Source organism: Suncus etruscus, chromosome 17, assembly GCF_024139225.1.
Source record: "Suncus etruscus isolate mSunEtr1 chromosome 17, mSunEtr1.pri.cur, whole genome shotgun sequence".
NCBI classification, from domain to species: domain Eukaryota; kingdom Metazoa; phylum Chordata; class Mammalia; order Eulipotyphla; family Soricidae; genus Suncus; species Suncus etruscus.
Window position 1 is genome coordinate 8287280 of NC_064864.1, and position 144179 is coordinate 8431458.

Consider the following 144179-nt stretch of genomic DNA (forward strand, 5'->3'; position numbering starts at 1 on the left):
GTTTTACCCAGAGAATGTTAAACTCTAGCTCACTACTCCAAGACAAAGAAATGTGATTGCAAAGATCACAAAGAACTTTCTCTGGCAGCATAAGCACTAACGAGCCTGTCATACCTTTCTCTTGTTTTACATACTCATAATAATATAAATAGATGTGAAACTTTTCCAGATCCTTTCTTTGCATGCATTTAGATTTTTTTTTTGGTCTGATAAAATTGGTTTACAACATCATAGGAGTACAGGTTCATACCTTTATAAATATATGTCATCTCCACATCATACTCACAACAAAATAGCAATAACCTTCCACCACAATCCATTACACTATCTCCACCACTTGTTACCTCCCCTTCTTTTCTTCCTGTAACACCAGTTCAACAGTCATAGTCCAAGGTTTTTTTTTATTTGTTTTTGTCTATTTCACATAAGCAAACTCATGCAGTATTTATACTTTCTACTTTTGATGTATTCTGTTGATATAATTCTAGTTAGTTCCCTTCAAGTTATAACATTTCAATTTTTAGTAACTGAGTAGTATTCAATTTCATATATACATATATAAAATCTTTTTCCACTTATCTATCATTGAGCATCTCATATCTTGTCTATGATAAACAGTATTGCAATCAACATGAGTACATATATCTTTTCTAATCAGTCTCATAATTTTCAGATTGATAATTAGAAATTGAATTCTAAAATCACATGGTAGGCCTGTTCTTAATACTTTAAGGAATCTCCATATTGTTTTTTTTTTCACAGATACTGATGTAATTTATAATCCCACCAACAATGCATAAACAGCAAAGGCATAAAAACAAAAGCAAAGATTTATAAATGAGATGGCATAAAACTAAAAGAGATGGCTTCTTCCAGGGAAAGAAATAGCAAAAGAGCTTTTTATAACAGAAGAAATCCTACAAGATGAGAAAAAATATTTTGTACAATATACATTTGACAAACGGTTCATAGTCAAGATATATAAATAATTCATACAACTCAACAGCAAAAATAAATAACCCAATGAAATATAAACAGAACTAAATAGACCATTCTCCAAAAACACAAAACTGTCAAATAGACACAGTAAAAATTCTCATCATCACTGATTATCAGCCAAATTCAAATAAAACCCAAAGTTATGAGAATGTCCTAGAAAACCAAGTGTTGGTAAAAGTCTGATGTAAACCACATGGTTTTCTATTCTAAGGTGATATAATTTACATCACGATCATATTATTTACCACTTTGAATCTTAAGACAGGACCTTCATCTCAATTGGTCAGACCAAAAAAGAGTGGGTAGTTAGTTGGCCAATATATTATAAAGTTTTGTGTGATTACACTCTGATATTCAAACAACACAAAATAATCACAGATCTAACAACATATTTCTACAGCACATGGCTACTTTTAAGTTTGCCACTACTGAATTGATTTTTTTAACATTAAAGCCAACCACGGGGCCAAAGCGGTGGTACAAGCGGTAAGGTGTTTGCCCTGTGTGGGCTAGATTAGGTTGGACCACAGTTCAATCCCTCAGCATTCCATATGGCCCCCAAGCTTGGAGTGATTTCTGAGCACATAGTCAGGAGTAATCCCTGAGCATAACACACACCACCAGGTGTGGCCAAAAAACAAAACAAAAAAAATTGTATAGCCAACCTTGCATTCCTTACCAATGTAGACACGAGCAAATCATACTTCATTTAAGTACAAATATTTTAACATCATTATTTTACTTTAACCTTGCACACAAACTAAATTTATTAGAATTTCTTTCAAGGCTTCTATCTGCTTGACCTAATAGAAAATCTTTGTTATCATGACCTCAGAAGATCATAGTTGTGTAAAGCCAATATATTCTTGGGTCAGAGGGCAAGTAAAGGGGTAGGGTATCTGCCTTATAAACTGCCAACCCAGGTTCAATCCCTGGCACCTTGTATGGCCATCCCAGAAGTGATTCCCTAAGCACAAAGCAGGCCTCATGAAGTAGAAAGCCTATCTACTTCTATAGGCGGGAGTGGAGTGGGGAGGAGGGAGACTTGGGACATTGGTGATGGGAATGTTGCACTGGTGAAGGGGCGTGTTTTTTACATGACTGGAACCCAATTACAATCATGTTTGTAATCAAGATGTTTAAATAAATATATTAATTTAAAAAATAAAAGCAGGCCTCACCCCTAAACACAGCCTGGAGAGACCTAACAAAGAAAACAAAAACTAACATATTTTCCTTCCATAGCATTAGAGCCTTGAAAATATTCTTTCTTCACCTTAGAATAATTCTCATCCTTATCTTTCTATAGTTGGGACAGTTCTTTTCATCTTTTAAGTCTGATATTTTGTCTAGGATATTTCTTAGAAGATTTCAGACCCTTCTTCACCACTGATAAAAGGTTGACCCCCCCAGAGAATTTTCGGTCCCCCCCCCACTTTTTTTTAATTTATGAGTCTTTTTCTCAAGTATATGTATCTAGGGCCCAACAAAACCCAACAGTGATACTTGGCAAACATTTATTTAAAGAATGAATGTTTCCTCCAATACAAAGTTTGGAAGGAGGAGAAGATTATGATATAGTAAAGTCATTACCAATGATAAAATAATACCAATGATAAAATGAATCAATGTCTTTTTTGAAATACATTGGAGGAAAGGAAAAATATGTGGTATTAGGTATTGCTGCATAACAAGAACACTCAAAACTTAGAAGCTTGAAACAATCATTTATTTACTCCCAGTTCTGTAGCTTAGACAGAGTCCTGTGGGGACAACCCATATGCTCCAGATGGCATCAAGTTTGGTAGTTTATCTAAAGCTAGAAGATCTGCTTCTAAGATGGCTTCAGCCACCTCACAGGCAACTTGGTGCTGGCTCTGTTGGGAGTTCAGCTAAGGACATTTTCTGGAGTTTGGCTTCTTATCCCCATGTGGCTAGATTTAGAGTTCTAAGAATGTCAGTTCTAGTATGGTCCAACTTCTTACGTAGTGAGTTACTTCTGGAGTGCCCAAGCAAATTCTACCAGGTCTTTTTAAGGCTTATGCCCAGAACTGAAACAAGCTTCCCTTCAACTTATCTATTGGCCAAAATAGGCTACAGGAGGGGTAATCTTCTCTCGGGAAGAATATACAAGGATATGACATCCATGGGAAGAAAATTAGGAGACATGTCTACTTGGGGCACACCAGATTAGCATTCTAATAGCAAGGATGATAGTAGACTTATTAATAAAAATGAAGTCACTGTCCTTTGTTGAAGATGTATGGTGGTGGATAAGTATTGAGAATTATTATCTAGACCATTTTAAATTCCAAGTTTTGCCTTACATTTTATTACATATTATTAAAAAAACTTATTTATTGATTGATTGATTGATTGGTTGGTTGTAGGGCCATACGCAATGGTGCTCAGGGGTTACTCCTGGCTCTTTACTCAGAAATCACCCCTAACAGGCTGAGGGACCATATGGGTGCCGGGAATTGATCCAGGTCCTTCCTGAATCATGCAAGGCAAATGCCCTACCACTGTGCTATCTTTCTGCTCCTTTTGTTACACTCTGACCCTGAGCAAAAACATGGTCTCAAAAACCCTTTTAATACTAAAAACATGTTTGTGTTTTTATCAGTTTAGTTTTCAAAAACAGGTTTCCAAAAGTGTGTTTAACCTAGTTACGCTGAACAATTTTTCAGAAAACAGTTGCATTTGCATCCTTTAAAATACACTGTGCACTAAACTACATGTGTAAAAGTTTTAACCTTAGATATACAATAGTAGGTTCTAGTCAAGTTCTCTCTTAAAAGTTTGATTTTCTCACTTTGAAGACCAGATTACTATCTCTTTTATATGACTAATAGTTGAAGTCTATGTAAGAGTTGACAAAATGCAAAAATATAAGTGATGTCTATTTAAAGTAAAAAATTTACACTGAGCTACTATGTATAATAATATATAATAATAGAGGTTAGGACTGAATTTAGACTTAAATTATCAATATTTGAATTCCACTTTCTAGGGATATAATCTCTACAAGAGAATCAACCTCTCATTATCTCTACTTCACCATATATACAAGGTGAACTAATAGTGTTTTAAAGGCTGCAATTAGGATTAAGTGAAATAAAGTTTGTAAACCCCTGAACAAAATGTGGATCATGTATAAGTAGTCAACAAATATAATTACAACCATTAGACAAATTAATTCTTTTAGTTATTTGGAATTTAATTCATAAATTTTCAATTATTAAAAACTCCTGGTTATTTTCCTTAATAATTCACTTGAACCTTGTCTTTTGGCATTCTGCTATCAGTTAGCACTTGATTTAGGTAAATTGAAATTGCTTCCTAAAACTTAGTGATGTGAAACTACAGCAAATTGTTTGGGAATAGTTGAAGTCACAGAGAAGATCATCTATAAACAGAAGAGATCCAACTATAAAATGTTCATAGAATTCGACATGATAGGGCCAGAGAGATAGTACAGCGGTGGAGCGTTTGCCTTGCATGCAGAAGAACCAGGACGGATGGTGCTTCGAATCCCGGACTTCCATATGGTCCCCTGAGCCTGCCTGGAGTGATTTTTGAGCACAGAACCAGGAGTAACTTCTGAGCGCCTCCAGGTGTGACCCAAAAACCAAAACTCAAAAAAAAAAAAATGAATTTGAGAAAATTAATGGCAAAAAGTATAGATTTAATTCAAACTTTAAATTTAAAATACCTCATCATTTGTGATACTATATAATTTTCGAAGCAGCAAAATTATTTTTGAAACAATACACAACTATGTCTTCCTATTTTTTTGTAATAAAACACCATCTCTTCTGAAAATCATAACAAATTTAAGATGACAAAACCAGAATAAAATAACACTCTCACAGTGAATCAACTACTTTGAGTTTGCCCTAACCTATTTCTGTATATTAAGACAGGACTACTACCAGTCTACTGTACTGGCTATCTAAATGAAAGTATTGGTGCTATGTAATGATAGCCGGCAATTATCTATAATTTAGGATACCTCAGAATGCTACTTCTTGAATCATTGACCACAATGACCCATGTATCTGCCTAATCAGAACAAGTTATTAAAAATGACTAATTCTAAGACTGGAGAGTTAGTAAAGCCTATAGAGTACTTGCGTCGTATGCTGCAAACTCAGAAGCCCATTTGGTCCCCAAAGCCTGTCAAGTGTGAGCCCTGAGAACTGCTTGATCTAGACTAACAGAAAACAAAACAAACAAACAAACCAAAAACCCATTGATCTACCCATACTATGTTGTTTACTCTAAGTTTATAATTTTGTTCAGAAAGACATTGAATTGGTGATATTCTAAGATCACAAAAAGTCCTCTGATCATTGCCATTGGAAGTTTAACACAGATTATATCCTTCTTATTCTTAATTTACACATAATTTCACTGAAAATTTCTTGCAATAAAAGATAAAACTTTTTTGGTGTCACCCAGTGGTGTTCAAAGTATACTCCTGGTTCCGCATTCAGGTATCACTCCTAGCAGACTCGGAAACCATAGGCGGTGTTAGGAATCAAACCAAATTGGAACACAAGGCAAGCACCATACCTACTGTACTATCTTTCCATCCTCAATGTTTTTAAATAAAAGAAAAAATGCAAAATATTTCCATAGTTGACCATTTTTTAACAAAAAGAATTATTCTCCCTTATTAGAACCTCAATCAAAGTTGGTCTAACAATATATACTTTGGGAAATATTAGTTGTCTGAATTATTGCATTTCCTATATTCTACTCAATTCAATATTGGATATTTAAAATGGTTTTGTTCAATTTTGTTCAATTTCTCTTGCTTTCTGAACTCTTTGCAATCGATAGTGTTTTAAGATTTAGGAAATAAAATACAGGGTACAGATTAATATCTAAGTTTTAGATCAAAAAATGACATTTTTAATGTAAGACTCTTTCAAGTACTTTATAAATGTTGAATATTTGAATGCAGTGTGTATACTTTATTTTATTTGGCAATCCTAAACTCAAACCAAAGCAAAGTCATCATTAAATACTTAATGAAATTCAGATTAATATGATAATATGTACATGAAAGAGATCACTCAATTCTTGTTAAATATGTTCTTTTTAATTTTTCAGATCAGAAATATGAAGTGCTTTGCAACTGTGTCTTTGCACTCTATCTTTAGTATTTTGTAATAATTTTAACAACAATAAGATAATCAGTCTTTAACTCTAGGCCAGTGTTTCTCAACCTTTCACAGCTGTGCCCACTCTTGACCTTGTTTCCTTCCTAGGCCACTCACTCACCCCATTCCATCCTACTGGTTGGTTTTCTTATGCCATCCTCATTTACACAATTTTCACCTGTGGTTCCTTTGGAATATCCTGTACCCCCAGTTGAGAAACAGTAACTACCATAAAATATTTGACTCCTGTCTGAGCTCTTAATTTTACAAATGAATAGAACTGAGCCTTGAGAATAGTACTTGACTTGCTGACTTGCTGGGATATTTTCCCACAAGAAACTTCTCTTCTCCTGACCTTGAAAGCCAATCATGTTATCTTGATTGTTATTCAGTGGCTATTTTCCATGGGATCAAAAAAAAAATACCAATTCACCAAAAAAGGTAATTAAAAGTTACTCAAATACCCTAATGAACAGAATTAACTAGATTTATTATTTTAGTTAATAAAATCATCGAAATACGTAAAACATTAAAAGAAATATAATATTAAAATCATACTAGAAATAGCTTCATGTTTATCATTCTGAAGATACATATATAACTTTAGAAGTAGCTCGGTACCCTATCACTACAATGCGTAAGTATGCAAAAGGACAGATTTAAAGAACATTCCTTTTGTGTGTCTATGTGTATCTGATTACAAATTCGTTTTCAATAAAATAATCATTTTAAATCATTATTTCAATAAAAAATTTATTTATGTTTTTTAAATTGATTAGTGATCTCAAGCATAATAAGAACTATTTATCACTGCAAAAGTACAAGTATTAAGTAACGGTTATGAAAGCAATAGCTCTGGTAGTTTCCTTTTTCTACAGAAAACAGAACTGTTCATTTTAACAATAGAAGATATACAGACTATCTACTTTTATTGTTAAAAAGAGGACTAAATTATGAAACCCAGCTAAGAAAAAAAGTCTCTCAGGTACTGCTTTCTGTTTCCTGGTTCCATCAGATTTACTGCCCTTCCCACATGAATATCAGTTTCTTCCATTGCCATGTGATTTAGACAGAGAAAGGAATATAATCCAGAGTCAACAGGAATTCCAGATTGGCCAAAAATTTAAGAAAAACATTCATCAGTTCTTGAGTGTACATTTTATTTCCCCCATTAGCTAGGTGTGCATATTTCAACATCAAGGAATATTATTAAGACAGCACACAGGTTAATATTTTGCATTGCATGTTGATAACTCTTTGATCCCTGGCACCATATATACTCCAGTGAGTGATATCCAGAGAGATCCCTAAGCACAGAGCCAGGAGTTAACCCTGAGCACTCTGCATATAATCCCCAAACAACAACAAAAGATTCTTAAACGATTAATTATTAAATTATTAAATATTAAATAAATATTCTTTTAAAAATAAACTTTGAATGGGATCACTGTGAGATACATGTTTACAAAGTTGTTCATGATTGAGGGTTTTGTTTTGTTTTGATTTTTGGGTCACACCCGGCAGCACTCAGGGGTTCCTCCTGGCTCTATGCTCAGAAATCGCTCCTGACAGGCTCAGGGGACCATATGGAATGTCGAGATTTGAACCACCGTCCTTATGCATGCAAGGCAAATGCCTACCTCCATGCTAACTCTCCGGCCCCCATGATTAAGATTCAGTCGTACAATGTCCAACACCAAACCCTCTCTACCAGTGCACATTTCCCCACACAATGTCCCCAATTTCCCTCCTGCCTTCTACATCCCCTGTGCATGTCTTTTATGCAGACATTTTTCTGCTCTCTCTCTCTCTCTCTCTCTCTCTCTCTCTCTCTCTCTCTCTCTCTCTCTCTCTCTCTCTCTCTCTCCCCCACACACACACACTTCATTTTTTACCTTTTAGAAACTGTGGTTTAGAATAATTCTACTGAAAGGGTGTCATGCTTATTCTTAAATAATTTAGAGTGATGAGTATGATAAAAATTACTAGGAGCCAAAGTCCCTGTCTTACCCATTGTACCTATATATTTAAGCTGAATTCTATAATCATGCTGTCTTTGTAAATAGCCTGTGTTTTTCTATATAAGCTGCTCCTCTTATCTCATCAAACTGACTTTACTGACACAACATAGAACCAAGTTAGTATCTCACTGGTTTCAGTAGAAGATGGAGCAATAATTTGTTTAAGGAAATACCAAGAAAAAAAAAATGACTGAACCGCCTATTCTCCAAAAATTACATGTTTTCCTAACCTGGTGGTAGAGCTTTCAAATTATGAATAGACACCTGATCTGTGCTGGATCAGTTTATCAACAAGTCCTACACTCTTTTTGTTTGTTTGTTTGTTTTTGGGCCACACCCGGCAGTGCTCAGGGGTTACTCCTGGCTGTCTGCTCAGAAATAGCTCCTGGCAGGCACGGGGGACCATATGGGACACCGGGATTCAAACCAACCACCTTTGGTCCTGGATCGGCTGCTTGCAAGGCAAACGCCACTGTGCTATCTCTCCGGGCCCAAGTCCTACACTCTTAACATTGGCAATTCCTAAATATGAGTTTTCTTTAACTCTACTCAATTTCAACTATGCTTCTTTTTTTTTTTTTTAGAATAGAGCTCCTAAGCTGTGGTCAGGCTCTCTAGGACCATTCTCAGTAATAAAGGGCCTGAAGACAAAGTTCTGCTCAGATCCTGTAATGCAAGGGATTGTTCAGGCCACTCCAGCAGTGCTCTGGGGTCTCCAATCTAGCAATGTTCAGGAAACCATATAATGCTCAAGATCAAACTAAAGTTTGTTTGTACCTTTACACTTAACCCATGGCATGCTCCTTAACCTATTTAAAATCTTTCTGGGCTCTATATTTAAGTTTATGAAAAGTATATTTAAGGCATCAAATATTGATGTCATTTGATAGAATTTAGAAGTTCATTATCCCTTTAGTCTTCCAATTCTACATTGTACTGGTATGCACTATAAAAAGCCTTATTTGAAAGAGAAATAGGAAATAGAAAATGCTCATTCTTTCTCTATTAGGACTTCTACTTTAAGATGAGTTAAATTAAGATATTAGATGCCAAATAAGTGACTTGACCTTTCTGCTCTTGTTTACTCATCCACAAAATGCAGGTGGTTGTAATAAATCACTCATGAAGTCATTGTGAGGAGCTAATGAGAGGTAAAAAGGCATTTATCAACATGCACAACACATAGAGGATAATTACTAAATACTAAATATTATGATTAATAGTGTAAGTAGTTCAAAAAGTAGGATGGCGAGCCAATAATATGTTAGAGTGGGTAAGGTGCTTGCCTTGCACAAAACCTGACCCAGGTTTGATCCCCAACAATGTTGATGGTCCTCCAAGCACTACTAGGAAGGATGCTCTTCAAGCACAAAGCCAAGAGTAAGACCTACGCATAGCCAAGTGTGCCTCATAAAAATATATTAATTTTTTAAAAGTCAGAATTGTCTTGTTTTGCCTCATAAATGGAGGTGGAAGAAAAACAAGTGGATGGTACCAGGAGCAGTCATATGAACATTGAGTGGAAATATAAATGATCAGACATAAACACCAAACCCAAAGTCATCAACAACAGAATTAAGATACCCAGTCTACATCAAAATATATACAAAAGGGACCAGCTACACGAACAGTCCAGGAAGCAAAAAGGAGAGATATGGAATACATGGTGGGAACAGGGGTGGAGGGAGGACAGCACTGGTGGGTATGGCTTTATTCACTGTCACTTAAATATATCTTAAATATACCTTAAATATACCTTAAGTATGTCTGTGGAAGATTTGTAACTCACATTGGTCACAATAAAATAAAAGTCAGAGGGTACTCTTGGCATTGATTAATATTATTCACAGGTATACTAATACTTGCTTTGTTATTACATTTTTATTTGGGGAGGAGAGCCTGCATTTTAATTTCAATAAAAACAGTTCTATGATCTGAAAATTCTTTTCCATAGATTATCAAAGTAATATCAGAGATTAAAGTGAAACAAAAACCTGTAAAGGATAGTTTTTATTTAATATATCAGCTCTGATATAAATCATATAGATGGTAAATAAACACATACGTGTGTGATTAAAAGAACTAAGGAGTCTTGTAAAAGTTTCCCCATGCTCTGCCAGATGTGGCCTTTGAGTAGCCAATGTGGACCCTGACAATACAGACTCCAGAAGTTCTGAATCCCTGGGGCCTAACCTTGGCCATTAATTAGCTAAGTATTGCTGGGAGTGGCCCTGGACTCCCTAAACACATCTTGGAACTTCCCCACCCCATCTTCAACAAAACTTTATCAATTTTCATCATTAAAATCATTTACTGTGGGCTTTCTCACCCCATAAGGGAAGACGGGTTCAAAGACCAACACAGCTTTTATGCCTTTCAGTCACTTTTAAAACTGATGCTGTGAAAGGAAAGGAAATTTTTGTCCCTGACTTCAAGAGTCATGGGCTTATGTTTCACAAGCGAAGGAACTGGGCTCCTTCCATGTTGATCTGAACGTGCTCAATTACTCGTATCACTTACACATGATATAGTTAACTACTCGCTCATAAAAAGAGAATTTACCCAGAGGCAACTTGTAGGTCATGTGAAATATTAAGGTAAACATAAATATTTACAGAGCCGGGGAGAGACTATAATTGTGTACATGGAGACAGATATTCCTGACTCCAGTGCAAGAAACGTCAGGTCCTCTGTGTGTTCTGATAAGGAACTATTATGAAAAGAGGCACAAGGCCAAATAAGGAAGGAAAAGTTGCCACAATTAAGCTTTCATCTAGGACTGCCTGGTAGGGCTCCTTTCAAGTCACTGTTGTTGTTGTTGTTGTTTTTAATTATATTTTTTAAAGTGCAACTCATACTCATTAGTGTACTATGTACTAAGTAACTTTAAAACATTTGGTCAGATCAAAATCTTGTGTTACAATTCTGGTTCCCCTTTTGTTAACAGAAGAAAGCCACTTGCCCCCCTGGGAAACTCTCTCCTCTCCCCTCCCCTCCCCACCCCTCCCCTCTCCTCCCCTCCCCACCCCTCCCCCACCCCTCCCCTCCTCTCCCCACCCCTCCCCTCCCCTCCCCTCTCCTCTCCTCTCCTTTCTCTCTTTCTCCTTTTCTCTCTCTCTCTCTCTCTCTCTCTCTCTCTCTCTCTCTCTCTCTCTCTCTCTCTCTCTCTCTCTCTCTCTCTCTCTCTCTCTCTCTCTCTCTCTCTCTCTCTCTCTCTCTCTCTCTCTCTCTCTCTCTCTCTCTCTCTCTCTCTCTCTCTCTCAAGCCATTTGCCCCTCTGGGGAACTTTCTCACTTCTTCCACTTCTTCTCTCTCTTTCTCTTTTTCTATTTTGGGGCCACACCCAAATGCATTCAGGGGTTACTCCTGGTTTTGTGCTCAGAAATAACTCCTGGTAGCTAGGGGACCATATGGGATGATGGGGATTAAACATGGGTTAGCCATGTGCCAGGCAAACACCCTTCCTGCTGTACTATAGCTCTGACTCCTCCCTATCTCTTATTATTTAAGATAATAACTATCATAAACACTAAAGAACATTAGAGATGTTCAATCAACAGAAGAATGTAATTATGGTGCTAGCTAAAATAATTGGTCTGAAATTGACCTTACATGTAAAGACATCTGCACATAGTCAGTTTTTTTTTTTAATTGTGGGGTTTGAGGCTATAACTGGTGGTGCTTAGAAGATATTCCTAAGTATTTGTTTCTACTTATAGCAAGGCACTTGCTTATGGCTACAGAGAGAAGGAGGCTGCTGTATGGCTTGGGTAGAAACAGTGGGATGTGGAGAGAGTGGAAGGAGGGAATATTCTAGATTTATTTTTGTGTGTTTTGGCATGAACAAACCAGTTCTGGGTTGTTGTAGTCATTGGGGGGTTGGGGGAGCACTGTTGCTGAAAGTCAAGAGCTCTAGAAAACTCTAATACAAGAAGAGCAGAAAAGACTAAGAAAAAAATTTCTTCTAGCCATGACCTGGGTCAGTTTTGGGAAGATGGCTTCCCTGAGTGATGTGTGGAGGGGCAGTGGCTTCCCTAGGATTTATGGAACTTCCTCAGGAGCTATTAGAGGAAGTGGAGCCCACTTTCAGGCAGACCAGGCATTAGCCATGGTAAACCATTCAAGTGCTAGGGGAAGAAACGGCTGCCATGTTCCTCCATGACGGCTGGTGGAAATCTTTGCAGCACCTCCTCTGCCTTATCCAGTATTTTTAAATGGCTTCATAATTAGTTTATTTTTATACAAGCTAGTGGGTATAGAGCTTTATAATTTATGAGATATTTCCACAAACATTTATTCATTCAGTCTTCTTAACAGCTTTATTATTCTTCTCATTTTATGTGTGTGCCATCAAGATATAGTGGGGTAAGACACCAGTGAAGATTTAAATGGCTAATCAGCAGGATGGTCAAAATACAATTCCTTCATTCCTCATTTCTACTCTTTTCCCTGCCCTTTTCTCTCTTTTAAATATCTTAAGTTTTGTCTTTTATTTTTTCTTACTTGCTTAATAATGAGAAACACAGTGTTGGTTTTTTTTTGTTTTTTTGTTTTTTGGTTTTTGGTTTTTTGGGCCACACCCATTTGATGCTCAGGGGTTACTCCTGGCTATGCGCTCAGAAATGCCCCTGGCTTGGGGGGACCATATGGAATGCCGGGGGATCGAAGCGTGGTCCTTCCTTGGCTAGCGCTTGCAAGGCAGACACCTTCCCTCTAGCACCTCGCCGGCCCCACAGTGTTGTATTTTATTTTTAATGAAACAGTTGGTCAAGTTTTAAAGATAAATAGCCTTAAGGATACATCTTGTCACTTACATTTAATTAGGTAAAGGTGAAGTCTCGAGTTTTAAATATTAGGAATATAGCTTATGCCAAAACAATGTCTTTTTCCCCATGCACATTTTTAGTAGAGAATTATATTTTTAAATAAAAGATAATTTAGGTGCACTGTCTTTCTTTGTTCTAGAAATGTGGCATTCACATTTTCCAGTTAGCAATAGCATCCTAAACAAAATCCGAAAGATGACACTAAAAGCTATTTCTTATACATATTGAGCTAGAACAATGGAAAACAAACACACAGTTTGTCAGAATGAAGACTGGAGACAGAATTGCAGAGTATGCAGAGTCACTTTTCTTTTTTTACCAAACTCAGCTCAACAACAACAACAACGAAATAAAACAAATGAAATCTATACAGAAAGGATTATGTGCAAACCTGCACAAATACCTACTATTAGGAATCCATTTCTTCTGCTTCCAGTCCATAGCATATTATCCATTGGTGCCAAGATAAAGAGCATTTTTGCCTCAAGGAACCAACAACAAAAACAACAGAAAATCTACAGTGTTTAATGCCTCTCTGTTTAAAATGGGTAACCATATTTCAAATATTAGAACTATTAGATTATCTACGTATTTATACATATATATAACTGTATATATGTATATGTTATATATGTTGCTTTAAATTTTTTTAACTCCTCCTAGGAAAAACAATTAAAACTGTAATGTTTGATTATTGGTTCTTACAAGCCAAGGCTGAGATTTCATATCTATTTGAAGCTTTTAATGGGGGGGGGGTATTTTTTTATAACTAAAACCAAATCACAAACATGTTTGTAATCATGGTGCTTAAATAAAGATATTAAAATATAAGTAAAGAACTGCTCCTTCAGCTTGCTGTCTAGTTAAAACATCTCCCATTTCTCAAAAACCATGGACATAAAGTTTGTGATTCTGAGCTATTAAGAGCTGAAATGATCATTGCAGGGGAGTCAACACCCCCACCCAAATGGAATGATGGGGCTCATTTTATACAGAGATTTCTGAGAAGCCCATCTTTGGGATTTGAGATGGAAGGGGTCCATGAGGAGGGCTTTTCTCCACACTGTTGCTTTCTGTATTTCTTGTTTTGTTTTGTTTTTTGGATTTTGAGCCACACCCGGCGGTGCTCAGGGGTTATTCCTGGCTGCCTGCTCAGAAATAGCTCCTGGCAGGCACGGGGGACCATATGGGACACCGGGATTCGAACCAACCACCTTTGGTCCTGGATCGGCTGCTTGCAAGGCAAATGCCGCTGTGCTATCTCTCCAGGCCCTGTATTTCTTAATTAGCTGGAATCACACTCAATCTTTTGAGTCCACATTTCCAGACTAATGCCACAGCAGTCTTAGAGGTAGGATGCAATATCTCTGTCATTTGTACAATAAAGTCCCATCAAAACTAGTAAAATCTAGTTTTCTCCCCCAAAACCCCAATTCTACTCTGTTCCCAAATCTTTAAAGCCCAGAATCTTGAAACTGTGAACCAGCATTTGGGCTATTTTACAGGCCAAGTTGTGCCCTGTAGTAACTGCTGCCATGTTAACTCCAGGATTTGGAGCTCAGCACCTCTCTCTGGTTAAAACTGGATTATGCGTGAGTTTATTCTCTTTTTAAGTCTTCAAACAAGTGAGTAACTTGCTGAACTTTCTTCGTGACATATGAAATTCAACACCCAGGATAACATCTTCGAAATAGCCAGGAACAGCAGCAAATTCTGCACCCCAGGAAGAACAAAAACCAACACTTCTGCAGCCACTGATGCATTCATTGCTCTGCTAAGGCCTTGGGAGATCCTGTCTACACTGTGCCTGCGCCTGCGCAGAGCCTCACCCAAGACTGGCGTTTCCGCCCAGTGTTGGCCGTTACCCAATGATGAAACTCAAGTTTATAAAATTAAGCTGAAACGAATCTCTCTGTATTGGGTATTTTTTTTTGTAAGTACTTAGTATATTTCTTTATGTACGTCTTAAGAATATTATCTTTAAAGCTGATGGCCATAAAAAATGTTGAGGGACTGAAATATTGATCGGATTGAAAATAACATCATTTTAAGATTGTATTTCATTTGTGATTTGAAAATGCTATCTATGATCTCAGAATATAATTTTGAGAAAATCCTCAACACTCAATAATATAAAAGAAACCACTTAAATATAAAATAGGCCCAAGACACGAGCAAATACTTAAACAAACAAAAAAAGATAAAATTAAAAAAGCTGTTCAACATCATTAGCCATTTGGGAAAATGCATATTATAGTCACAGTGAGTTGTCCCCATAAAGTTACTGAATTTTTTTTAAAGATTGTGATCATTTGGTGAAAATGTAGAGAAACTGATCTCTCATATTAGTGAGTCACTCCAATATATCTTGACAGTTTCTTATCATATGACCCAGCAATGCTATTTCTGAGAATCATCTTAAATAAAAGAAAAATGTATTTTATATAAACATATAGGCAAATATTTACAGAAGGGTTAAAATAATAGCAAAATACTGAAAACTACTCAGATATGCTTCAATGAATAAATGAATCAGCCAATTCTGATATAGCCATAAAATAGTACTGTACTCAATCTCAAAACATAGCATACTGTATACCTAACTAATATAAATCTCGACATCACATAATTTAGGCATGAAGAACAGATTGAAAATTAATGGGAAGGGGCTGGAGCAGTCAGACATCTATCTGCCTTGCCAGTGCCAGCCTAGGACAGACTATAGTTCAATCCTCCGGCGTCCCATATGGCCCTCAAGCCAGTAGGAATTTCTGAGCGCATAGCCAGGAATAACCCATAAGCGTCATCAGATGTGGCCCCCCCCAAAAAAAAATTGGTATGGAGAGGGAAACACAGAGATAAGATGAGGAAGTCCTTCTGTGGTTATGAAAAGGACTGTAGTGTTTTAATTGTGGAATTTTTTTCATATAGCCTTTATAAATATTTGAAGTGTTCTAGTAAATGTCCCCCTAAATGATGTTTAACTTAAGTACCCATTTCAAGTTCTGGCAAGCTGAGACTCCCCTTGCTAAGATAAACAGCTGTGCCCAGGAGACTCCAGAAGCCCCACCATTGCTTCTTTTTACCCCCCCCCAAGTTCCTAAAATGTCCTAGGCAACCTTGATTTATCAATTTGGTCAAGCAAGACATATATACATTTTATGTCTTTGTTACTCAGATTCCTAGAATTGAGCAACTATTCCCTTCCCAAAATTGACTGAAATTATTTTATATACGGGGCACAGCAGGGAGGACATTTGCCCTTGCGCTTTGTGGCAAGCTTCCGACCATGGACTAGTTCTCCTGGCCCACATCTCTCTTGTCTCTGGAATTTATTACCTTATAATCTTTTTCATATATCCCACAAATGAGTGTGATCATTTTTTTTTTTTGTCTTTGGTTTTCGGTTTTTAGGCCACACCTGGTGACGCTCAGGGGTTACTCCTGGCTATTGGCCCAGAAATCACTTCTGGCTTGGGAGACAAACCGTGGTCTGTCCAAGGTCAGCACGTGCAAGGCACATGCCCTACCGCTTGCACCTTCTCTAGCCCTGAGTGTGATCCTTTTATGTTTTTTTCTTTCCCTCTGACTCATTTCACTCAGCATATTCATATTCTTCCTTGTATAATTGAAGTTTATTATTTAATTTTTCTTAACAGCTGCATAATATTCCATTGTGTAGATGTACCACAGTTTCTTTAGCCACTCATCTCAGGCACTTGAGTTGTTTCTGTATTGTGGCTTTTGTGAATATTTCTGCAGTGAACATAGATGTACAGATGCCTTTTCCGCATGGATGTTGGGCTACTAGAGTATATTCATAGGCGTGGTATTCAGGATCATATGAGAGTTCAATTTTAAGTTTTCAGGAATATCCATATTGTTTTCCAAAACAACCGAGCCAGTCTACATTCCTACCAGTAGTAAATGAGAGCCTTTTATCCCCACATCTGTGCCAACTCTAGTTGTTCTTGCTCTTTGTGTGTGTGCCAGTCTCTGTGATGTGAGATGTTATCTCATTGTTATTTTGACTAGCATCTCCATGTTGATTATTGATGTGTAGCATTTTTCATGTGCCTTTTGGCATATGAAAATATGCCTTTTGGTATCTCTTCTTTGAAGAAATTTCGGTACATCACTTCTTCCAATTTGGGGATGAGATTATAATTCTTTTCTTTCTAAACTCTACCAGTGTTATATATTTTAGATATTCAACTCTTGTCAGATGTGTATTGGGTGAATAGTTTCTCCCATTCTTTGGGCCTAGTCAATATTTCCTTTGAGTTGCAGAAGATTTTTAGTTTATTGTAGTCCCACTTGTTTACCTTTTGCTTCCACTTGCTTGGTCAGTGGGTTATACCGCTTTTATACAGTAAAACCTGGAGTTTAAATACAGTGTTAGTTCAATTATGTCTATGTACATAGTTTTCTATTTATTAAAAGCAAGTAGTATTGTTTTAGCAACAAAATTTTAGCACAAAAACATAATTATTTTATAAGAAAAGCATTCAAATGATTGTAGGATTATTTGCTTCCTTTCCTATTAACAAAATTTAATCTATACTCCTTGCTACATTTTTTTTTTCATTTTTCCCAGTGTCCTGGGTTTCTACTATGTGTTAAATTTGGGGCTACTTAGCACCATTGTGGTTGCCTTCTCCTCAAATAATTGCCTATGTTTGAAAGAATTTCTCCAGACAGTGACTTTCCCTTTACCATATAGGAATGAGTGACTATTCAATTTCATTTCTCTGAATATTCTTCCAAAGATTTGGGCATGTTACAGGATATTTGCATGGTTATTCTTTGTTCTTCACACTCTATTTATGAAGCAGTCACTCGAGACCCACTGGGTGGAAGAATTCAATGATAGAACCATAATTGGTCACTGGGGTTCTTTGAACAGGTGGATCTCTGGTTCTGGCAGTGAGAATATGTATGTTTGTCGTTTACCTCTTTAATTTATAGCCTAAAGTGAAATAAACCAAGAAAATATTACATCATGATAAAATAAGGAAGGTCTTGGCATAAGTTTACATGACACCAGTGCAACTGTAAAAAAAAATCTCCTAAAATTGCTTATTCGACATGGCTCGGTTTCCTCATCTATAAAAGGATTATATAATGATAGCATCCATCTTATTGATTGTTGTGAGGATTAACTGAGCCTCTCGGCCTGTTGTCTGTCAAATATGAGGACTGCAGTGCCGGTGACTTTCATTTCTTTTGAGTTTCCACCTTATTTCTTTGCCCCATGGGCGGTTTGAAAATAAATGGTTTGCAATAAAGAAGACTGATTGCTAAAAGTGAACGGGGTTAATTAACTTTTACCAAGAAATGTGTTCCTGAAAAGAATGTTTATTGATTAAACCTTTCCAAATGAAATCACTATTAAATAGACTAAGGGAAGTCAGTTTTATGCCAAGTGTATCTGTCTTGCAGTTCTTAGAATACTGACATCAAACTTAATCATGTCTTATGGGATGAACAATTAGGGCCTGATAACTTCTATTTTTCTTTTATTTGGGAGTCACCACTGGTGGTGCTCAGGGGTTATTCCTAGCTCTGGGCTCAGGAATCACTTCTGGCAGGCTCAGGGGAATCAATGGGATGCCGGGGATGGAACCTGGGTTGGCCTCGTGCAAGACAAGTGCCCATCCCACTGTGCTATCACTCCTGCCCCCAAGGAACTGATAACTTCTGATTCAAAAAATAATTCATGAAACACATTTAAAGTAGGTTGTCTATAACACCTTTGGGGAGGGGAATAAATTTTTCACTATGTTCTTGTTTCCGGAAGATTTAAATCTTTTCCTTTGGAGGGAATATGAAGTGGTAGACAAGTGGCAGGTTATCCAATGGACTCCATTCATCTGGGGGTCCTACAAAGGAAAGAGCTTTCCAGCTGTGAAACTATAGATGGATTTTTGTAAGAATTTAAAAGTGTCAGATTTGGGGATGTTAGTTTGGGGATATTATATGTGGAGTGGGAGGGTGGCAAGGAGAATACTGAAAAGCAATTACCTCTTATTTTTACCTAATAATTTCTTATTTAAATACCATGGTTCAAAAAATGTTTGTAGTTAGATTTCAGTCATAAAAGCAATTACCACTGATAAAACTAAGTTTCCTTTCTATGACTCAGAAAGACAATACCTGAGAATTCCTGGAGGGCGCTTTTTTTTTTTTTTTTGGTCTTCTTTTGTGTCATAGCCCTACTGAGCCTGCTCATTAAAGGTTTGCTAAATGAATAAAGCTCTTAAGGCAGCCTTAAGGTTAACTGTGCAGAGGGCTGTTTGTACACTCCACCTTTGTCTCCAAAGAAGGGCTGAATGCTCCTTGAGGATTAGAACCCGGTCAGAACAATTGGTATTCTTTGTCACCAACTTACTCCTAGTATAGACTTTCTGAGTCCTTGTTCCATGAAGAAAAAAAAAAGCATGCCAAATGTCCTCAATGCTGTGGTCCAAGCTCAGGATCAACTGGCAGAGTGAGTGTGGCAGGCGAAAGCTGGAGGAAGAAAAGGGGTCCTGGACACCCCCAAAAAATAAAAATGAAAAATGTTGGCAGCAAGAGCCCAGCCAGAAGTTCATGTCACCTCCTCCTAATCCTCCAGCCTCTGGTGGCAGCTTGTAACTCACCCATTTGGGGACTCCAGGGGAGAGGCAGGGTGGGCATGGGCTGAGCCTAGACCCCAACACCCCCACCGCAGGGACCTGCAGCCGGTGGTGGCCCAGTCCCAGAACAAGGTAACCCGGTGGGGGGAGCCCGCTAGCACGTGCAGCCGCTCAGAGGGAGGAGGAGGAGGCTGGGCTACGGCAGCCCTTAGTCAGCAACTGGGTTCGCTTTGGAAACAAAAGCCAATGTCCTCCCTCCAAACTGCGTCCGCGGCCGGTCAGCTCCTGGGGGGAAGCAAGCCATGCTATCCAACCGGTTAGTGTCCCAACTTACTTTTCCAGAGCCCCGGGACCCAGGGCAGGGCCAGCCCTTCTCTGGGAATGGGGTGGGAGCCTGGGGGTGGAGAAAGAGAGAGAGAGAGAGAGAGAAAGAGGGAGGAGGTTGGGGAGCCCCCAGTCGCTCTGTCTCTGCCTTCCTTCCTTCCTTTCTTCCTTCCTTCCTTCCTCTCTTTCTTTCTTTCCCCCAAACCTCAGGGCCCGCCCCAAAACCAGGGACAAGGTCTCCCCTGAGCTGTGTGCATTGTTTCCCCGGGGCTGTCAGGTGTCCAAACTGGGGTCCCCAGATCCCCAAGGTCTGCGCAAAAACCGAGGCACCTTTGCCACCCGTGCGCCTAGGCGCGGGGAGGGAGGCACAGCAGGCCCCGGGTTTCATGAATGAAATCCAATCGTGCGGTTTATAAATAGCAGCCAGGGCTTGCAAACGTCACGGTGCAAAAAAAAATAAATAAATAAAATAAGAGAAATAAATAAATAAAGCAAGCCTCCAGCAGCTTGCAAGGTTCGGGGCGCATTGGGGAGCCCCGTAGACCGTGCGTCTGGGCGACAGGGGGTTGTGCTGCAAGGTGGGAGGTGGAAAGAAAGAGGCTGGGACCTCGCATTAGGATCTGGGGGACTTTGGGGGGGGACCGACGACCGGTGGGCGAGCCCCCCCCCCCCATTAGGCGAGGCTGTACCATGCTGCTGCTGCTGCTGCCTTTGTGCAAAGTTGGGTGTTGGGGCTCGGGCGCATCCCAGCTTGCTGGGGCGCACCGAGGTTGCTGCTGAGTGGTGGGGACCCCCCCACCCCATATGCACACCCTCCTGGGGTGCCCCCCAGCCTTGGAAGGCGGAGAGAGCTGGCATGCATCCGTCGCTGCTCGGTTTCAGGGTAGGTTTGTGTGTCTGAGTGAGTGCGCCTTGGTAGGAAACTTCTACAAGCAGCAGCTCCCTTGGTGGAACCCCCATTGCCTCCCTAGTGGGGAGTGAGTGGGGGGACCCTCCCCCAAGGCTATGCAAGGAGGCTAGAAGAATCCCCTGAATTGGGGGGGGTGGGTCTGAGCTTCTTTGAGAGCCGCCCCTCAGTTGCTTCTCTGCCTCCTATCTGTGGCTTGCAGGAGAGGAGAGATTTCCAAGAAGCGCCCTCCCCGCCTGCACAGCCGCACCCCTAAACTTGGAGCTGAGCAAAAAAAAAAAAAAAACGTTTGTACAACAGGCACTCTTAGTTGGCTTGGGATATGTGCAAGAGAAGGGAGATGCGACAGAGATGACTAGCTGGGTTATTATTTTCCTTGGAAAGAGAGTGTTGGGGGAGTTGGAGACTCCAAGAGGGGATGCCCTAGCCCCACTTAAGCAAAGCTTTGCGCCCCCCCCCCCTGAATGAGGCTGAACTGATCAAGTCACAGTTTGCATGTCCCCACCCCCTCATCCAACAATCCCAGGTCTCTGGACTGTGTTGTGAGTTGCTGTGACAACAGTCGGAGTTGCCACGAGGGGGCTTGCTTGGACACCTTACCTAGTCTTTGTCTTTGTTAGGCATTGCTGGGGTGTGGGGAGGGACGCGCCAAGGTATTTTGGGTTATCCTCCAGACCCCAGGAAAGACTAGCCCCCTACCATAAAGAAAGTGGAAGCCTAACTGTGTATGGAATGCTTCTTTGCCTTCTACTCCTCCTCTTTGTGGCTGTTTCTTTTCTAAGCACTATCAAAAGTCTCAACTATCAAACTTCTCAACTGAGAAGCAATGTCAATATTTAGACTTGGGGAAGCCAAAAAATGTAAGAGGGGCGAGCCCAAGCGCCTGGTTTTGGACTTGACTTGCACATCGGCGCACAGGCTGTGTCACTGAGCCCACACTGTAGGCATTTGCTGGGCCTGGGGGGTGGGGGTAGGGGTGGTGGGGGCCGAGGGTGCAGGCAACGCAGGTTGATTCTAGACACAAAAATTACCCAAGTCTAGGAAGCTAGGAAGTTAGACCCAAAAAAACATTTCCTTGACTTTGAACTTCCCCCCAATTTGTGCTGTTCCCAGAACTCTGCTGGACCCTGGCCAAGATACTCAGCTTGAAGTTTCACTAGTTTAGGGCTTCCCCAAATCAAACCGTGTGCTACATGTCTACATCGTGCTAGGCAAACTCAGAAAACTGCAAAATAATACTGTACTGTTATCAGTCGAGATTTGGGGGTGGTGGTGGTGTTGGCGTGGTTGGTGCTGTCTTCTCACTTATCAGTAGATATAAATAGGCAATAGGCTGTGTTAGTTTGGTTTGAGCAAACTCTCGACTTTTCAAAACTTGCACTAAAATTGTTTGCTGCCACTCTAGAAGTTTGGGATTATGTTTCATTCCCAATAACCTTGTAGATGCCTAAGAGAGTCCCTGTTTGCAAGGAAAAATAAACACAAGCTCTATTCAGTGTAAATATAATGTCTGCATACTATTCTTCAGGGGAAGAGAGCTGTAGATTATTATATTAAGGTTTCCTCTGAGATGTCTGGATCATATTTGAACATAGAGTTGAAAGAAATTTGTACTAGTTCATCCCAGTAGGACAGACTTATCAAATAATAAAAGTCTGGTCAGTATTCTTCTTGGTTTTATTTCCCAAATTGTTAGTGTGGTGTAAATTTATATGTAAGGGCCGTGTGTGTTCCTAGAAGTGGAAAGAGAAATATATACAGTCTGATGCTATTTGCTTCATAAAATATGCTATGCAAATATAATTCAATAGGAAAAAATCACTTATGCTTTTTAGTTATAGTATTTACTAAAAATGCTATTTTGTAAAAAGAGCTTATTCGTGTCTGTGATTTCTGTGTTGTAAAGTGCTTGGGAAATGAAAGTAACTTTCATTCCTCCCATTCCATGGATTTATGGCAAATGTTAGGTTTTGTGTCATCCACAAATGCTCAGAAACATATTTTCACAAATGTTACCAAGTGTTAACCTCGCTATTTCAGGATGTATTTGACCCAAGAAGTACTTTAGTACTGGCGCGTAGTAAAAGTCAGGCAGATTCTGTCCTTTATGGTAAGGGAGGAATGAAAATATGTCTTCCAAAATTTGCAATGCCTCCCATTCACTCACTTGTGGGACTGATCAAATCTTTCTCTCTTCCATGTAGGTAAGTCCAGTTGTCTTCAGGCTGCTCTGTTCGTCACTTTCTATAAGTCAGGTCAGTGTCTTTATGCCAAGTATGAGCATATATTTGTGATATTTTGTGTCCAATTCTACGTATGTGTTTCAGAACACATTTCCTCCTCATTTGTCATAAAAAAATTTTTTTTGTCTTTTTCATTTTTTTTTTTTTTTTTTTTTTTGGTTTTGGGCCACACCTGGCGGCACTCAGGAGTTACTCTGGGCTCTGCATTCAGAAATCACTCCTGGCAGGCTTAGGGGATCATATGGAATGCTGGGGATTGAACCAGGGTCTGTCCCCGACAAATGCCCTTCTGCTGTGCTATTGCTCTGGCCTCTTTGTCATTTTTATAGCCCCGATCATAAACATTACAAACTCACAGTTATTATGTTCTAGTTTTATTTGTGTAAAATGACACAAAGAAACAGGATCCTTAGATCAATTTATTTTGTGGTGGGAAGGAAAGAAGGGGATTAAACTCTTTCTAGAAGAGTTGAGGATATCGTGAATATCTAAATACTAAAAAGTTATGCTGATAATTAAGGTTTACTCCTAATTTTAGCACTCTACCATTGGAAAACATTTTATGTGATGGTGGACATATTTTAGTATGAACCAAAGTTCAGATAATTTGCTACCCCCAAAAAAAAATTCCTGTGAAGCCAAACCACTCTCTTCATTTCCAAATGATAAGAAATCAGAAATTTAAGTGCTTAGATAGTATATACAATCCCTAATTCTAGTAAATGGGAAAAATAGATTTTTAATTATATCTTACTCTAAGATCTAAAACTCTAATTGAAAATCCTTCTCAACATAAATAACTTAATGGCACAACTGATAAAATTGAAAAGTTATCAACAAAATGAACCATAAATAAGAAGATGGAAGGAAATAAAGCTTAGACTAGAAATCAATAGAATGTGAAATCCAAAACACAATCCTAAAGATCAATGAAAGCAAGAGTTGGTCTTTTGAAAAAATAAATAAAATCAATAAATCAATAGCAAAACTCACAAAGATGGAAAGAGAAACAATAAACCAAATTAGAAATTAGAAATGAAATTAAAAATGAAAAGGGGTCGGACTGAAGAGATAGCACAGCAGTGTTTGCCTTGCAAGCAGCTGATCCAGGACCTAAGGTGTTGGTTCAAATCCCTGCATCCCATATGGTCCCTAGTGCCTTCCAGGAGCTATTTCTGAGTAGATAGCCAGGAGTAACCCCTGAGCACTGCCAGGTGTGGCCCAAACCAAAAAAAAAAAAAAAATGAAAAGGGGTCGATTACTACAGATACTACAGAAAGTCAAAGGGTAATCAGAGACTACTTTGTGAAACTCTATGCCACAAACAAGAGAACCTGGAAGAAATAGATAAATTCTTGGATTCTTATAATTTCCCATGTTGAACCAAGATGATCTAGCATACTTGAATAGACCCATAATAATTGATGAAATTAAAATGCTAAACAAAAGTCTTTCCAAAAACCAAAGCCCAGGCCCAGATAGATTTCGCTAGTGAATTATTTCAAACCTTCCAAGAGGACCTACTGCAAATCCTTTGCAGGATCTTCCAGAAAAATTGAAGAAAAAGAGGTTCTCCTAAATAGTTTTTATGAAGCTATCTTCATCCTGATACCAAAAGTAGACAGAGATACCACAAAAAAGAGAACTACAGACCACTATCCCTGATGAACATAGATGCAAAGGTCCTCAACAGAGTGCTAGCAAATAAGATCGAATGCCTCAAGAAATGCCATGAACAAGTAGGAATCATTTCGAAGATGTAATAATGGTTAAACATACACAAGTCTTAATCAATGTAATATACCACATCATCAAAAGGAAAAATAAAACGACATGATCATATCAATAGATGCAAAGAAAGCATTTGATAAGATCTAAAACTCATTCATGATAAAGACTCTCAATGTGATGGGAATAGAAAGAACTTTTCTAAATATAGTCATGACCATTTACCACAAGCCTATGCTGAATGTTATACTTAATGGAGAAAAACTGAATGGTATACATAATAGAGAAAAACTTTTCCCCTAAGTTCAGGCACAAGGCAAGGCTGCCCCCCTCTCACCACTCCTATTCAACATAGTACTGGAAGTACTTACCATAGCAATTAGGCAAGAAAAATATATTAAGAAAACCCATGTGGGAAAGGAGGAATTCAAGCTTTCACTGTTTGCAGATGACATGATACTCTACTTAGAAAATTCTAAAAACTCTACCAAAAAGCTCCTAGAAACAATAGATGCATATAGCAAAGTGACAGGCTACAAAATTAACACACAAATATCAATGGCCTTCTTATACACAAATAATGACAGAGAAGAAACAGACATTTAAAAATCCCACTCACAATAGCACCACAGAAATTCAAATACCTTGAAGTCAACTAGAAAAATGAAGGACATATATGAAGAAAACTACAAAACACTGGTTCAAGACATAAAAGAGGACAAAAGGAAATGGAGACATATGCACTGTTCATGGATTCTGAGGATTAAAAATCATTAAAATGGGGGGCCGGGAAGGTGGCGCTAAAGGTAAGGTGTCTGCCTTGCAAGCGCTAGCGTAGGACGGACTGCGGTTCGATCCCCCAGTGTCCCATATGGTTCCCCCAAGCCAGGGGCGATTTCTGAGCGCATAGCCAGGAGTAATCCCTGAACGTCAAACGGGTGTGGCCCCCCCAAAAAAAAAACCAAAAAAAAAATCATTAAAATGGCAGTACTTTTCAAAGTATTATACAGATTTAATGTAATCCCTCTAAGGATACCAATAACACATCTCAAAGAAGTGGATCAAACATTCTTGATATTCAGTCAGAACAATAAACACCCAAAAATAGTTAAGTTAACCCTTAGGAGAAAAAATTAGGAGGCATCACTTTCCCCAACTTTAAATTGTATTACAAAACAATAATTATTAAAACATCATGGTACTGGAATAAAGTCAGACCCTCCAATCAATGGAATAGATAAGTATTCAGATAATGACACCCAGACATACAATCAACTGATCTTTGACAAGGGATAAGAAATGCAAAATGGGGCAAGAAAAGCCTTTTCAACAAGTTGTGTTGGGACAAATGGTCACATGCAAAAAAGTGAACTCAGACTTCTATCTAACACCATGCACAAAGGGAAAATCAAAATAGTTTAAATACTTTTATATCAGACCTGAAACTATAAGGCATATAGAAGAAAACATAGGCAAAATACTCTATGATATTGAGACTAAAGGCATCTTCAAGAAGAAAACACCATTGTCCAAACAAGTGGAAAGAAAGATAAATGAATGGGACTAGGACTATATTAATCTGAGAAGCTTCTGTAATCCAAAGGAAAAGCAACTAGGTAGAAAAGGTCACCCATGAAATGGGAGAAACTATTCACCCAGTACCATTAGATAAGGAGCTAATATCTAAGATATGACAGAACTTAACAAGAAAAAAAATCTAACCCCATCAAAAATAAAGAGGGAAAGAAATGAACAGACACTTCCTCAAAGGAGAAATACAAATGGCCAAAGGGCACATGAAAAAAGGTTCTACATCACTAATAATCAGTAAGATGCAAATAAAATCAACAGAGATATTATCGCACGCCATGGACACTGCCATACATCACAAAGAACAAGAACAACCAACTACTGGTGTGGATGTGGAAAGAAAGGAACTCTCATTCACTGCTGGTGGAAATGCCATCTAGTTCAGTCTTTCTGGAAAAAATATGGGAATTTCTTTTAAAAAACTGGAAATTAAGCTCCTATATAATACAGCAATACTACTACTGGGTATATACCCTAGGACCACAAAAACACAATACAATAATTTCCTTTATACCCCTATGAGCATTACAGCATATTTACAATATCCAGAATCTGGAAACAGCCCAAATGCCCAACAACAGATGAGTGGCTAAAGAGACCTTGGTACATCTATACCATGGAATACTATGCAGCTGTTAGAAAAAAAATGAAGTCATGAAATTTGCCTATACATAAATGGATATAGAGAATATTATGCTGAGTGTAATGAGTTAAAGGGAGAGAGATTAAACACAGAATAGTGTCACTCATCTGTGGGACTTAAGAAAAATATAAGACAGTATAGGAATAATACCCAGAGACAAGAAAGATGAGGACCAGAAGGATCAGTTCATCATATGACACTTACCACAACGAATGTTGAGCACAGTTAGAGAAATAACAACGCTAAAAGCTACCATGACAACAATAGACAGAAAAATACAATGTCTATCTCTAAGAAGGCAGGGGGGTGGGGAGGAGGGAAATGGGGACAGTAGTGGTGGGAAAGTTGCACTGGTAAAGGGGGGGTGCATTTTATGGGTGAAACCCAGTTATGAACATGTTTGTAACCATGGTGCCTAAATAAAGGAATCATTAAAAAAAAAAAGAAAGAAATTCTTCTCAAATAGGGAAACTAGGGACAAGAAAGATGCCCTACCTAAAACGACTTGATAATTACTGCTTATGTAACATCCAATGGTTCAAGCTATGGCAAAGGAAATAATTTCATTCTCTTAACTAAAATGGTGGAAATAATAAATATTCCTGTGTATTTTCTAGTATGGTACTGTCAAAACATTTTTTAAGAAATTTTTATCAAGGGATAACTTACTTTTCTGGATAGAGTTCACTACTTCCCAACAGGACTACTTCCTGGGTCGAATATACTGTTCATTCTCTGGGGTCCAGCTGTAACTGCCAGGTACCTGGACCTCTGCAACTGTGGTGATTCTTGTGCTAAGGGAAGGGAGAAAGGGAGGGATCTCCATTTTGAAGGATTTAATAAACAGATTCAAAAGGGAGGATATTAAATATTCATGCATGAAAGATTAGAAAATAAATCAAGCTCACACATGCCAAAAGTCTGAATTGGAGAGTTAGTCAATGGTCTTATTATGAGTTCAGCGTTTCCCACTCCGTAGGATTATTTTACAATTTCACATATGTGTAGCAAAATTCTACCAAACACATATTTTGTCTGGATGAATGATAAATAAGTGAGAGTTGAGGAAAAGACAGACTGCAGAATTTCAACCCAAATGGGAGAGATTACACAGTCATCTAGATCCACTAAATTTCAGTATATAAAATTCGGAGGCTTTATTGCTTTGAAAGCATTGTAACAAAATTGGGAGCGACGAATCTGCAGAGCATCTTTTCAAAAGCTTTACAATTTGGCTCAACACTTAAATACTATGGATTTCTTTTGGAACTTCTGTTTGAAATGTGCCGTGTAGGTAGATTCTGATACATTATAAATAAATTCCAACTAAAGACCTGGAAATTTCCAATATTTAAAGATTAATCAGCAATTTTTGGCCTGTGTTGACAGCCCTCTTTTCTATTCTGTACATTGGCAGAATAATTTATGGAAAAAATGTTTCTTCTTCCTTGGAGTATTATAAAAGGGGGTAATAAAATGAAATGAGGTACAAATCCTTTTTTTTAAAAAAAAAAAAGCCTTAATATATTGCTTTTTAAAAATGTATTGATAACTCCAACTCAAGCTAATAAGCTCTTAAAACTTAATTATTTAGGAGAGTTTTAAACACGCAGAGGGATGTTATGAGCTATCCAGTAACAGCTTTTTTCTATAAAGTTGTCGTATCATATATCATCGCAAGCTAGATTATAGGAGCACTGTTCTATTGGAAATATCCAATTGCCTGTTAAAACCTCGATATCAACTGACATTTGGTTAACTGTGATCATGATTTAACAAAATATCAATGTAACAGCTATACACTTACATTATGAGAAGTGTAAAATTAGGCTCTCAATATATTATGTTAGCACCAAAAAAGAACTTAGAGGGAGCCAGAGAGATAGTACAGCAGGTTTGTTTCACAATTGCTGGCCTGGGCTCAATCTCCAGCATGCTTTATGAAACCCTGAACCTCATCAAGAGATGAGGCTCTGAACACAGAGCCATGAGTAAGCCCTGAGAATCACCAGGTATGACACAAACAAAAACAAAAAAAAAATAACCACAAAAAAAATTTAAAATTACTATGGTGTCAGTAATAATAATTAGTAGTCAACTATTATCTATTAAACTTCAGAAGAATTTGGTTAATGTACTTGAGTTGTCTCAAAACCTGTCTGGAAACATTTCCAATGATAAGCAACAAATACCGTTGTTGTATTGATCATCCTTTTATGAAACTAATATCTCTTTGAAGACTTCTCAGGCTTCTTGTAGTCGGATCCAAAGAGGATAAGTGACTTGAATTTGATGCTTGTGTCCATTTTTTTCCTAGCCCAGGATTCTTACCAACATCACAGCACAGAAAACAAACAAGAGAGAAATAAAGTTAAGTCATAGAAAGTGGAGGAGAAAAAGTGTGTGTGTGTGTGTGTGTATGTGTGTGTGTGTACGTGCGCACGCGTGTGTATCTGTGTGTGTGGAGGAGTGGAGGCAAAAAGGGACAATTTGGAACCGGAAAGATAGCAGAAGGACAGTGGTTCAAATCCCAGTGTCCCATATGGTCCCCCAAGCCTGCCAGGAGTGATTTCTGAGCATAGAGCCAGGTCCGACCCAAAAACCAAACCAAAACAAAACAAAACAAACAAAAAGGGACAATTTGGTGGACAGGATATAGATGGTCATGCAAATGAATGAGTATAGGTTGGTTTTATATGTATATATAAAATCATCACATTTGTGTAGGTATTTTTTGTTTATAAACAAAGTAAAACCACTCCTTCCTCTTCCTAGAATTTCTTGTGTCTTATGCACCTCAGACAGAAATTAGGAAATGGAAAATATTGACACTGAAATGAAATGCAGATATCACAGCTACCAAAGTCCAGAACACCCCTAGTTTCTTCCTCCCTCCCACTATTTGGGCCAAACACTTCAGCATGTCTCTGCTATAATTTTATGTATTTAGGAATGAATTAAAAAAATTTACAAAGAAAGAGATGCCAGTGGATCCAGAAGAAGTAATTATACCTCCTGTTGCACCTGACTTTATTTTTTATACAAACACAGGTGAATGGCAAGTTCCCAATACTGATGAAAGTAACAGCCTTGAGCTCCGACCGTCAGTAGAGAAATTTTAGAATGGTTATCCCATCCTCACCCAAATCTTTCTTAACTTCTGTAATGTCAATAACTAACACTTATTATGCTCCTACTAGATGCCAAGTACTTTAATTACTACATTTCAGCTAATATTCATTTTAAATTTCAGTTGTATGAGACAAAAAAATATAGGAGACATTTGTTAATTCTGATAGGAGGTCCCACTTAGAATTGTTCCACATATGCCTAAGAACTTTAATAGTGTTTATTTTAAATGAACTCATAAAGGAAAACCCCTTCATTTCATTCCAACTTACTCCAACTGTTTTCAAATAGTGAAAATGTGGGAATTAAATCAGTGACTCCTATTGGCTCTTTATTTTTAAAGGAACTTGAACCCTGTCATATAGGTTTGTCTGGATAAATGCTCACGCTTTAGGTCATTTCTAATATAGTCTAATGGAAATCATAATATTAAAAAGTGAGTCATGGAGGGTTGAATCCTAGAGTAAGAAAGGTCCTTAAGGATACTTAGTAAAATCTCATGGAGATGAAATAAAAAAAAAATGGCCACCCAGAGTCATAATGTAACTCACCCACTCTCATAGTTAATCAGTGACACAGCGGGAAATGAATCCAGGTTTCCAGTCCCAGCCCAGCGCTGGATTCTGTTACATAATACTGCCAGCAGACTGTCAGTCTTTTAACCCAACAGCTTAGCCAAAATTACAACGAGTATGAAATCCATCTAAAATAGAAAGCCCGCCTAGAAAATGGTTTGCAGGAGCAAGCTGCAGGATAAAGATAGGGTGGGTACTAAAAGACGCCTCACTTAAATGCAGTGACGTCAATACACAATAGTCCTCAGCTGGGACTCCAAACAGCCATCCCATGCTCTGATGCCTTCCAAGCTCTCTTTATTTATTTAATTTTTTTTTTTGAGTAATCTGTTTCAAAAATTGTGAAGCTCCTTCAATTTGTCCATGGAATTTTGACTTTTGATTAACTGCATAATTGCATAACTTCATTTTGCTCAACTGAAAATAAGGGTAGTAAGAGGACTGTGCAGATCTGAATAAATAGCCTGTGTGTACCAGACAAAGGTTAATTCTCATCTCTGTCTTCCTAGAGTATCTGAAGAAGCAATGTTAGGATCCATGCTAATAGTCATCATTTCCTCCCCTCAATTTACTGAAGTAATTTGAATTTTTGAGATTGTAGGGGAAAGTTGGAGTAATCATTTTTCCACGGGTCAAAGTCAAACTCATTGATCTCTCCAGGCACCAGTGTCTAGTCTAAACAATTACCTTTGTTTTCTTCATCCTTTAGGGCTGCAAGGTTTACTTGGATTATTTCCTTGTTGTTTCACTCTCTTTCCCAAACTAAAGTTAAGCTCTTGGAGATGTGTAGCTCTCATTTTCTCCCAGACACTGTTTATGTATCTAATGTGTTCTCCACATAGACCAGTGCTTCTCCAAGCAACTCCTAGACTTTTAGCCATATCACTCCAAAATATGTCAAGAGAATATTAGTGCCAGTAGGCCATCTTTGCTTTCAAGTTCACAAACATGGGAGACATTCCTTCCATCATTTCCATTTACTCTGGTATTGGGTATTTTCTGCATGCTGGCCCTCTCTCATCTCTCTGTCTTATACTGCAGACTGATATATTGATAGGAAAAACACAGCCTACAATTTCCCGCTTCCACCCTCAGCACTTGATAACTACTCTGGCCTAAATTATATCTCTGGGAAGTGTTTCATCACACGCTTCTCCCCAGCTGCCACACTTTTGTCATGTGGCACATGATGCTCTGCTGTGGATTTCTGGAACCAGCCCTTTGGCAACTTGTCCTATTCATTACACACACACACACACACACACACACACACACACACACACAGAGAGAGAGAGAGAGAGAGAAAGAGAGAGAGAGAGAGAGAGAGAGAGAGAGAGAGAGAGAGAGAGAGAAGCTATTATTCAGGATTGTTTTTCTCTTCCTGCTTAGCACTTTTTAAAAATAATTATCTAAGTGGTCACAATAAACTTAATTTTCCTAGCAGCACTTTTTCCCTTTTATGAATATATTTGAAAATGTATATTATAAAATGAGTATGCTTTTCTTTGAGTTTAGAAGTAGAATTGTTTTGGGGCCGGAGAGATAGCATGGAGGTAAGGCTTTTGCCTTTCATGCAGGAGGTGATCGATTCGAATCCCAGCACCCCATATGGTCCCCTGTGCCTGCCAGGAGCAATTTCTGAGCCTGGAGCACTGCAGGGTGTGACCCAAAAAAAGCCACACACACACACACACACACAAAAGTAGAATTGTTTTATCCTCAGGTTTTTTGTTTTTTTATTTTGGTTGTTTGATTGGCTAGTTTTTTTTCGGAGGCCCAATCCTGCTGTCCTCAGGGCTCCTCCCTGCTTGGGGAGTCACGTTGGTGTTCAGGAGTTTCTCAGGGGCTCATAAGGTGTAAAGGATAAAAGCCAAGGTTTCCTCATGCACCTCATGTACTCCTGCCCTTTGGGTTATCTCCCTGACCCTTTTCTCCAGTTTCATGAAGGTACAAAAAGGAGCAAAGTATTTCACTATTACCAATTACTTGTTTGTCCCTATCATAATCACTAATCTCAAATTGATTATATAAGTTTGGTTCATAAAGTCTCTACTTTTAAAGCAACACTTCTTAAACTTTTATTTACATAGTAATCATCTGGGAATTCTGGCAACATGAAGGTTCTGATTCAGAACTTTTGAAGGAAGCCTGAAATTATACAACTCTTATAAGCACTCCACTGATGTCAATATTGCTGATCTGAGAACAACTTTGAACATAAGACTTTAAAAGCACAGTTATTTTTATTTTATGCTGAGGCTCAATCCCTGTAGTAGCTCCCACCTTATTTGATTGCTTTTTTTTTTAAATCATAATACAGTGTTATGAAGCCTTAAATGTGGAATGGCTGTATACAGGAATGTACTAGTAAATCATTTGGCTCTCTAGGGGAGCAGGAAAAGGAAAAGATGCATTTATGTGCATATATAAGTTGATGATAAATTCTACTGACAAAAGTTGGGTAGCATACAATTTTCAGCAAGTAATGAACTATGTAGAATACGCTGGTAAATTCTCTTTAGCCAAATGGATTCACAGACTGCTTGTTGGTTTTTGCTGAACTCTTCATGTTCGGTCTATTGGTAAAGGGCAGAATTTTCTTATAAACGTTGGCTAAAATTTCCTTCAACGTTAATAAGACAAAAGTGAAGAGAAAAGATATGTAAGAACTGTACTTTCTTATTCATCAAACATATGGATGATTTGTTTGCTGCATCAGGTAACAGCTTTAAATTTTTAAGCATATTTCCTTGAATTCACGATGTAGCAGCTACACATAAAAAACACTTTCATATCAGATCCGTTTTGTTGACATTTTTGAATCATGTTTTTAAGACAGCCAATGAAATAATAAAACACACCCTGAGGTGAGTGATTGCCAATTTCTGTCATGTAAAGAACTCTACCATAAGCAGTTTTAAGCTGCCAGCAGCTTGCTATTACAAATTATTTCCACCATACATAAAGCTGGTTAAATCACCTCTCAAATTTAAATATTAAGTATAACAAAATAATTAGAAAGTCATTTAAGTATGATACCTTTGTTTGAGTATGATTTATTTAAACTTTCATTTTTGATACTGTCAAAAATGCCATTTGAAAAGGCTGGCATACGTCCTAAAAATTAACAACCAGTTCTCATAGACACCACTCACCAGACATGGACAATTTTATCCTGGGGCTGTCAATCATGGCTATGTATGGAAATACCCCAAGACATTTATAACCTCTAGTCTTTGTCGTCATGTGTTAAGGTCCATAATTCGTCGTTTAAAATATATTTCCTGAAGTATAATATAAAGGGAAAAAAAGCAAATCATGAGAATATATATAACTTAATTTTTTTTTTCACAAACTCAAACACCCTCACATCAAAATTTTGCTCTTAGTACAGAAAAAGAACACCAGCTGCTACAAATCTTAATGTCTTAATCCAGTCACTACACAACCAAGGCAACTGCTCTTCCAATGCTTGATATGATGTATTAATATTTCCTGCTTTTGAAGTTTTGTATAAATGGAATTTATTTTGAGCCTGGCTTCTTCCTTTTAAGCGGATGTTGGTAAGTTTCATTCCTAATAGTCTGTACCAGGGAGTTGTCCACTTTTTTTTTGTTTGTTTGTCCACTTTTAAAACTGTCCAGGGCCCGGAGAGATAGCACAGCGGTGTTTGCCTTGCAAGCAGCCGATCCAGGACCAAAGGTGGTTGGTTCGAATCCCGGTGTCCTATATGGTCCCCCGTGCCTGCCAGGAGCTATTTCTGAGCAGATAGCCAGGAGTAACCCCTGAGCACCGCCTGGTGTGGCCCAAAAACCAAAAAAAAAAAAAAAACTGTTCTGTATGTCATTGTGTACATAGACCTCATTTTATTAACATATCTGTCCTCTCTACTGCTGGTAGGTTGTTTCCAGTTATTGAGTATCATGAGAAGGCTGCCAAGATCTCTCTTGCACAGACAGCAATATTTTAAACCAAACAAAACAAATTATTCTAATGATTCTAATGAGCAGCCAATCTCTTGTCTCTTTTGTCTGCTATTCCTGTGTTTCTCAGATTATGACCAAGGTTATTTATTCTGTATACGCATAGACTTCAGTAATATTTTCATGAAGTTGTATGCTTCCTTTTATTATAATACATTCTCCTGATTTCACTACAGGTTCACCAATCCCCCCTTTCATCAAGACATCTGTACTCATGTGCTCTGAATAGAAATGAATTTGGCTTCACATCTATAACATGGAGAAACAATAGACATGTTAGAGATGGAGCCAAGGCTAAATTTTGCAGCTAATTATTAAGGCTTCTAGTAAAAAAAAGGAAGATTTTATGGAATGAAATTGTTTCCTTTAGTGTCTGTCAAACAAAACTCAACAATGAACCATAGAACATTTCAAATCCTAATATTTTTTAGTCATTTGAGGTAAGAAAGGGCACTCTCTTATTACATCATAAGACCTAAATAAAATGTCTAAAAATGTAATGACTTTATCTGGGAAGATTTGAGGAGTTTTACCTAGTGTCTAAATAGTGTCCCTTATGCTTTTACCAGATTTATATTTGCTGCATTCCTTTCCTCAGTGTGCAAGTGTAGTTTTTGTTTGTTTGTTTTTGGGTCACACCCAGTGACACTCAGGAGTTATTGCTGGCTATGCACTCAGAAATTGCTCCTGGCTTGAGAGAACCATATGGGATGTTGGGGACCATGGTCTGTCCTAGAGTAGCGTTTGAAAGGCAGACACCCTACCACTTGCGCCATCACTCTGGCCCCTCAAGTGTAGCTTTCATTTGTCTGTTTGGGCCTAGTAAAATATTCCTTAAACTGAGACAGCGGTGAAGTGAATTGGACAGTGGTGAAGGGATTGCTATTGGAAAATTGTATCTAGAGGTCAACCATGAATAACTATAACTTTGTAATTTATGATGATCACATTTAAAAATAAGTCAAGGACACTGAAACTGGAAGTTCCAATTTGATCCTGTCCATGAGTGGAGTGGTTGCCTTGAATTCCAAGAAAGTTTTCAGGAGCAGCAAAGCTACTTACTATCATTGAAAAGTTCTCAAAATATACAGCCAGAAGGTGAAAAATAGGCCTTAATTAGCATATGAAAAGAAAATGTATTCTCATACATATAATATTCTATACTCTTGTGTATGGGTAATCCCACCCTCACTTTTCCATAAACTGTCTTTCCTCTGAGGTGACACAAATGGTCATTATATAAAAGATAAAATACAATATAGAAAGTAAAAGTAATTTATACTCCTAGCCCATAAAATGCATAACAATGATATCTTGTTTTATTTGTTATTTTTGTTTGTTTGGGGGGGGTCAGTGATCAGGGGCTACTCTTGGCTTTTCACTCAGTAATCATTCCTGCAGTCCTCTGAGACCAAATAGGATGCTGAGGGTCAAACCTAGATCAGCCATGAGCAAGGCAAATGCCTTATCCACTGTACTATCTCTCAAGCCCTTACAGTGTGTTACTTTAATATACATCATTACGGTATATTTTCAATGTACCTCTTATCCCAAAATTTTCTGAGTACATTTATTTATGTATATGTATGTGGTTTTTAAGAAATGATATTCTGTAAATATGTAGCAATCTTCTCATTTAAATATTTATTCTGAATATGATTAAAATTTGGGGTTGGTTTTGGGTTTTTTTTTGGTTTTGGGGCCACACCTGGTGACGCTCAGGGGTTACACCTGTTCATGTGCCCAGAAATCACTCCTGGATTGGGGAACCATCTGGGATGCCAGAGGATCTAACAGTGGCCCATCCTAGGTCAGCCACGTGCAAGGCAAATGCCCTACCACTGCGCCACTGCTCCAGTCCCTGATTAAAATGTTAATGTAATGTTATAATGTGTTAATGAATCCATACCCTTTTATAAGATGGACATTTATTCGTTTATTGATTCTCTATGGTTGAATTTCTAAAATTATCTCCCATCCTTTTTGTTTCCATAGTCATAAAAAGATCAATATTACTTTAATGAAAACTTTATATTCTGACTATTTCTTGGTAGCTGAGGGTGGACTGAGTTCTATTCTCAGTGCTACAGCGATCAAGAACTCAGGGCTTCTGAATGGAAAGCCTGTTGAGCTCATCCCCAGCCTTTCTCTGATTACTTTTCTAAAAAATAAATATCTGACCTTTGAATGAAAATAGGTGCTTCGAAGTCTTTTGTAAAATCTTCTCCTCCAAAACAAGTAATCATTCCTAGCTAAAGTTGAATGCTGTAATAATTTATCATAAAAAGTATCCAGAATCTGTACACTGCTGCTATCAGTCTGTAATTTTTAGTAATCAGAAAAGTCTGGTTCCCCTACCAGGGGTCTTCAAACTACGGCCCGTGGGCCACATATTGTATTTATTCCCATTTTGTTTCTTCACTTCTAAATAAGATATATGTAGTGTGCATAGAAATTTGTTCAGAATTTTTGTTTTTACTATAATCTGGCCCTCCAACAGTCAAGTTTGAGGACTCCTGCTAGACTTTGGCATTTATGGCCTCCCTGTGCTAAGAAATCTAAGAGAAAAGAGCAGGACAGGAAACAGTTTGCTTAATTTGCCTAAATCAGAGCATAACCTAATCCCAACTAGCATATTAGTTTCAGAAATTATTGGATATGATTATTTGCTTATCATCATCTGAAGGCTTCACAGATCATGGTCTCTGTTGTTGCAAAAGGTAATTCAGGGACATCTTAAAGGATACTTTCAATAAATAACTTACTACAGAGTACTGTAGACATTTCTCTTTATGAGAATAAATTTAGGTTTCTTTAAATGTTTTTGGGTTTTGGAGCCACATTCTATGGTGTTCAGGGCTTACTCTTGCTTCTGCTCAGGGATCACGCCTGATGGGCTCAGGGGACCGTATGTGGTGCCAGGCATTGAACTCAGGTCTGCTGCCTGCAAGGCAAGCGTACCACTCACTGCACAATCACTTTGACCTTTAAACAGATTTTTAAGCGCCTCTGGTCTGTGGGCCTAGAATCAGCTTTCTCATATGAACACTTAAAATTTGAATAACTCTTTCAAGACTTGACCAGAATTTAAATTAGTAATTCTTTATAAAGCTTCCCAATCCTGCCTCAGCTAAGTATCAACCCACAAGAGGACTTTTGATCCTCCACAATTATTGTGCAGTCTTTTGTTGCTGTATTTGTTTTGAACTTAAAATAATTATTGAGGGGCTAGAGAGATAGCTTGGAGGTAAGGCATTTGCCTTGCATGCAGAAAGATGGTGGTTCGAATTCCAGCATCCCATATGGTCCCCAAAGCCTGCCAGGAGCGATTTTTGAGTGTAAAGCCAGGAGTAACCCCTGAACGCTGCCAAGTGTGACCCAAAAATCAAAATAATAGTAATAATAATAATAATAATAATAATAATAATAATAATAATAATAATTGAAGTGTCACCTATGTAAAGATTATATACACATACATCACACCTAATGGAATTGTTTCACTTTTATTGAGCTATCGCCCATCTAACTGAAAAGGTTTTGTTTGATCTGCCTTTCCAGGCACAAAAATTAAATGTTATAGTTATGAATTGAGCATACATCTATGTGTGTATTTTTAACTTATAAATATACAAACCACACATGTAAATATCATTGTAATTTACTAAATGTAAAGCTGAAGTGTACTATATTAGTACAAGTTTGTTACTTGTACTGTATTAGTACAGGTTAGTTAATTAATGACAATTTAGTTGCCTTAATTACAATTGATTGCCAACATATATTTTATTCCTGTGTTTCCAGACAATCTCTTCGATTATTACAGTTACCCTAAGCATTCCCAGGGAACACTAAAAATTTTTAAGCCAAGAATTTCTCATCATGTACCTGTGATAGAATTGTGTGGCCCAGGATGTCTATGTACATAGTTTAATTTCGAGCCCGGAGAGATAGCACAGCGGCGTTTGCCTTGCAAGCAGCCCATCCAGGACCAAAGGTGGTTGGTTCAAACCCCGGTGTCCCATATGGTCCCCCGTGCCTGCCAGGAGCTATTTCTGAGCAGACAGCCAAAAGTAACCCCTGAGCACCACCGGGTGTGGCCCAAAAAAACAAACAAAAAAAAAAAACATAGTTTAATTTCTATGTTTTATATTCTGCAAGATACCATTTAGATTTTTTGATAAGCACTTGCTTATCAAATATACTTGCTTTAAAATATACTTGCTTTAAAGCTTCAACATATACAAATATATGTCTTTGAGAAAAAAACTTATGCATCATTCAGATTAATTTTATTAATTGTATTATAGACTCATTAATCTAGGACTAGGCATATTACTTTTTTAAATGTAAAATATTTGGGGATCAATAATATTAATCAGGGGTCATTTGTTCCTTGAGCACTGCTTAGAAGCCTACTCCTAAAAATATAAATATATATATGTATATACCATACCTCTAATAATATTTTAAGCCATTAAAGGGAATAAAGTTAAAACAAATTTGTGGGTGAATTGAAAAGATATCAACTGAAAGAAAAAAAACAAATGTCTAGGGTCCAGAGTGGTGGCACAGGGGTAAGGCATCTGCCTTGCCTGCACTAGCCTAGGACAGAATGCAGTTCAATCCCCTGGTGTCCCATATGGTCCTCCAAGCCAGGAGCGATTTCTGAGCACATAGTAACCCCAGAAATAACCCCTGAGCATCACCAAATGTGGCCCAAAAACCAACAAAAAAATGTCTAGACATTGTATGATTCCATTAATGAAAAATGTTTAGAATAGTCTAAAGAGTCTAAGTAGTCCATAGGAAAAAGAGAGAATAAATTATTGGTATCCATAACTGGAAAAAGGAAATGGATATTGCTTCTAATGAATATTGGATTTTTTTTGGTATGGAGGAGGAGGATGAAAATGTCTTATGATTAAATAGTGAAGATGGTTGAATTATTTTTAATATAATTTAAAAATATCAAATTCTGAATTGGGTGACAGAAAACTAGCACCAAGGAGTAGAGTACTTATTTTGTATATAGGAGGCCCCATGTTGGAGTCAGCTTGATCAACTGACTCTATGCCCCTGAGTACTCCTGAAATGACTCTGACCATCAGAAAAAGTAAAATAAAAACACTGATTTGGATACTTGGAAAATTTAAGTGTCACATGTTCATCAGCCCTTTCATCTTCTCCTACCCCCCAAAAAATTGTGGATTCCAAGGAAGAGCTATTTAATCAGTGAAGGGGGTGATAGATGGAAATTCAAATAAGAGAAGAAAACCTGAGTAGGCCTGTAAGAGTAAATCAAGGTGCACCTGAAAAGACAAGATAATGGGCTTCTAGAAAGGTCAAAGGACAAATTGAAGCAGATGATAGAATTGAGAGAGATAGAATTTTAGACCAAAGGATGCTCGAGACTTTTTTGTTTTGTTTTGTTTTTGTTTTTGGGTCACACCTGGCGGTGCTCAGGGGTTACTCCTGGCTATCTGCTCAGAAATAGCTCCTGGGCAGGCACGGGGGACCATATGGGACTCCGGGATTCTTCGGCCCGCTAGAGACTTCTTTAGAGTTTTACTGCAAGATGCTTCATGTATTATACAAACCACACCTCTCTATTCATAAACATTTTTTCATGACTTTCTGAAAATCACATATTATTTACTTGTGTTAATGTGCTAAGATGTTAAAGAATGAAGACAGAGTTTTTAGTTTTAGTTGTTTTGTTTTGGGATCACACCTAGCAATATGCAGGGATTACTCTTATCCTACACTCAGGAATTACTGCCAGTGGGCTCAGAAAACCTTATGGAATGCCAAGGATTGAACCTGGGTCATCAAGATATACCATTTTTCTGGCCCCTTGTTGGTATTTTTTAAACTTCACTTCTTTATTTTAAGTGGCTTTAATCAAGAGCTTTTAGGATTACTATCTGTCCTTTCCCTTTAGTACTGTATGAAAAGTTTTTCTCTATTGCAAGTTCACTAGCATTATTTAAATAATAAAAATATGAATAGCCATATATTGAGCATTCTTTTAATAGCAGGTTCAGTGATTAAAATATCTTGCAAGAATTTTATAATTTATTCTTTTTAACAAACCATTGAAGGAGGTAATTATCCCCAGTCTGTTAATGAGAAATAGAGACTTAGAAAAATTAATTAATTTGCTCAGGATCACATAGCAAATATATAAATATTTACTTTCTTAATTATTTCCACTTTGCCATATACTTAGATCATTTCCATTGTTTTTAACAATTGCTAAGGATAAGATAAGACATTTTTTGTTTATAAAAACTTCCATAGCTGATTATGTTAAAAATGTTTTTCAATATTCAAATGGTTGGGTTTATTTGTTGTCATAAATTCTATTAATTTATTTATTTATTTATTTCATAGTTAGAGAATTTAGTTGATGCAATTTATGCTTGCTGGAAATTTATCCTTATAGTGCCTGTATAGTCAGATCTTGCAAAAGTGCCAAGCACACTGGAAAACAAAATTTGTGGGGAAATATTATTATCAATTTTAAAATATTTATTAGTCCTATAGTTAATTTAAATAATTAAATTATTATTTATAGATATAGATCATCTATTTGAGTCAATCAGGTCCTCCAGGTATTGCGTTTACTTTTAAATTCTGGAATCAATCTTGATTTATTATCTGTGTATATCAGCAATTTGCATACATTTCTACTTAATTTTTCATTTTTATTATATTTTTTCACTTTGAAGCTTCCTTATTACCATTATAATTTTGCTTATCTTTTTTTACATTATAGGTTACCACTTAAAGATAACTTTTCTGTAAAAAAATATTGCACAGTTTCAAAATCAAAATAACCTAAACTAGTTTTATATTCTCAGCTGGTTTGGGTACTCATAATTCTTTAAAATCATAGTGGACAATATTTAATTTCTGAATTTTCTCTGAGTTTGGACAGTTTACTTTGAGTTTATCCTTATCAGTGTTTATCTTTGAGTAATTTACTTCCTTCTTACAATCTTAAATAAACTGAGTTCTTTTATTTGAAAAATTAATTTTTTAATTTATAGCTCTTTTACTTCTGTGTTTACACTGAAACCTTAAGGTTTACATGTTTTCCTGTTAAAGGCAATAAAATTATCTTCTGATGACCATATAAAATGATTTATTGATTCTGACCATTTTTAAATAGTGTCAGTAAAAACACACACACATACATACACATATACATTAAACACTACACTCACACACACCTACTTTGAGTTTTGGCCTCTTAAGCCTTTGAGTTCTAAAATAATAGATTTATGTTGCCATAACGTAGCAATTCAACCTGATTCTTAAAATATTTATGTGGTTTGTTTTTTTTTAAGAAACCGCATGTGATTTTCTTTTGTGGGGTGAGAGAGAACGAAGGGGTCCTCTCATGTGGTACTCAGGAGGTCCAGAATCCCCACCAGGAATTCTGTTCATGGGACTGACAGTTCAATTTGAGGGGCCTAAAGTACAGTATTCAGTATTGATCAGGCTCTGTGATGCTAGGGATTATCTAGGCCACTCCATTAGTACTGGAAATGGGCTTCAGGGATGCAACCCTTAATGCACGGGAGACCATGTGATGCCTGGCATCAAACCCAAGTTATGCCCCCAACGCTCTGAACATCTCCTGGTCCCTTTATGTGATATTTTTTATTTTTTTTTAAAAAAAAAAGAATATCTGTGAGATTTATGGTCATCCATATAGTTCCCTTTTTAAATTTTTAACTTGGATCAGATGTGGGATTTATTTCCTTCTGCTGTTTTGCCTACTGCACTAGAATATCTTAAGCTAATTTCTTACATATTTCTGCATGCCAAGATTTTTTTATTTAAACATTATGGTTATAAGATTTTTCATAATACAGTTTTTCCCACAATAAAGTTATTCATGATTGAGTTACAGTCATACAATGTACAACAACCTTCACCAGGGTTTATTTCCTACCACCAGTATCAACAGTTTCTGTCACCCTCCCCAATGCCCTCTTCCCTCCCTATCACCTTCTCTCTCTGCTTCTAGGGTAATTTTACTTCAGAATCTCTCTTGCTCTCTTACTCTTGCTCTCTTGCTCTTTCCCTCACTCTCACTCTCTCACTCTTTTCTTTTTTGACACTGTGAATTGCATTACTTTTAATGATTAACATTAACATACAAAATGCTAATAAAGGGGTGCCACGCATGTCACTTTCATCGTGGTCTCTTCTCTAACTGCATTCCTCACTCTTTATGGCAAGCTTCCTATCATGAACTGGTCCCCCTAATCCTCATCTCATTTGTTTCTGGATATCCTCCCAACACTGTCCTTTAGTTTGTTTATATCCCACAGATCAGTGAGATTATTTTGTATCTATCTCTCTCCCTCTGACTCATTTCACTTGCATAATACTCTTCATGTTCATCCATGTATCAGCAAATTTCATGGATTCGTTTTTTTTTTTCCTAATGGCTGCATAGAATTCCATTGTGTAGATGTACCACAGTTTCTTTAGCCACGCATCTGTTGTCGGGCATCTAGGTCATTTCCAGATTCTGGCTTTTTTTTTTTTCTGCTTTTATGAAGGGTTTATTCCTAATGCTCTAAAGTCCCCATTTTCCAGGACTCTAACCACAATCAAACCGTATGGATCAGTGAGGAGTAGCCCACTCATGATGCAGGCCAAGAAATGGAGCTCCCCCATCATCCCTACCCCATTTGGTCCCAGTCCTGTTCTCTGCTATGGGCAGGCACAGAGTAGTGACAAAGGAAACTAAAGGCAATCCATTGGCTCAGCAGAGCCCACGTGGAGCTGCCATTGGCTGGCAGAGTCTTTAGAGGCGCTACTATTGGTCAGGGAGTGGTTTCACACCAGGAGTTGGAGATACACCTGAAGTGTAGTGCCATTGGCCAGAGAGTGGTTTTATCATAGCTTCCAGATTCTGGCTATTTTAACTAGTGCTGTAATGAACATAGAAGTGCAGAGGTCATTTTTGTATTTTGTTTTTGTGTTCCTGGTATATCTTGAGTAGTGGTACTGCTAGATCATAAGGAAGTTCAAGTTGCAGTATTTTGAGGAATATCCACATTATTTTCCAGAAAGGCTGGACTAGATTGCCACCAGTAGTGAATAAGAGTTCCTTCCCCCCTCCCCACACCATCTACACCAGCACTAGTTGTTCTTGTTCTTTGTGGTGTGTGCCATTATCTGTGGTGTGAGATACCTCATTGTTGTTTTTATTATTGCATCTCCCTAGTGATTAGTGATAAGAAACATTTTTCTTGTGACTTTTGGTCATCTGTATTTCTTCTCCCCATTTTTTGTTCATTTCTTCTCCCCATTTTTTGATGGGGTCAGATATTTGTGTTAAGTTTTATTGGTACCTTGTATATCATAGCCCCTTATCAGATGACTATTGGGTGAATAGTTCACTATTTCTTTTATTTTATTTTATTTTTTTGGTTTTTGGGCCACACCCGGTGATGCTCAGGGGTTACACCTGGCTATACACTCAAAAGTCGCTCCTGGCTTGGGGGACCATATGAGACGCCGTGGGATCGAACCATGGTTCGTCCTAGGCTAGCGCTGGCAAGGCACCTTACCTCTAGCGCCACCATGCAGGCCCTGGGTAGTCAGTATTTCTTTTGAAGTGCAGAAGCTTCTCAATTTAATGTAGTTCATTTATTTATCTCTGCTTCCACTTGCTTGGACAATGGTGCTTCCTCCATGAAGATGCCTTTAGTCTCAATGTCATGGAGCATTTTGCCTATGTGTCCTGTATAAACCTTATTGTTTCAGGTCTGATATCAAGGTCTTTAATTAATTTGATTTGACCTTTGTGCATGGCGTTACAAAAAGCACTGAATTTACTTTTGTACATAGTTGACCAGTTTTCCCAACACGACTTGTTGAAGAGGCTTTCCTTGCACCAATTTGTATTTTTTGTCCTACCCACTCTAGAATCATTCCCAGTGCTCAGTGCTTTGTATTTACTTGGTCCATTTTTGGCAAGGCATTTTGATTCCATGAAAGTGATTAGACTAAAATTCTAAATTCTAGCATGAAGTTTAGTTTCTATTACTGTCATGGAATCTGTATTTGTATTAAATTAAGTTAATTTTAATGAGGCATGGGTGGAAGGAGGTATCCAAAGAATCTGTTCTTTTGTTGTTATTTTGTCTTAAAGTCCAGCTAGCAACCTCTTGTGATGAGACTCATTTAGTCACAGTTGGAGCTCCTTTATTCAGGACTCACTTTCATGTAACTGAAAAATTCTTCACCATATGTAGTAGTTGCGTGTGTCTCCCTTTCCACCCTTTTCCATCCAAATAGTGACTCACTAAAAAAAGTTGAGAATCCCTTGAATTGGGATTTCTCGCCTTCCTATAGGTGGAGAAAGAGCCTAGTCCTTGGTCACGGGTGGTTCCCATGGTTACTGATGCTCTTCTCTATGGAGAGCCATAGTTGGTGCAATGCCATCTGTCAAATTCTTCTTCCAGGAAAGGACCACACAAGTGTTCCTCAAGGTGATTTCTCACCAGCTAAAGACAGCTCTGTCTGGCTGTTTTCTAGATTTTCTATTTTTTCTGTTTCTCTTTTCTGGATTTATCATCATTCACCATAGATAGCTGAGTTCAAATTCTCTGCCTGCTAGCACAAAGGAGAAAGGATTTAGACCCAAGGCAGAGAGGCTGAGCTAGTAATCAAATTAGTATTCAATTGAAAAGATATTCATTAAAAATCTACTCTGGCCAAGACATGGTGAAATATGGGAGGACTAAATAGTAAACAATCTCTGATGTCAAAAATTTACCATCTTGGTGGGACATATAAAGTATGAGACACATAATATCACTATGACATATACTAGATATGTATACTATAAATATACTATTTATCAATATTACAAATTCCAACTTTATAAATAAGGGATATATATATATAAAGAAGAAATTTTTAAGTGCATCATCATCTTAAATGTAACTTGTATTTGTCTATTTTACATCTCTGCCAATTTTGTTTGTGGTTCAGATCACATCAGACCCTTCCTAGAAGATTCAACAGCTTCCTAACTAGGTCTTTAACCTCTCTGTTTAAATTCCCAACAATGTCCTCTGGCAGCAGTACCCCATGGTTAATGATGCCTTTAAAAGTGTTGGGGGACATTGGTAGTGGGAAGGTTGCACTGTGGAAGGGGGTATAAAAAATAAAATCAAAAAAATAAAAAAGTGAACACTATCTGCACGAAATTCTTATCATGTACGGTATAGTGCATCTTAGTGTTTCATGTTTTAAAAGAGGAAAGAAATAAAAATGCTTCCGGGAAACACCGGATAGAAAGACATTTTTGACCTCAAGCTTGAACAGGCAGGTTTAATTCTCAACCTCACTTTACCCATCTCATTCATAGATTAATATAATGATTAGCATTTCAGGGCTATTGCAAATAGTGGGCTATTTTCTATGCATTGTAGGTAGTTGCCTATGAAGGAGTTGTCTCGTTATATAACCTGGCACTTGCCAGTCATGCCTGAGTCCCACCTAAAGCCCACTCCAGTATGACAGTCACCTAAGCCATCTTGAAGTTAGGCCACTTGTCTCACACATGACCAACTACTGTATTTTCTGGCGTTTAAGACGACTTTTGAAACAAAATAAAAAAGTCAACTGAAAATCGGGGGTCGTCTTATACGCTGAGTATATCCCGAAAAATGTTTCAATATTCCGCTAAATGAAAATTGTCTGAATATTGCCACAAAACAAATTTTCCAACTTGATCCTGCACCAATCACTGCCAGGCTCTCTGACTCAGCCAATCCAAGCAGGCTGTTTATGCATGCAAATTAGACAATGTTCTGTACTGAATCTACACTGTCAAAAGCCTGCTCAGATCGGCCAGAGTCAGAGAGGAAGTCTATGACAGTACAACCTTTGGACCTTTGCTTGTTGTGATTGGCTCACTGTGGTACATACAGTTGTAGCACAGAACGTTCTGTCTGATACAGCGAATATAGGCCTAAACCTATGTTTTAACTGCAAAATTAGGGGTCGTCTTATACGCTCGGTCGTCTTATACTCCGGAAAATACAGTAGGTTTGAGTCTTAGCATCCCATATGATCCCCCAAGTAGTACAGTAGTACTCCTTGCTTAACGACCTACCTGTTTAGCGACCGCTCACACCGTACCATTGCTTCACCATACCTACTTTCCTAACTTTCTGTTCTGTAATCCATTGCAGTACTGTGTGTAAATGACACAACCTGTGCAAATTAAAGCAAGTGGAAGTTTTCAGTTTGATCTTTCCCGTTATTTTTCTTATTCAGAATACTGTATTGTCTAGTACTATGTATATACTGGACTACTGTATACATGTACATGCAGTTCCTCACTTAACGATCAATTCGCTTAACGACCAAGTCGTTGAAATGGAACTTGGTCATTAAGCGAGGAGTATCTGTACTAAGTAATTCTTGAGTGAAGAGCCAGGAGTAACTCCAGAGTATCAACTAGTGCAGACCCCCCAAAAAATTAAATTGAAGCACAAAATGCTAGTTACAAATTATGGGTTGCCTTAATCCCCTCAGGAGTGTCCTTTGCTTAAATAAACTTGCTTGGATGCATTTGTGGTGGAGCAAATCAGAGTCTACCTATATTCCATAACTTCTCACTGCTTTCAGAATAAAATCCAAACTCTTGAGAACACCAAGAAAAGGTCATGCCGGGCATGCCCCCTATTGTTCCAGTAGCTGGGAGAGACAAGTATTTTTCAGGGTCTGTGAACACTTTCTGTACAGATTTCCTTCTATACATATCTCTGTAAATTCTCTCTTGGAAATTGTGATCCTAGAATGGCTGTATATTTAAGAGGTGGATCCAATCAAAACAACTTCCACAATGGATATTTCCACGGAGGTCCAGCAAGGATCAACCAAGAAGTTCCACTGACAATAATGACATCCTTTAAGCTCAAATTAGAGGTGAATTTAGACCAGTGATGATCCGCAGGTGGATGAAACAGATGTTTTGCATACCCAGAAACCAGTTGCAGAGAGGAGTCTCACTAGCATAATGGTCACGGGTGAATCTTTTTCACTCAGCATGTTCTGCTAACTGGGACTTCTCTAACAGGTAACTGTTAGTCATGTATTGGCTCAATATTGGCTCATGTATTGACTATATGTTGGATAAGTCCTACACTAATAAGTAAGATGACCTGGTGGTCTTGGATGGCAGAGTTGAAATCCTTGGTTGATTTCTAGGAGTCTGCAGCCCTGTCTGCTTAACCAACACTCACTGTTCTCCAGATGATGGGACTCCATCTTCCATACCTTTTATTATGTGCCAAAATACAGGTCCAAGGGTCCCCACTACTGAGGAATCATTTCTAAAAGACTCCATGTTGCAGCTGTCTGTCCCTCTCTTAGATCCCCTTAGCATTACAAGTGAAATGACATCACAATTTTCATACCACCGCTGATGTTTTTTATCAGTTTTTTTTTTGTAAAAGTAATACTAATCCTCCAATTATATGTGATTTTTAAGGTACTGTCGGTGTGTGTGTGTGTGTGTGTGTGTGTGCGTGTGTGTGTGTGTGTGTGTGTGTGTGTGTGTGTGTGTGTGTGTGTGTGTGTGTGGTTTTAGGGAGTCTTGGGGTATTTTTGTTTGTTTCCTTTGGACCAATCTTACTCAGGAATCTCTCCTGGTGGGTTCAGAGGAATGTGGGAATCAAACCTGGGTCAGTTGCCTGCAAGGCAAGCATAACCCTACCTGCTGTACTGTTATGTTACTCCAGCCCCTATACTATTGTTTTTAAATAGTTGTTATTTTGTTGGACACATGAGTAGGAGGTGAGCTCATTGGTTTTACTACACAGCTGTCTTGCCAGAACTCTTCACTTCCTCATCCTCCCACCTATTAGTTTTATCTCAGCAATCTTTCCTTTTGTGATTCTTTTTTCAATTAAGCATATCTATGATTCTTTTTAACTATTTACTTCTCACCTGACCAGAAGGACCAAAAGAGCAATAGACATGACTCTCACTGAGCACTCAGCCTCTGTTTCTGAGTCCAAATAGTGGAAAAAGAGGGACTAGGGACATAAAAAGTTGTTTTGAACAAAAGTATTATAAAATTCGAAATTTTTCAAACAGTGGTCCAGTGGTTTGTTTGTAAATTTGAGTAGAGTAACGTTGTCTAAAGCAATCTTACAGTGGCTCTGAATCTACCCTGGAATGTAGGCTCTTTTAAGTTGTTCTTTATCTCTTGTTTAGTTTTCAACTGGAGAAAATGTTTATAAGGTGATTAGAGCAAAAGAAAGTATAGAGCATATTTCTGATCCTGGCTCATTTTTTCCACTAACATTGAGTTGTTGAGAAATAGAGAAAGTAGAAATATGGAAGTCAACGTTATAACAACATTCTAGAAAGGATAACAAGTGGCTATATTTTTTAAAGGTGTTATTTCTATATGTGGCATCCTTCCTAGTACTTGATCTGTTCTCGTCCTCACTCAAAACTTTTAATTAAAAAATATTGCTGCTAAATTATTCAAAAGGAAACATGTATACCATTATTCATTGAACCACTCAATATAATAATTTAAGATTTGCCATCAAATTAGATAATTAGGACAGATGAGTAAATCATTAATATGTGGTATATATACAAAATAAAATACTCTATAGCTGCAAAGAACAATAAAATCAGGGGCCGGGTGGTGGTGCTAAAGGTAAGGTGCCTGCCTTGCCTGCGCTAGCCTTGGACGGACCGTGGTTCTATCCCCCGGTGTCCCATATGGTCCCCCAAGCCAGGAGCAACTTCTGAGCACATAGCCAGGAGTAACACCTGAGCGTTACCGGGTGTGGCCCAAAAACCAAAACCAAAAAAAAAAAAAAAAAAGAACAATAAAATCAGCAATTTGCTATAATATGAATAGAACTGGAAGTTATTGTGTTACAGAAGTAAATACAGTATGTAGAAATTATTGCCTGTCTATTTCTGATTAATAAGAATTCAGGATAATTAAATCTTCATAGTTGAAACTTGGTTGTTTACTATATTCTGCAATTCCTAACACTTTCTTTGTCAATATACAAGATTCTCAGAGTTTTGGGCAAGATAACTTTTTAATGCACTAGAAATTGTGCACTGATATTTGTAAATGGCCAAGTAAGCTGAATTTCTTAACATTAAAATCATATATCGGGGCTGAAGAGGAGTAGCAAGTGATAGAGCGTTTGCCTTGTCCGTGCTAGCCTAGGATGGACCAAGGTTCGATCCCCCAGCCTCCCATATGGTCCCCCAAGCCTGGAGCGATTTCCGAATGCATAGGAGTAACCCCTGAGGTTACTCATAACCTGGGTCATAACCAGGTATGACCCAAAAAAGCAAAAAGAAAAATCATATATTATCATAGCAGACAGGAAAATTGAGTGACTCTGCAATAAATAGTAAATGAACAGATAAATGGAACTAAAAGTACAAAGCCTCTGCTATGAGTCTTGGATTTTTTCGTCCTTACGTGACCTGTTTACCATCCTTGATTGAAATAAGAATTGTAACAAGAGACATAGCAAAAGTGAGGGTAAGAGGCAATACATTCAGTGATTCAGTATATTTAAGAGATGTCAAATAGGGATCTTAGGGAAAATGATAACCCTCTCCCTGTCCTATACCTTAATATCTAAATTTCTAATATTAGAAGAGATTTATATTCTTGCTTGAATTCAAATAGTTGTCCTTATAGTCTAACATGCACCTGTCCGGAACAAGTAGGAATATCACGAGATCCATCTGTCACAGTTTCCCTAAATTATTAAATTATAAGCAGGAATATAAGTGAAATAATAAATGTGCATAGCATTTTCTGAGAGCCTTTTCATCAGAGAAGGGGAGGTGGTAGGAGAGGAGGGGAGAGGAGGGGAGGGGAGGGGAGGGGTAGGGAGGGGAGGGGAGTGAAGGGGAAGGGAGGGGAGGGGAGGGGAGTGAAGGGGAAGGGAGGGGAAGGGAGGGGAGGGGAGGGGAGGGGAGGGGAGGAGATATGATACTTTGCAAGTTATCATCACACAGACAGGATGGCATAGGAATGGAAATGAATGGAAGAGATCAGGACTTACAATTGCATTTGACAGTGCTGCCATTTTGATTATGGTTAGTCCTAGGATAAAATGACCTTTCATTTTGTGCACAAAGTAGTTTGTTTGAAAGTAGAACAGAGAAAAATTCAAAGACCACAACCACCATTTTAAGAAGATTAAAGGTGGGCCCGGAGAGATAGCACAGTGGCGTTTGCCTTGCAAGCAGCCGATCCAGCACCAAAGGTGGTTGGTTCGAATCCCGGTGTCCCATAGGGTCCCCCGTGCCTGCCAGGAGCTATTTCTGAGCAGACAGCCAGGAGGAACCCCTGAGCACCGCCGGGTGTGGCCCAAAAACCAAAAAAAAAAAAAAAAAAAAAAAAAGAAGATTAAAGGTATAATCACAGGAAAAAATTAAAAGATCACAACCGGGCTTTGCTAATATAGAGAGAAAAAATGAATATCCTAATGAGTGTATTATATATGTGTATATATTTCCAATTGCATCTCTCAGGAGTGTATATTGATAGAGAAGATAAATAATTAACATATGCAAAGATAGGATAATTAGGAAAATTTTTGAGATGCAGTAACATCTGAATAAAGTTAAGCTACTAATGATAAATGGTGGAAGGTTGGCAGAGAAAATTGTATTGAAAAGGTGCTTAGGGCCCAGAGAGATAGCACAGCGGCATTTGCCTTGCAAGCAGCCGATCCAGGACCAACGGTGGTTGGTTCGAATCCCGGTGTCCCATATGGTCCCCCATGCCTGCCAGGAGCTATTTCTGAGCAGACAGCCAGGAGTAACCCCTGAGCACCGCTGGGTGTGGTCCAAAAAATAAACAAAAAAAAAGGTGCTTAGATAGCAAATACTAATTGAGTGAATACAAAAAGAATTTGAGATGCTGTGTGGTTAAAGCATGTTGAATTAATTTTTTTGGTTGTAATCTCTTTCTGGTTATTTATTTAAATATCATTTTCTTAATTTGATATAAGAATTTTATTTATTTATTTATAAAATCTTTATTTAAGCACCATGATTACAAGCATGATTGTAGTTGGATTTCAGCCATAGACAGAACACCCCTCCTTCACCAGTACAACATTTCCACCACCAATGCAAAGTTACCAAAATTTTAATTTTAATTTAATGTTTAATCTTTAAATTCTAGAGGTTAAAAATATAAAATGGTTTCACTGGACTAAAACCAAAGTGTTGACAGACTATCATCTTACTGGTAGCTCTAGAAGACTATATTTTAACATTTTCCAGGTTCTTTTAGGGGGGAGGAGGAAGGGTTGGGCCACACCCAGCGGTACTTGGGTTACTCCTAACTCCAGTGTGCAGAAATAGCTTCTGGCAGGCTCAGGGGACCATATTGGATGCCAAGGATTGAACCCAGCTCGGTCTCTAGTCAACCGCATACAAGGCAAACACTCTACCCACTATGCTATTGCTCTGGCCTCCCCACCCCCTTTCCAGTTTTTGAAGGTTATCTGCATTCCTTGGCTTGTGGACCTTTCTTCCAACTTCAAACACCAACAGTGTAGCATCTTCCTTTCATTCTCTAACACAGAATTTCCAGCTCTTTCTTTCATGTTTACAGAATTCTTGTGATTACTTGGATATGCCCAGCTATCCCAAGATAATCTCTTTATAGTACAGCCAAATGTTAAATAAACTTAATCTCATCTACTATTCTGATTGCCCCATTTAGGTAAAACAAAGTACAGGTTGAAGGAAATCATGTAAAGAAGAATTTGTATCGCTTATCCATTGCAGGTGGAAAAAGATCATTCACCTAATATTTGCCTATAATCTTATTTTTATGTATTAATTTAACTACTTACATGAATTTTTAATCTAGATATTTTTTAAAACTGGGTATGATTTAGTATATCTAATCGGTGTGTCTTAGTTCATTATTGTTGCAAAAGCAACTATTTCAAAACATGATGAAACAGTATTTGCTCATGATTCTGTAGATTGCCAGAGTGATTCTTTATTGGTTCCTCCTGAACTGATCCATATTTACCTGGAGAGTTGACCAGTACAGAAGACCCAAAATGGCCTTACAATATATGGAGATTGACAATGACCATTGACAGGGATGTCTCCGTTATTTTCTCTGTAAATTTGACTTCTTTACTGGGCCACTCCAGCATCCTTAGATGCCACACCCCTATAGGTGTGTGTAGAATTAAAATTAACTAAAAATTAATTAAAAATTAACCTCTAGAGTTAAAAGATACTAACCTCATGTTGGTTTAGGTCATTAACATTCCAACGTACCAACTGCATAAAAGTGGAGCTCCATGGCCTCCTGTGGCCTTGACCTTAGAACTCCCTATCACATTTACCAGGTTATTTGGGGATGTGTCAATCAAGATCTGAGGTATCAGCCCAGATTTAGTAGCCAAAATTTAGTAGCCAAAAGATCATGACCATACTGTTCTGAGTCTACTGTGCAAATGATGCTCCTCATACATAACTCATAGCTGCATTCTTCCTGAACCTTTTCAACAAGTCCTCTGCTTCTTAACTACCACTCAGACTTTCAGAGTCTGTTTTAGATTCTTCAATATTTGTATTTTGCATTATTTTGAGTGCACACAAAAATGCTCAGGGGTCATTCCAGGTTCTGCACTCATTCCTGGCCATGTGGAGGAGAACCAAGTAGAGTTCCAGGGATCAAATTTGGGATAGCATGCAAGCAAGTATTTTTTATACTATCTCTCCAATCCCCAGGCTCTTCAGTATTTTAGTTCTCAGTATCTGTGTCCTGAGGATACAGTGACTCTTTTGGAACAAAATTCAAATTGGTTTTGATAAATTGATTAATTACAAAGCTGCCATAGTAGTGTTACCAGTTTCAATCCTTTCCCTCTTTTCTTTTTCCTTTATCATTTTGTCACTTTAGATATGGATCCAAAGGCAAAAAAGAGTATTCACATAGATCAGTGGGATTTATGGTGTTGAAATTTATGAACGGTGGTAAATGAATAATATTTATTACTCTCATTGTACATAAATAAAAATCAGAAACCAGATAGTAATTATCCAGATGGTCCTTAGAGCTCATTCAATCATAAGAGTGCAAAATATGAATAAATTAGAGTCTGTAATAAGGAAAAATGCATATTTTCATAATTACTACCATAATTTAATGTTTATTTGTTTATGTATAGCAGATGAACAATCAGTTTATAACAATGTAAGCATAGTATGAATTTGTACTTGAATTCCTTTCCTGTATTTCAGATGCTTAAGATGATTTTTAGATTGCCATAAAATAAATGTCTACCCTCCCCCCAAAAAATATTTTCAGTATTTGGATAACCTGGAAAACCCTTCTCTGGAAATTCCATGACAAAGTGTGTAATCTGAACTGAACATTTAGTGCTGCCCTTCCTTTCGTTCCTCCTGAATTCTGTCTTCTTTCACAAGGTTTAGGACCCCTGGCAACCACTCATAGTCAACATGCACGGTTTTCGGGTTCTAAAACTTAGAGGATGCATGGATGTTAACTTTGACACAGAAATTCTTTTTGGACTGGACATGAAATGTGTTTATAGGTAAATTAAGTAATGACTTTTGTGGTGATTATAGCCTTAATATGAAGCTGAGAGGTCTTTTGACTGCTCAAAGTAGTTTTTCATAAAAGGTTTCTATCTCTTCAACCACGCCACCATGACTCACATTATTTTGGAGATTCCTTTGGTGGGGGCTTGGGGCTGCTATTAGATCTGCTGTGCAAGCCAACAACAACAAAATACTTCTGTATTTTTTGTATCCTATGTCCATTATGACTAAGGCTAAGCATTCCTCCCAAAGACATAGGCTCCCTATTAATTTTATCTAGCTAAAAATCTTAAAATTTATAGTAAAAACTGAGGTTTTCTATCATGTAAGGCATTCAGAATAATGTTCCCAAGATTCCAAAGATATTATATATCCAATGGAAACTTTTTCTGACACAGAGTGCCCATGGTAATATCACCAGAAATATTGCTTTTTGTTTTGTTTTGTTTTTGTTTTTGTTTGGGGCCACACCTGGTGACACTCAGGGGTTACTTCTGGCTATGCACTCAGAAATCACTCCTGACTTGGGGGACCACATGGGATGCCAGGGAATCGAACCATGGTCCATCCTAGGCTAATGCTGGTAAGGCAGATGCCTTACCGCTCCACACCACCACTCCAGCCCCAGAAATATTGGGGTCTTTTTGGTTTGAGAATGAATAAATACCTCATACTGTAATATCTTCTAAGTCATTTATCATGTAGTCAACTATGACCTCACTTCTCTCTAACCCAGTTTTCTCTTGAGTCTTTACCTAAAGTCAGCTTTGTTCCATCTTGTATATATGCTATTATATAATTTCTAGTGTATGGCTGTTACATCGTAAGATCCACAAAAGGAAACTAAAATGTATCCTTTGATGTAGTTTTTTGATTTTGTTTTTTGATTGGATGAGTTTGCATCTCTGGTCTGCATCCAGTTCTGGTCTTCTTCTTGATGTAATTTTGTTATTATCTAAAGGTGTTCCTCTTCATCATTGTGATTCTTATTTTTTTAAGCACTCAATGTGTCAAGTTCTGTTTCGGGAATTTGAAACATCAGCTCACCCTAATCCTCACGACCACATTAGGAGATGGGTATTCTAATTCCCACTTAGCAGATGAGAAAGCTTAGGCTACTAAAATACAAATAACGTGCGACACATTCGCATCCAACTGAGACAGGATTTCTCAGCTTTGGCTCACTTACATTTAGAACTAGATAATTCTTTGTGGGAACTGCCCCAAGTTTAGTAATATGTTGAGTGATATTTTTGACCTCTGCCCTCTAGAAGCTAGTAGAACTCCCCCACCCAATTATGGCGGCAAAATAAACCATCTCCAAAGAGTGTCAGATGTTCTCTGGTGGATATGTAAGAGTCACTAGTCTAATACCAAATTCACACCCGGGTCACATTTTAATTTTAAACAGGGAACTAATAAAAGAAAAGAATTGCAAGACAGTAATTTTTAGTAAGTATTAATTTTTAGTAAGATAGCACCCAGGAAAACTCCTGATATGATGCTCAGGGGCCATTTATGAACTGCTCAGGGGACCGTGAGATGCCAAGAATCGAACCCAGAGCTTAGCTTATAAACCATGTGTTTCAGTCCTTTGAGCTCTCTGCCAGCTGGAGATGAAATTTTAAAGACATCAGTTGTAAAAGCTACACATATCTGGATGATTATGAGAATTGGAGCCTTTTAATCAGAATTGAAATTGTTTTGGAAAGATGCTCTCCTCACACAAAGTCTTCATAACAGGCATTTTCAGAAGATGGACTGATACCCTATTTTAAGCCACTCCACGTTATAGGATATATTGAGAGGATTGGATCACAACCTCGACACCATTCTTGGGTTTCACACTTCCTGGGAGTGTTTGAGGAGTCAGCTCTCCATCTTCAGCTAATCCTAATAGAGAAAAAGAATTCTCCCTAAAATTCTTACTGTAATGTTCATTCTTTTCCTGCCCTTAATTTCATATTAGCTAAGTAAGCATTTTCTCATAAGTTGAGTTAACATTTACTGACTTCCGATAATGCCTAAGGCCCTAGTCGGAACCATTTTTTATTATAGCACTAAAAAAAAAATAAAAAGGCCTGGACTCTAAAAAAAAATGAGCAACTAATCAATTTTGTCAGTATAATTATATGTCTCCTCAAAAGGCAAATTACAATATTATAAAATCTTAAAATATTACAGGCTTGGTCACCCACTCAGCTTCCATAGAAAGTGGTCTGCTCTGTTCCAGAAAGTAGAGCTGGCTAATTTTTCTTCTTCATCTGAACCCCTCCATCATCTATCCTCATGAACTCCTTTTGGATGGTTTCAGAAAGTTTCCAAGGTAGCTTCTCTTCTTGTAAAGTCATTCTCTACCAGATAGTCTAGATTTCCTGGTGAAAATACAGGAAGAAATTTTTTACAGCTTGATTTATATGCCTCTCTTGAGAATATCTTTTCATGGTGAATTTGATTAATGAATTAAAGGAGTAAATATAAGTTAATATTACTAATGCATCAAAGTCCAGAGTAATGGTGTATTTTTCTTTAAAATAGGGGAGTTCTTTATACTTTCACTTTGGAATCTCTTCAAAGTCACTTACTGTAATAGTTTTTAGAATATCTAGAAGACTGCTCTTTAGATTGGTTATTGAATCATGGAAAAATTGGGATGATTTGGTTCTGGTATTTCCAAGGAATCAGATGCTCCCAGAGATTTGGATTAAGCTAGCAGGTAACCATTCTCTTTAACTAAATCAACAGGAGTAGCAATAACACTGTGCCAGCAGCACTCTGATTCTCCTGAGTAGATCAACAAGCAGGTTGTGTTTAGAGAAAACCAAGGAGAAAATAACATGTCAACGGAAATAATCGTTTGGGGTCAAAATAACAAGCCAATGTTTTCATACTTGTGTGAATTATAAAAAGAAAACCTGGGTTTTAATGAATCGTAGTATTATCTTCCTAACTTGTTGTTTATACTGGAGTACCCACTCGCAAAGAAGTGCCTGGACCAATGGGGAGACTTCCCTACTATATAATGCACTGTCCTCCTTTGTTACAGGGTTTTATAAATGGACACTGACATGGACTATGAAAGGCCCAACGTTGAAACCATCAAGTGTGTGGTGGTGGGAGACAACGCCGTGGGGAAGACTCGCTTGATATGTGCCAGAGCATGTAACACAACCCTAACACAGTACCAGCTGCTGGCCACCCATGTGCCAACAGTGTGGGCAATTGACCAGTATCGGGTATGCCAGGAGGTAAGTTGGAAGAAGTTTTATTTTTAACTCTTCTGAGCATATCATTGCTACTGCTAGTTTGGTATTAAAAGGGGGGAACGATAGCTGATGCAGGACCGACCTTGGTTCAATCCCCAGCATCCCATGTGGTTCCTTCAAGCCAGGAGTGATTTCTGAGCGCATAGCCAGGAGTAACCCCTGAGAGTCACCGGTGTGACCCAAAAAACAAAAACGAAACAAAAAAAAATAGTTGGGGAGAGGAGCTTTAAAAGAAGGAGAGGCATGCCCATTTAAAACAAAACCAGCTTTATTATTTAGCACTATAAGGAGGGAAGCAAGATGTAAACTTTGGTGGCTGGTTTTGACATTCTGGAGGAGGGAGGTTTGATTCCTGTGATTCCGTTACAAAATTATCCTAAGCCTTTAAGGAGTTGTTAGAAAATAAAATTTAAGTAAAGTCCAGTGGGTACTAAGGGTGTCGACCCAGACATCCTTCTCTCTGGCACCTCTAATTGGCCCTAATTATATTCTCTCTTCCTGGCAGGTCTTGGAAAGGTCCCGAGATGTTGTCGACGAAGTGAGCGTTTCTCTAAGACTTTGGGATACTTTTGGCGATCATCACAAAGACAGACGTTTTGCATATGGCAGGTAAACCAAGGCCAATGCAGTGAGCTTGAGCTTAAGTACAGTTTTCTTGCTAAAAAGCCCCGCTGTTCGTTGTTTCATAGCCAGAACCTGGCAACAACCCAGATTCTCAACAACAGATGAGTGTTTCATAAAAAAATAAAACAAACAAACAAACAAACAAACAAACAAAAAAAACACTTTACCTGGTGTTCAGATATATGTTGGGTTCTTACACTGTGTCTCAGAAAATAAAAGAAACGAAACACAGAGCCTCATTTTGGGATATTCATCCTTCTTTCTGGCTTCTCCCAGGAAGTGTTTTATTGAAAATTCCTTAAAGTGGCTAGAGCCCCCTTAAACTGGGATGTTTGCTACATGACTATTCAGTTCTTCTGTCAGCCTTCTGAGTGCCTTTTTTCTGAATAAAACTTTATTTGTCTTCCATTAGACTGTTCTAGAAAATTGTAGCACTTGGCAATCCCACGTCAGAAGGTCTCTTTGGTCTTTTTTATGACCATATTAGCAGAATCTGATGTTATTTGCTTTGGGCTTTGTTATCTGAAAGGCCTATTATTTTTATTTGAAGGTCATTTTTAAAAAGAAAGAAAAATATCTCTAAAGTCCTTCATAAGGCCTATTTCCAAAATGAACTGAAGCACTAATATCTACTTCTCATTTTTAAAAAGGAAAGAAAAAAAATTCAGTGACTAAAAGGATTAAACTTTGGACATTAATATTAGAACTTAAACTATGGAACAAAACATCATTATAACTTAAAGTCTTAGAGAATATATTTATACTGTCAAAATTTATATAAGGAGGAGTTTTCTTGTGTTTTTTTATTATAAATTAGTTTCATTTAAATTTAGAATTCAGAACTCATGATCATTTTTCATTTATTACTATCAAACATCATGTTACCTCACAAGATCTAATTAGTTAGATACTCCAAGACATGAGAAACTCCTTGGTATTAAATAAAAATTATGTAAGTACTTCTATTTCTGCAAGCCAGTAGTTCTTTTAGGCCTCTGAATAGACTTTTATAGACATTAATCCAAGTGGCTTAAAACTGAATAAACTACTTTAAGGGTTTGTCCTATTCCTGAGAAGTGGTTCACACATTAAAATTGTGATTTAGACCAGTTCATTGAATGAATCCCAGAAAGAAGTGAATGGAAGTAAAACAGTTCTAATAATAATTTCTAATATCTTCCTTGATAATAGCAGATTTGAATGGTCTTCACAGCATCAAATTTTTCTTCACCTTAAACTTGGTTTGTTTCTTTCCATGATGTTCTTCATCTTTATCTTAGTAGCCATTTTGGTTGTACCTGTTGTTCAATTCTCTTACACCCAAAAATAAATAAAGAAATAAAGAACTTTCTTGTAAGGCCTCACACAGATTTATAATAACTAAGCTTTGAAATAAGCTATGAAAATGTCGATAGGCAAAGTAGGCAAAGATATTATAGTTCTCAAAGGTTGTTCTTACCCTTATTTCCATAAATGTGTCATGAAAATGATAGGCCTCAACATATTCAGGTTTTATATCTACAGACTAGTTTCACAGTTCAATAGCTCATTGCTGTTTGAAATCCATGCCTTTGAAATCATTGAAATAATTCCTTTGATGTGACTCCCCAGTGTAGAGTTGTACTGTAGAGGTCTAGATATTGCTTCATCAGATGCTTCATATGAGAGCCCTTGACATTTTCTATCAAATATTGACTGGCATCTACACTGATATATCCAGTACCCTAATGTATCGGGATCCCTTTGACAATGTGTCATGCCTGTGCTTGTTCCCTCTTTCCCAACAAAAATGAGCTTCTCTTTCATGTGACTCCATCAATTCAAAGTGCATTGTTCTGCTCTCTTGTCTGAAATGTTTGGTTCTGTCAACTGAAACATTTCCCCCACTTTGATGGAATCAGGACCTGGTTTCCCAGCCAACACAGAATTGCACAGAGGGGCTTCTGGAAGCCCTGCTATGTTTCTGGCTAACTTGTCCTTGAGCCTCACATAATGTGCATATTTGTGTTTTTGCATCTCCTCTGCCTGATCCTCCACAGCCACGCAAGACTCCACAACTGGGAGAGAATTAAAACCAGAGCTGTTCTGTTTTAGACTCCGGCATCTGTCTAGCAATAGTAAATATAAAATACCACATTGATATAATGCTAGAAAATAATATTTTTGTAGAAAAGGCTGCTCAAAGTTGGAATTTCTATTTTTCAGTATAGAACTCTGAACACTGCATTTCACTGTGGTGTAAGGGCTACTTAATTTCTTTTCTGGCTTCCATTTTTAGCTTCATACCATTCATGAGGAATAAAAGCCATAAAGTTTCTAACAGTAAATTTGGTTTGTGTGCTAGTTTTATCACTCATGTTTTTACTCCTGATGTAAATTGTGACTTCATAAATGTGAATAATTGGAATCTTTTAAAAATAATTATTTTGATTTCTGAAATAGCAGTTAACAAAATTCACACCAAAATAATTTAGACCCTGCCTTAATTTACTGCTACATTTTAGCACCAAGGAAGATAGTAAGTTGAAACATTCTTTGGCATGGAAAGCTGGAGTATACAGTACCATGAACCATCTTATGAACCAAGATCATGCCAGTCTTGAACTTGTAATTTTCCTAGCCTCCTGTTACAATGAACAGAATATCCTTGACCTCTTATAATTGTTTTTTATTGGAAGGAGGAGTTTGGGGACCATACTCAGCAGTGCTCAGGGGCTAGCCCTAGTTCTGTGCTCAAATGTGCTCCCTAGAGGCTCTCAGAAGACCATATATTCCCAAAGATTTCAACCAGGGTTGTGTCTTTTATAACCACATGATAGGCAAGTTCCCTTACCTCTTGTACTATCTCTATACCCCTTTTTATTATTTAAAATGCTTTAAGTCACTTTTATCCAACTAGAATAGTTAGCTGTAACATATAAAAAGTCCAACAAAAACAGTGTCCCAGCCAAAACTTATGTTCTTTGCCAACAACAGTTTAGTTAATCCTTTAGGAATTTTAGGAAGCTGAGATTATCGTCATAGTACAGTTGAGAAGAGTTGAGTTCTTTACAACAATAACTTGCCCAATAGTCAGAAGCATATTCAAGAAGCATATTCAAACCTAGCCCTATTTGGCTCCCCAGATTTCTCACTATCCATTGTTCCAGGATATGTCAACCTTCCTTTATACAGGGTACAAGTGAAAACCATCCCTACAATGAAGAAAAAGCTGAGTATCTGTTTGCTGGTTGTTTCTTCATATTTGTATAGAAGTTTAGAGCTAGAAGAAATCACACACACACACACACACACACACACACACACACACACAAGTCACCTGGTTGGCCTCTTCTCTTCAGAAAAGGAAACCATTCATCTAGGGAAATCTATGGATAAGAGGCATATGTTTTTATGAAGATGAAAAGTAGCAGAGCAATATCAGCACCTTGAGACTTCCCACATTTAAAATCTGTGATATTCCTTCTAATTTAGAATGAATGACTCTCTCTTCTAGCCTTTCTTCCAAACACCTACTTTCTATCCACTTTTGGATGAACTTTGGACGCTCTTTTCTGGATCATTTTAAAATGTCAAGAACAAAATTGTACAGGCAGCCATGGCTATGATCAGCTGCTCAATTTTTGGCAAGGAAAGAAACTCTTTTTTAAAGAGATATCATTCAAGAAATTTTCTCAGGAATTATATCAAAGATAAATTGTTCACATTTTGCTATCTGGAACTGAAATTGTAGACAAGTAGAATGTACTTTCCTCATCAGGATGTCTGAGCTTTCATAGTCACTCTACACATAAGTAGTTGCATTAAAATGATAATTATAGTTTAAAAAGTTATTGTTTAATTTCCTTGTAAATCCTTAATGTTGATCTGTCTCATGACCAAATAATGTTCAAATGTTATTTTTCTTAAACACAAAGAAACTTTTTTTATTTTATTTATATGATTTGATATATTTTATTTTTATAAATACAATTTAATTTTTATTTCTCTTACTTTATTTTTTTAAATTTTTGCTTTCTTTTGGCCACACCTGATGCTGCTCAGGGGTTACTCCTGGCTATGCACTCAGAAATCTCTCCTGGCTTAGGGGATCATATGGGATGCCAGGGGATCTAACGGTGGCCCTAGGCTAATGCCAACAAGGCAGACGCCTTACCACTCCATGCCACTGCACTGGCCCCTACTTTATTATTTTATTTTATTTTATTCTATTTTATTTTATGGGCCATACTCAGACCTGACTGTACTTAGGACTTCTCTTGCTCTACACTCTGGGATCACTCCTGGCAGGGCTTCAGAGACCATATGTGATGCCAGGGATCAAACCCTGGTCCACTACTTGCAAGATAAGCACTAATCTGCTCAACTATCTTTCCAACCCCTTCAAACACTTATTCATACCTGTGGTGCTGATGATAATACTAGTCATTTAATCAGCATTCCCTGTGAGTCAGACCTGTGATGGGCTCTCTTTATATCTTATCCTTCTTCATTCTTATGGGGACCCTGCAAATTAGGTTCATTTTACAGTTGAACAGGTAGGGGTTTCTGACTCCTAAGCTCATAGCTCCCCTTTCTACCATTACTGTTAATGACAGGATGATAACAATGACTAGTGACAAACTTATTTTAATCTAATTGCTGGCTTAGTTAACTCTTGCTCTATGCTCTATAATATATAGACTCTGAGTATCAGCTATCTCCATCTATCACCATCTCTAATGTTCCACAATTCCTCTGAAGTTACTTTATAAATAAGTAATAACTTAATGTTTTATATATATTCATAATAATCTGAACATGATTCCTTTTGTTTTCAGTAATGATGGTATATTCAAGCAAACTATTTTAAAAATGAGCAGTAATTTTAGGAGCAGAGCAATCGTACAGTGGGTAAAGCACTTGTCTTGCAAGCAACTGATACAAATTCGATCCCTGTTATCCCATTTGGTCTCTGGAGGCCGCCAGGAGTGATTCTGAGTACAGAGCTCAGAATAACCCTTGAGCATAGCCAGGTGTGCCCCCTCTAACAAGATAGAAAAAACTAAACAAATTAACATCATTTTGTTCTGAGCCACCCCTGCAGTGCTCAAGACTGACTCTTGGCTTTGCTCTCAGAAATCACGTTTGGTGGGCTCAGGGGTTCGAACCCAGGACAGTCACATGCAAGGCAGGCACCATACCCCCTCTACTCTGGCTCTGATCCCTGAGCAGCAATTTTAAATGCCATAACTTGGTCCAAAATTTTTGTCCAATCATAGAGAACTATTTGTATTTCTGCCTACACGCATCTTTTAAAACCAGTTGGAATTGTTAATTTTTTTCAGCGAATGTTGTTAGAGCCTATGAGGCATAGATGTTTTAAGTAATATTAATGAGAGTCATGTTTTTTGAGTGTCTCCTTGGATAAAGATGTGTCTTGTTTCATACTGAAGACATCTGTAATCAGATATGCCATGACTATGTTGTTTTAAATATTTAACGTAGGGCCTTTTAAAACTTCAGAACTATGGATGACTTTATGTCTTTACCCAATATTGGTTGTGTTTGTTGTTAATGGCAACAGAAAAAGTAAGATATTACTAATACATCTAGAATATTTTGAATTTGCTCTTATTTTCTATGACACATTCTTAACATTGGGACAGAAGTAACATTTTAATAATAATTTCTGTATCACAAACAAGTAGAGTGGACCAGGGCAAAGACTAGAATGAAACAAGTGAGGTATATACTTTGAACATAAATATAAGTAATAATTTCAAATATAGAATTAGTATTGTTTTTTTTTCTCAACAGATTTGGTTCAGCATCATGGTTTAATTTAAAGGCTTGATATTCTCTTGTTCACAGATTTTTCTGTGTGTTCCATAACGTTTGTTTTCTCCATTTTGTAGTTGTTTTTTTATTTTATTGTGGTTGTTTTGCTTTTGGGCCTACTCCAAGCAGTGCTCAGGACTTATTCCTGGCTCTGTGTTCAAGGATCACTGGAGATATCATATGTGGGACAAGGGACTGAACCTGGATTGTCCATTTGCAAGACAAATGTCTCACCCATTGTACTATCACTTCAACACAAGTTTTGTTATTTAAATTTAATTGGGGGGGGGTTAAGTCATACACATTGATGCTCAAGGGTTCCTCCTAGTTCTGCATTTAGGGATTACTCATAATACCCCTGGTAGACTTAGAGAACTCCATGGGATGCCAGAGATCAAACCTGGGTTGGCTGGATACCATGCAAATGTCCTATTTACACATTATATTGCCATTTAAGCTTCAGTTTTTAAGTTTTGTTATTTTGAATATTTATTTTTTATTACTATGCTTGTTTACACCTTCTGAAGGAAGTGCTTTATTTTGTTCACCAAATTCCTATTCATGACGGTGGACTTTATGGTAAAGAAAAGTAGAATGCATGAACCTAATGGAAAAGCAATTCAAACCACAAAGATGCATTGTAAAGTGATCTAGAATAATTGTAGGAATTCATGTCTTAAAGATATTTAGTTCTGGGGCTGAAGAGATAGCATAGAGGTAGGGTGTTTGCCTTGCATGCAGAAGGACAGTGGCTCGAATCCCGGCATCCCATTGGTCCCCCGAGCCTGCCAGGAGTAACCTTTGAGCGCTGCCGGGTGTAACCCAAACCTACCCCCCCCAAAAAAAGAAGATTCTTAGTTCTATGCACAGCTGTGTCATCAACGACTAAGAATGTCCCAATTTAGAGAGGAGAGTAGAAAGGTGTAAGAGCAGATCTGTTGTTCCAAGGAGAAATTATTGTCCCTTAAGATGTTTTACTAAAACTTTTATATTTTATACTAAGGATACCTAAACACTGGTCAATCTAATGTAAGATTTCTGGAGAAAGATGAATTAACACATCGTAGCCAATATTTGGATTGTAATTCAAATTGGCAGTAATCACTTGGGCCATAATTATTATAAACACTGTCATGGAATTATCCTGACAAACTTTACTAGATCTCAGCTAGTGGGAGAGAGTTAATGGGTGAAATAGGAAAGCAAGGAGGGGAGAAAAGAAGAAAGGAGAGAAGAATTGAATTGAGTTTCAAGGGAAGAATAAAATTATTGCAATTTCTTTAAAATTCTAGAACCACAATCTAATCTAAAGTGAAAAAAATATATCATTGCTTCCTTGGAGCGGAGGACAGAGGAAGGGACAGATAATGGAGGGAGATGGAAATGGCAGGTATAATCTTCATGAGCATGAAAGCTTTCAGGACTCTATGTTACAAATAATTAATCCAAATACTTCATTTTTTATGGGCAATCCAGGTAGCTATTTGTGAGGAATTTCATATGAGACAATAAATATTTTAATTATAGAACTTAAATACTTACCAATGAAAATTAAATCCTTAGTGTGAGCTTAGATTTAAAAATGAGAATTTTTTATAGCTAAAAATGGGAAATGGGATGGTTCTAGAATCTTTCAAGTGAATTACAGATGCTAATAAATAATCTCCAGGTCCTGCTGATTCAAGTTCCCCAGTGTTAGAGGCCTCAACTTTGTGGGTGATAGCCTGATCATTGGTCTGGGTCTTTGGCTGCTGTTCTGTTCATATCTTTTTTAAGGAGATACAGTTAACCATGTACCTTCTTGCTAGAAAACATTATGTACCATCAAATTGTAAGTTTGTTTTTCTACCATTGATATGCCATGGAACAAAAGATGGCAGTGGCAGCCCTGAAAAAAAATGCAAGTAACCATTTTGTACTCAGTCCACCCTGGCTGAGAGCTGAGTGCAGAGTTTTGCAATCAGGTGTGGCCTTTCATGAGACTAGTAAGAGTAATCAGTATGGAGACTCACACCTGTTGTGTGATTTATTTTTCTAGATCAAGTTTCTGCTTCCTTTTCAGTTTTATCTCTGGTTCGACACATAGCAAAATATTTCGGGTTTGGTGTCCTTGGTTGTTTGAGGCTCACAAACATGGAGAGTTTCCATTCACATAGAAAGTACGGCCTTATCCATATCTGTGCCTTCCCTAAAAATGAGTTTCCTACAATTTCATATTCTAACTTCTTCTTATTCTTCTTCCCTTCCTCACCATCCTGCTCCTTGATCCCCTTCAGAATCCAGATGACTTGGCTTTTCTTTACTTTCCCATAAATTGTCTTTGCAACTCTATTATTTGGAAACTGGCTCCTTACTCATATTCCACTCTCCCTTTTGCTGAATTCTGTTATTATTGATATTGTTAGAACAAGGATTTTTGTCTTTTTAATCTATATTCCTCATGCCTAAACCTGATATTTAGGAGAAATTTGATAATTTTTTATTAAATGAAGTGCATAAATATATTGATCAGTCTCATATATGCCAGTACCTTCTTAGAAATTTTCTAGGAAATGTCATTCTAACGAACTCTACATTATTTCACTAAGTAAGTTTTAAATTTATATTTTATAGTAAAAGTAATTACAAAATGTGCCTGTTTGAAAGTAATAAAGATAAAAACTATGTGGCCTGACCTCACCAATAAATTAATATATGAAAAAGGAGGTTGGAGGCCCATTGGAAAAGGAAAGAAATATACTCAGCAACAGCCTCAAACTTTCTCCCTTCTTTGTCCTACTAAAATTTTTACTTTTGGTAAAAATTTTAAGCATCTCAATGCATCCAAAATGTCTCTTTTATTTCTCTGGCATAGCATTTTTTGCTCGTAATAACATAATATACCATAAATGTATAAGTGAAAACATATGCTCTTTGCATATAGATGGTATAATCTTCTTCCTAAGGGTCTTTTAGTAAAGTGAAATTTTGAATCTAAATAACTATAACAATCTTTCTCTAAAAGGTTAAACTTTTAGTCAAAGGGTTTAATGATCATAAAGCCAAAAATTCTTTTCTATAATATGTGCAATGGGTAAAATGTTAATGCCTTTTACTTTAGAATTCCCGAATGACTTCAATAAAATATGATTATAGTTTCAAATTTTCCACTAAGTGAAAAAAAAACAATAGTTTCACTAAGTGAAAAAAAACAACAGTATTATAGTAATAGTATAGCAGGAAGGGTATTTGCCTTGCACATAGCTGATCAGGTTTTATCCCAGCATCTTATATGGTCCCCTTGAGCCTGCCAGGAGTAATTCCTGAGTGCAGAAGTAGGAGAAAGCCCTGAGAAGGGTGAGTGTGAACACCCATCATAAATCAACTTTAACATACATGTTTAGCTAATTTATGCTACATAATTGATCTTCATCGATAACAGTACATTTAGGAAACAACGTATATTCCCTTTAACTATGAAGCCAAAGATAGCTTGAATCTAATAACTACATTATGAAGTAGAAATGACCAGTTACCTCATCTTAACTCTGATTGGCCCTCTCAGCTCTAGCTATTAAATATCACTTCTGATATTTCTTTTTTTTTTCTTTTTTGATTTTTGATGGGGGCACACCGGGTAACACTCAGGGGTTTCTCCTGGCTATGGACTCAGAAATCGCTCCCGGTTTGGGGGATCATATGGGATGCCGGGGGAGTTGAACTGCCATCTTCCTGGGTCAGCCGCGTGCAAGGCATACATCCTACCACTGCGCCATCACTCCAGCCCCAACTTCTGATTTTTCTTAACATCCACAGTACAATTCAAGCTCTCCCTCTCCCATAATCTGCTTTCCCATAATCTGCTTCCTTCAAGAATGAAGAGTCTTAGTCAGATACATTTATATTAATATTTACACTTTACACCAATAGATTCTTTTTCTTTGGGGCATCATTTAAATGAGCTTTTTCAAAATATGTTTAAAAAATAAATATATTGATATATATATAAATTTATTTATTTAAAGAAAGGATTAAATGGAATAGTTGAAGGTGGATTATTACTACTTTGTATTTATTCATCCCAAACCATGCATTCAACTAGATTGATTTAAGAAGTTTCAAAATTTAAATGTGCTGCAAAACTTCTAGATCCTAAATGGAAGCATTCAGGCATGGGACTGCAGTATTGCCAGATCACTTGGCACTCAGAAAATACTTCTGTGCCATGCTTGATGTCACCTTGGCCTCCTACCCCCACACTGTCCTTCCCTCCCTGAACTGGTACATCTTGTCTTGTAACCAGAAGACAAACATCAGAAAATCTGAGATTCCTGTGTTCAAGTCAGCCCTGGCTATTGTTTGAAACTGTCCTTGGGAAAGCACTGAGATAGCACTAAGACTTGATTGATGACTGGGGTCCTTATGTCCTAGGGATGGACCTGAAAGGATGCTGGCTGCTGTCACATTGCTGGGAAAGATACTCCTTAGTGGTTTAGCCCAGAAAAGCACTGATTGACCCAAAAGATGATATAGAAATACATAGTTTGAGGCTAGTCAAATGGCATTGTGTAGTAATAAACATTGTGTGTATTTTTTTAATTTTCCCTATTATTTCCTAAAAAAAAAAAAAACTGTAGCTTGGGGCTGAAGGGATAGCACAAGGGATTCAGCATTTTCTGTAGACTCAGGCAACTACAGTTCAATGCCTGACACCACACAGATCCCCTGAACTTTAACCACAGAGCACAGAGCCAGGAGTAAACCCTGGAGCCACCAGATACTGCCCAAATCTACACACAACAGCAACAAAACAAAACTATGGACTGTAGCTTGTCAAGTGGGGTCAAAAAGGGTTATTTATATATATTGACTTTGTATCAAGGAAAAGGAAAATAACAGTGTGTGGTGTTTGTGACCTAGAATTGCCAAAGGAACAAATATTTTTCAATCTACAGTTTTTCTTTGTAAATTAGGTGGTGTTTAGAAAAAAAATAAACTATTGAGTAAGTTTGCAGTATCTTCAGAGGGTAATTATTTACTATGTTTCAGCAATTCTGTATCAATAAAGGACATGCACTAACAAGCAAAAGAAAAAAACTCATTTAATTATAATCTAAAAGACACATTCTCCATGACATTTCAATTCATAATCACATTTGTCTTTTTAAAAAAATAGTACTTTACAAAGTTTATTAAACAGAGGCATTTTTCTTATTGAATCTTAACAACTGTCAGTAAATCTCATGTTTGATTCATTAGATTTTTTAAATAATTTGACCTCTTTATTTTTTGCTTAGAACTTCTATTCTTAGAGACTAGTAATCAGGAGGAAAAAAATATTAAATTACAGAAAGGGACACCTAAGTAGAAATAATTCTCTTTAAATGTATCATCTTGGTTTTATTTTACTTGCAGGAAGCTTATGCTATATTTTTTAATCATCTGTGAAATCGAGAGTGATTCTTGAAGTCTTAATTTTGTATCCTAACTCAGACTAATCCTGAAAATAACCTACACATTTCTTTATATTTCTTTTGCTTCTGGAGATAATCTAATTCCTGAAAGAGATAATTAATTCATTATCATAGTATTCTGAAAGTATCCAATTATGTGGGATAAGTGGATTTTTGTATAAAAATTCAAATCCTGTTAAAAATGAAATGGTTTCTATTTGCTGTGCAGCAAACATATGGTAATCTTTCAACAACTATTGTCTGAAGAAACAAAATAGCTTACATTCTATTTTTGGTTTTTGTAAACGCTTGAGTGTATACCATGTTTATTTTAGGTATAAATTCATTTCTTTTCAGATTGTGGACTAAGAATGTACTTCCATTGACATCCTTTAGCCCTCAATATTTAAAATTCCTCTTTTAATTTGATGACTATTCATTGAAGACCTTTTTATTATAAATTATTATGAACTCTCATTGAGGGAGAAATGGACAAAATCTCTGAAGAAATCCTTTTTTTAAATAATAGTTAGCAACATATCATATTTTTCGTACCTTAAGACGCACCCCCCCCGCCCCCTCAAATTGCATCTTATGGAGTGAATGCCTCCTAGAGCTGAAGCCTAAGTGCAGGGGAGGAGAGCATCTAAAAACTATGTCCCTCTTATGGTCAGGTGCATAATATAGAGCGAAAACTACAGTACTTAAAATCCAGTGCTGCAGTTGCTAAAGTAAAGATGTCACCACTAGGAACAAGGAAGGAAGACCCGAGAAAAAACTCTTCAGCACCATTCCTGACACCTCTTGACCATGTCACATATCTAGTTCATTAGCAAATCCTATTCCTTACCTGCTGCCTTTACAAAGTATGTGTTTGTAGTTGCTCCTTGTTTGATGCAATCATCAAGTGTCTCTGATTGATTCCCTTTTTTGATCCTTTTCTCTCCTAAAATACTCCCTTCCCTCATCACCTTTTGGCTTTCATAATAGCAATGGGGTGTCACTATTAAAAAAATATAGATTTTGTCATACATCTACTCATAACTCCAAATAGTCCACCTGTTCTTCCAATATGAGCCCCGTCACTGCCCTACTTCAGTAGTCAACATCTCTGAGTATAACTCCCACTCTTTTAATTCTCACCTTGTGGGAAACATTCCAGGGATTCTTCTACCTTAGAACTTTGTTCTAGACGTTTCTTTACTCTTTGCCAGTGTTCTCCCATAAAATATCAGTATTTATCAAATTCACTTCTAAATGAAATCGGACTTTCTCAATAAGGACCTTCCTGGTGGTCGTCTGGTATCAACAACTACTTCTGGTTCCTATGAATTGTTGTTGGTTTGGGGACCACACTTGTGGTCAGTGGTTAGTACCACACCTGTGACAGTGCTTAGGACTTTTCCTGGCTCTGTGCTAAGCAGTCACTCCTAGTAATGCTTGGGGACCATGGAGTGCCAGGAATGGACTCCTACTCCATCCCCCACATGCTAAAATTGTGCTCTAGCCTGTTGTACTATCTCTATGGCCCTGTCCTCTATTTCTATCCAACTATCCTGCTTTATTTTTTGTTTGGTGCTTATCACTATCTCACTATTAATTTTATGTGTTTTTTTCTTACATGTTGTCTCTGTTCTCCACTAGGATATGAGAATGATGAGTGTTAAACACAAAACTCCCCCAAATGTCTAGAAGAGTCTGCTATTCAGTAGGTTATTAGTTAAATCTTTCTGGAAGAAATGATTGAATGATTATTTGGGGATATTGAACAACCTGTTAGACCTTGGTACCTTTTTCAATTCAAAGAGGATTGCTGAGAGAGGCTTGTGTTTCATTGTGGCAGAATGATCTTGCCTGGTTTGCAAAGTTTCATTTCAGAAGAGTCAGAGAAGTTAATCCCAGAGCCCTCCAATCTGGCATGCTAGCTGACAGGAGCCATTCTCTCAGGAGAAAGCATTCAGAGAGTAGGAAGGAAATTTTCTCAGTCACTTTGCTTCAAGGAACACCAAAAAGAAATGAAAACAAGAAGTGTAGTAAGGAGGGAATTTATTACCACCATTTCACCTTCTTCTATTTAGGCAGGCCTTCATTAGTTCTGCTTTCTTTGAACAGATGTTAAATGAGATCACTTAAGCTCTTTCTGTTAATAAATTACTTGTGCTTCACCTAATTGCACTTTCATTCCATTTCTATTGACAATTCTATGAGGTATATATTTATATATATATATATTGGGAACACAGATTACTATGTATAGAGAAAGAGGTACCTATTATGGTAAGATCATCACCCCTGTGGTATTATTACTAGCCCCAAAGTAGTAAAACCAACCATTTCTAACCATCTCTAACACTCCTGAGTTTGGTAACAACTGCACTTAAGAGCATGTATGCTTTGATCTCACTTTTGGAGGGTGGGGGCAAGACTGGTCTAAAAATGTTGCTTCCAACTAAACATACAGTTATGGGCTTGAAATAAATAGTTGTGCATGCTAATCGCTCCCAAATCTGGATATATTTCAGGGTGTTTTCACAGTTTTTCCCACATAACATCTGTACTTAAGAAGCCTCACTGCTATTGGTAAAGTATTGATTTGATTTATCTACTTATGTCCAGGGCATGCATGGTCTACTGCCCTGCTTTCCCCAGATTTCCTGCTAGGGTCACCCTTACAGGCCTCTTCATCTTCCATGAGTACCAGTCTACACAGCCATTCATCTCCAGGTGATTCTGTTCACATCACTGACAACTCCTTCTGCATCTCATACACACTGGGCTGCTCCCCTACTAAAATTTTCCAGAGTCACCTATTACACATTTCCTTTTTTCTACCATGCTCACAACTGTTTTGTGCTGTTTTGATCTGTCTGTTTGCATAGCACTGCCAAACTCTATGCATGTAAGGTATGTCGATAAGAATGGTTTTAAATGTCTCTGAAAAAAACCTAACTGTATTACGAGGGGTTTGAGGGATGTGAATCTCAAAACCCCCAAAGGTGTAGGTCAGAAAGTCCTGCTTGAAACTTTGCCCCAAAGGGATTGGTGTATATTGACAATGAAACCCATTAAAATGGGATCATGTTAAGTAGAAAAGCTAAGGAAGTCTTTACTGAAAACATTAAATACACCTTTTACAAGATAAATAACTTGAAAAATTGGTTTGTCTTAAAATGCTTAAAATCATGTTTATATGTTAACAATAGGCTTAAAGTATGTTTAAAAGGAGGTATTGGGGGCTGGAGCTATACTTTGGTGATGTGAGTGTTGCCTTATCTGTGGTCAAACCAGGTTTGATCCCCAGCATCCCATATGATTCCCTGAACCTGCCAAGAGTAACTACTGAGTTCGGAGCCACAAATAACCCCTGATCCTCCCTGGGTGTGGCACAAAAACTAATATTAATAATAATATAATAATAATAATTAGGAGATATTTTAAAGCTAAAATCATATAACTCCTATTGTACTGGTCATCAAACTTCATAAACAAGAGGTCCACCAGAATTGACACATATCAGAAGTCTCTTCTTTTTCTTTTTTGGTTTTTGGTTTTGGGGCCACTTCCAGTGATGCTCAGGGGTTACTCCTGGCTATGTGCTCAGAAATCGCTCCTGGTTTGGGGGACTATATGTGACGCCAGGGGATTGAATAGCAGTCCATCCTAAGTTAGTGTGTGTAAAGCAAATGACCTACCGCTTGCGCCATCACTTTGGCCCCAACATCAGAAGTGTTTTGAGTATCTCACTCACAATCCAGCAGACTGACCGGAATCCTCTGACCTCCACTTCACCCACCAAATATTTTGTCCTCATCTCAGATTCTTACATAAACGGTAATTCCCGGAAAAAAAAAAAAAAACAACTTTGGAGCCGGTGAGGTGGCGCTAGAGGTAAGGTGTCTGCCTTGCAAGCACTAGCCAAGGAAGGACCACAGTTCGATCCCCCTGCGACCCATATGGTCCCGCCAAGCCAGGGGCAATTTCTGAGCGCTTAGCCAGGAGTAACCCCTGAGCATCAAACGGTGTGGCCTGAAAAAAAAAAAAAGGTAATTGACTTAAGAAATTTTGTCTTAACCAGATAAGCAAATAAGAGGCCTGCAATACCATAACTGAATAATGGTGGCAGAGTAGATGAGCTTTTGCAATGAGGAAGAACTTCAGAAATTTATTCTTAAAAGCAAATTTTTTTATGTGTAGATGAGTTCTGTTTTTTCAACCACTTCTACAAAAGAGGATTTTACCATTTTGGTGAACTAGTCCGGCTTCTGGTTGAGTTGATTCTCTGATCTTTTCATATCAAATTTATAATAGTTGACAGTAAATGTTAGGAACGCAGGTCTTAAGTACATGGGTGGCATTTTGAAGCAGATTTAGTTTCAGGTGGAGATAGACAAGCTGGTTTAATTCCCAGCATCTCAGATGGTACCCCAAGTACCATTAGGAGTGAACGTCAAGTGCAGAACCTGAAGTAACACCTGAGCACTGCAGAGTGTGACCCCCAGAAAAAACTCAAAGGAAAACAATATATCTTGGCTCAAAATAGGTGTGGATAAGATCTATGATTTTCAGCTTTTTTTTTTCTCAAATGTTCGAGTTAGATCCCAATTTTGCATGCTTTCCAAGTATCTTTGTCCAACTTTCACATGTTCCCCTGAACCTATCTTTTCATTACAAATTAACTAAAAATGTTAGTTTTTATTTGATTAATATCTGAAGAAAACTACTCGACTGAGTTTGAGATTATGAGCTTAAAAAATGAGATGATCTCTGATTCTTTTCTACTTAATTCAAAAAACTGAAAATCTTTTATAAAAGAATCTCAACACAGAGATTTATTTAGAGTAAATTTTAAACTGGCCTCTCAAGACGTTATGTTACGGATATTAAGTGATAAAATCCTCACCTAAGGGGCCGGGCGGTGGCGCTGGAGGTAAGGTGCCTGCCTTGCCTGCGCTAGCCTAGGACGGACCGCGGTTCGATCCCCCGGCGTCCCATATGGTCCCCCAAGAAGCCAGGAGCAACTTCTGAGCGCATAGCCAGGAGTAACCCCTGAGCGTCACAGGGTGTGGCCCAAAAACCAAAAAAAAAAAAAAAAAAAAAAAAAAATCCTCACCTAAAAAAAACATTATATTGATGTTTCCACCATTCAAATTAAAAAAAAAAACATTTTTTCAAAGTTAAATATTTCTTTGACAACAAAGCAATATATGCCTCTAAATCCTTTGTAATCCTGGTTTTCTTTTTTTTTTTTTTTATTTTCGGGCCACACCCGTTTGATGCTCAGGGGTTACTCCTGGCTAAGAGCTCAGAAATTGCCCCTGGCTTAGGGGGACCATATGGGACGCTGGGGGGATCCTGGTTTTCTTTAATGAAGTCGCTTTAGCCCCATCAAAAAGAAATTTCAAACATTTTTCTGTCCCTTTTCAGTGTTCTGTATTTTGGAATTTTGTCTACTCTGTGTTTGTCCTCTGCATTCTTGAGTTCTTGTACATTCTAATCTAAATAACTGTAGGACTTTGTTTAAATCCTATCAGTTTCTTTTTACTGTTGAAATAAGAACCCTGGGGTCATAGCAAGGCAAACACTGCTCTGCCTAATATGTGAAAATGTCCACATCACACTCACCAATTATTTTTAAACTAAATTCTTAAAAGGGAAAAATTGTGAAGTGCCCTAGAAGCAGAAATGCTAGGACTTGCCTTTATCTTTCATAGGAATGGCATTTTAAATATGAGATTATGTCAGACTTGGACTACTCTCCACATAGGAATGAATGTTTTGATTAAAAGTTATTTAATATCTCTAGTTCCTTGGAATTCTGCTTCAAATGAGGGATATTCTTAGCTGCAGGGCTGTGCCTTATTGGACACGATAGAAAATGGCTCAAAATGTAGGAAATAAAAGGTATTCTCAAGATAATATAATTGAATAGATGATTATATCACCAAATATATTTTTATATTAAAAGTTAGGAACTAGAAAAATATTGGATCAAGGATAATTGTCAAGTAGCATTTTTCTATAGCACTGTTACTTCAATTTTTATTCTAGACCTTTTGGTTAAATTTAAGTTTAAAGTACTACACTTATTAAAACATGAAAAAGAATCCTACTTATATCTAAACTGCACACAATGTTTTCTTAACTTACATCTATTATTGAGGAATAAGAACTCAACCAAAGAAACAAGTCAATTTGTAATTGAAATATTATCTGCGTTTTTAACTTCTTTCTATGTAAAAAAGCAGAGATATGGTACTTAAATATGTGCACTTAACGAATAAACACAAAGAATAATTATTTCCAAGGATAGAAATAGAATTTTTTTTTCTCCATAGCAATAGAATTTTGGATTCAGAAAGTTGTTTTAGCTTCAGAGGAAGCATTGTTCTTAATACAACCACTTTTATTTAACTATCCTTCTTGTGAAGAAAATATTTACAGACTATTAAATTATAATTTTAGCTTTCCAGTAACATTTCGTGCAATGAGATATTGATGCGACATAGTTAGGAATTGCGCCCGTGGACTGTATTATGTGATGGCATTGTGTTTCTATTATCAGTTGATTCCATTTTTCCAACCCCTAAGGCCCTGTCTGTACTTGTTTACAGGTCATCTGGATAGTAACTAGTATGTGTTCGGTGGTATAAGTGTTATCACAGTAACCTTGGCAACCGAGCTCGCTCTGATTTCAAAAACCTCACTTGCTGTATCATAAAAGGAGATAACAGAATTGACATTTAGCTGCATGTCTGTTATATAAATTAAGCTCTGAGAATGCTTTTTGTCATCGTCATGTGGCTTAATATGGGAAGAGAGGGCCCAAATTAGAACAATTTTATTCATACCTTTTGCTATTATTGACCTAATGCTGAATGTACTTCCTCAATTATTTCTCAATAACATTGAACCTTAAACATCACCATGTTCGTCTCACTGTGTCAAAATTCATGGTGGCTTTATTTTGTGATGTGCTGAAGCTTATAACAGTGCTTCATCAGATATTCTACATAATAGGATTATGAATAATAGAAAAATTCAGCTCCTGGAAAATATAAAATTCAAAGCATTCTTGCTTTCAGTGACTACTGTTGTTTAGGCTGATTAGAAATAAGACTCTGTCCTGAATATTCCACTATCTAAATCAGATCCAAAAAATGCATATGCTTCCCCTTCATTTATACATATGTATATATTTTATGCATTATATTTTCCAGTGTTCAAGAATCTTTTATAATATATTTATTTCAAAAATATTCAAAGCATGCAGATTAATATATTCATCTTCCTGTCAGTTCAAGGTCTTCTCTTTATATTTGGAAAATTTCTCAATCCCAAGATTACTTCTTTTAAATGTTTTAGTCTGTTGCAATTTTTTTTATTTAATATAAATTTAAAGACTCGTAAGTTACATTCAATGTAAGCACCCTGCAGTGCTTCTGCATTGCAAATGATTATTTTTAGAAATTTTATGGTTGCCTGAATATATTTGTTTGTCTTCATTGATATGTAGGGGGGGGAAATCTCATTAATAATTTAAAAAGAAGGTGTTTTGATTTATCTACTTGATTCTTCTCATTTCGTGAACAATAAAGGCAATAAATTAACATCTAATAAAATTGGAAGAGAGTTTATATCTAAATTTAGATGCAAGATAATCTTGAATCCGTAACATTTCTTCTTATTTATATCATTCTGCCTCAATAGATTCAAAGTGATCATTTAGCATATTTTAACCTGAAATAATGGTTTATGATTCTCATTAACTTAACTATACCTTTTAGCAGCCATGTGCCAAACACCATAATTGAACAACTGTTTTGTAAAAACAGTTCTCATGGCTTCTAGTATGGTAAGTTATTGTCTAAAAATGTAAGATTCCTTAGCAAAACAGACTACAGAAATTTCTCTCTTTCCCATATTTTCCCATATTTCCCATATTTTTGCCTTCTGACATTTACCTCTGAGATGTCAGCTTTCATCATATTCTCATCTTACTGGCCGTCCATCTAACCCTTGCAAGTTTGTGTTAAATACTATATTCAACTCAACACATTTCTGAAAATTCAGAATTTTTTTTTTTTTTAGGAACAGATAAGTCGATGTGCTCTTGTATGTGTGCTTACGTGGAAAGAAGGGCAAGAATCCTTCTGTGTATTTGCCACCCTGCACGCAAATACCTATTACATTTTCAGCAATGTTTAAACTGTTTGCTTTACCTCATGGGGTTGACTCATCATCACCTTTATGTTTAAACTAGTAAAAAAAAAAAATGGTGCTTTTTATTCTTTTCTCTTGAAACTATTTCTTAGACATAGAAATAGTTCCGCATGTTGTGGTTCCGGGACTGAATCAATTTGGGGTAACAGTACAATAAGCCTCTTAGAAACTTTCCATGCATAAGCATTCTGCAGTGCATATGGAAGTGAATTCAGGCTGTCTCCATGCTGGAATGCGGGGCTACTCAGGCTGTTTGCATGACTGAGATGTATTAAATATTGGTCTTTTTATTTTTAAATCATGTCATGGGATGGCATTAGATTGGTGGTGGTGAAGGAGGAGACAAGACTAGGGGGGAACCATGATGTTAAAAGAAACAAGAAGGTTAAAAGGCAATTGGCTTTTGTTTTTGTATTTTGTGATTTCCTTTTAGGTCGGATGTTGTGGTCCTTTGTTTTTCAATCGCTAATCCCAATTCCCTAAATCATGTGAAAACCATGTGGTATCAAGAAATCAAACACTTTTGTCCTCGGACACCTGTTGTTCTAGTTGGCTGCCAGCTAGATCTCCGCTATGCTGATCTTGAAGCTGTTAATAGAGCCAGACGCCCTTTAGCAAGGTAAGCCAAGGGACTCTGTGTTTTTTTCACTGTGCTGGCCAAATAAAAATTTAGAGGTGACAGATGTCTGTAACCAAAGGTTCTGTTTTTCAAGGGTTCTGAGACCCCATCACTCAGCCATACACTGTAAGTTAATTTGTTCATCGTGAGGAAATGTCCCCTAGCCTTTCTCATGCTCATCATTATCTCATACTTGGCAACTCATGTTTGTCAAATGATGATTGGGTGGTGCTCAGAACAAATTGTGGAAGTATGGCATGTTTTTAAATTTCTAAAATATTGAGCAAAATTATCAACTAATCATCATGGCATCATCGAAGTTATAAATATCACTATACAATTAACTACATTCAGAGTGATAAGCCATTCTTGATCCTAGGAACATCAGTGTTTTAATCTCATTTGGGGGGGTCACACTCAGGGGTTAGCCCTGGCTCTATGCTCAGAAATCGCTCCTGGCAGGCTCAGGGGGCCATATGGGATGCCGGGATTCGAACCACCGACCTTCTGCATAAAAGGCAAACTCCTTACCTCCATGCTATCTCTCCGGCCCCTTAATCTCATTTTTTAATCTAACTCCTGGAAGTATTTTATTTCCAAAATAGTGTGTCCACATATTTTCTTAATAGGAACCTATAATTGTAAAACCGCAACACTGCTTTTGAAATTATTCTGGAAGTGAATTTTAAAGTAACACAAATTGAAAACACAGATTGAAGGAGGGTGTTTTCATTCTATATAAAATGTAGATACTGATGTGAGAGAGGAAATAAAAGCTTTTACAAACCAGCGTCCACATATTCTCTTTATTTAAAAAAATACATTTTATTTATGTTCTGTGTTTTACTACATTGTTTTTGTGTGTAGAAACCATAGTTTTTCCAGAAATACAGAAATCACACAATTCTTCCATATTTGCCTACTAGGTTTATTAGGAAACTTGTAAAAATTACTAGAGTTAATAATTATTAAAATCACCTTTATTATTCTAATGAAAATTATAAGAATTAAAAAAATCATAGAACTTTACATAAACAAAATATTTCATTCTCATAAGGAAAGTAAATGGAAATTTATTCAGATAATTTCTGACATTCTAGATATTTTTGAATGTTTCCTGGAAACATTTTGTGTTCAGTTTTCCCAATACCATTTATAAATACATAGAGTTCAGGAGCTGAATATTAAGAGCTACATAGAAGAAAAGAGGACTTGTAATGAATGAGACTATCTTTAGCCTCAGAAATTTTCTTCATGAAAAATATATTTATTAATGAAAAAGAAAAAATGTAATAAATACTGAAAATTCTGAATTTGGTTGAAATTTTAACTAGTGATAAAATATAAAACTTGGTTTATGGATTACAACAAATATATTTGTTTATATAATTATATATCAAGTATATATAATATAAATGATATATAATGAATATGTTACATATATAATATCTGTCCATACAGATAATATAATATAATATCATGATGATAATAGGAAAATTAGAAAATAAATATTAATTAATAGTAAGGAAAACTCAATCAAGATATATGAGAGTGCTCTGTATACTCTTCACGTTTTTTTTTTAAAATCTGGAACTGTTCTGAAATGAATGTATGTTTTAAAGAAATAAAAAGATATAAAATATATATAAAGATATATATAAGTGGGGCCAGAGCAATAGTGCAGTGGTAGTGTGTTTGCCTTGCATGCAGCTGATCCAGAATGGACCTGGGTTCGATGCCCTGGTGTCCCATATGGCCCCCCAAGCCAGGAGCGATTTCTGAGTGCATAGCCAGGACTAACCCCTGAGCGTCACCAAGTGTGGCCCAAAAACAAAACAAAACAAAAAAATATATATGATATAAAAATATACGTATATATAATGTAACACATATTTCCTTAGATTTTTGGACCTTACAGCCATGTACACATTGTAAAGTAATGGAGAATTGCAAAGGACAGTAGAGAGAACGATCTCTTCTATAAGTCAGTTCCTTCTTTATTTCATGAAGAAAGCTACTAAAATCTGAGGAGTTTCATCAGTTCATGGTTTTCAAGTCAATCCTAGGAACAAGAAACGCAAACACTCACTTAAAGTTATCTTTCCTGTATTTGCCTTTCAATTTTTTCTCCTTTAATCTAGGTCTTCATATGCAAATTCTTTCCAGTACTGTCTCTTTTTTCCCTAAGATCCAGGCTTGTCTCATACATTGCCTTTGCTCTGGACAAACCAAATAATTATACAGAAAGATCAATTCCTAAGAGTATGTTTCTGAATCATGTATGTATTTGTGAAGAGTATAACAACAGATCTTTTGTGTAGATTTTTCTGTATTGCTATCATCCCAGCACTGTTCTGCTTAAATTGTTTGCAAATTCTTTTTGGCCTTTCTGGATTTGATTAAATTATCAATGGGCCTTCTCTACAAATCTAAGGCATGTAGACTTTATTCCATTAGCTTCCATGGAACCAGAAGGCATGTTTAAGGAAATTTAAAGCTAATTCAGACTTCTTAGCGAAGAGTAAAAAGCCTGTGAAGAATATGAAAAAAAAAAAGATAAAATTTCTATTTGGGGACAAAGCAATATTACAGAAGATAAGATGCTTTGCACAAGGGCTGGAGAGATAGCACAGCAGTAGGACGTTTGCCTTGCACGCAGCCAACCTAGGACCGACAGTGGTTCAAATCCCAGCATCCCATATGGTCCCCGTACCTGCCAGGAGTTATTTCTGAGCATAGAGCCGCCAAGTGTGACCCCCAAAAATATGCTCTGCACATAGCATACTCAGCCTTGATTCCCAGCTTCTTATATGACACCCTCCCCCCCAACCAAGCCTTCTAGGAGGCATTCCTGAGTGCAGCACTGTAAGTGTGGCCCAAAAAATGAACACACACAAATACCCAAAAAATGTAGGTACTCAATATTATTATTTATTAAAGAGGGGGGCAAATAAAAACTTAAAAGAGATGAAATAACTCTCCTAAGATCAGTAAGTGAATAAATCACTGATATTTTAATTAAGTGTAGTTACTACTGAAAACTTTCTCTCTTTTTTTTTCTTTTTGGTCTGTAGTCATATTTTTGAAAGATCTGACGTTTGTAGCAAATTTTTAAGAACCTTACTGAGAGCCTGAATAAGTAAATAATAAATACATATAGATAAATAAATAAATAAATAAATAAATAAATAAATATATTCATCTAGTTACCTAGATAAGGCCTAAATACTGCTGTTTCCTAAAATTAGGTTTCTTTCTAATTCTAATTTGTTTTATGATTCTATTTCAGGCCCATCAAGAGGGGGGATATTTTGCCCCCAGAAAAAGGCCGAGAGGTCGCAAAGGAACTTGGCATCCCATACTATGAGACGAGCGTGTTTGATCAGTTTGGTATCAAGGATGTATTTGACAATGCAATCCGGGCTGCACTGATTTCCCGCCGGCACCTCCAGTTCTGGAAATCCCACCTAAAGAGGGTTCAGAAACCTTTGCTGCAGGCACCATTCCTACCTCCAAAGGCCCCTCCACCTGTCATCCAAGTTCCAGAATGTCCCTCCACGGGGACAAACGAAGCTGCCTGTTTACTGGACAATCCTCTGTGTGCCGATGTCCTGTTCATCCTTCAGGATCAGGAGCTCATCTTTGCACACAAAATTTACCTCGCTACCTCGTCTTCTAAGTTTTATGATCTTTTTCTCATGGAATGTGAAGAAACCCCCAATTTGAGTGACAGATCTTGTGACAGGACAAAGCAAAACCAGGATGGCCAGGGACAGCCATTGAGTCGTGACCCTGATGAGGAGAAGGAGGCAGGCACCACCCCATCAGGGTCCAATCAGTGGAAATTCTGGAACCACGACCCCTCATCCCAGCAGGAGACTCCAGGTCTCCAAGTCGAGGGCTCTATTTTGGAGTCTCAAACTTTGTCAAGCTGGAGTAAGGGGTTCCTGGGCATGCGCAAGGAAATGCAAGTTAATCCCATTTCCAAGAGGTTGGGACCTGTGACTGTGGTCACCATGGACTCATCAGTGCAGCCAGGTCCTTTCCGAACCCTCCTCCAGTTTCTTTATACAGGGCAACTGGATGAAAATGAAAAGGATTTGGGAGGTTTGGCTCAGATCGCAGAGGTTCTGGAAATGTTCGATTTGAGGATGATGGTGGAAAACATCATGAACAAGGAAGCTTTCATGAACCAGGAGATTACAAAAGCCTTTCATGTCAGGAAAGCCAATCGGATAAAAGAATGTCTTAGTAAGGGGACATTCTCAGGTGAGTGGCTCCAAGGGCATAGTCATGATTATTCTAGTTGTCTATTATCAAACATTAGGCAAACAGGAGCAGGACACTAACATGTGTTAAGTGATTATTTTTGCCCATCACCTAAGTTGCATGTATTCACACTTAATTCTCATCACACTTCAGGGGAAATAATATTCTGTATTCAGTTTTTGTAAAGGGGTCAAATGGTGAACAGCAGAAAAGTTAGGTAACTGGGATTATGACAGAGGCAAGGTTTGAATTTCATGCTTCATGAAACACCATGGTATCACAATGTTTCTGCCTGGTGTCATATTCCCTGAGCCTTCAATCAATTGGTTTGATGCTTACAATTCCCCTTCAGTATCCCTTCTCTGACCAAATCTGTTCATCACTAAACTTAAGGAACTAAATCTTGATAAAAATCAGTGACTAATCAACTGAAATGCTTGAGAAATGTGATGACCCTACTCATTTTCATCAGAGATGCCTCTGTCTCAACCCCTCTCTTTTTTTTTCAGTTCTTACCTTCTTTACTCTGGTTCTCAGCTTCTTTTCTCTGCTCATCTCCATCTTCCTAGCCTCCTCTTTGCCTTTGAAAACTGTGCCCTATGCTGCCACATTAGCTTTACATAATTGAGCACCTCAGTAGCCTGTATCTAAAATGAGTTACTGTCCTACACTTTTTCCATCTTACATACTTCAACTATTTTTTCTCTGAAACTGTCCTGTGGGTGTGTGTGTCATTGTATAAGTTTGACTTCCTGACTTCTATTTATGGGGAGAGTTCTATTTTTGTCTTTATCATTTATAATGCCTGTCAAAGGAAGGTACATTCAATAAGCAGTTCCTGCATCTTTTCATTAATTTTCAAGCTTAGAGCATTAACTACTCCAAAGATTGACCTCCAGGGTATGGAATAAGTATTGAAAGTTTATTTAAAAAGTTAAAAACCTGCAGTAAATTTAATAATGGATCTTTTTGTGTGAAATCGACCTCTCAGGCTCCCTTACTACAAAGATGTAAATAACCAGAGACAAAATGAGGACCAAATAACTGGAAAATTAATGTGAACTGGATAGTGGATGATAGAAAATAATTTCTATTTTTTTCAAGAATGTTTTTATATTTATAAAACTTCATAGAGTAAAGAGTCACGCTAGAAAAAAATTCCATAGCAATAGAGAATATGGGGCTGAAACAAGTGAAAGCAGAGATAAATAGGACTACATTAAACTGAGAAGCTTCTTCAATTCAAAGGAAACAGCAACTAGGATACAGAGGTCAGCCATGGAATGGTAGAAACTATTCACCCAATACCCATCAGATAAGGAGCAATTATCTAAGATAAGATACACAAGGTATTGACAAAAACAAGGAAAAAAAATCTAACCACATCAAAAAAAATAGGGAAAAGAAATGAACAGACATATCTGCAAAGAGGAAATACAGATGGCCAAGAGGCACGTAAAAAAATGATTTATATACTAATTCTCTGGGAGATGTAAATTAAAACAGCTAACACCACAGAAACTGATACACATCACAAAGAACAAGAACAACCACTGCTGGTGTGAATGTGGTGAGAAAGGAACTCTCATTTATTGCCTTTTTGGAAAACAATATGGATATTCCTCAAAAAATTGGAAATTGAGTTCCCAATAATCCCACAATACCACTCCTAGGGATATACTCTAGGAACATAAAAACACCATACAAAACTGCCCTCTCATGCTCTCTATGTTTATTGAAGTGCTATTTACAATAGTCAGAATCTGGAAACAACTTAGATGTCCGACAATAGATGAGTGGCTAAAGAAACAGTGGTACATCTACACAATGGAATACTATGCAGCTGTTAGGAAAAATGAAGTCATGAAATTTTCCTATACCTGGATGAACATGGAAACTATTATGTTGAGTGAAATGTGTCATAAGGAGACACAGAATAGTCTCACTTATCTGTGGGATTTAAAAAAAATAAATAAAAGACAATAGGGTAGTAATACCCAGAAACTATAGAGATGCAGGCCAGAAGGACCAGCCCCATGATATGACGCTTACCACAAAGGGTGGTAGGTGCATTTAGAGAAATAACTACACTAGCAATTGCCATGACAATGATAGAGATAGAAATCAAATGTCTGTCCCAAAGACAGGCAGGGGGTGAGGGGAGGGAAATGGGGAACATTGTTGGCAGGAAAAATGTTACACTGGAGAAAGGGGGTGTTCATTCAATGACTGAAACCCAACTACAAACATTTTTGTAACCACGGTGCTTAAATAAAGAAATTATTATTATTTTAAAAAAGAGAATATGGGTCTGGAGTGATAGTGCAACAGACACATGTGTCTTGCACATGGCTGACCTAAATTCAATCCTCAGTACCCCATATGGTCCCCTGAGCACTATGAGGAGTAATCCTTAAGCAAGAGTCAGAAATTAGTACAGAATAAGGCTGGGAATGGCCCAAAAAGAAAAAAAAGAGAGAGAAAATATATATTCATATATTCACTATCCATAGTTCTTTCCCTTTTCATAAGGAGAAAAAATATTCTCTCATTTATGTTATTAGTTCAAAGAAATTGATTTATTTATAACATTCTATGTAATTTTAGATATTTACATCTTAATATCAAAGGACTTGGGTGTAGGAAAGTGAGTTTTGACAAGAAAACAATCAGTAAGTGAAGCTATGAAAAATGGAGACTGGTGTGATAGCTTGAGGACCGAAGTGTTGCTCTTTTCATGCTGAAAGACAGGGATCTATTCCTGGCATTGACTAGTCCTTTGGGCACCTCCAGAAACTGTAAATGCACAACTCCAGGAGTATCCCTGTGAGCACTAATTCTTTCCCCAAAATAAAAAGATGCAGAAAAGAGAGTATAAAAGCTGTAAGTTGGGGACATGGGTAGAACTGTCAGTGAGGGTCTCATAATTTTCTCTTCTCATCCCTTGGACAGATGTGACATTTAAGTTGGATGATGGAGCCATCTGTGCTCACAAGCCACTGTTGATCTGTAGCTGCCGGTGGATGGCTGCCATGTTTGGGGGGTCCTTTGTGGAAAGCACCAATAGTGAGGTATGTATTTGCTAGAAAACCTAAGTGGTATCTTTATCACAGCATATGTTTTTATATGAAGTTCTGAATTAGATAACGTCTGAAGCTTTTATTTCTTCAATGGAATAGTTTTCTCAAGCTGTATTTGCATCTCTTCTTAATTCCGCAATTCAGAGGCATTGTTTGTTCATTGTTCTCTTGTTCTGTGTGATCACCTGATCACCTGTTGCTCCTTTCATTCTTTCAGTTCTCCTCCTACCTAAAAACTCAGGCAGCTATAATTTTAAATAAATGTCAACAGTAAAGATATTATCAAGACCACATACCAGGGCTGGATAGATGATACACAAGGTAAACTTTCCTTTGATGTGACTGACCCAGGTTCAATCCCTGAGCATTACCAGAAATTTCTGAGCACAGAACCAGGAATAGGACCTGCATATGTCTGCATATGCCAAGAGGGAAAATAAAAACTACATATAATATAGGCAAGACTCTCTTCCAGAAGCTCAGGACCATGAAACTTTTCTTCAATATCTTACTAACTGTGCTTAGTTATGCCCGTAATGGCCTGGGATATCTTGAAAGGTCTCAGTCTCCTCATCTGTGGAATGATACACCAAATCACTCTTGCAATACAACAGGTCACTCTTCATTCATAAGTTATAACAACCCTGATACTCACCTGAGTTGACTTCTCGAGGATTTAAACTGGAGGATTATAGTTATGAAAATAAATTTTTGCTGCTCTGAATTCTCTCTTCCAAGTTCTATCCAAGGTCTACATAATCTGCTGACTCCCTTGTCAAGGCCTTGGTCCATCTCCAAAAGATTATTTTTTTAGGACAAAGCAAGCCATTCCTTGGAGACCCTTTAGCTTCATCTTTTTTTTTTTATTAATGTTGTTAGAAAAGAAAAAAAAATCCCACTTCAGCCACTTCTAACTTTAGAGACGAGCAAGCATTTTTTGTTGAATTTTGAAAGTACTTTTTTAACCGTCTTTTAAAAAAAATACACGGGGACACCCGTCAAGTTTATTGTCCTAAGAGGTTTGTTTTTCTCATCTCAGCATAACTTCATACTTTCCAAAGAAATACAGAAAACAATGGCTAATTTTTCTAAGAGAATGCTTTCCCCCCAGAAATCTAAGCACTCCCATGGTGCCCCAGGAGCCTGCATTTTTATCCCAAGTAGAAAAACAGAAACCTAGAAACACAAACAGAGATGGCTGGAGCTGAGGAGGTCAGTAGGCCACCGGCCTGCTTTCAGAACAAACCACAGCTGCTCCTAACCAATCCCCAGCAAAAGACCGTCTGCTGTTTGGGGGGATCAGATGTTGAATTATCCTAATAACATCTTCTAGTGTCTGGTAGCTTTTATAAGCCGGAGATCCACATCTTCAATTGTGTTTTCAAACTTGTTTAGTAGCCTCATTACAAAGCAAAAGGGCTACAGCTGGTGGTGACTAGCTCCTTTAAGGGGCGACAGGGCTGCAATCCCAACTTCTGTCCCAACTTCTGTCACACCTTGGGAAAGTGACCACAGTGTGATTGTAAGGTTTATGAGTTAATACTTGCAAAGCCCTACAAAATCATTAAATATTTGTCCGGTGCCATTAGTCTTATTTTTATGCCAGGTGGAATATTCATAATATTCTTTCCCACTTCCAAAGAAGTTGGGAAACCACGGAATCATAAAACCTCTTCCAGTGGCTTTAATCATTTCCAGAGATGGAGTAGCCAGAAGCTTGCTCCCCAAACTTTTCTGGCTCACTGAAATGTGTTGCTACTTGTGCTGCCTAGCACCTGCTATTAAGCAGAGAAATAAAACTGATCAAGGTCAGGAATCCGGGCACGCTGTCAAACTTGACCTCACAAAGGCTAATCCCCTTTATCCCTTCCCAGAATGGACCCTAATCATCTGCAGAGGAGGTGACCAAAACAGAAACTTAGCAGTGAATATTAAAGCACACACCAATGGCTGTTTAACAGCCTCTCCTGGAAGGAACCATGGTTTATTTAGCTCTCCCCACCGAAAAGACTAGATCACTCACCACTTAGAATTATAGCTGAGGGGCTTCAGTGATAGTACAGTAGGAAGGGCATTTGCCTTGCACAGTGCAATCCCTGGCATTCCCTATGATCTCGTGAGCTCCCCCAGAAATGATTCCTTGACACAGAGCTCTGTTTGTTAACAGTTACAAAAAAATAAAACTAATTATAGTTGAGCTAATAGAGATGCACAGATTCTACAGAGCAAAGGACAGCAACTATGGAGTCAAAGGTCTGTGCCCAAATCTCTTTAGCCCATACAAATCTCAAGAACACTATGAACTGTTGACATGTCTTCCCTTCTTTGCCTCATCTCATTACTGCCTGGTTTAGACTGGAATAGATATGCATTTATGAACTTGACCTTGGATAAACTAACTGCCCATCCTCTCTCAATTGTCTGCTCCCCTATAATGGGGTGAAGAGAGCTGTCTTCAAAGGACAGAAGGCATGTAGGTACATGTGTAAAACATCAATTGTGCTTTGTAATTGCCCTCAGGAACTGTTAATGACTTAACCCAAAGAATTCCTGTTGAGCTTTATCCAGGAAGAGTTCAAGATCTCTGTTCCCTAAATGGCCTGAGTCTAAAAACCCCTAGCGGGGCCAGTGAGGTGGTGCTAGAGGTAAGGTGTCTGCCTTGCAAGTGCTAGCCAAAGAACGGACTGCGGTTCGATCTCCAGGAGTCCCATATGGTTCCCTCAAGCCAGGGGCAATTTCTGAGCACATAGCCAGGAGTAACCCCTGAGCATCAAATGGGTGTGGCCCAAAAAATAAAAAAAATAAAGTAAAAAAATAAAAAATAAAAGCCCCTAGCTCCATTTCTAAAGTGGCTAAGTATGATAGAGGTAGGTAATGGGGAGATGAAAGGAAGTATTGATACTATGTTCCCTGATTGCTTGTTGTGCTGCTATTTGTTGGTTTTTTTTGAGGATGCCATTTTTATTATTTATTGACATCATTTTTGTTTGTTGTTTTGGGGCCACACCCAGTGATGCTCAGGGGTTACTCCTGGCTATGCACTTAGAAATGGCTCCTGGCTTGGGGACCATATGGAACGCTAGGGAATCGATCGAACTGTGGTCTGTCCTAGGTCAGCTGCGTGCAAGGCAAATGTCCTACCGCTGCACCACCACTCCGGCCTCTGGCATTTTTTTTTATTACTGACTCCCCAGAAAACTCAGTCTTGAGGCTAGGAGTTGCTCAAACTTCTGGAACACAGATCTAATATATATCAAAAGAATTCTGGGTTCAATCCCCAACACCGTGTGACTTTCATTCATAACACTGTCAGGATCTTGGCAATCCCCAGAACTGTTGGGAAGGCCACCCCACCCCCCAAAAAGTATGACAAAATTTAGCCTATTTGCTTTAGTTTTTATAGAATTACCATGCATATACAGAAAGAAATCAAATATGCCCATTGATGTTCCTTTAACTTTTTTGTCATTTAATATTTAAGAGGACACTGTACTTTACTTCTATTTTCTCATTACTTTTAATGTAACAGTAAGCATAATTCTCTCCCCAGAGGTACTCAGCAAGTGGTTCATTAAAAATGCATGCCCGAGTTGTAGTAAGCAGTCCTCTAGATCCAAAATACATTTTTATTCTCTATTAGACCATCTCTAATTAAGCCTAATAGTCTGAACTGATCTTTGCAATTAAAATTTTAAGCCAACTAAACTGGAATAATGCTGTTTAAGATAGCATTATATCTCTTTCATTATTCTTTTTTTATAAAAAAAATCTGTGTCAAGCAATATAATGAAAAATTTTTAATTCCTTTCCTTATTTATACTTCAATTATTTTGAGATAAAAGTGCTATAGGGTGGTCTCTCCATTGTTTATATATTTTGTAAATATTAAAAATCACAGAAACCGGAATTAAAATTTAGGCATAAAGACAAATTGTGATTCTGAAAGGCTTTTCTTTGACTAGGTTCTTCTTTGGGGGTGTTGGGGGTTCAAGTAGTCTCAGAGACCCCACCAGTGATTCCCAGTCAATCCTGCCAATGGCTCATTGAAAGTACTCTTGTAGCCCTTTCAATACTGTGGAAATTTCAGACCACTGGGGATACCAGGGTATCCCAAGTTGCACCCAGCAAGGCTCAAAGGGCAGCATATAAAGATTTTACTAAAAACAACAAAAAAAAGGCAGGGTCCAGAGAAATGGCGCAGCAGTAGGGCATTTGCCTTGCATGCAGCTGATCCAGGATAGACTGTAGTTTGATCCCTGGGGCATACCATACTGTCCCCCAAGCCAGGGGCAATTTCTGAGCACATACCCAGGAGTAACCCCCAAGCATCACCAGGTGTGGCTCAAAATTTAAAAAAAAAAAAAAAAAAAGGCAGTGTAATGCTGGGTATTGAACCCATTCTAGTCATGCACTTGGGCTGCTCACTATATTATCTCCTAAAGATTTTTTTAGTTGATTCTCACTTACTGCTTACTTCTAAGTGTCACTAGAATAGTCCCTGACACTATTTTCCAAAAAGATCCATTCTCCAAAACAAAAACAAACATTTAAAAGTTATTGGAATAAGGACCATATGAAAAAAAAAAAAAGTAAAGGAAAACAGCAAATTGTGGGTGATAAGTGCAGAATATGCCAAAGATAAGGAGGGGCTGCTCACAGGAATCTGTCATTTCCTGCTGCTATAAATAATTTCCTTCTATTTAGGGGTATTTATTTTTTCATGACTTAGAATATGCTCTTATTGTTCTTATAAAGCCAAGGTAATCTGATTGGTTGACCTCAAAATACGTTGAAGAAGACAAAGGTTTAGATATCACCTACTTCAAATTGTTCCCATACAACAAATAATATGAAAACTGAGGGTCAGAAGGTTAATGATTTGGCACAAGTCTCATAGCATATTAGTAATGTTGTTCTAGGATTGCCCCTAGGCCTTTGGCCTGTTCCTGAGTCCAGGTCATTATTTCAGTCAGCTGAGACGGTGAGAGAACTTGGGTTTATAGGAAGCTGCCTAGCATTCAGCTCTTTGTAAAATGCATAGTTTTCACTTTCAAAATGGTTCTAATTTTAATATTTCACAACTTAATTTGCTTCCAATTATCTAAAAATTATATTATTCCAAATAACTATCTAGAGAGATGAAATTTTTGTCATGTTCTCATACACAGAAAAAATCTATATAAAAAAATTCAATCTGGTTTAAGTAAATCCATGGAAACCCATATATGAGTGCAGTATGCATATAAATTAAGTTTTTTTTAACAAGTATGCATTTCACTACAATAGCAATTATAGTGACTTGTTCATTTTAAAAGATCAGAAATGATGTCTACTTACCAAAGTCTATTGGAGAGGTTGGGCTAGAAATGACATGATGGGTCTCAAATTATGATAACAGGCGATGAAACTTTTTTTTTTATAAAATCATAATTGTTTCCATTGTCCTTGAGATAGGAGGGAGTAAATTTCTTACTATTTCTAGGAATTGGGGACAGAAAGATAACACAGAGGATATGGCACTTGCCTTGCACATGGCTTACCCAGATTTGATCCCCAGTATCTCATATGGCCTCCCGAACACTACTAGGAATGATTCCTGACTGCTGAGCCAGGAATAACACCAGAGCATTGTTGAGAGTAGCCCCAAAACAGAACAAAAATAGCAAAAAAAATATATATATACATATTTCTTTTTTATTTTTTTTGGGGGGTGGCATACCCAGTGACACTCAGGAGTTATTCCTGGCTATGCACTCAAAAATTGCCCTTGGCTTTGTGGGACCACATGGGACTCCAGGGATCAAACCGAGGTCTGTCCTAGGTCAGCCACATGCAAGGCAAATGCCCTATCATTGTGCTATTGTTCCAGCTCCTATATACGGATTTCTACAAATGTGCTTGGCCACTAAGGGAAAGCTGAAAAGTTCTCTCTCTCTCTCTCTCTCTCTCTCTCTCTCTCCCCTCTCTCTCTCAGGCTGATAGCTTTGCAAGAAAAAATATAGAAGTTGCTAGAGCTAAAACAATTCTGAAACCAAATCATGAGAATATATTGGCTGTGAACCCCATTTAGCTAATTTATGTGTACATATTTTTTAATTTTTTCAAATATATGTCATATAAATATATGTATGTAAACATAATGTATATATTTAAATAAGTGTATATATGGAAACATCTGGGTGTTTAGTTATATCTGGATGTTTATATTTTAGTTATATCTGGATGTTTCCAGATATAACTAAAATATATAACTATATATGTATTTTATATGGAAATTGTATATACTATGTATTACATATAACAATAGTTTTATAAAGAAATTATAAAATATAGATGAAATATTAGATGTTATACCTAGATTTAAAAATGTATTAGGTATCAGAATTAAGTCATTTATAACTAACTGTTTATCCTTTTGGATTTATAAATCGAATATCTTAAAAGATATTAGAGAAATATATGGTACTCTATTTTACTGTAAATAATAACTCTGCAACTAGAAACTACATAGTTACCAGTAACTAAGTAGCAATTCTGAACATAAACTTTAGATTTATAATCCCTTAACACAAATTACAAACTCTGCATCCTAAATCTGTGACATCAAACATGGTATTTAATCTCTCTGAACCTCCAATTCTTTACCTATGGAATCACAAAACATAGTCTGAATTGGGGAGCAGAGAGACAGTACTAGAAAATAGGGTGCTGGCTTTACATGAAACCAACCTGGTTTGATCCCCTGGATCCCCTATGGTCTACCATAACTTATCCTTGAATGAAAGGCCAGAAGTAAACCCTGAGATCATCAGGTGTGCCCTTAAAAAACTAAAACATTCTGAATCAATTATTTCACATGTGTGATAAACTTAGCATGCTTAAAAGGTCTTCAGTTAAAATTTAAAAAATTGGGGGCCAGAGAGATAGCATGGAGGTAGGGCGATTGCCTTGCCTGCAGAAGGATAGTGGTTTGAATCCTGGCATCCCCGAGCCTGCCAGGAGCGATTTCTGAGTGTAGAGCCAGGAGTAATCCCTGAGCACCTGAGTGCTGTCATTGTGACCAAAATAAATAAATAAATAAATAAATAAATAAATAAATAAATAAAAATTAAAAAAAATTTTGGTTTATGGGCCACACCCGGTGACACTCAGGAAACTCAGGGGTTACTCCTGGCTTTGCGCTCAGAAATTGCTCCTGGCTTGGGGGACCATAGGTTATCATGTGCAAGGCAAATGTCCTACAGCTTGTGCCATTACTCCAGCCCCAAAATTAATTATTTTTGACCCAAGAACATGGAATGTAATATGGCAGCCTCTTCAACAAATGGTGTTGGGATAATTGGATGACCACATGTAAGAAATTAAAGCTGGATCCATATATCACACCTTATATGAAAGTCAATTCAAAGTGGACCAAAGATGTTGACATCAGACCTGAATCTATAAAGTATCATTGAGGAAAACATAGGCAGAACACTCCAGAGATTAGATCTCAAAGGAGTCTTCAGTGATATGGCTCCAATAGCAAAATCTACCGAATCAAATCTGAACAATTACAAATACATAAAACTAAGAAGTATTTGCATGGCAAAAGAAACTAAAACTAAAAGACAGCTGAGTGAGAAAAAATATTTACACTCAACATATCAGATAAAGGGTTGAGATCTGGGATATACACAATTCTTATGAAGTTTAACCTCCCAAAAATCTAAAAATTCCATCAAGAAATGGGGAGAGGAAATAAACAGACACTTCTCTGAGGAAGACCAACAGATGGCCAACAGATACATGAAAAAATACTTGTCATCTATTATCATTAGGGAAATCCAAATCAAGACAATAGTAACATATCATAATACATCAGTGAGGATTGTACATATCAAAAATACTGGGAACAATTTGTATTGGTGGGGATGTCATGAAGAGGGAATTCTCATCTGGTGAGAATGCCATCTGGTTCAACCCCTATGAAAAATAGTATGGAGAGTTCTCAGTAAACTCAGAATTGAGCTGTTATATGAGCCAACAATTTCATATGTTGTATCCCCATGAAGGAACATTCATCCTAAAGATGTATGCACACCACTGTTCATCACAGCACTCAGTACAATAGCTAAAAGTTGGAATCAACCCAGATGCCCTTCAATAGATGAGTGGATCATGAAGATGCAGCACATATATATAATGGAATACATAGTTGTAGTATGATGCACTTATGTAATTCACGGTAATATGGATGGAACTAGAAAGTTATAGGTTTAATGAAGTAAGCCATCAGAATGTTAAATACAAGATGATATCACTTATATATGGTATCTAGCTTTAATTTAATGACTTTAGTGGGGGTTGTCTAGAATTCTCTTGGCCCCAGAGTATAGTGGGGAGAAGGAAAGAAATTGAATGGAGGAAGAGAAAGACAGATATGAAATAATAGGTACAGGCATCAAGGAGATGCAGGCGCATTGGTATTGTTAAGAAAGGACCTTGGGGCCGGAGAGATAACATGGAGGTAAGGCATTTGCCTTTCATGCAGAAGGATGGTGGTTCAATCCCGGCATCCCATATGGTCCCCTGAGCCTGCCAGGGGCGATTTCTTAGCCTACAGCCCGGAGTGACCTCTGAGCACTGCCGAGTGTGACAAAAAAAATATAAAATAAAATAAAATAAAAGCAAGATCCAGGCTGATGTGTTGATTCAAAGGCTGGATCATATGTTTTGGGCCTGGAGAGATAGCACAGCGGCGTTTGCCTTGCAAGCAGCCGATTCAGGACCAAAGGTGGTTGGTTCGAATCCCGGTGTCCCATATGGTCCCTGTGCCTGCCAGGAGCTATTTCTGAGCAGACAGCGCAGGGTGTGACCCAAAAACCAAAAAAAAAAAAAAAAAGAAAAAAAGAACAAAGAAAGGACCAAACTAAATACCCAAGCTATACAGTCAACAACAATGAAATCATGAGACCCAAACTTTAACAACCAAACTTAAAATGGTGCCAGTCAGGGGCCGGAGAGATAGCATGGAGGTAAGGCGTTTGCCTTTCATGCAGGAGGTCATCAGTTCGAATCCCGGCGTCCCATATGGTCCCCTGTGCCTGCCAGGAGCAATTTCTGAGCGTGAAGCCAGGAATAACCCCTGAGCACTGCCGGGTGTGACCCAAAAACCAAAAAAAAAAAAAAAAAATGGTGCCAGTCACGATGGGAAGCTGGGGGGAATGGACTCTGGGAACATGGGTGAAAGAAGGTTGACACTGGTGATGGGCTTGATGCTCAAATATTGTGTGTTTGAGCATAAAACAATTATGAATAACTTTTTAAATTATAATGCTTTAAATTAAAAAATAATGATTAATTTTTTAATTATTTATTTTTTAGTTTTGGGGTCACACCCGGCAGTGCTCAGTGGTTACTCCTGGCTCTATGCTCAGAAATCACTCCTGGAAGACTCGGGGAATCATATGGGATGCTAGGATTCAAATCATAGGCCTTCTGCATGCAAGACAAATGCCCTACCTCCATGCCATCTCTCTGGTTCCTTAATGATTAGTTTTTTTGTTTTAGTTTGGGGGCCACATCTGGCAGTTCTCAGGAGCTACTCCTGACTGATTCTCTTAGCAATTCTAGGGTCATCAAACAGTGCCTGAAATCAAATCTGGGCCAACCATATGCAAAGGAACATTCTCCAGTCTATTAAACTCTCTCCAGCTCCAAGATTAATACTGTTTTTAACCACTTGAATTGTTATTATTGTAAATGTATTATCATTTTATAATATACATTTTAAATTTTATTTTTAATTTTATCCTAGTCACTGTGATTTACAATACGTTTAATAAGTTTATATGCATCCAATGTTCCAACCCCATACCCTTCACAAGAGAGTCTACTTTCCATCACCATTTTCTTAGGGTCCCATCCTGAACCCTCCCAAACCACCCAAGATTAATGATCATAATCATTATCTTTCCAAGAGTAAACATCAGTGACACCTCCCAACAATAAGTCCCATTTCTTGAGTTAGAGGCCCAAGATCTAGAATAATTTCTATATAATATCCATCTTCATTGATCCCTGCCCAGCTATCCAGAACTACTGTTTCCCTCAGTCTCTCTCTCCCCTTCTCCCTCCCTCCCTCTCTTTCATTTTCTCCTTCCCTCCCATCTGCCCTCTCTCCCCCTCTCCTTCTTTCTCTTCCCCTCTTCCTCTCTCACTCCCTCTCCCCTCCCCAACCTCCCTCCCTCTCTAAATATATATATATATGTATATATATACATATATATACATATATATATATACTGGCAACAAATGTAGATATTCAGAAGTAGATCCAAAGAATCAGAGGAAAAATTCACCGCATCTAACCATTCCCCACTTTCTCCCCATTCCCCCTCACCTTCTCTCATTTTTCCTAGTCAAGAAGTCATTTCTCTAAATTTAAAGTTCTCTAAATTTACTGGTGCCTGTTAATGTTCCATTAACTCAGAATCTATGTGATTGCACCATAGGGGAAATAATAAGATGCGTATTTTGTTAGGGTCCAGTGCTAGAATGTTGGAATCAAGCCAGCCACTGTGGTAACTAGGGTGCTCTCTGAAATTCTCTTTTGACATCTTAGCTGGGCTCTATCATATGTCAGCGACAGTGTGGTTTGCAGATCCCCCCCCCCACACACACACACACACCTGTCATGTTGCTAGGAGATTTCTTTCCCCACAATAGAGTATTATAAGGTACTTGGCAAGAAGGGCCCATAAAGTCTTCATACATTTATAGCCCATTTGTCTGATTTATAAGTTGAAATAGCCATTTAAAAATTCCAAATCAAGCTTTGTCAGGCAGCTCCACTCTCTTGTCATCTATAAATCAAACTGTTATGTTTAAAGCCATAAATACCAAATGACTTCTAGCCCAGCCTCGCAGCAGGTGTTCCAGACTCCCTAATATTGAATCACACAGTTGGGATATTTATAAGCAGCATCACCTGAAAATGTGCCTACTGATTTCTTCGGCAGAACTCAGTTTTTCAAATAACATTTCAGGTCTCTCTGCCGAACATAAACAAGATGTCAATGCAGGCGGTATTGGATTATCTCTATACCAAGCAGTTGTCACCTAACTTGGACCTGGACCCACTGGAATTAATTGTCTTGGCAAACAGATTTTGCCTGCCACACTTGGTTGCCCTCGCAGGTAAGGCTGATGACTCAGGAACATGCAGTGCCTGTCATATTTATCCAGATCACATTCAAACAAGCAATAAGATTTCCAGGAGTAAAATTCATTTTTTATGAGGCCATGAGGACTTTCTTAAGCAGGATAATAGGACAAATTAGATCAGTTGTACCATAAATCCCAACTAAACTCAACAAATATGTTAAGCACTAACTTTGTGGTAGGTCCTTTAGGAAAGACATTTAAAAGTGAAAATTAAAGACCCTTGAAGTATATTTTTAATGCATTCTGTCTCATGTGTGGACTACAGAAATAATATGCTTATGTTGTCCCTGTAATGTGTACTCAAACTCGGTTTTTTTGTCTTGTTTTGTTTTGTTTTGCTTTGTTTTGTTTGTGGGCCACGCCTGGTTGTGCTCAGGACTTATTCCTGGCTCTGAACACAGGAATAACTCCTGGTGAATTCTGGGGACCCTATAGGATGTGGGGGCTAATACCAGCCCCCACACACACAGTGTTTAAGGAAAAAGAAGAAGGCTATGATTAAGAGGACAGGCAAGAGAAATAGTGAGTTGGGTTCAAGTTGGAATTAGACGCAAGGCTGACTTCTTGTCCCCCAGGAGTCAGAGATTTGACTCAACAGTTAAGTGTATGATTTTCATAAATGAAGCCTGGGTTTGACACCCAGCACCACAGAAAAAAAAAAGGCTAAGTGATAAAGACAAATTTGGACTTCTGCCATTTACTGGCTAGGTAACTATATGACTTCATCGTAGACTTACCCACTGTCACAGTTATCTCTCTTTAAATGGGAATGTTAATCTAGCACATAGTTGTTCTGAAGATTAAATGGTGTGTGTGTGTGTGTGTGTGTGTGTGTGTGTGTGTGTGTGTTAGCAGAGTGTCTGGCACCTAGTGAGCATTATGTGATTTTTCTTAAAGATATTTTAGAAAATGTTCTGACATGGTCGAGATCGTTTTGGGCTAAAAGGGTGGGAGGAAATGGAGATTTGGCTTAACTGCAAAATCCTTTGCATCATTTCTAGACTTGTTCGTCTGGTGAGCTCCAAGGGTGTAAATAGGATATCTGCATTTAGATAACCCTTTTCTTAAAAAGAAACCTTCAGCTTCATTCACCAGACATAACTATTAGCAACCAGGATGTCTATCGCTACTTTTAATTGATTCCAACTAACTGCAAGAGCAGATTTAGTACCTGTTTGGTTTTTTGTTTTGTTTTTTATGGGCATGCAGAAAGTGTCACTGTGTGCAGTAATTGCCGAAGCATATTAGGTCCTCAATAAATATTTGTTGAATCATTAAATGAACTGAAATAAATGGTGAACCATCCAACTGTGCTTGACTTTCTGGCAATGTCTTTAAACAGATTTTATTTCTTTGTACTTCAGGAAACCAAAGTCTTCTCCTTGATTTACTTCTTTCCTAATTGTACAGAAACATGTAGTTAAAGCATTAATATTCATTTTTTAAAAACCTCTTAACCAATATACCTGAAAGTCATATATTTAAATGAATGCACATACCGATTTTTAAATGCTAACTCAGGAAGAATGCAAAGGTTAGTAAGTTTGAGTTCCAATTTCTTTGACTAGTCCCTATTTTTATATGTATTTTTTTCTGAGAATAAATGTCATCATTTTAAAATAATTCAGAATAATTATAAACCAAATCTGTTGACTAAAGCTATCATCAATCTCAGAGTAGTGCCTTTTTTATTAAATATCAAATGTGGTGATAAAAATATGGACCCAGTTTTTCCTAAAAGAAAATGACTTGAAAGTTTTTTGTGTAAACTACAAAATAATGGTTATTTTTATTCTTAAATGCTCTTATTATTACTATTAGAGTTATTTAAGTTTCTATTACTGGGGCTGGCATGATGGTGCTAGAGGTAAGATGTCTGCCTTGCCAGCAGTAGGACGAACCATGGTTCGATTCCCCCCCCCCTCGTGTTCCAAATGGTCCCCCAAGCCAGGAGCGACTTCAGAGCCCGTAGCCAGGAGTAACCCCTGAGCACCACCGGGTGTGGCCCAAAAACCGAAAAAAAAAGTTTCTGTGACTAATTATTTTCAATCTTTGATGTACATTAGTAAGAATATAAAGTATGGGGCCGGGCGGTGGTGGCGCTGGAGGTAAGGTGCCTGCCTTGCCTGCGCTAGCCTAGGACGGACCGCGGTTCGATCCCCCGGCGTCCCATATGGTCCTCCAAGAAGCCAGGAGCAACTTCTGAGCGCATAGCCAGGAGTAACCCCTGAGCGTCACAGGGTGTGGCCCAAAAACCAAAAAAAAAAAAGAATATAAGGTATATAAATTTGTGGTGCTTAAAAATCAGTAACTGGGGTAAAATGCTTTGCAACTTGAAGTTCTAAATGAAAATTAAAAAATACTCTCTTTGGGGCCAGAGTGGTAGCGCAGTGGTAGGGCATTTGCCTTCATGAGGCTAACCCTGGATGGACCTGGGTCCAATCTCCAGAGTCCCATATGGTCCCTCGAGCCAGGAGTGATTTCTGAGCACATAGCCAGGAGTAACCCCTGAGCATCACCAGGTGTAGCCCAAAAACAAAAACAAAAATACTCTCTTCACCTAAAGTTTCTAAATTTTATATTTTCTCTAAGAAATTTATTTCCAGATAGTTCTTCTTCAGTTCACTTGAAGAAATTGGTTTCAGTTTACCTTGCATATGGCCTACCTGGGTTCAATCCCTGGCATCACCTACAGTTCCCCAACCCCTACCAGAAGTGGTCCCTCTGTGCAGAGCCAAGAGTAAACCCTGAATAGGACTGGGTGTCACACACACACACACACACACACACACACACACACACACACACACACACACACACACACAGTTTGTTTTACAGAAATAATTTTATTTAGATCTTGATACCATATTGTCCAAATAGAGGCATTTTGATTTGGTACATTGTGTTCCAAGTAAATAGAACCAGAGAAAGTAAGCATAATTTAGACAACATAAATGATCAGAAAAACATGTGGAGAACATTTAGGACATGAGAAAAGAATGAATCCACATTAAAGAGTTAGAAATAAGACCCAGACTGTTACTTCCACATGTCAGTCTCAAAAGCAGATGACTTCCTAAACAGAGACAACAGACAATCCTGTCTCAGAATCATAATTTAAATTCACCTTAGATACAGCTGGCAAGCAAAAAAGACTTCCCAACTGGACTTCTGCTTGGGGGGTGGGGGGAAATCTCTCAGAGAGAACTGTATGTCATGCATCTGAAGCTCTTGAGATAGACACACATTCACATTTTTGTTTCCCCATGTTATTAGCCCCATTATTGTTCTTCTTTCTCTTGCCAAAGATGATTGGGAATAGGGGTAGTATAAGAAAGAAACTGTCAAACAAGCAAATTCTAAAGAGTTTAGAATAGAGTCACAGGTAAAAATTGTATATGTGAAGGGCCATAACATGAACCTTGGAGTTAACCAGTAAGATGGAGGGGGAGGACAGGAAGATACAAGATATAAACAAGTTTAGAAGAGTGCCATACTTAGAAAAATATTGAGTAAAACTGATCTAGAACATCATGTCCTATACTCTGTTGTGGTAAGAAGCATTGCGTTGACCTTGTATAAATATATGTGGAAAATAAGCATTGACATTTAACTAGTATGGCTAAGAATATTTTAATTTTAATTCTAAATTAAAATTCAAGTTTCATAGCCTCATGTGACTGGCCACTCCCTTCCTGTCCAATGGAAACTTGGAAGAGTCTGGCCATTTTAGGAGTATCAGCAAGTGATCTCAGGTCATTGATACATTGCCCAGAGATCATAATTCCCATTTCCTCAATGGCTGCATAAGAAGCCAGGATTGAATCTATATAGCTATCAAAATTATCTCCCAGGATTCTCCCCCTCTTAGGTGGTGTTGAACCAAATCGTCCAGGCAGAAGGCTGATTTAATGTGTATCTTATTGCTTCTGTTCCCCCAGAGCAATATGCTGTACAGGAGTTGACGAAGGCTGCAATGAGTGGCGTGGGCATTGACGGAGAGGTGCTGTCTTATTTAGAATTAGCCCAGGTTTGTAACCTTGCTTATCACCTTTTAAATGCGTTAGACCACTTCCTGCAACGCTGATGAAACATTCCACTGTTGCATCTGTCTAAATAAAGATGTCACCACTCAGTCACAGAGGCCCCCCGTGTACACAAGAAGATCTGAGACTTTTATGTTTCATGCACCATTCACCCTGCTGAGCTTCATTTGAAAAAACAACAAGGACCCCAAGTCCAGACCTCCCCAATTGTCCCTTGAGGCACCAACTTCCCAAGTAGGATAACAACTTTGGGACTCTGTTTTTTAATTCTTGGATATGTATTGGCCAAAAACAGACAGTTTCTAGATTTTTGTGAAGCATCCCAGCTCTCTTGGGATTTCTTTGACTCAGTATTTGCTAATAATTTTATTATCACTCCAGTGATAATATAGATATATATAGATATAGATACTCAAACTCTTCCAGAGAAGGGTTTGAGCTACAGGCTCAGCGTTGTTCATTCAAATTTAACATTCAACAAAGATAGACTCTGCCTCAATTTCTTCATCCCAAACATATAAAGAGGGGAATTCATAGCCTAACAATCTTGCAGATTATTCTAAGAATCAAGTGGAGAGAATGTCCAAGTGTGGACAGGAATGGGGATTATTCTGAGAATATCATGAGATTATTCTGAGAATCAAGTGGGAGAGAATTTCCAGGCATGAACTTGACGGAAGCTTCTCTCTTATTTGGAATTGGCTCAATTAAGTTTGAGAGAGCATTGAAGAATGGAAGCACACTTCCTCATCGAGACACACATGAGTCATTATCTCAGCCACAGCACGGTGTGTTCTGAAAGAACTATGAGAAAATTCTTTATCTTTTTCTTCATTCTAGTACGTTTGACTTTCCTTGTCCCATCACTCGGGGCAGTAGATTCTTATGTTCCAGGTCAGGCCATTTATCAGTATTTCCCAATCAGGAACGGTGAGGAGGAAAGGTGGGAGAGGAAAGTATTATATTGTGGGTGTTATTCATGCCATTCCAGCTCCATATGACATAGAATCAAAAGGGGGAAAGGTAGAGGAGGATGTTATAGCAACCTGTTCATTCGAACTTAACGTTCAACAAATATTTAGATTGTCTCCCTACCAGGCACTATCGTGAACAATTAAAATATGTAGCTACAAATTGTAATTCTCTGACTTTGGGCAATCATAAGCAAATAAAATAAAAGTAACAGGTGAAAATTCCATGTGAAAAACAGCCAAGAGATCACAACTAAAACAAAATAGATTCTGCAAGGATTAACTAGCTGGATGTCCCCACTCCTATTGGGAACTTTGGAAACAGAACTGGGGCATAGTCTGTGAGTTGTGCCAAAAATTTTCCTCCTAGGAAAAAAATTAAATGAGCCATAATTTCATACAGAACCAATTTACTTGGAGTATTTATTTGCAAATGAGTTTATTTTTCCTGTTTCTTCCCTGGCCCTGGTTTCCTCACTCTAACAGAGGGAGGTAGTAACAAACCCTGACAAGCCTTGGCAGGAAAAGATTAGAATGGAGTCTCCCCTTATGCTAGTTCCTTAAACCCCACCCCAGTGAGGTCTAGAGCCAGGTGACAGGTAGGACCCTTGTCTGTTACATTTTAAATTTCATAATGTTAAACCCTCCCACTTGACCAATTTGAGCATAAATAAAGTCCTGGACTCCAAGTGGAAAAAAAAATAGTTTGCTCTTGAGCAGTGGCAAGCCAGAAAAACTATATACCACCACCCTCATGCTATTTTCAGAAATCCCAGATCAAGAGAAGGTGGAAGGACCAGCCACAGTTGCCAAAGTTTCATTTCTGAGGACTTTGAAAAGTCAAAGTGACTCCTGACCTTCACTCACAGCTGAGATGTGGGGACTAGAGGAAGCAAGCCTCCAGGTTCCCAGGTTTCACCTGGGTGAAAGAAACATTAAGAATCAAGAGTGGATGTCTGAGAAGGGTGTGAGCAGGATGGGGGTTAGGGTGGGAGAAACCCTGCCAGATTTGGGGAGGTAAGAGATCATTTGGTTGTGAAATGTGGAGCATTGGGTCTTTTTCATTTGCAACACCTCAGCTACCATGTCTCTCTCTGAGCATCTGCTCAGAAAGGAGGGAGTGGGGTGTTCAGATCCCTCCCACCCTGCCTACACCACCTGCCTCCCTTATGTAACCAAAGGACAGGTATAGGACAGCCACACAGCCTGCAGTCTCCTCTTTCAGATACTTGGCCCCGGCAAGCTGAGCGCTGACATGTGACACGGAGTATTCCGTTGCTGAGGCTTCCTTCAACAGAGATGACATTGCTGCTTTCTGCTGTTGGCTGGTGCTGTCCAAAGGCCACAGTCACTTATCACTAGAGGGCCAGGTGGCCGGGGAGGGTAGAAACCAGCCATAATTGAAACTCCTAGTCTGATACCGTGATTATTTTTGGTACGCCTATCACAAGGGCTGTGGAAGGAGATGCCAGTGCCGCACTTGGCTGGCATCAGAGCCAATGTCAAAACACTGGAAGACAAAACAAGAGGCTTACCTAATTAATCATTCAGATCTTTTCTTTCCTTCACCCCTCCAATGGCATGCTGTGTCTTTGTGGCCCTACTTTAGAAATTGAAAGCTGACCCCCCCCTCCCCTTTTGTTCACTTCCTGCAGTTTCACAATGCCCACCAGTTGGCTGCTTGGTGTTTGCACCACATCTGCACCAACTATAACAGTGTTTGCGCCAAGTTCCGAAAGGAAATCAAGTCCAAATCTGCAGGTGAGATTTTGGGGGGCCCCAACTCTTACAGAAGTGCTCACCCTCTGCCCTCAGGAAGGGCAGTTCTTTGTAACTAGTAGAAGATCAAGCTTTCACATGTCAAGACACTGGGAGTCTAAGGATTCTCTCTCTTTATTTTTTTTTAATAGTATCTTCATTTAAGCACCATGATTACAAATATATTTGTAGTTGGGTTTCAATTTTAAGAAAAAAATACTCCCCTTCACCAGTGCAGGCAGGGGTGGAGAGGAGGAAAATGGGAGGCATTGGCGGTGGGAAGGTTGCACGAGTCTAGGGATTCTCTTCAGATGACTTGATGCCAGGGAGATTTGGGTAGAGTGAGGTTCACAGTTCCTTGCTGCAGAGCATGTTGAGATCTGTTGGCTCATCCTTTTCTCAAGAGCTCTCTCAACCCATTGACCCAGCTTACATTCTGCAATTGGACATTCTTGAGTTCTGGAGTTCTCTGTGCTCAAGTTGCAGGAGCTGGGGCCGAGCGGTGGCGCTGGAGGTAAGGTGCCTGCCTTTCCTGCGCTAGCCTAGGACGGACCGCGGTTCGATCCCCCGGCGTCCCATATGGTCCCCCAAGAAGCCAGGAGCAACTTCTGAGCGCATAGCCAGGAGTAACCCCTGAGCGTCACAGGGTGTGGCCCAAAAATCAAGTTGCAGGAGCTTTGAGAAGTCAGTCTACCTTTCAAAATGGTGGTGTTACCAACTGCATATCAGCCTGTTCATAGATCCTACATAGTAGGTTATTGAGCGTGAAATGACTAGGGTGAGAAGCAACAAGCCTTGAATTTAGCACATACCCATAACCCTCTGTTCTCCATATCTTTTCTTTGCCAGACAACCAGGAATACTTTGAACGGCACCGCTGGCCCCCTGTGTGGTATCTAAAGGAAGAAGACCACTACCAGCGTGTAAAAAGGGAAAGAGAGAAGGAAGATATTGCACTAAATAAACATCACTCCAGACGAAAGTGGTGCTTCTGGAATTCATCTCCAGCGGTCGCCTGAGGAAGAGGGGAAAAAAAAAAAAAAAAGCCAACCAACCAACCAGTAATCTGACACACCACTTTTAAAAGCACTACTGTAAAATTAGTCTTATTAGAGATAAGATGTAGTTCAGGTTTCAGGCACTGATCTTCCTCCACTTTTGTGCATTTAACTTTGTGGATCAAAGCACAAGCTCACCGTTCATGAGCCTGGACAAAAAGGGAAGTCGATGCTCACTGCATTCCTTAAACTTATATGTATATTTTTTTGTTAGGCGGCTTCATACAGTTTAGCCCGTTCTTTCATTTCTTTTATACAAAGACAAAAACAAAAAAATCCAACTTTCATGTTTCAAATTCCAAATTGGAAAATATTTTTATATGGTCTTGTGTTTTGTTGAAATAAAAAATACTGTGTATTACTTTATTTTACAGGCCACAAATTAACCATGAAGTTGCCCGGTAATTCTCTTGGCCCACACAACCACAGGGCATTATTTCATAATTAGAGGGTTATCTTTTTGTTGTGAAGTAAAGGGTTGGATTGAAATTCCCCCAAAGTGTGCAAGTTAGCAAGTCTTTAATCTTTGTACTGCTGAATAACATCGGTATAATTATCAAGTCAACTCTGAGAATGTGTATTTACAATATTTGCTATGTAAGTGGTAGTAATTATATGGTTATATGTGCCATGTAAAATATAGTGATATCCAATCTTCTGTTGTTTAAAATGTCTAAACTCAAGAGGATAATCTTTATCATCATTAGAAGGGCTTATTAAATCCCAGCACTATCCAGGGCAAACGCACTGGTGAACCTGAATACGAAAGATTGTTGGTGTTTGGATTGTTGGATGGGGGGTTTATATCTCTCAGTATTTCTTGATCTTGCCACGCTCTGCATGCAGATTTTCCACTAACTTGAATCAAGATGGGCAGGGAAAGGGTCCAGAGACTCTGCTCCATCCCCTGGCTTGTCACATCTCATCACCAGAAATGGGCTTCCTCAGGTCTCTCACCTGTAGCCAATTTTACTTTGTAAAATATGTATTTTTGAATTCCTGTCATTGCAGAAGTAGGTTCAGGCAGACCACCCACCTCTGCTGAAGCACAACGCTCAAAACTAGGTTTTCTAAAAGCCCTGCATTTTTCAAGGCAGACAATCTTATTCCCAGAAACTAGGAAATGGTGCTAATCTGAGTTAGTTCTGACCTTTTGTCATTCTGAATTTCAGTATTATAATAGAAAGTACAGAGCTGGAGAGCTTTCTAGAGGCAGTCAATCATTGCTTCTCTGTAAATAAAAATGTTTCAGCAGTGAGCAACTTTAAGGCTATAGCTCCTTATCTACTACAAAAGGTGTGATATAGGGGCTGGGATTTTTCCTTTGGGGAGGTAAACTTACTGGTTTAAAGGCTATTGGTCTGATTTTTAGATTTTATTTGCTTTGTTTTATTTCTTCTAGATTTCAGAAGTAGGAAACAGTCAAGTCCAAACCCCAATGTTGACAGGCATATGCATTGGAAAGTCCATATTACAAGTAATAATTCATTCACTGCTTGTTGTCAGCAAGAGTTTAGAGGGACCTAGAAATTCATCTCCCTCTAACGACAAAGGAGGGGTAGGACTCAATGGTCATACATGCATCTACTTTAATTTTTGGCCAATAGGATTGTAGATCTCATAGAAGGAAAAAGGAGACAATGAAAATAAATGTCAAGACTCAGGAAGAATCAACATGTATCCCATCAGAAAAGGATAAAGATTGAGTTTTCAGTAAGTGTTCAAAGATAAATTTATACAACCAAAGCTCCATTTGCTTGTGATCTTGCCAAAATGTAATGGACATATACATGAACCTGGGGTCTAAGCAATAATCTTTACTAGTGTTTGTTATCAGCTACTGTAACCAAGTGGCTGGTTCATTTGGTTGATGCTGATAATGGCCTTTAACTATGGTGGTTTGTTTGTGTTTTTTATTTCACAAAAAAAAAAAAAAAAAAACAATAAAACTGTTTAGCTATAAAGTGTCTCTAGTCTTTATTTATGGAATACCATGTTCCTATCTATAATTTTGATAGCTTTTTAAAAATATATCTAAGCTATATTTTTTTCCATTTTTTTTCTGCACCAGGATTTACAGTTCTTGTTAATGGTATTTTAAGCATTCAGTACTTTACCACATGCACCACAAAGAGTGTCCGTTTTCCCTGGTCCTGCCCCCTCTAAGCAAACTCAGGTCCTACAACCAATTCTTGGGAACTATTACCATTGCTATTTTCAACAAATTCTTATTTTACTCACATTTTAGTCATGCACAGTTTCTTAACCATTTAATAAACTTAAGAAACTGTGAATGAGGGCCCAGAGAGATAGCACAGCGGCGTTTGCCTTGCAAGCAGCCGATCCAGGGCCAAAGGTGGTTGGTTCAAATCCCGGTGTCCCATATGGTCCCACGTGCCTGCCAGGAGCTATTTCTGAGCAGACAGCCAGGAGTAATCCCTGAGCACCGCCGGGTGTGGCCCAAAAACCAAAAACCAAAAAAAAAAAAAGACTGTGAATGATAGGGTTTCATGTAATTAATGCTCTAACATTCTACCCTCTACCAGAGTAACCACTTTATTCCACCATTGTATAAGGTGATCTTTCCTCAAATCTTCCCACCCCTTTCCAACTTACTTTCCATCATGATAAGGTCAGTTCTATAGGTCAGTCTCAAATTCTGTTGCCTTTGACCATTTGTTATTCTCTAACTACATTTCTTTTTTTTTTCCCACATATGTCAGAAATCATTCTGTATCGGTCTCTCTCCTTCTGACTGACTTCATGATACCCTCCACTTCCATCCATGTAGTGACTTTAGCCATTCTTAATTCTCTTGCTAAAATCATCAAAACATTAAAGGTGCTGGATTGTAATGACCCATATAGAAAAGCATATAGAAAAGGCATCTTGAGTGATTGTTCTCAGTATCGCCAACAGAGATTCTAATAACATGACACAAATCTGAACTCTTTGCTTTTTTCTAGTTATCACTAGACAATGACTTTTCACATCACAGAATATATATCACATCTCATATCATATATATCTCTTATACAGTAGATCATATCACAGACATGGAAAAACCCAGAAATTGTGACTACTTTAATAGACTATTATCTAGGTTGGATAACTTCCAGCAGTTAAGTGAAAACTTGCTCTGATGCCTTATAAATAGTAGTCTTTTCTTTCAAACCTGATGTGGAAGCTCCTTTAAAGAAATAGTTAAGCGATTTTTGGACTTGTAGCTAATATGTTTATTCAAGATCAGAGGAAAAGAAGTTTTCAAGAGGATCTCATCGGGACACTTTTCTGAGGGACATGTTCTTATAATTTCATAGGGAAAAGTTGACAACTAAGCAAAGTAGCTGCAGATATCTGACAGCAAAATTTCCAATACCTTCTTATCTCTATAATAAGTGAGTTGTATAGGAGCTGGAATAGTAGTAGTACAGTAGGTAGAGCATTTGCTTTGCACACAGTTGACCTCAGTGTTCAGTCCAATCCTGAGCACCCTCTATAGTTCTCTGAGAACAGAACCAGGAGTATACCACAAGAGTGAGAAAGAGGAAGGGAGGAAGAGAAGAGTGAGAGGAGGACATTCAAATTATGGCACCTTTTATCTAATATATTCTAATAGTGTTTTTGTTTCTGTTTTTATTTGGGGACATACCATACTTTGAGGTGCTCAGTCAAAGCTCATTCCTGGATTTTTGCTCAGGGAGATCACTCTTGGTGGGGCTTGGAAGATCAGAGATTAAATCTGGGTGACAGAGATTGAACCCCATATTAGTAGTTTGCGAGGAAAGCTCCATACCCTCTGTCCTATCACTGCAGCCCCTCCAATGGAATCTAAATTATAACGGTCTTATATTCCCAATACAAGAACCACCATCTGTTATCCTAATTTAGAGATAGCTAAACATTTTCATTATGACATTTAAGTAATAATTCAGTGTTTCAATTTTTTAATACATGTTTCCCTTGTACAATTTTTATTAAAATCAGCTTTCTTCACTGTGATGTTAGCTAACTTGTACTAGTCAGAAAGAAAAAATAACAAAGTGAATCTGCAGTTTGGAAACAGCATTTAGGAAATAAATACTTAATTTTTGAGGGGGTGTCGTTTTTTGGACCACACCCAGTGATGTTCAAGGGTTACTCCTGGCTATGTGCTCAGAAATAACTCCTGATTTGAGGGACCATATGGGATGCCAGGAATCGAACTGTGTTCTGTCCTGGGTCAGCCACATGCAAGGCAAAAAAGCCCTACTACTGCTCTATAACTCTGGCCCAAGGAAATGAATACTTTCTGCAAGCTAAAAAATTATCTTTTTTTTTCCTTGAATTTGAAGTGTGGTTGTGTGTATCTTTATTGAAGAGTCCTAATTGGATGTTGGTGAACATAGAGTTCAAATTCCTTCTTTCTTGATTGAATGTGGCCTACTTGCATAAAAGATGTAAAGCTAAAAGTTTTCCATAGTGGTGTTAGAATGATGTATCCATGAAACCATTCTAATGGTGTTGTAAATCACAAAGTTTTTAAAAAGTTAGTCATATCTACTAGGGATAAGAACTCATACTTGTTTACAATACAGGGGCATTTCCCACCTTGAAAATATGTAGCGTGGACCCAACTTAGACCCCAGCTGATTAGACACTAACCATCCAGCCTTGAATCCTGGATCCCAGACATAGAAACGACACAGTTCTCACAACAGCTACAGGAAACAAATTCCATCCGGGACATCCTTAATACTGCTCAGACACCAACAAGTGACAGCTCTAATATGATATCCTGACAACGAGGAAATTGGGAACAACTTGACCTAAGAGCAGGTTATCCTACCTCACCAGCTAACAATAAGACAAAATCAGAAAACTTGTCACCCTTAGGTCTGTGCAAAAGCCAAGATCGTGATCTACAGAAGATTGGCTGATAGGATCAGGACTGGCAGTATGTATCCTGGGACCAAAAAAAAAAAAAAAAAAAAAAAGCCCTAGTCTACCTGCACAAGAATCATGATCTCTAATTCCAGAGGTCTAACTGAGACAATAGCAACTGAATGGGTCTTCTGATAACATAATGAAAGAGGCCACCCCAGGCTCCATCCTAAAATCAGCGCAAAGACCAAGATCATCAACCACAGAAGATGAATTAAAATGACACTGAGGGAACAGAACTTCTAGAACCACAAAGAAAGACTTCATCATAAGTTCCACACCTTGACCTGTGCAAATACCGAGATCTCTAGATACAGAGGTCTGACTTTATCACCCAGGAAGGAGCAGAAGTCTTCCATACACCACAAAAGCACCAAGGGGAGAGTAAATGAACCTGAAAGAAGTCTATAGCTAATCCCATGACAATATACTTCAAGGGTGGAGAAGCCCTGTATCTCTTAGGTCAAGGGAATTCCTTTTCAAATGACCCCAAAATGTACTGTGCCTGTGCAGAAGGGGAAAAAAAGGCAAAAAGCACAAAACATTTTTTATTTTATTTTAATTTTTATATATTTATTTATCTAGTTTTTGTCAATTTCTTTGTTTTGGTGTTGTCTTCATTTTTATTTATTTTTTTTCTTCTTTTCTCTGCCATGTTTTTCATCTCAAGACCAGGACTTTTATGTGGTGCTTATCTTTATTGTTGGAGTGCTCACTGGATATTTTATTTAACACTTCTTTTTTGTACTATTGTGGTGTTTCACCTTCTTTTTCCCCTTTGTCTCTCAAACTGAGGATGAGAGCCTCTAGAAGGACTCCGCCCATTTTCGACGTTTTTGATTTTTACCCCAGTTTATTACTTTTCCTTTCTTCAAACAAAACCACATAACTTAAACTATCTAGTTCAGCCTCCCAATTAGAGGGGGAAACAAGGGAGGTACCAAGACCAAACAGGTGTAGGATCACTAAGTAGTAAGTTGGGCACAGAAAGAACCAGTCATGCTAGCAGCCCCGGGGGTGAGGGAGGAGGTTATGGGAGGCAGGACGGGAAGGGAGGTGGAGGGAGGACAATTCGGTGATGGGAATTCCCCTGATTTTATGTTAATATGTACCTAAAATATTATTGTCAATGATATGTAAGCCACTATGTTTAAAATAAAAATATATTATTAAAAAAAGTTAGTCATAGATAATATATGTTTTTATTTGGGGTGTAAGAAATAAAGAAGCAACATAAGGGAGCAACAAAATGGGGAAAAGGAATAATGGGGAAGTAAGAAGAAAGTATAGAGATAGGGGAAGTTAAAGGTTAAGAAAAAATTTAAAAAGAAAGGACAACTGACCAAAGCTATGGAAGCTGAAGTATCTCATGACTCTTCAGGTTAAGACCTTGGCCCCTTGATTTTCCAATCAGGAGGCATATCATGTATGCACCACACAAAGAAGACACTGGTGTGGCAACATTAGTGACCTCAAAGAAAGCAATGCTGTTCCCTTTGGCAGCATTTGTAGAATCTTTACTGCTGACAGTCAGGCTTCTAATTTGGATGTTTTTACTTAGGCCATTTAGACACATAATTTTTCACTAGATTTAAATGTAAGTGCCTCATCAATTAGATATTTAAAGTCTGTATTTAAAAAATATGAAAATAACTTACGTGCTAATTCTTGGGAAGAAATCATTCATACAATCACACAACCACAGATATTTAAAAGTGTTCAAAACAACATATCTAAAGACAACACGAGGTGACTTCTTAGCTACTTACTCCTTACTAAGCACTTTTCTAGAAACAGCATTTTAATGGCAAGTATTTCTAGAAGAATATAGATGAAACTGACAATATCCAAAGGTGACCCCAAAGAAGGAGGATTTAAAAATGTTAGGTATTTAACTGTTGGAGTCACCAATCTTCTCTTAATCAGGATGGCTTCTTCTTCTCAATTATCTGTCCCACCTGGAAGGAAGAGCCTCTGGATTGGCCCTCTACTCCATCTGTTCTCCACCCATACGAGTAACCCTTTTCTTCCTAATAAAGATCATGGGTCAAAGAAATTTCTACGACTTGCTCCATAGTTTGCCTGTCTGCCAGCTAATTCTGCTTGCAGCTTGCTTGTGGTAAAAGTTCCTAAACCTGTTTTGTCTCCCTAACTTATTGTGGATAATTTCCTGTGTTGGTGTTACTTCCAGAACTGCTTCAACCAATCCCCTGGTAGTGGAGTGTGAGGATTTCTCCAGCTAGTGCCCCAAACAGGAACATCAACAACACTCAGTGAGATGCTTCCTGGGTGGATTTTGTGATTACTCGGGTATGGATCATCCCACATTGGATAAGGGCTCTAGTCCTTTAATATCATGGCTATAATAGAGTCTTAGTTTTGGAGTAAGGGATCATTATAAAATTACCCCATGCACCGTATCTCCAACCCCAGGAGAATGAGAGTTGCACATGAAATAATTCAAACCAGGCTAAGGGTGAAACACATATAGTCTGGCAGACTTCTACCTCTTATCTCCTCCAATCTGCCTGCCAGAACTGTTTTTATTGAGTACAGAGACCACCCCCAGGTGGGGAAGTAAGGACATATTATGGCCAGATAGTTCAGGCTATCCTGAGCCTGTCCCTTCCTGGTTTACACATAAGACAATCTTTGTTTTGGGTGAAATCAAGTTGTAAATAAATAGATACAACAATAACCAGGGATGATCTTTGTTTAGGTAAAATAAGGTGTAACCTAACAGACCATGGCCCCTCTTCATGTACCTTATCACCTTTTATTCATCTTTAACTATATTCTTCACAGAGTGGTAAATTGTATATTAGTCATTTTGATGTTATTCCTAGTAGGCCTTATAGTTTTTATGTACCATGCACTATGTCAGGGGTGGCGAACAAGTTCGACACAAAGAGCCATTTTAAACTGTGAGAGTCAGAGAGCCACACCACGCAATGACCTGCCAAAACAGATGAACACTCACACAAAAGCATATAATTTGAACAGTAATCTATTCAACACATATTGCATTTTGCCATTTTGAGTGAGGGTCAAATCCTGCAGTGATGGTGAGGGTGTGCTGCGTCCTCCACACTAATAACTAATGGCCAGATGTGACCCAACATGTGACACACGGGTCCCCCGCTCACTGGCCCATGCAGTTGTTTCCGAGGGAGATCTCTCCTCAGAGGTCCCTCCTCAGAAGCAGCAGAACCAAATCCAAAAGAGCTACAGGATACAAAATCATGATAAGAGGCAAAGAGCCACATTCATTTTGGCCGGGAGCCGCATACAGCTCGAGAGCCGCGTGTTTGGCTACCCCTGCACTACGTGATATACAGGCCTAACTCTCCAAAATGTCTTCCACATCAGAAAATAAAAGCACCTTCCCAATGGTGACAGCTATTTAAGCCAGAAGCTCTGAGACCAATAGTTTGTTGCATGCCATTTAATTTAAACCAGAGGAATTTCCATCTGCCAAGATTAACATACCAGATGAAAAATACCAAAAATGAACCAGAGGCAGCTCCCTCAGATGCCAAGTCCAAAAGCAACTCCATAAGATTATCTCCCACCTCTCTTTGTTGCAACCCAGCAGAGGGTGCTTAGATGTGGCTACTCTACTCCCTCCCATAAGGAAGAAAATCAACCCACTTTCTATGTGGACATGAATATGGCCTCGGTCAGACAATTTAAAAAAGCCTGTTCACAGTATGGGCCAATTTTAGCGTTTTGTATTGAATTTTGTACTAACTGGAGTTAAGGTGGAGGTTAGACCCCCCTCAGGATTTTTATACTATTGATAAGACCTGCCTCAACACCTCCCAATATATGCAGTGGAAAATGTCATTCTCTGACAAAGCTAAAACTAATCTCCACACTTTGGATCATTCTGGAAGGATGATTTTAGGAGTTCAGTTGTCTTATAAAATTTTTATAGGGGAAGGAGGCTTATTCAGATACCCATAGGAAGACAATTTTACTCTGTGTTTTTCTGGAACTGGTCCATGAGTTTATACAGTGTGCTTGGGAGAAGATTGACATGAATACAGAATTTAAGGGTAGCTTTACAAAGATTTTTCATGCCACTTCAGAGTCATATATAGACTGTTTTTGGACAAACCTATGGATGCTAGTCAATGACAAGTTAGAAGCAAGGAAGTAATTCAGTACCTGATTTTAAAAAAAAAAAAGTTAGCTTTTGAGAATGCCAAGAAGGAAGATATAATGGTACTTCTAAGGGCTTGTCCAAATGTTGGGTCTATTTAACAAAAGGCTTATGTGAATGCGTTAGCAGCCTATTCTGTACAGAGAGGCAAGCTTGAAGGAACCATCATAAATTAGACAATCCTTCTAGAGGATACAAAGACGCCCTGCAATATTCTCCCTTCAATGAGACCACCCTGACTTAGTCCAAGATGTGATAAAGGATTCCACTAGGCAAGAGGCTGCTTCTCATAATCTTATCATGTCTTGAGAAGCTAGAGGAGAGCCCAAATCTTTAATTGTGGAAAACTGGATCATTTTCGCAGAAACTACAGGATTCCTCCTGAGCCTGCCCCCTCAAAACTAGTTTCGGGAAACTGGGTGAGGGAGTAGTCCCAAGTCCCACAAAATTGGAACATTTATGTCAGCAAGTCCACTTCCCCAGCTGGGCCAAGAGAGTGGCAATCTAATAGATTCATTTTACAACCCACTACTACCTGTAGTAGGTTATGGCAAGTTGTGTCTTAAATATCCCCTGCCCTGAGACTGTGATCATAAAACAGGCCCAGTGCCACTTTAAATTAAAATTTGGTGCTAAAGGGCTATTCCGTCAGATACCATGGGCTTGCTAAAGGGACTAGTCTAACTTTCAAAGGTATCTGTTCACCTGGAAATTTTAGATTCTGATCATATTAGATAAATAATAATTGTCATTTCCATGCTGACTATTTGGACTTTAAAAAAAAGAGAAATGCATAGTTCAACTTTTATTTCTATCTTTTGTCATGCCTGATCAGAGGATCAGAGACTTTGGGAGTACCAACCTTCATGCCTTTTCTAATCCCCCTTAGCAGTCTTTACTGCTAAGTTTACACAAGCAGAGCACCCCCTGATAACCCTTGAGATTCAACACAAGAAATTTAAAGCTCTATGCAACATGGTGAGCGACTCAGCTTACATGGTTGGCCTTTTCCCTGGAAAATGTCACTGCCACTTTAATTGCCCATAACCATGTGGTTCAGGATTTTGCTTTAGCAATTGCAAGCTCTTTTGCAAAAGTGCTCTGAGCCTATTTTCATTATTCCCATTTGATCTCATTCTGACTTCCTGGGGCTGATAGCTCAAGAAAATTAAATCTATGCTGATTACATAGAAGCTCCTCTATTTACCTCACCTGTAGAAGAACATTAATTCCTCCATATAAATGCTTATCTTCTCTTGTGCATTTCACATCCCATGGAGGCAAGCAAGGCATATTATTGATAAATGTAATATTTGTGCTCCTTTGTATAAAAAAATCACATGTGGTAGGTGAAAATCTTTATGACCTACAGACAAATGAATTATGGCAAATGGGTGGTACATATGTTAAATTTCTCCAAAGAAACCCTATCTCCATATGGCTGTGGATACTTATCCTTGTTTTATGTAGGCCATACCTATGATTTCTGAAAGAGCTAAGGCAGTTTTCCTTCTACAATGTTTCTCTGTCAGGGGCATCTCTCAAATCATCAAAACTGACAAGAGGCCCACCTACAACACTCAAACTTTTCAATCATTTTGCAAAAATGACAAATGACACACATCACTGGCATCTTCTACAATCCTCAAGAACAAGGCATAGTTGAATGAGTTCACAGACCCTCAAAAGTCAATTTTTAAAATACCCAATTATTAAAATGAAGGGGCATTTTACCAACTGATCTTCTATCCTTAACACTATTTTTATTAAACTTTTTAAATTTACCTCAAGGAGTGCCTCACACAGCTGCAGAAAGACACTTTCAAGAGGATGCACAGATTCAAAAGAAAATGAAATACACCTATTTGGATAAAAATTGATAAAGAATAGATAGCTGTTGATCTCATATAAGGAAAATAACATGTTTATATTTCTTCAGATGGCAACCACACCAAGAAATTCTGGGTTCTATTATGCTTGGTCAGAAGCAGGATTCTCCCAAATGATGAAACCCAGCCACAGGTACCTATTAAGGTTCCCACACTACCTACACCCAAACCAAAGTGTTCCTGCTCTTCCCTGGGTCCAAATAACACTATTTGAGAGGATGAGAGAAGGAAACCATCAACAATCCTAACAGGTTATCAGAACAATAAGCTGACATTTCACACTAAGGCAGAGACTACAGGGATAAGAAGTGACTAGATTCAGAATCTCAGTTCTATTTAAATCTCAGTTCTCTTTATGAGGGAACTAGTCTGGCTCTCACTGGATTTCATAATCTCAGAAACACTTGTTATATGAACTCAATATTACATTGCATGTGTAATACTCCATGTTTGACTATTTTCTCTGAACCAATACAAGGATGATCTTAAAGGTCAAATTTATTGTGACAAAAAAAGCAAAGTGTCAGAAGAATTTGGCAAAATTATGAAAGCCTATGAGCAGAACAGCACAGACATATCAGCCCAAAAGACTTTAAGATAGGGGCCGGAGAGATAACATGGAGGTAAGGCATTTGCCTTGAATGCAGAAGGACGATGGTTCAAATCCCGGCATCCCATATGGTCCCCTGAGCCTGCCAGGAATGATTTCTGAGTGTAGAGCCAGGAGTAACCCCTGAGCACTGCCGGTTATGACCCCCCCCAAAAAAATAGTTTAAGATAACCATTGGGAAACTCAATGACCAATGACTAGTTTTCAGGACACAGCCAACAAGATTATCATAAACTACTTCTATTATTGATAAATGATCTCCATGGAGTTCTGAATAAAGCTGCTAGGCAGGAATGACATAATGAGGAAAATAATAATCATCTCAATGGCTTAAAAGCTGCAAAGCATGCTTGGCAGGGACAAAAGCAGCCCAATTAATCATATTGTTACACTTTTTCAAGGCCATTTCAAATCCACAGTCCAGTGCCTCTCCTATCACAAAAAAGTATCGGATATTTGAGACTTTCATGCATCTATCCTTGTCATTGGCCTCCACAAGTAAATGCACACTGCAGGATTCCCTCAAGTTATTTTCCAAAGAAGAAAAACTGACAAACAATACTAGGTCTTGTTGCAGTCACTGCAATATGCAGTGGGATTCTCTAAAAAGGGATAGGAATTTGGAAACTACCACCTGTGCTTTTAATATATCTGAAACACTTCTCCTAAAAGGGCAAGTAGATGCAAAAATTAAGGACTAATGTGGAATTACCCTTAGAAAATTTTGACTTGTCACATTATGTTATTGATTCTAAGAACAACTCTGAAACATACAACGTATTCTCTGTTTCAAATCTTTACGGTGACATGGACAAAAGTCACTACACAGCCTATTGTAAAAATGCAGCAAGATAATGCTGATTTAAGTTTAATCACAAAGCTTTAGATGCCCCTACCTCATTTCTGAAGTCTTTATCAGGTTCTATCTTTTTTTTTTACTTCAATGAGACCTGTTGCAATGGATACAGCTGTATAGATTATTCTGGTGTTCAGCTAACTGCCTTTTATAGATTCGACAATAATGTTCTAATGCTTCTACCAGACACCTTTGCAGAAAATATTTGTTTGCCATAGATTCCCATTACAATGCTCACTATAAGAATTTTTTAGTGGGCCCAGAGAGATAGTACAGCGGCATTTGCCTTGCAAGCAGCCGATCCAGGACCTAAGGTGGTTGGTTCGGATCCCAGTGTCCCATATGGTCCCTGTGCCTGCCAGAAGCTATTTCTGAGCAGACAGCCAGGAGTAACCCCTGAGCATCGCCAGGTGTGGCCCAAAAACCAAAAAAAAAAAAAAAAAAAGAATGTTTTAGTAACTTAAATTTAAATTGATATGTTTGCAATAACTTTCTAATGATTTTGTTCACAGAGGCCTACGGAGAATAAAATTAGATGCCCTTGATACACATTAATAATGTTTTATACTATAGATTCTTATTACAATGCTCATTATAAAAGTGTCTTGACAAATATCACTGTCTTAAGCTATCATTTTCAATTTGATTGTGCCTGCAAAAATGCTCTAATGTTCTTATCCAGAGATTTCTTTGTAGAGGTACCTAGATGAAATGCAATAGACTCTTACTACAATACTCATCATGTGAATGTTATGGCAACCTATTTTAAATTTAAGTTCATTTGCAATCACATCCTAATGGTTTTGTTCAAAATTTCCTTATAGGAAAGAAACATGGATGCTCTAGACCCACAATATGATGCTATACAATCTAAATTCTTATCACAGTGCTCTATACAGACTTTGTTATTTTTTAATATAATTTTTATTTTAATCATAGTAGCTTACATATCGTTCACAGTAATATTCCAGTTACATATTAACATTGAATCAGGGGAATTCCCATCACCGAATTGTCCTCCCTCCACCTCCGTTCCCATCCTGCCTTCCATATCCTACACCCTCACCCCAGGGGGTGCTAGAATGAGTGGTCCCCTCTGTGTCTAGTTTATTATTTCGTGATCTTATAACTGTTTGGTCTTGGTACCTCCATTACTTCCCCCTCTAATTGGGAGGTGGGACTAGATAGTTCAAGTTGTGTGGTTTTATTTGAGAAAGAGATAGTAATAAAATGGGGTAAAAATCAACTACACCGACAATGGGCAGAGTCCTTTTAGAGGCTCTCGTCCTCGGTTTGAGAGACTAAGGGGGAAAAAAAAAAGGTGAAACACCACAACTGTTCAAAAAGAAGTATCAAATAAGATATCCAGTGAGCATTGCAGCAATAAAGATATGCACCACATAATTGCCATGGTCTTGAGATAAAAAGCATGACAGAGCGCAAAAAGGAAGAAGAGAAAAGAAGAAAAAGTAAATATATAAATAAACAAGTGGACAACTACTTCAATATCCACCCCAAGACAAAGAAATCGACAAAAACTAGATAAAAGAAAAAAGATTATTTTTTCTTTTTTGTCTCTTTCTTTCTTTTATTTTTCCCCCCTGCATAGGCACAGTAAATATTGAGGTCATTCGAAAAGGGAATCCCCTTGGCCTAAGAGATACAGGGTTTCTCAGAACACCCTTGGAGTATATTGTCATGGGATTATAGACTCCTTTCAAGTTCATTTACTCTCCCTTTGGTGCTTTTGTGGTGTATGGGAGACTTCTGCTCTGATTTGGATTATAAAATCAGACCTTAATATCTAGAGATCTCAGTCACTGTTTGTACTGTACATAATGTCTGTGTTGTACATTCTACCCTACTCTACTCTGCCTACACTCTACAAATCTTTTTCTTTTTTTCTTTTTACAAATCCTTTTCTATTGTTTACCCTTTGTTTACTTCCCTAGGATTTGTTGTCCTCCATATTTAACCCTTTTACCACAGTTCTAAACCCCATAGGATCCAGAGCACCACCTCACTCCCATCCCTTCTTCACCTCTCTTTGCTGTGGATTGTTGTCCATGAATGGGTACAGTTTTTGAGTGAGATTTGGCGCAAGGATTTGACCCTGACTTCAGCCTACTGCCTCCCAGACTGCTACAAATCACCAGTCTAGCTGGTGTTGTGTGTGTGTGGTGTGTCATGTAGCCTACCCCTCTGACTTATTCAAAACATATGAGGGGAATGTGTATATTTCTTTAGGTGTATTTCTTTGGTATGTATTTCTTTATGTGTATTTTCTTATTGGGGAGTAGTTTTGCCCCATTTAGACTGGTTTAGTAGAAAATTTTAGGGGATATGGGAACTATGTTGTTACTGAAGCCATGTATAGAGGATTGACTAGCATGTTGTCAATGCCCCCTAGTGCCCCAATAGTACCCTGTGGTACTATTTTTATTCCCTTTTGCATGGGCTCAATAAAATAGGGAAATTTTGGATAATAGAGAAGTTCTTATCTATTAAGGATAGGGAGTCTAAATTTTGTACATTTCAAGGGGGCCTTCTACTCTGAAGATTGGTCATGATGATTTGACTTAGGCTTCAGTTGCTCAGTGATTAGCCATATACACCCAAACCTTGGGTCCCATCATCAAAACCGGCATGGGCTTTTGCACCCCAACAGGTAATGATCTACCAGCAGGGCAGGCTTTTATACTGCCCTGACACTGACAAGAACCAGGATGGGCTTCTATGCCACCCTGATGACGACTTGGAAGCAGCAACAACTTGCAACCAGGGTGGGTTTCCATGTAATGCCACCTGGTAGTGAAATAAAATCAGGATATACTTCTTGACACCCTGACAACTAGATAGGACCTGTGAAAAACCCAAGAACTCTAATTACAGAAAGCTAATTGCGACAATCATTATGAGGAGAAATTGTCCTGGGACCTAGAAGACTCTGGAGTTAGAAAACTTAGACTGCCTGAAACCTGTAGTTTAGTTATATGACCAGATGCTTCCTGGGTAAGGACACCATGCTCTTAGGATACAAGAATTTTTTTTTTATTTTTCTAACTTTTACTGTGCCTGTGCAAAATACAGCCACCTTTGACCCTCTAGATAAGGGCTCCCACTTTTCTCAGAGAACTTTCGCACATGATTTATCTCATTATTTTTCATTTTTTATAAAGACACTAAGGAAGAGTTGTTGGAGTAACAAGTCATCTCCCTAATCAGGATGGCTTCTTCTTTGCATGTGTTTGTCCCACCTGGGTGGGAAGAACTTCTGGATTAGCCCCTATCTGGTCTCCACCCATGGCAGTGGTCCTATCCTTCCCAATAAAGATCACAAGTCAGAGAGATTTCCCCACTTGCTCCACAGCTTACCTGTCTGCCAGATCATTCTGTTTGCAGCTTGCTCATGGTAGAGGTTTCTGGACCTGTTTCATCTCCCTAACCTGGTATGGATTATTTCTTGTGTTGGCATGGCTTCCAGATTATGTCCTACCAGTCTTCCTGGGAGTGGGGTATGAGGATTTTTCTTCATTTGACAATGCCAAAGACAAAGAGAAAAAGAAGTTGATTTTGAAATGAAGAAATAACTTTTTTTGTGTAAGGACTACATGTATAAAGTGCACAAGACATTATCTCCCACAAACAAGCCTGTGTGCAACCTCTAGTCATCAAACGAATAAAAAGAAGGGAAGGAGAGTATGTCTAAAGACTATGTAAATTTCAATATATTATATATATATATATATATTTTGCTTAATGGCATATGTATCAAATAAAATGAGCACAATAAATGGGTAAGATGCTATATAGATGATGTTAAATATCTAAAAAGATTTTATTAAACACAAAACACTAAAGATGAACCAATAAAAAAATAGGGAAAGAATATGAACAGATGCTTCACAAAAGAAGAAATTAAAATAGCTAGAGTACATAAAATAGTATACTCTACCAATAAGCAAACAAGAAAATTGGTACCACATGACATGATGCCTGTTACAAGTATTAAGAAGCTTAATAATATCCTTGTTTGGCAATAATGAAAGCACACTTATAAATCATGCTTTTTCAAGAAGGTTAACTTGGTAGTTTAATATGTCACTTTCAACTTTAAATGTTTTTACTATTGAAATTTTTATTTAACTTTTTAAACTTAAGAACAGAGACACCACTGTGGGGAAACTAGAGGCAAAGAAAGAGGGAAATGGGCACTGATGAAGAAATGGGACTTGGAACATTGTATGCCTGAAATTCAAACTTGAATAATTGTAATTCATGGTTATTTAATCAAAAAGTTAGCTAAAAATATAAAAAGGTTAGATAACCAAATAGAATATATTAAACATAGGTGTTATTGGGGCCTGAGTGGTGGCACAAGTGGTAGGATATTTGCCTTGCATGCGCTGACCGAGGATGGACCATCATTCAATCCCCAGTATACCTTATGGTTCCCCAAGCCAGGAGCGATTTCTGAGAGCAAAGCCAGAAGTATTCCCTGAGTGTCACTGGGTGTGGCCCCCAAAAATAAACATAGGTGTTATATAAGTATTTAAAATTATTTTATTAGAGAAGAATCAAAACATCTCCAAAAATTAAATATTCTCAAAAGAAAAATATATTCCCTTTCTTTTTCTTTTCTTTTCTTTTCTTTTCTTTTCTTTTTTTTTTTTTTTTTTTTTTTAGTTTTTGAAACACACTCAGCAATGCTCAAAGGTTTCTCCTGGCTCTGTATTCAAGAATCACTCCTAAAGACTGTCTCAAAAACAGGCAGGATCGGGTGGGGAGAAGGGAGATAGGGGGCATTGGTGATGGGAATGGTGCATTGGTGAAGGCATTTGTTCTTTATATGACTGAAACCCAACTATAATCATATTTGTACTAAAGGTGTTTAAATAAATATATTTAAATTTAAAAAAAAGAATCACTCCTGGCAGTGCTCAATCCATATTGGATGCTGGGGATCAAACCTGGACTGGCTGTATGCAAGGCAAAAGCTGTACTCTCTCATCAGCCCAGAATATTCTTAAAAGGAATAGAAATCAATATATAACAACTCTAATTTGAACCAAATATTGAATCAAGCAAAATATTAAATGATTTCATTTGAAAATAAAATGGAAATATGCTGATAATGCATGTTCAAGAGGGAACATACACTTCTGCAGAGTGGAAAAGAAGAAAAGTTTAAAATCAATTTTGGAAGAAGGTTATATGAGATTTCTTCAATTTGTCTTCATCTGGAATTTTCTGCATGAATAAATTAATCTGGATGTATTCACAGGGATAAGGTCTTGATGTCCTTTCATACTCTTTTTTTTTTTAGTTTTTTTTAATAATATCTTTTTTTTTATTTAAACACCTTGATTACATACATGATTGTGTTTGGGTTTCAGTCATAAAAGGAAAACCACCCATCACCAGTGCAACATTCCCATCACCCGTGTCCCAAATCTCCCTCCTCCCCACCCGACCCCTGCCTGTACTCTAAACAGGCTCTGCATTTCCCTCATACATTCTCAATATTAGGACAGTTCAAAATGTAGTTATTTCTCAAACTAAACTCATCACTCTTTGTGGTGAGCTTCCTGAGGTGAGCTGGAACTTCCAGCTCTTTTCTCTTTTGTGTCTGAAATTTATTATTGCAAGAATGTCTTTCATTTTTCTTAAAACACATAGATGAGTGAGACCATTCTGCGTTTTTCTCTCTCTCTCTGACTTATTTCACTCAGCATAATAGATTCCGTGTACATCCATGTATAGGAAAATTTCATGACTTCATCTCTCCTGACAGCTGCATAATATTCCATTGTGTATATGTACCACAGTTTCTTTAGCCATTCGTCTGTTGAAGGGCATCTTGGTTGTTTCCAGAGTCTTGCTATGGTAAATAGTGCTGCAATGAATATAGGTGTAAGGAAGGAATTTTTGTATTGTATTTTTGTGTTCTTAGGGTATATTCCTAGGAGTGGTATAGCTGGATCGTATGGGAGCTCGATTTCCAGTTTTTGGAGGAATCTCCATATCGCTTTCCATAAAGGTTGAACTAGACGGCATTCCCACCAGCAGTGGATAAGGGTTCCTTTCTCTCCACATCCCCGCCAGCACTGTTTGTTCTCATTCTTTGTGATGTGTGCCATTCTCTGTGGTGTGAGGTGGTATCTCATTGTTGTTTTGATTTGCATCTCCCTGATGATTAGTGATGTGGAGCATTTCTTCATGTGTCTTTTGGCCATTTGTATTTCTTCTTTGTCAAAGTGTCTGTTCATTTCTTCTCCCCATTTTTTGATGGGATTAGATGTTTTTTTCTTGTAAATTTCTGTCAGTGCCTTGTATATTTTAGAGATTAGCCCCGTATCTGATGGGTATTGGGTGAATAGTTTCTCCCACTCAGTGGGTGGCTCTTGTATCCTGGGCACTATTTCCTTTGAGGTGCAGAAGCTTCTCAACTTAATATATTCCCATCTGTTAATCTCTGCTTTCACTTGCTTGGAGAGTGCAGTCCTTTCATACTCTTATCAAGACCTTTAGATTCTCTGCAGTTGCCTTTTTTTTTTTTTTTTTTTTTTTTTTGAGATCCACCTTTTCCTGGATAGTGCCTCAATTCATGCAAGTGCATGATGCCTTGATTTCTCCATCTCCAAGGAACTCAGGATTTGCATATTGAAGAGGTGGACCTCATGCCTGTGAAGTAGAACAGGATTAAGCAATTTCTTAGATTTATTTTCCAAAACCAGTGTCTCCCTATCTTTCCGCCTGCAACAAAAGTTTACATTATTCTTCCTTGAGCTCCATTGATTTTATTTTTTAATTTACATTTAACTGTTGAAATCTTCCATTTTATGGTGGGTTTTTTTGTTTGTTTGTTTGTTTTTTGTTTTTTAGCTCAGCTGCTGCTTCTTTTGCTTTATGGCTTCTGTTGGTATTTTCTTTCTTTTTTTTTGTTATTGTGACTAAAGTGCACTCAGAATTATTTACAGTACATATTAATGAAGGGCTTTCAATGAATGAAGGGCTTTCCCACCACCAACATTGTCCTGCCTCCACTCCTATTCCCAGCATGTCTCCCATATCTCCCTCCTTTACCCCCCAGAATACTAGTGTAACTGGTCTCCACTTTACAGCTTGTTGTAGATTGGGTATCTATTCTGTCATTGACTTTGGGTTTGGTGTTCCAGTCTGGTCATTTTTTATTTGCACTACATGTTCATATGACTGGTCCTGGTATCATCATTCCCCCCCTCAATTTATGAGGCTGAATGATTCAAGTTATGCTATTCTGTTGGAGATCAAAAGGTTAAGGAAAAGAGAAGAAAAATTTGGTATCACAGACCTTGGTCTAGAGTTTGAGATATGATTTGCAGCAGTTCAGAGTCCTGTAGTGTCCTTGAGCTGAGGGTCTTGCCTGGGATAGAAGCTCAGATCACACCACAGATCCTGTGTGTGTGTAGCCTGTCATCCTTACCCAGAATAGCACCAGCAATACAAAAGGACACCGTACATTTTTGTATAAGCACAGTAAATAAGGAAAATCATAGACACAGAAACAAGATCTTATCTTCTAAGGATAAGAACTCACACTTGTTACACAAGGGTGCCTCCCATCCTGGACATATGTCATGTGGATACAACTCAGACTCCACGAGATTGGACAGTGTTAGTTCATTCTCAAACCCCAGATCCCAGACGTAGAACTGAAACAATCCCCTGCAACAACACCAGGAACTAAGCTCCGTTGGGAGATTTACTTGTGCCAGTGTTAATATGACAACGAGGACAGCGAGGAAATGACAACTTGACCTAAGACCAGGAGGTCCTATCACATCACCTAACACTAAGTGGAAATCAGAAGATGTATCATACTTTGAACTATGAAAAATAAGAGCACTAACTACAGAAAACTGACTTTGACAACCGTGACTGGGCAGAACTTACTGTGTCAGTATTTTTTTAAACTTTCTTTTACACTTGCCCAACGTTAAGTTCTCTTCTTTTTATCTTACTGTTGATTTCTTGACTTCTTCTGGATGCTTGCATAACTGATGAATTTATTCTTTTTAAACTATCCTTTTTTGGGTTGGGGACACACCCAACAATGCTCAGCAATCACAGCTGGCAGGCTCAGTGGATCATATGAGATGCCAGGAATGAAACATGGGTTGGCCTCACGGAAGGTAAATTCCCAAACTGCTATACTATCTATCACTGGGCCCTGGCTATCAGTTTTGTTTATTTTGTTTTGTTTTTTTTTTAATCTATCAGTGCAATTTAGGTCTTCAATTTATGTTAGGTGTGACAGTTCTCCTGGAAAATATGACTTAATAATTTAATCTCAAGTATCTGCCTACTGTTAAGGCACCAAGTTCAAGTGGGCCTGGGTAGTGAGGAAGGAAGGACTCATGATAAAAAGTCCAAAGGGGCACTTATGCATAAAGAGAAGGTTGTGAAAAGCTATGCACATGACATCTGCCACTATTCCAATCTTCGTTTACACCCTAGTTTCTTATTTGTTATCTGTAAGTACAAAATAGTTGCCAGGCATTGGGGGAGGGCACACTCAGTGATGTTCAGGGGTTACCCCTGGCTTTGAATTCAGAAATCACTCCTGGCTTGGGGGACCATATGGGATGCCAGGGGATAGAACCGCTGTCCATCCAAGGATAGCACGTGCAAGGCAAACACATTACCACTTGTGCCACCACTGTGGCCCCAGTTGCCAGGCTTTTAAAAAAAATAATTACTTTATTTAAGTGTCATGGTTCCATAATGTTCATAGTTGGGTTTAAGTCATAGAATGTATACCATCCTTCACCAATACAACTCTCCCACCACCAACATCCTCCATATCCCTCCTACCCCCCAACCCCACCGGTCCCTGGGGGAGACATTTTGCTTCTCCCTCTCACTCTCTCCCTTTCCTTTCTTAAAAAAAAAAAAATCTTGTACTTCTCACTACTGCTTTTATTTTATTCCATTTGCATAGATAGCCAGGATGGCAATATCTTGGTATCTTCAGACACATTTTTATAGGATCTTTTATTTTTTAATTTTGGAGTCACAGCTAGTTGTACTCAGGGCTTACTCCTAGCTCTGTGCTCCAGAATCATTCCTGTGGGCTCAAGGAACCATAAATAGTGCCAGGAATGAACTCCAGAGATCAGGTCATGCAAGACAAACACCTTTTCCCTTGTTATAACTCTCTAACTCTACATGCTCTTCAAATCTTATCTAACTGTTTCTTAACAATGCCCAACTGGGCCTTTTAATGTTCTCAAGTCTTGGCTTGGATTTACCAGAATATAAAGAAAAACAAAACTACCTTGAGATCCAGAGAGATAGTACAGTGGTTAAATGATTGTCTGGATGTAGCCAACACCAGCTCAATAGGCAACACTGCTCTTGGCTCTTCACAGCTGTCAGAAGTGATCCTTGAATACAGAGCTAGAACTTAGCTCTAAGGCCACATTGTTATGTGTGGCACCAAATTGAAAATAAAAACAGTTGATAATCATAATATTTAGGACACAGTGGTTTAGTGGTAGATCACATGCCTTACATGTGGAAGGCCCTCAGTTTGATCCTCAGTACCAAGTAAGTATAAAATGAACCAATTTCAGTATATATAATATCCAAGAATGATGAGAAATATTTTACATAAATTATCTTATTGAATTTTTACAATTCCCAAGGGGAAGATAATGAATGAGACCATTAGTAGCAAGCACTGAGATGAAGATTTATACGTATATAAATAGAAATAATTTCTTTAGAGACTGCCCTGTGAAGGAAGTGGGGAATAAGATACTAAGAAAAGGCCTGGTTTCAGGTGATATCAATCTCAACTAGTCTCAAATATACTCTTATATAATATATTAATATTATATAATAATAGTGATATATTTTTATATTATAATATATTAAAACTCAAGTCTACTTCCACCTCCATTTTTGTTTTGTTTGTTTTATTTTGGGCCCACATTCAGCAGTCCTCAAGGGTTACTCCTGGCACTATACTTAGAATGCACTCATTATAAGCTTGGGAGACCATATAGTATGCTCAGGATCCAACCCACGACTGCCATATGCAAGGCAAGCAGCCTGCCTACTATACTATCTCCAGCACCCCCTTAATGCTCATCTTACATCAACGAGCATAACCTGAGCTTCAGTTAGAAAATGGTTGGAGATTAGTGTACAATTCTGGGCATTTGGTGTTGGAGATGGGAGAAAAGACTCCAATGGTTGTCAGGGATTCTGCTGATGAATACACTTGTAAAGAAAAATAAAAGAACACAGAAGCTGGGCAGGTGGGGGACTTCCAGAAAAGTAAAAAGGACCACTGAGCATCTTGGAACACTATTGACTGATTTGCACACTATCCTCTATTTGGAAATTTTGAAAAATAGCCTGTTCTACAGAATAGAGCACAATGATGAAAGTTCTGCATACTAATGAGTTAATATGGATGTTTTAAAAGCATTTTATCCTTTTCGTTTCTACATCAAGAAGCTTCTAAAATCTATTTGAAAAATGTCAAAAGATAAATTCACCTTGATTAACTTTCTTAAATCAATAACTCAAACATAATCATCCCATCCAAAAAATGTACTCAAGGCATTATTTGAAAGGTCTTCAATATGTTTTTCCTAAATTATGCAAAATAAATCTAATAATGATTTACTTAAACCTACATAAATTTTCCCCATGCAGCATTTTATAGACTTATAGCAATTTCTCAAAAAGGCCTAGGTTTTGAATTCTAATTTGCACCTAATCCCCCCCAGCCATCTCTCTATAAGCACATCCACTCAGTTCAAGAGAAGTAATCAAAGGTTAAATATTTAACTTTTTTATTCAATTTGAACAATGCCATGACATTTATGACTCATTTTTACTAAGTGTACCAGAGAATTTAAAGTAAAGTTTTTGCTCAGAGCCTAAACATTGGAGTCTGTATCTGACTCCTACTTTTAGAAATTTAACAGAAGATCCTTCCAACTGAGCAAATGTTGAGCAAATCTGACAGTGGCTGTTGTGTGAAAGTATCTGTCGTTGAATGACTTCTCTGATTTTAGTCAGACAATTTTGAGAGAAAGACATTACCTTGATCCATGTATTTTCTTTTTTTTTTTATTTTTGGGGCCACACCCATTTGATGCTCAGGGGTTACTCCTGGCAAAGAGCTCAGAAATTGCCCCTGGCTTGGGGGAACCATATGGGACGCCCGGGGATCGAACCGCGGTCCTTCCTTGGCTAGCGCTTGCAAGGGCTATCTCTAGGGCCACCTCACCTGTCCCTCCATGTATCTTCTTGAAACTTGCTGTGGAAGCAAAGAGGTATAATAATTTGAGTTAATGCAATAGTGTTGTATTTTTATTTTATTTTCATGAGTTGAGTTGTTTGAATGATGGATGTGTTGCTAAGGAGACTGAATGATATTTCTATGTGATGACAATCATTGTGGAAACTAGCTCTTTCCCTGATGGCATTAATCTCCTAGATTGAATGGGATTGTTTCTTTAGACTCTGCATATCTTTCAGCAGAAATGATTGTACTCATAACAGTAAGAATGAATTGTCACAGACCAGTTGGTCTTGACACAAAGAAATTTTCTGGGGGTACCCTTGAAAGGTGTGTACTGAGGTCGGCTGATGACAGAGGTCAAGGAGTCAAGTTGGGTTCAAGCTCTGTTCTGTTTATTCAAGGCACAAGGTGGAATACTCAATTGTTGACAGATCATAAGGCTGATTTACAAAAAAAGGCACAGGGGTAAATTGTACAAAGCATATAACTGACGCAGGATAGTTTCACTTTTGAGACTGCTTCTTGCTATCAGTAGTTTCTCAGTAGCAAGGTCAGTTGAGAATTGTTTTGGTTTTATTAATACAGAACTGAGGCCTGAAATGTTAACTCATACTATGACTGCATATAAGTTAAAAGCTAACTTAGATCTGAAGGTAAGTACTATACTGTAAGACTAAATAAAAATACTAGAATCTACGCAAATGTTTCTCATAAGGTGTGTTTATATATCTGAGTAATTTTTAAGAGAGGCTCTAAGAAAAGTGAGTAATAATTATTAGATAAAGAATATTTGAATATTAGATAAAGAATATTTGAATATTAAGTCTGAGTAATCTTAGAAATGTCATCTGCAGGTATGTCTCAACTAATATTAATGCTACATCCCTTTGTTTCTCGAATGTCTCATGGGCAGGTAACCAAGTTTTTTTTTACAGGGCCCCAATGCCTGTTTGTACAGGTTACTTTTTCGAGCAACTTTTCTTACAGGTGCTACTTTTTTCGAACGTCCTCTCTTCAAGTACAGACTGCTTTGAAAAAATTCCTGAAATAGCAGACAGCTTTTAAAAAGCCCTCCCTTTGGCAATTAGGGCCTTTATAAGCATGGTGCCTTCCTAGGCTTAGGCCTCAGAATTTGTTAACACGGGGATGTAGCAGTGAATCTTCCTGGTCTTAAAAACATGTGGCAGTGCAAGACCCTCAGATAACCAACTTAAAAATGTGTTTTGCTAACAACCTGATCATAAGACTACCCAGGGGGTCAAGGCCTTTCAAGTTGGAGATCATTTTAAGTCTCACTTCTAAAACAAAAAGCACACTAAAATTTGATAATAAGCTCCTTTGATCTTCAAGTCTGGAAGGATACATTAAAACTGTCATTTTCCACGCCATTGGATCCTTTATCCCAACTTGACTCCCTATTCCTAGACCTATTACTGTTGAAATTTCATTTGACCAACATCAGCCCCAAAGCAAAAAGATGATGGCAATAATGGTCTGGATGCTTTGAGATACACTAAAATAAAAACAAAATAGTCCTATGTGGAAATTTACCGCACTAAAATCAATCAAATTAGTCCCTTTGACCTCTGTCCTCTGGCTTGGTCTCAGAGAATGAGACAAACAGATATATGAGGACTATATAAGATTTAAGGTAGCCTAGCAGTTCTGAGTGAGCACATTTATTCAATATAATAGCATTCCTTATATAAAGATATTATTACAAATATATAATATCATTCCCCCAACTGAGTTCCCATCATACCAGTCATTGTTTAAGATGACAAAGACATTAAGGATAGTTATTACGCATACAAAAATCAAATAGGTATATGAAGAGCAAAGATGAGGTATTTCACGTAGCCAATAGCAGGCATCTCCTAAATTTAGAATAAAGTTGTGGCAATTTTCTATTCTAAAAGTCCCTAACTTTTTCTATTCTATCATTTCCTGGGTGCACATTTGCCTATCTGATTAAATATTCTAAGATTTAATGTTTTTTTGTCCAGAGAATTTTCCCATCCTTGGGGCTTTTGTTAGAAGGATGATTGCCCATATAACCCAAATTTCAAATCTACAAGATTTATATTAGAATCTTTGTAAACCCAACTCTCCAGCATGAGTTTTTTTTTTTATTTTCTGTATTTTGCCAAAATGTAGCTTCATTGCATTCAGTCTCAGAAAATTCTTCTACTTCTATAGTGCAAAGTATTCACCTTGTCAGAAGAGCTGTGACTTCTACCTTATAAAAGAGTTGATCTAAAAATTATCAAACCTTATTCCCCTTTATCTAGACTTTTTGGATTTCTACTGTGTCAAAGATACTGTGTTCCAGTCTATTCAATCAAGAGAGAGCATTAAGTATCAATTTTATTTCATATATAATACATAATCTTTATAAGTTATTATGAGACACACACACAATACAGGTAAAAAAGTGTCAACACTTTTTTTTTTTGGTTTTTGGGCCACACCCGGTAACGCTCAGGGGTTACTCCTGGCTATGCGCTCAGAAGTCGCTCCTGGCTTGGGGGACCATATGGGACGCCGGGGGATCAAACCGCGGTCCGTCTCCTAGGCTAGCGCAGGTAAGGCAGGCACCTTACCTCCAGCGCCACCGCCCGGCCCCGTGTCAACACTTTTTTAACAGACTGACACTACTGTGGAAAGAAGAGAAATGTCAAGAATTACTAAAATAGTCTCTAAATTGTATTCATTCCACAGATATTTGTTACTCATTCACTTAGTAGGCACTTAGCAAATAACAATATCTCTATCATGTAGAGTTTAAATTCTGTTATTAAAGGCATACAATGAAAAACAACAAATATATGTATATAGTTTTATCAGATACATGCTATGAAGAATAAAAAGAATGTGATAGAAAATAAATAATAATGTCATTTTAGACAGTGGGGTTGGTAGAAATTTCCTCCAAAACAGTATTATTATTTAAGTAGAAAGTAATGGTCCAAATTAAGTAAATCAAAAATTTGGGTGTATTTGACTCTACATATTCTCAGAATTTATATTAGAATCTTTGTAAACCCAGATCTCCAGCGTCAGAACTGACTTTTTTCTCATCTGCTTTATTTTGCCAAAATGTAGCTTCATCGTATTCAGTCTCAGAAAATTCTATTTTTATAGTGCAAAGTATTCACCTTGGCAGAAGAGCTGTGACTTCTACCTTATAAAAGAGTTGATCTAAAAATTATCAAATGTTATTCTATGTTTTATTAATGTTTATCAAACGTTATTACTGAGCTTTGGCTGAGTCTTGGAGGTCAGCTCTGGATAAATTGCTGGGGAGAGGGGTTCTGAAAAGTGGCAAAAGAAATTATCTAAAAAATAAAAAAGAAATGATCCAAAGATGATTATATTTACTTATTTGGTGATTAATTCTGACTCTTGGATAAAACCTTCAGGATTGTTGGGTATTTTTGTATATTTTATTTATTTTTTTTTTGTTTTTCGAGCCACACCCATTTAATGCTCAGGGGTTACTCCTGGCTAAGCGCTCAGAAATTGCCCCTGGCTTGGGGGGACCATATGATATGGGACTCCGGGGGATCGAACCACGGTCCTTCCTTGGCCAGCGCTTGCAAGACAGACACCTTACCTCTAGCACCACCTCGCAACCCCCTGTTTGTTTTAATTTTGAGTCACTCCCGGTGACACTCAGGGGTTACCCCTGGCTATGCGCTCAGAAATCGCTCCTGGCTTGGGAGATCATATGGGATGCTAGGGGATCAAACTGTGGTTCATCTGCACAAGGCATGTGGTGCCTTACCTTTTGTGCCACCTCTCTGGCCCCCTTCCAGGATTGTTGACTATAAAATCTACATGCGTTCTGTTCATGAGATCACTTTGCCTAGATTTATTTGAGTTTTCATACAGAATGGTACATAAGTTATAATAATGAATGTCCCTGAAGAAAAAGGTGGGAGTTTGTGGTAATGTTTCTTTTTTTCTCTACTCTAGGGTGTTACCTGAAATAATTTCCACCATAGTAAGTCTGAAGCAGTTAAAAGGGTACATACAAATTTAAGGGGAGAAGACATAAACTCCACTTGTCATTTAGAGGCATATCCAGGTCAACATGTAAGATGAACATATGGAATAAAAGAAATTGTTGTCATAATACCATAGAGTAAAAAAATTCAATGATTTTCAAACGTGGTCTTAGATTAGAGGGAAATTAAGATAGAGAGAATCTGAGAAATGGTTCAGTGCTTAAGGTACTTTCCTTGTATGTAGCCTACTCTGGTCTAAAATTTCCCTAAATCCCCCTAGATGAATTTAAAATTCATCACATTTGGGAAAGGGAGGGGAAGGCAGGGGTAAGAAAGGAAGGAAAGAGAAGAAGGCGGGGGAGACAAGAGGAGGGAAGAAAGTTTCTAAGGTGAAGGCAGGACTCAGAACAAGGAAGAAAATCTTAGCCATCACTCAATTATATGGCCTCTTGTTTCACATGGAAAGTTACTGCCAGAACTGATCTGACAGTCTAGCCTAATTAACTCATCTCACCTAACTGACAGGAGCACCACTAGGTACACAGACACTTTGGTCATTAAGACGACTATTTCCCAAGTTATGCAACCACAGTGTTTCAGCCCTGTCAACTGTTTGAAAATGATCGACCCCAATGAGGCCCTGCTGTTTTCATATTAGTTCTTGGTAGGAAGAAAATATGTGTAGGTTGAAAGTTTATGTGTACTTGTTATCCTCACACCTTTCCAGATATGGTCTTAACCTCCTGCCATATTGGCTTTGTTTTAAGAATTAAAAAAAATATCAAACTTTTTTTCAAAATAACAATGACATCAGTAATGACAATGACATTAGTGATATAAAAATTAGTAATAAAACAATAACAATTATTTTTAGTAGAGAAACTAGGAAGACTTAAAATCAACCCAAAAATATATATGGTATCTCGAGCTCACCCAGAGTGCTTCTTTTTCTTTTTCTATTTTTTGGGGGGAGGAAAGTTGGGGTCACACCCGGCAGCGCTCAGGGGTTCCTCCTGGCTTTATGCTCAGAAATCGCTCCTGGCAGGCTCTCAGGACCATATGGGATGCTGGGATTCGAACCACTGTCCTTCTCCAAGCAAGGCAAACTTAACTCCATGCTATCTTTCCACAGTGATTCTTGAGTGCAGAACTAGATGTGACTCAAAAACCAAAATACAAATAAGTAAATAATAATATGAGAATAATATGAGGGGTGTAGTAGTATCAAACTATGTGTTTGAGAGCATCCATGGTTGATTCTAATGTGCATGAAGGTTGAGAACTGCCCCCTCATGTGATTCATTTCTACCATTTTTTCCCCATGATTCCTTTGCTTCCTTACTCTACTCCAGTCCACAAGTGGTCCTGCTCAACCTCTAAACAAAACTAGACAAACTAAACTCTTTGTCTAAACTCTAGACAAAGTACAGTTTTTGTCCTGTGGACTTTACACACTCTCTTTTCTGGGTCCCCTTTTTTCTGCTTTGCACACTCCTCAATTTAAGGATCTGTCTGTGCCAGAACCATACAGAGTCAACAAGTGACCCTCTTTCTCTTCGAATTCCACCACATAGGCCTCTCTGAGTTTCCCTTTACTTTTAATTGGAGAAATGAAGGGCTGATGCAATAACTAGAATCCCTAATCTCAGCCTCATGTTTAGAAGAATTCAATAATCACATACTCTTGTTTGTCTTTTGTCATCAGGACAAAGAAACAACAACTTCTCCTCCCACATGGCTCCTACCTTGAAAATTGTCCCTAAGTGACTTCCATATAAATTCTATGTCTATCTTTATATCAGTCCTTGTGCCAGATGTGACTTCAACCATTTTCTGGCTGCTCTTTTTCATTGACCCTAAAGCCACTAGATGTGTGTAGAAGCAATGGGAAAACAGCCAATAGGAAGCTTCAGAGTGAGGATAAAGGCTGGGCAAGACGTGAGTGGGTAGAGGGAAGGAAAAAGGTCTTCCAAAGATAAACTTTCAGAAACAAGCATCCTGTTTGTTCTATTTGTTGTATATTATATATAATATATATTATTAGTTATATCATATTTATTTATCTGGGCTGTTGGCACTATACATCTCAGATATGTCTCACGTTGGCTTGTACCCAACTTCAATAAGACCCAATAGTCAAGTCATTCAAGGTTAATAGAAACATAGCAAAAAATTATGTTTGAGATAGTGTAGAAAAAGTTTTCAACCCACAGTTATTCTGTAGCATTCAACTGTCAGACTTGGAAATACCTGGAGCCCAAACACTTTACAGTCATCAGGCACAATCATATTTGAAGAGATGGTCATTCCCACGGTTTTTATACCACTCACCACACTGTACAACCTTAGCACAACACCTCACATGCTACTTTCAAACTCCAGCTAGTTTGTCCCCATCAAGGAACAGTCAGTGAGATTGTGACCCTCCTAAATGTCCTTCTTAAATGAGTGTAAATATTCCTGACTTTGAGTGGTCACCACTCTCTGGTGGTCCTATCTCTTTCTGCCAGCAATGGTCATGTGACCATCCAGGTGAATAAGTGTTTCTTATTGAGCCCAATGTGCCATTCAATGAACCCCAATGAGAGGGGCAAAGGCTTGACACTGAAAAGAAAAATGCAAGATTTCAAAAAAATGCTTTGATTTTGCTTCACTGGAGTTCCAAAAGTTGAGGAATAATGGGGACTTGACAACCTAATATAAGCAAGATTCAGATTACCTTTTAATCTCTTCTTTTAATTGCAAGTTAGTAAATAAAAGGAGGGAAAGATGAACAGATGAGTGCCCATGCATACATTTAATTTTTTTTCTTTTTTTCTCTAGGTAAGGTCCTGACCAAGTCTCACGATGCCTTCAAATTGGTCTTAATGGATTTCGTTTTCAGTGAGAGAAAAGGCAAAGATTCAGGACATGGCTACAGTAGGAACATGAACCCCAGTCTGTCATAAATCTAGTTTACGCAAGCCTACTGTATGACTTCCCATTTGTTTTACAAACAAGAAAACAAATCCAGAAAGACCAAATAATTCAGCAAATTTGCACAATCAGTACCAGAACAAGGATTAAAATTCACTGCAGTAATCAGTCATTTTATTTATACCCTGTTTGTTGAATTTTTTACTCATTTATTCAAGAGTATCAATCAAATTCATTCTAAAATTATTAGAAACAGAGAGCAGTAGCTGTGGATAGTCTAGATGAGTCTAGATATTTTGGTCCCTCTGGCCCCAAATTCATATTGAAACTTAACCTTTAGTTGATGTATAAGGCTGTGGGGGCACTGGGAGATTTTTTTTTTCAAGGGTGGAGCTCTCATTCCTGGAATTCGTTGTCTCAAAAAGGAGAGAGACCTCAGTGAGTTAATTTCTTGCCCCTTTTTCCTGGTTAGAACTCTGGAGGAGGGGGAGGAAGATAATGGACAGTTGTCCAAAATGAGGAAGTCGGTGCTCACTCAGTCTGCTGCTTCCTGACCTTTGACTAGCCAGCCTGCACATCTGTGAGAAATAAACATCTGTTGTTTAGAGGTAAGAACCTCACCAGTCTGTCTGCAGTGTTTTTGTTATAGCAACCCAAACAAACTAAAATAACTAGGAATGCTCTCAAAACAAGGGGAAAAAATAGAGGCTGAAAAATACTGTTGGGTCTTAAAATATCAAAGGAATCTTTACAATGAACACAGTTAATGCCAGTGCAATAATAGACAGAAAAATAGAATAGAAACCATAGAAACAAACAGAGAATGCATTTGTCCTGTAACTACAAAGTTGTATTTAATATGACTGAAAAAAAGACAGGATTTTTTTTAAATAATTGAGGTTGGAACAATGGGTAGCTGTTTGTTTTGTTTGGGGGTGAGATTTGGAGGGTTGCTTTTTTTTTAAGTTTTAGGACCATACCCAGTAGTTTTCAGTTTTCAGGGCTTGTTCCTAACTTTGCACTCTGGGTTCACTTCCAGAGGAGGCTGGGGAGCCATATAAGGTGTCAGGGATTAAACCCAAGTTAGCTGTGTGCAAAGCAAGGTCTTGACTGGTTGGACTATTTCTCCAGCCCTAATTGGGTAGGTATTTGAAATAAAAAAAAATGAATGAATATGTATCAAAACATTATTTTTGCATTTTAGAGATCACAATGTAAAATAAAATAAATATAGAACTAAACTCTACTACAAACATGTTTGTAATCATGGTGCTTAAACAAAGATATTTTAAAAAAATAAAATTAAATAAAAAAATTTCCTAAAGCAGAACATTTAGAAACCAGATTCAGAACTTTAGGAACTAAATAGATGGTTTTAACTGGGTAAATAAGTAATTTATTTTCACAAATCTTGAGGACAAGATAATGTAAGTGACTTACTCTACACTATGTAAACTTGGTGTGATCTACTGAATGTGAAGCCAGTTTCTTTGGCCTTCCTTGTAGGTATTTGTAATTGCTATTCACCATAATTCCCTCTTGTTACTGAATTCCCTCCTGTTTTCTACTTGAGTCCATGTTTGCCAACTGTTTTCAGACATGCCAAGCTTTCTACTCATGACTCATGATTAAAACAAAGCTATCATGGTAGCTTTGGGTCCTGTGAATGAAATGTGCATCCTACTTCCACTTCACTAGCTGGCTAAAGTTTAACCTGGAGATGAGAGTCTGAAGTCGTCCAAAGTTCACCAATGTCGTAACTTGCAGGTACAGTTAGAAGATTACTGCCAAGTCTGACAGACACGAGCACAGTGACCACAACTTGATTATCTACAGAGACAGGAGGCCGGCTGGATGCCATATTTCTCTGGTAACCCCTGTTTAGAAGACACCTCTCTGTGAGAGATAACAACAACATAGGAAACCTATTCTTTGCCCTCAAGTGTCTTGGCAGCAAATTTGAAAATTAGAAGGGTTGAAGGGAGCTTAGAAGTGGGTGATAAGCTCTCGTTTTTCAGGAGGACTCTGTGTGAACTGTGTGGGAGATCTGAGGTAATCAATGCCAGTGTACAAAGCAGAAAGATGTTAGGAAGTCAAGAAGACTGGGTCAGAGGCATAGTGCCTGAGGTACCTAATCCCTGACGCATTTAGCTAGGGAAAGAGTTTTGCCAAAATTCCATTCATGACTCACCAACCCTCTCATCCCAGTGCTAATATTTCTTCATTTATGCAGTACTGGCTTCCTTGCAGATAAGTAAGGAAGTTGTTGCTCAAACTCAGAACTCACTGAAGCCCTGGAGCCTGGATTGTCAATGGCTGAGGACTCAAATGCAGTCAATCCCCTCTGATTGTGGGGGGATCCAAAAGCATCATGTTCAACCTCCTGATACTTGGATAAAGAGATATACCTGGAGGTGAAAGCCTTCTAGATCATAAGGCAGAAATATACGCACATTCTACAGATTAAAGTAATAGGTATTTATTACATTGGTCTTTTGGAAGAAAATTGATGTCGTTATTCCATGGCTCAGTTCTTTCAGTTTTGGAACAGAGCACATTTACAGCCAGTACAGATGGGCACAAAAATACCAGAGAACCTGAAGTTGAGACCCACCTTTCCTTGTTCACTCGGTTGACTATCTTACTCAGAGAGAGACTATTGTGAAGTTGGTTTGATCTCCCTAGGTATGAAGCATCTATCTTGAGAACAATCAACCTCTTTAACCTCAGTTGCCTTTTGTTCTACTTAACAGTCTCCAGTTGCAACCACTGGGGAAGAAAAGCAATGCTTTCATTACACAGGTCTATAATAATAATAATGAAAGGAGAGTTTGATTGGAATATGGCATAAGTTGCATGTGGGAGACCCCGTGTTTAATCCTCAGAACTGCATGATCCCTGCCTCCATCAGCATATTAGGTGAGTACCAGAGAAACAATAATATCAAAATGTATGGACGTAAGTCAGAAAAATAAAGTGAAACAAAGCATCTGTGTTCGTTTTTTAAGAGACTGAAGAAGTCTCTTAAATATTCATGTGGAAGAGCCTCATACCTGCGGCCTGCCTCAGCAGCAAATATACAGCAAGGATTGGACAGATGTAGATAGTGACATGGTGAAGAATGGATGGCGGGGGAAGGCAAGGTTAATGGACCCTGGGAGTAATCTGCCCACAGATCAATAGCAGTGGGTGATGGCCTTTAAAATGACATGGTTGAGAGCTACTTAGGCAGCAGTCACTCTCCTATTGAGCTCCTCTCTTGAGAGAATAAGTAAGCTATTCGCCTACTAACCCTGGCATTCTTGGATTCCTATCTCCCTCAGATATCACCACCATTGTCAATGAGAGGGGTGGTTTTGACTCTCCTGGAAGAGCTAGTGAAGGTTTTGTTCTCTAACCTCCTTCTCAAAGCAGTGATATGTGGTATTTCCCAAATATGTATCACTTGGAATTGTTGGAGAATTACAGATTTCTATGCACTACAACTATTCTTTCAAATCATATAAGAGGATGAGGCTGAGGACTTTCAGAAGTTTCAATTTCATGATTTCATATTCATAAGATTCTGATGATTAGCCACTTTAGGAAATTAACTAAACATAAAATAAGATTGTCTGGAAACTAGAGGGTACACATTTATACAGGTACTATGCAACTGAGAAAATTTTTATGTTCAGATTGTACCTAGTTTAAAAAAAACTACATTGTACTGTGAGAGTACGAGATAAACTCCACCTCAAGTGACTTTATATAATGCATAACTGATTTTTGTATATGCAAAAACCTTGGGCACTTTGGACTGGAGCAATGGTACAATGGGAAGGGTGTGCTTGCCTTGCACGCAGTCAACCCAGTTTCAATCGCTGGCATTCCATATGGTCCCCCTAAACACCATCAGGAGTTATTTCTGCATGCATAGCCAGGAGTAAGTCCTGAGCACTACCAGGAATGGCCCAAAAATAAACAATCAAACAAAAACATTGGGCACTCCCAAAAATAAGCTATGAGTTTTCTACAAGTAGAATAAGTGAATCAAATATGGACTTCAAGACTTCTTTGAGCCCTCAGAAAGGGTGGTTTTAAAGTTTCAGTAGACTCTTAGCTAGGTTCCCTAACATATTTTAAGTGGCCTGTCTCAAATAATTCTCAAGACAGGGACCACATTGCTTTCTATATTGATCTTTTCAATTAGAGGCAGCTCTAGTGGTTGGTATTGTACTAGAATGTTCTTTCTCACACTAAGCAGAAATTTACTTCTCTGTTATCTCCTGAACAAGTTTATTTTCTCCCTTGAACCTCTCAGAACTTCTATGTTTCCTGTGGATTGAGTGTTACTCTAAGATTTCCTCTCTGAGGGACAAAAAAGTGAGTAAGAGAAAAAATGAGAGCGAAAGAGAGCCTTCAATACAGTCATTCTGGAGATTCTCCCTTGGCCACAATTCAATCAAGGAGTGTCTTTGCTTAAATTTACTCTCGAATATTCCACTTCCAAGAGCTGTGGTAACAAAACAGCACCTTTGCCAAATCGTGTTTCTCTCTCCCCTGCCATTTAGTGTACTCTCAATATTCATGAACTCTTCCAATAGTCTCAATGCCAAAAGCTTTACTGCCAGAGGCACAGAATGGATTCTGTGGAATAGTTTACATACTCTAGGATGCTCTCATTTATGTATCTGAAAAGATTTTACCTAGGGCTGGAAGAACATCAAACTGGGCTGGATAGTTCAGGGCATTATGTTTCTGGGTCATAGTTGCTTTGGAAGCCACAGAACACTGAGATGAGGCTAAGGTGATGGGAGCAGAGGACTGTGCAAACAGAACCCTTCCTTCCCAAAAGGTTTCCACAGTTTTTTTTCGCTCCTACACTGAGTAAATGACACTCCAAAGACTATTGCCAAATTTTACTTTGGCTAACTCAACTGAAGAAATATTCATGCAGTGTTGTAAAAGTGGATTCCATTGAGGATATTAAGCCTTCCGGGCAGGTGTGTCTCACTAGGCTGTGTTATTCTGAATAAAAGGCCAGGTATAATGAAAATAGAATGGACTTTGCAACCAAATGTCTGTAAGTGTTATTACCAGAAGTGATCCCAACCCTTCTTACCTGTTTTTTCTCTTAAATAAAATAGCTAGTATGTAAGCTAGGTTGGGAAACCAATAGAACTATCCATAAGAACTATCCATGGGTTTTTATATATGAAAACCCAATAATGAAATTATTAGCTCCAATTACCAGTAACTTATTCCCAACCACTTTTGAACATTAGCAAAGAATTTCTTAATTTATTTGGCCCAGATAAAGTTCTGATAAATATCTTCAGTCTACATAATAGACAGAATGATGCCACTTTCCCAAAAATATCCATGTCTCAGTCCCAGGATTTATGACTGTTACCTTACACAGCAAATGAGACTTGCAAATGGGAATAAGTTAAAGATTTTGAGATGAGAAGGTTATTCTGAATTATCTAGACAAACTATAGAAGAATCAGTCTTCTTACAGGCTAAATAGGGAGGCTGAGAAGTGAAAGTCAGAAAGGGAAGATTAAGACCAAAGCAGAGATCAGTGTTGGATGGACAGGCATCAGAAAGGGAAAATTAAGACCAAAGCAGAGATCAGTGTTGGATGGACAGGCATCAGAAAGGGAAGATTAAGACCAAAGCAGAGATCAGTGTTGGATGCAGGCATCTTTTTGACACTGAGTCATTTCCTGTGTCCCCTTCCTCAGATTCGAGATACCACTGGGACTAGCTAGCATTAAAAATAGTCTAGCATTAAAAATAGCCAGATGCTCAGTCCATCCAGGGGTCTCAAACTCAATTTACCTGCGGGCCGCAGGAGGCAAGTCGGGGTGATCCTTGAGTGCAAAGTCAGTAGTAAGCCTTGGGGGTGTGACCCAAATAATTAAAACAAAACTAAAAAAGATTCCTTTAGGGCAGGGCCACAAAATGTTGTATGAGGGGCCATTTGCGGCCCACAGGCCGCAAGTTTGAGACCTCTGAAGGTACATTAAATCTGATCTGGAACAAAACCACTGTAACCTAAGGCACAATAGTGTGTTCTTCTATGCATGTTACACTCCCTTTATCCCCATCTATCACATAGGTAAGGTACTTTATATCCCCTTCTTTCAGATGAGAGAACTGAGGTATGGGATGTTAGTTAATTTAGCCAATAACTTTCCACAAGGAGATGCAGGGTACAAATTTGAACCCAAGAATTCTTTCTCCAGAGTCCAAGCTAAAAATCACTAAAAATCGTAGTACTAAACATTTCTGCAAGGTGAAATAAGAAGCAAGGAATAGGTTAAGGGTTTTTTGGTTGTTTGTTTGTTTGTTTAGTTTGCATTTCTTGTCAGAAATGGGCCCATAGACATGATCTGGGTTTTTATAATATAAAAAATTTCAGCTGAAGGCTGATGTATGGTTGGAAATAGAGCCAAGCTATTTACTTTATATCTGGAATTAAATCACAGTCACTACCCAGAAAGCTTTCTATGAGGTGTAGAAGGACTATTTGGGATCGTGCTCCCCCCACATGCAACTGCACACACACACACACACACACACACACACACACACAGCTTTGCTTCTGCTGAACCTTCAGAAAAAAGGTCCAGTCCTCACCTAGCTGACCAGGATGTGCAGCACACCACACGACAGACACTGCACAAGGCAAGAGCTTTTGCCAATGAGTCACTGCCTGCAAAGTGATCCTGACACAGGCAGAGACAAGAAAAGAATGAGATGACGTGACTGACCAACCATTAGAGGAGTTAATGTTTAAAAGGGAGACTCAACGATTGCCTCATCCCTAATAAGTCTCTGTAAGTATTTATTTGTTCAATAATAATTGAGGTTCTTTGCCTGAACTTCTAAGGAAGGATGTTTTTGGAAGAGTGAACGAAGAGTTTGCTTTTCAAATTTTAATATGCACACATCTCACCTGGAGATTATTTTTTTAGATGCAGGCTCTGACTTTTAAACTTCTGAGATGAAATTGAAGATTTTATGTTTCTATAAAGATGATGCAGATTCTTCTGGTTCATGAATGAGACTGAATTTGGAAAATGGAAGACATAGATAACACACCAAAAGGACAACCTGGTTACAAAAAGTAATCAACCTGATTACTGAGGGTTTAGTGTATAAAATTTAGTCCTACAAGCCTTTCTTTTTTCTATGTGGCCAGAGAGATAGCACAGCTGGTGAAACATTTGCTTAGCACACATATAACTAAGTTTGATCTGTCACCCCAGATGGTTCCCTGGGTTCTTCCAGAAGTGATTTTGAGCTCAAATCAAGGAGTAAGCCCCTAGCACCACCAGGGGTGACCCATAAATTTTTTTCTCCTTTTTTGGGGGGGTAAGCAACTCTAGATAGGAAACATTTCTCAGCCTAAAGAATACAGTGGAAAAGGGCCATTTCCACTGAAAGCTGACCAGCTTTCAGGCACAAATTGGGCACTTAGTCAGAGGGTAAGGAAGGAGTTGCCCAGTGGAAGATTAATTCCTTCAAAGCCTCCTCATTCTTAACGAAATAAAACCCAGATTCCCAGAGATTCTCACCCATGGTCAATATAACTCATTCCTGATCTCGTTTTTACTTGCCAGGCTCCTCCAATTCTATTAACTATAGCCAAATGGCCTCCTACTTGATCAAATCATTTCTCCTATTGCTAGGAAGTCCTGCCCTCTTCTGCACCATCTCACAAGGTAAACACATCTCCTGGCCCCTTCAAAGTTCCTGGGTTGTCTCCCCATTTTCCAAGCTCTCAATTCACATCATCTGGTGAATGAACCAGCACCTTGTTAACTATGCAGACTCTCTGGAATGCCACCCTGAAATGGAATCATGGGGTTTATTTTAAGAAGACAGCAGGAAATGTGTCTGCTCAAATCTGAGCAGCACTGACCTAAGACATCTGCCCTGTTGATGCAGAGTACACAGTTCATCTACCTTCTCCCAGGTGTAAACATAAGCTGGGCTGAGCCTAAATTGGTCCCCCTCTGCCATCTTCTAGATGCTTCCACTATTCCTTGATTTCCACCTCCTTAGCTCTGAAATTAACCCCCAAAATATGTCAGTAGCCCTGCAATTAAGACTCCGCCATCATTTTTTCCTTTCTGTCCAAATGACTAGTTGTCCTTAGGTCTTTTACTATGACTAGACTAGACAGGCTGCTGAGACTAGCCCTATCCCACGAAAAGAAGCCCATCCTGGTGAAACAAAGAAGAGAGGCCATTGTCCAGGGCCAATTCTGACTTGAGAGAATTCTTGTATCTGTGTCACCTTGGATTCTAACAGCAAAAATATAAAATGGCTGAGCCAAGTCCTCCCAAGGCAAGTGGAGTTAACCAAGAAGTTGCTTTGAGAAATGAGCCAACACAGGAATTCTTTCTTGCCTGGCAAACCTGCATAATATTTTACAACTTACTCTTAGAACAATGAACACGCCCACCCTCCTTTCTTTACTCCCCATGAGAACCTCTTGACAAGTCTTCTGACTGATTGTAATCGTATGGTCCACTGCTTTGTTAAACAGAGTTCTTTAATATTGCACCTCAAAGAAGTGTTAATATGTAATGTACCTTGGAATATGAAGCACTACAGACACTCAGGGCTCCCAGCAGGAATTAGAGAAATGGAGTACATTTCCCTCAAAACAGAGATGGGGCCATGTGGGTCAGAGAGTTAGTCCAAGCGTTGTTCTATAGGTGAAGCA

At 38.0% G+C, this 144179-nt stretch overlaps 1 protein-coding gene across 1 annotated transcript; it reads left to right on the forward strand.

Annotated features, from left to right (window-relative positions):
• The first annotated feature begins 19867 nt into the window (after positions 1–19867).
• Positions 19868–105040, forward strand: RHOBTB1 (Rho related BTB domain containing 1). Its single transcript, XM_049764541.1, has 11 exons — positions 19868–19950; positions 23070–23120; positions 57456–57657; positions 58181–58284; positions 78205–78390; positions 81680–82659; positions 85612–85730; positions 96770–96920; positions 100889–100977; positions 103620–103725; positions 104572–105040. The coding sequence occupies exons 3-11, from the start codon at positions 57466–57468 to the stop codon at positions 104739–104741; spliced, it is 2097 nt and encodes a 698-aa protein (XP_049620498.1). The 5' UTR covers positions 19868–19950; positions 23070–23120; positions 57456–57465; the 3' UTR covers positions 104742–105040.
• Positions 105041–144179: the final 39139 nt, after the last annotated feature.

What these genes read in the sequence shown, in the direction of transcription:
- RHOBTB1 (XM_049764541.1), top strand. Translation starts at nt 57,466, where the DNA reads ATGGACACTGACATGGACTATGAAAGGCCCAACGTTGAAACCATCAAG. An exon ending in AGTATCGGGTATGCCAGGAG is followed by an intron (nt 57,658 to 58,180) that starts GTAAGTTGGAAG and finishes TCTTCCTGGCAG; the next exon opens with GTCTTGGAAAGGTCCCGAGA. An exon ending in TGGAAAGCACCAATAGTGAG is followed by an intron (nt 85,731 to 96,769) that starts GTATGTATTTGC and finishes ATAACATTTCAG; the next exon opens with GTCTCTCTGCCGAACATAAA.